Genomic DNA, 116,708 nt, shown 5'->3' with positions numbered 1-116,708 from the left:
CTCTAATCGTTAATGGCTCATACCCCGTAAGCATTCATGCTCCCGTAAGCAAGCAAAAAATGCAATAGCTCATAGCCCCGTAAGGCAGAGGCTACAAGCACTCAACAAAGTGAAGCGAACAGTGCTTAAACTCTTTCTAATCACGCATAAAACATATAAAACAGCATGTTGAAAACTGTCATCATGAATGGCTCACACCCCTATGAGCAAGGGCTCATATCCCCTTGAGCAATCGCTCATATCCCCTTAAGCCACCAAAAATTGCAATGACCCATAATCCCATAAGGTTCATGGCTACCCACTTTGCGCGAATTAGCTGCGATGACACTACCCCTGTTGTCATTCTCGGTGATTTCAGTGTGGATGTGTCGGTATCGAAAAGTGAGCGGTTTACGCGTTCCGTGTTGCAATCCCTTGAGATGCCACATGGATTCGGCTCAACCGACCACACAGCGACGTACTTGCATCGGTTAGACATAACCAAAGAATGTCGTTGAAGATGCGAGTGAAATAATGACCACCGATCAAGACAATAAAGGAGTTGGTACCTTTCTTCAAAATTATGTGTCACCTCCGTGTCGTGCGCTAAACAGCTTTGCTTATCAACCACTTTCACAGGGTGGAATGGCTCATAATTTTTTTCTTTTTCTTTTTCGTCCGTTTTTAGCAAGCTTATTGCATTAAAATGCGTAGGTACGTAGCCGGTACGTAGGTACATAGTAAATGCGTAGCCAAATTATGGCTGTATATGCGAAGTTTACATATCCATTTTCAGTGCTGCACCCTTCTTGGACCGGCCCGGCCTTATTTGCCGATAGCTCCACGGCATGGCGCTGCTGTAAGTTGTTGAAGATGGCGTTTGCGCTTCACACGTCCACGGCGTACGAGCAACGAAGTGTGGCCATCAGAATCGCCGACAAGCTCCGGTCATTTCACTGCGAGAATCTGGACCACCCACCGTGCAATTCGGACCTCGCCCCTAGAGATTTCCGCGTTTTCTATCTGCTGAACTAAAAAAAATAAGGGTAGATACTTTCTCATTCGCCCTCGTATTTACTGCTCGTTGGCATTTTCCTGCACATGTATTTATCCAATATAAGCGTTATGAGCAAAAAAAAAAAACCCAATTAGCGGCCAATCCCACACAGTGTGTGTGTGCCATTTCTGAAAAAAAAATCGTCATCGCCATCAAGGAAAGCGTGCCTCCACGTGGAGGATTGCTGGTTCCCTCGAAGAAGCAGAAGAATGCCGGGGTGGTCGTATGCCTTCCAGTCTCCGTGTGGCAGCACCGCGTCGTAGCACCGCTTCCGAAACGACGGCGACTTCCCTGCGACCTGGCCGGAGTGAGTGCTGTCCCCCGAATCTTGGACGCCAGCATCGCACACGTTGCTACCACGTATTCAAGAACCGAGCGCGCACAGAACAAACGACATGGTCGTTGCTGCTGCTTCGCCTACCGACAAGCCCGGTACGTTCAGTGACTTGAGGGACACTGGCCACAGGTATACAGCGGTACTGAGTCCATGCCTGATGGTAAACGTTAGTTCTTGCCTAAAGCACTATAATTTCTTAGCCGAGGAAATTAATGCGGAACTGAAGAACGCCGTGTACTCTAAAGTTCCCCTCACCGTATATGGGCATTCCAAACAGGCAAATGCGACGCGCATAGGTCACCTTGTGCCAATTGTGTCTACAAAGTATCAAGCGGCTGCATGGCGCGAACTGCTGAAATTTCTTAAAGGAGTCCACGTGCCCTTCCTTTGGAATGAACCCCGTTTCCAGCCAGAGAGTTAAGGTTGCAGTATTGCAGTAGGTTTATAAACCACCCCGAATTTTGTGGGAAAGTCCCGGCTTTTGAGGAAATGTCCCTACTTGACCCAGTCGGGATGGCCAAATGTCCTGACTTTTGTCTCTTTTGCACTGGACGACAATGAATAGACCAGATTTACTTTCTATAGCGTTTGAGAGCTTGTTTGATCATTCTTATCATTTGTCTTCTGTTGTATTGTCATAAACACATAAAGGCATATTCGTTTTGCAGTGGTTCTAGTTCTGTTGCGGACCCCTAGCCGTTCACAATACCGCAATCGGTATTGGTAGTCGTGTTTGCCAGGCACGTTTCTTGTTGTAAATTGTTACATTTTTTCACACATGCGGAATGGCGAATCCTGACACTGACAGGCTCGGTCGTCGCCAGCCGCACCCGCTTCCGCTCCGTCCACTCGACTGTTGGCAACGCTAGGTTACGCGCACAAATGCCTCTAGCTACACGAGACGCACTTCCTGCGATGTCACCGGTGATGACACATAAGCTCGGTAAATCGTCGAATGCAGGGCATGTTATCATACTGCCACGTCAAGTATGCCGTGAAAAAAAAAGGGGGGGGATTATGGTTGATCCCTCTTTCACGAAAAACGGTAGAATATGAAAGTGAAACGTGTCTTCACAGAAGCATTGCGCAAGTCCCCCATAAACCACAGGCGTTCGCAAACCATACAAGCGAAACCGAACGGGTTGTTAGTAAGTCGTTTCGTGAACTCAAGGTCTGATGCAGCGAAAGGCGCACGATTTTGTGAGCCGGCGACCGCGTTGCAGATTTGCTTGGCGCTCGGCGTCTTGTTCGCGAGCGGCGTCATGCTGCCGAGCCGCCTCGGCGAAGGTACGAACATTTTGGCCTGGCTCCGCAGTGTCTTGGGCCAGTTGAGTTGCGACGCACTCAGCTTCAGGAATGCGAGTGGCAGAGTCCTCATCGCGCGCCGCGAAGGCGCGAAGGCGCTCTACGCGAAGGCCCGGCGTGTCTCTCGCCAGGCCAAATCGAGATTCGCTTGTCGAGGCCGTTGAGTTTCTGCGCTGCTTAGTGCAGCAGTTTTCTTAATTGGTGTCATCGCAAGCGAAGCAGTAGGCGACGTTTAGGCACTGCTGGTGGATGTTGGAGCTGCGCTCGGTAGACGACGAGGCGTCACAGGCCAAACCGACGCCGAACGCAAACCATGTGCGGAAACTGCGTCCTCGCTTCACCAGAAGGCTTACTCCGCCTACGCCGGGCTACACACAGTTGGAACCTTCGCTGCGCTGAGACTACCGAAGCGCTCACTGCCGGCACTCGTTCGTGTCATGGTGCAGTACTTCGCTTCAACTCTCCTAGATGGTGGCGCCATCCCTGTCAAGAGAGAGGGTATATTAAGCGTTCGTGCCGACGTCATATCCGTTACAGGAAGTCAATGGTGTACGCCGCATAAAACACTTGCGTATTAAAAAAAAGGCGGGCCTTCTGACCTAATAGTCGATTGTCGGTCCTGGTACTTTCGGCCCTGTCATGGGAGAAGGCAGGGAAGAAATATCCCTTGCGGGCGCTAGTCTAGGTAGAGAGAGAGAGAGAGAGAGTTGGAAGCGAAGTTTGCTTCTTGGAAGCGGTGGCAATGCGACATTTCTGTTTTGTCCTATATTCTATAATAATCTAGCAATTAAAAAGAAAAAGTTGAAGTATACTTTGGTGACTTCCTACAACTTCCAATCTATAAACAAAATTTGAAGTGCGTGGTGAGGGGAACGTGGCGCAGTGAAGTGTTTCCATCTTCATTGCAAAGCTGCACAGAAGTCATTGCTCATTATTTTTTTTTGTAGGACGGTTTGTACTGCAACACATCTTCCGCCTGGTAATATTAGCAGCGGAGCTGTTCTAAGTCGAGCCATCACCGTCCGTTGTCCGGTGTCACGCAGGGGCCCACAGTGCGCGCCGGGGGAGGGGGATGAGAGGGTTATAAGAGCAGGTGTTTCGTCGGCGCGCGCCTTTTCGCCCCATGGATTCCGTTCAGCACGAGCGGCAGTGCCATCGTCGCGCTAATTCCGAGCTGCCAGTGCGAGAAGCTCAAGCTCAAGCAAAGCGCCAGTGGAGGGAAGCCACTGCCGCCAAGGATACCGCCGAGGCAAGCCAAGGCAACCCAAGCCAAATGCCAGCAGAGGCAAGCTAACTCCCAACTTCGAGTTAGCTTGCCTCTGCTTAACAACATACCGAGAATTTCTAGAACACTATAGAATGGGCAGGAGAACCCTCCCTCCCCCCCATAGATCTTTCACAAGGAAGGAAGAAGTAATCTGGCGAAAAGTGCAGACGGGTACCTTCCCAAACCCTTATATCCTACACAAATTGCATCCTGAGGTGCAGTCTTCAAATGCAAAAACTGTGAAGGCATAGCGACCCTAAATCACATGCTCTGGGCTTGCCCAGCACTAAACGGCCTACGTGGGAACAAAGAGTGATGGGAATCCTCCCTCCGTAGCTAGGAAGAACAAGCCCAAAAACAAGTAATCGGTCACGCCCTAGCCGCCGTAGGAAGCCAATTGATTCCGGCCGACGTTTAGGGAGGTAGACGGTGAAAGGGCGAGCTGCGTCTCACCCCGATCACCCATACTCTATGGCGGGTGTAAATAAAGTGCTTTCTCTCTCTCTCTCTCCCAACTTTGAGAGTAAGAGGCCGAGCACAGACGTCGACGCAGAGATACCTCTCACGGAGGGTGCCGATGGGCGGTTCAAGAGCGAATTCCTCGACCATGAGTGCGGCCACAGCTGCATAGTCTGTGATAGGCTGCAGTTTGGTCACAACCTCACGCAACTGAAGAGTGTGCGCAATCCGAAACCGAAGCTCGAATCTAGCAAAACGACGACAATGAGACAAAAGACTCATGAAAATCGCGCTGAACACGAGTTCAAACGTGAGAAAACGACCGCCAGCTTCGCTGCTTTCACAGCTATCACTGAGTAAACTCGCTTCAGTTCTTTTTAGATCAACTTAACATGAAGTACTCGAATTGCACATAAAAAGGCATACTAGTTTGTTTTTATACTGAGATAATTTGTGAAGTAATATAAGCCACCCGTACTCATTTCCTTCTATATTGCAGGCTTCGACCAGCGGAAGGTGTCGGCGAAGATGCTCGTGTCGCTTAACCCCAGGGTGAGGAGCTTGGATTTTCAGCACTACTTCAACCTTTCTCACACTTCACTTGTGCACATCATGTCTTTATACAACAATGACAGGTTGAGTCCAAGTAGAATATCTTACTGCATGTTTTATTTATTTATTTTTAAGTCCAGTTATGCAGTGTGTTTAAGTCGTTCTGAAGAGAGGAACTATTAGCATCGTAAAAATTTTTGCAATATATTATGCAATCATCTGCAAAAATATAAATTTCAGACGAAATGTTATCGGGTAGATCGTTAAGGTAGATCAAAAATAACAGCGACCCAAGCACAGACCCTTGTGGAACGCCAGATTCGATGGGTATTAGAGTTGAATTAACTTCTTTAGCGTTTAGAAATTGCATGCGGCGTGTTAGAAATGCTTTTATCCAATTAAGTACATTAGTATCAATGTTTAGTGCGCCGAGTTTAGATAGCAGTATGTGTGGTGTACTTTGTCAAATGCTTTAGCGAAATCAAGAAAAATATAGTCCGTATGAAATCCTCCGTCCAAGTTGGAATGCAAGTCCTTAGTTAATCAAAGAAGCTGGGTATCACATGAGAATGAGTGAGTGAGTGAAGAAACCTTATTGCAGGTCCGGTCGCATGAGAATGCTACACGAAAACCGTGTTGGCTAGATGTAAAGAAGTTGTTAGATTCAAGGTGACTGATGATTTTTAGGTGACTACCTAAAAATAAATTACGTGCTCCATTATCTTACAGGGCACTGAAGTCAAACTAATGGGCCTATAATTGGAAGTGTTATGCTTATCACCAGGTTTATGAATTGTTATGATCTTAGCCGTTTTCCAATCTAGAGGCAATGTGTGGTTGTGAAGCGACTGAGAAAAAATTAATTCTAAAGTTATAGAGCAATATTCACTAGCTATTACTGTGTAAAAATGTAATGTTAATTCAATCAACACCACATGATGATTTTAATTCTAATTTAGTTATGATTATATTAATACCGTTACTATTAAATGCTGCGGACTGCATCTGGGGATATCTTTTAGGTCGTATTTCGGGAGGAGGAGCAACATACGAAGACGGCGAAAAAGCCTGTACGAATGTGTCATTTGGCACATCAGCGCATGCGTGGTCGGTGATTGCGTTCCCAGTTGGAGATATGAGAGTGATCTTTGTAGTGCTATCTCGTTTAATAGAGCTCCAGAATGCTTTACTGTTAGTGTTCGGTAGCTTGGGAAGGGTAACGTTGTAGCAGGAAAACTTCGCAGACCTTACGTTAGAAAAGTACGTAGCGGCAGCGCATTTGTATGAGAACCAGTGTTCACGATTTAGGGACCGTTTAGCAATACGAAATGGGCGTTTCTTTTTGTTGCTTAGTTTGTTAAGCTGTCTGCTATCCCATGGTGCGTTACTATTTGAATAGGTACGTCGGTCTGGCATACAACGTTTTATCAGATCACAAACTTTTTCTTTAAAGAGGCACCAATTTTTCTCGACAGAACGATGGAGATGGCCGAGTAGAAACGTGTAAAGAAAGAAAGCAAGTTCGATGTTTATTGCGGAGAACTTAGCCTTCTTATAATATTTTATTTGTTTAAATCGTTTACGCTTCAGCGGTAGGGATATCGTGATTGTAAAATGTAATGTATCATGGTCGCTAAGGCCAGGTAAGTGCGTTATCGCAGATATAATATCAGCTGATGATGTCAGCACAAGATCAAGTATTGCTGACGTAGTGCCTGCTACACGTGTCGGAAGAACCACCGTTTATACAAGGCTAAAGCCAGAGCAAATAGCGACAAACTGATTAGCCTCAGTAGATGATGGGGAAGGGACATGTGCTCGAGCAGTTTATTTTACGAAAGCCAAAGTCACCCATAAGAATTATCTTTGCTCCGGGGAATTTTCCCATTAATTGATTTAGACAGTCATGTATGTGATCACAAAATGAGCTATTCGAGGGTGGCCAGTAGCATACGCTTAAGATAATTTTTTTTTTCAATCTAATGGTTAAACAACACCACATAGATTCAATTTCAGTGATTATCGCTACATAAAAGTACTCAACATTTTTAGTAACAGCAAGCAATACTCCGCCCCCTATTCTATCAGTACAGTCATTCCTATACACTACGTATTTTTTATGGCAATGAAATATTTCCTCGTTTGTTATTCTGTTAGTCAATCACGATTCAGTTATCGCTATTATGTCCGCATCAGTGTCATCAATCAACGTAGACAATTCGTCCGTTTTATTAAATATACTGCGAGTATTAATGAATACAACGGATATAACATGTTTCGAGGAAGTGGAAGCATCTCCCCACGCGTTTCGCTGTTGCGAGTTGTGTAAGACACGACCGGAGCGAAGAATTCGAGAGTATACTCTAGAATTCTGTAATATACCCTAGAATGCCACAGCCCTGGAAGCGGCACTGTATGAGGATGCATCCTGTGGACGGGCGGTCTCAGCTAAAGAATAAAAATAGATGAAATCAGCAATATATAGCAAAGTGCTATGTGCACCTGCTCGTTTTCAGATTCCAAACACTGCCTCCGTGCTGCTGGACTTGTTCATCAAGCGCGAGAGCAAGGTGTCCCTGATGCGTGAGCCGCTGTCGCACTTCTGCCAGGAGGAGGTGGTTCTCCACGCGCAAGAGTGCCTCCTCAAGCTCAACAAGCAGGTCATCACGTACCAGGACATCCGCGATATGGTCGAGAATTTGGTCGGCCTCCACGACATGGTAACGACGCGTACCGCATCTCTGCCGATGTGCCGCGTCTAAAACTGTTTTACGTATAGCGATGAACGACATCCATAACTTAATGATTTTATTTCATTTGTGAAGTGCGTTGAAAGTTACCTCCAAAGCTTTTCCAAGGAAACCTGCAGCTGATGCACATATGATTACACAGGCTGTCTTGTTCGCCAAGGTGTGAGCAGTTTACGTATATATTTCATGAAGTTGCTATTTGTGCAAATTTCATGCAATTCAATAACGTCAAATGAATCTGTTAATTGACGCTTTCTTTAAGTAATTTTTATTCGTATAACGAAGAACTGAACGAGATTGTGGGTCGTCGCAAATAAAGAGATATTTTAGTCAACTACGCAGCTGCCTTCAATATGCAATGCGGGGCGCCATACTTTCTCAGGTGTTCTTTATCATCACGTGAATAAACAGGGTACATTTTCGGTACGAATGCTATCTACTGTCTTCGGAATCGTTCGTCACGCAGTGTATAAAGAAAAACACGGAAGTCGCGAAAGAACTCGGTGCCACCGTACGCAAGCTGACTATCATCGTGGGCGAGGTTGCGACATCCTTGGAGAAGATCGCCGAAGTGCCCGTCACGGACTGGTTGGCCGTAGGTGACGCTATTGTCAGCAAGCTTGAACGGGTGGGCATTGTAGACAAGTTTTACTCGGAACGATGACCGCATTGCTTTACGCGTGGTTCGAAAAAGGTTTTGCTTAGAAGCATGTTCAAGTGTTGCTTAGAAGAATCCGCTGAGAAGCGTATAAGGAATTCCGGTTAGACCTCGCGCAAATTCCAAATCAAGCAATTGATCGTTTAAGGCTGAGTTCGCCGGTTTTAGTCAGATTAGCGACATTAATTGTGCTTGGCCAGTACGTGGAAGAAGGAAGGCTTCATGGTACTTCGAACAATGATGGCTGTACAGTTGCCGTGGGATGGTTCAGGTGTTTGCCTTGACACCTTACGCGAAAGAGCTTCGGCGTCGGCGGCAGTGTAGGAGCACCCCTCTCTTAACGAAAACTAATTTTTATTATCGAGTGAACCGTGTAAAGGATGATGACAAATATTCCGTCACTTTTTACGGGAGCCTTGCTGATATCGGGAGCGAAGAAACATGGGTGAGGAAAGTAAGCATTCACTCATAACTAAGGCATCGCACACAAACAGGAAGAAAGATCTGTCGCGTTGCTGTGCAACGTGGGAGCAGTTGTCTGTGTTAACTAGTAAACATTCGAGATTAAGACGTGACGTTGGGATTTACATTTTGTTCATTGTTTATACCACGGGCGCGCAGCCACAGTCGATATCGTGAGAATGAGAGTGAGAATGAGAATGTTCGGCTATAACGCTAGCAGAACACTGCTATGTTGAAGGAAAAAAGAAATGAAACACGGCCTTCTAGCAGTGAGACCGACCCGCCGTGGTTGCTCAGTGGCTATGGTGTTAGGCTGTTGAGCACGAGGTCGCGGGATGGAATCCCGCCCACGGAGGCCGCGTTTCGATGGGGGCGAAATGCGAACACACCGGTGTACTTAGATTTAGGTGCACGTTAAAGAACCTCAGGTGGTCGAAATTTCCAGAGTCCTCCACTACGGCGTGCCTCATAATCAGAAAGTGGTTGTGGCACGTAAAACCCCATAATCTAGCAGTGAGACCAGACATCCTACAACGTATTCTTCTCCTTTGATTATATGCATTTCTCGTCACCCGTCCCAGCGGCGTGCTGATACCGGTGATAATGAAGGCGTTCAGTTATGCTACTCAATGTTGAAAGGCAATATAATGAAAACTAATACGAATTTTTTGCTCTACATGACCTGTGAGTCCGTTTATTGCGTCGATACCCTAAATCTTATATAGATTATGGCCAGGCTTTTACTATATTTGGTCCCTTCTGAAATTAAAAATAAATAAATTGTGGTGTTTTACGTGCAAAGATCACGATCTGATTATGAGGCTCGCCATAGTGGGGGACCCCGGAAATTTGGACCACCTGGGGTTCTTTAACGTGCATCTAAAACTAAGTATAAGGGTGTTTTCGCATTTCGCCCCCATCGAAATGCGGCCGCCGTGGCCGGGTTTCAATCCCGTGATGTCGTGCTTAGCACTCCAACACTATAGAAATAGATGAAAGGAGAATTACTGCATTACTTCAACGACTAGATGTGTCCAAAGCTGGAAGCCCTGATGATTTGTCCAATGGCCTTTTGAAGTTGTGTGCCAAATCTGTATCTCCTTTTAACCTCTCCTATTCAAGAAATCTTTGCTCACTAGTTCTCGTCCTAGAGATTGGAAGGTTGCCGGCTTGGTCCCTATTCATAACACCGGGCCTCGGGAATTGGTCTGTAATTACCGTCCTATATCCTTAATAAGTAATGTCTGTAAAACTCTAGAGCACATCCTATATACGAACATAATGATTCGTCTCAATCCCTTATTAAATCGAAATCAGCACGGCTTCCGTCAAGGGACATCCTGTGTTACACAACTAACCGAGTTTGTTCATGAGGTATGCGAAGCTTTTGGATCGTTGTAGCATCATTGACTGCATATTCATTGATTTTAAAAAGGCTTTTGATGTAGTAGATCATGGTCTCTTAGTCCACAAGTTGCGCTGTTTAAATGTGAATGATAAGGTTGTTGAATGGATTAGGGAATATTTAAGTTTCAGGTGTCAGTATGTCACAATAAACGGAGCCAAATCAAATGTAACTTCCGTCACGTCAGGCGTCCCACAGGGGTCAGTTTTGGGACTGTTGCTTTTTCTTGTGTACATTAATGACATATCGGAGAATATTACTTCCCACATGCGACTCTTCGCTGATGACTGTGTAGTCTACAGAGAAGTGAAAAATTCCCACGATTCACTTGCTTTGCAGGAAGACCTAAATACATTGTACCGGTGGTGCGAACAGTGGTACATGAATATAAACTTGCAAAAAAACAGTGTACATGTGTTTCACGAGGAAAAAGGATGTACCTAATTACGTCTATAACATAACCGGCCACTTATTGGAAACTGTCATCGAATATAAGTATTTAGGTGTGTACATCACCTCAAAACTATGTTGGCATCGACATGTTGATTATGTTGCTGGGAAAGCTTGCAAAATGTTGGGTTTTTGGCGCCGTAACACGAGAATGTTTCCGCAAGACTCTAGGGATTTACTATTTAAAACGTATATTAGGTCCGCGTTGGAATATGCTTGTACTGCATGAGACCCGCCGACAAAGACCGACAGACAAAAATGAGAAAGAATCCAGAACTTAGCGGCCCGCTATGTTTCTGGGAATTATAGTAGATACATTAGTGTGTCTGGCATAAAACAGGAATTAGAATGGGAACCCCTTGAAGTAAGGAGAAGAAAGCTAAGGCTTAAATTTTTTCATAACATATATTACGATAAGATTGCTATTCCTAGGGAGAAGTACATTTTTCATCCACACTACAGATCCGAGCGGGTTGATCATAACCATAAAGTGCGTGAATTCAGGTCAAGAACCGATATGTTCAATATGTCGTTTTTGCCTCACACTGTTCGAGAATGGAATGTTTTATCTTCATTTCTTGTTAATATTACTGACAATGAAGTGTTTGCATTGTCATTGTGACTGCCCTTGTAATATTTTTTTTTGTACAACCCCCCACTGTAATGCCACTGTGGCACTTCGGGTAAATAAATAAATAAATAAATAAATAGACAGTAGGTAACCACGACGGACCCCTTCTTACATAGAAGAGTAATGTTGTTTATGAACGTAATTCAATTATTCCTAATAACTTCTTAGCCGGATTCTGCTGGCTTTTCCGAATGTTAAACTGTACACGGACCCCATCAAAGATCTGCGGGTTCCCACAACACGGGCTGGTGAAATTGAGAGCAAACAGATTAAGTGGTGCCTTTAGACTTCAGAATATTGAATATGCTAAACACCGCCGACTTGTTTTGATAATGATTATACTTTGTCCGGCATGAGATGTTAAATTTGAATTGAAAAGAAAGGCATAGACATGAACAAGAAAGCCATATACGACTGGGCAGCAGTTACGATGCCGTCGTTATCTTTTAACGCGAGGCTTATTTTCATTGCAATTCTCAAGAAGCACGTGTACAAACGTCACAGAGCCTCGTAGCAGATGATGTCTATCGCTCTGTCCATCTTGGCCTTTCTGTCATAACCTTGCGCCTGTTGTTTGCTTCGCAGATGAATCCACCTAAACCACCTCCATTCGCTATGTTTATTCCACGGATGCGTGACTTCAAGAACATGAAGATGCTCGGGGCCGGCGGCTTTGGGTAGGTTTGCATACAACGCTGTCGCGTTTTTGTCCATGGCTTAATTCCCGTGAACACTGTGGGTGCATGTCCGAGATGCGATTTTGTCAGCGAGAGGGGACATGCAAAAGTGCTCGTTTGCTAACTCATGCGCCAGCACGCGCGCACGGGTGCACGTGCGTAATAGTAATAGTCTGCGAAATGCAAAAGCGCTGGAGCTCGGATACGTCTATAATAAGATGTGTTTTGTGAGAGCATATATTGTTGTTATAAGCGAGAAGAATCACCGGGGCAGGCGAGAGGCTTAATGTTTTGTTACAAAATTAACAGACAATGAAGCCTAGCAAATGTAGGGGTAAGTTAACTCTCCCTTGTCCGCGAATTATCTATATTTTAGTGATTCTGTTTAGGATATAGGTTCTATTTGTAGATGTTGCGAGGCGTTCTTAGAAATTCCAGGTAAGGCTGTTTCCGTGAAATTCTCTTTGCATGGTTCTTTTTGAAATCATCATCATCATCATCAGCAGCAGCAGCAGCAGCAGCAGCAGCAGCAGCAGCAGCAGCAGCAGCAGCAGCAGCAGCAGCAGCAGCAGCAGCAGCAGCAGCAGTCTAGTTACGCCCACTGCAGGGCAAAGGCCTCTCCCATACTTCTCCAACTACCCCGGTCATGTACTAATTGTGGCCATGTTGTCCCTGCAAACGTCTTAATGTCATCCGCCCACCTAACTTTCTGCCGCCCCCTGCTACGCTTCCCTTCCCTTGGAATCCAGTCCGTAACCCTTAGTGACCATCGGTTATCTTCCCTCCTCATTACATGTCCTGCCCTTGCCCATTTCTTTTTCTTGATTTCAACTAAGATGTCATTTACTAGCGTTTGTTGCTTCACCCAACCTGCTATTTTCTTATCCCTTAACGTTACACCCATCATTCTTCTTTCCATAGCTCGTTGCGTCGTCCTCAATTTCAGCAGAACCCTTTTCGTAAGCCTCCAGGTTTCTGCCCCATATGTGAGTACTGGTAACACACAGCTGTTATACACTTTCCTTTTGAGGGATAGTGGCAACCTGCTCTTCATGATTTGAGAATGCCTGCCAAACGCCCCCCAACCCACTCTTATTCTTCTGGTTATTTCAGTCTCATGATCCGGATCCGTGGTCACTACCTGCCCTAAGTAGATGTATTCCCTTACCACTTCCAGTGCCTCGCTACCTATCGCAAACTGCTGTTCTCTTCCGAGACTGTTAAACATTACTTTAGTTTTCTGCAGATTAATTTTCAGACCCACCCTTCTGCTTTGCCTCTCCAGGTCAGTGAGCATGCATTGCAATTGGTCTCCTGAGTTACTAAGCAAGGCAATATCATCAGCGAATCGCAAGTTGCTAAGGTATTCTCCATCAACTTTTATCCCCACTTCTTCCCACTCCAGGTCTCTGAATACCTCCTGTAAACATGCTGTGAATAGCATTGGAGAGATCGTATGTCCCTTTCTCACGCCTTTCTTTATTGGGATTTTGTTGCTTTCTTTGTGGAGGACTACGGTGGCTGTCGAGCCGCTATAGATATTGACACGTGTACTTATCTTTATCGGTCGACCACGTTTCGCTGCTTAACAACTGTAATCGCACAGCGAGGGATGCGCCTGAATGTATCCGATGTTTCTGGAAAGTTATCGATGCTTCTACCCGGCTGTCTGTTGTCGCCGACCCTTGTGTTATCTGATTTCATCGCGTAACGCGAATGGTGTAGAACTTTGTGGAAGGCACGCGGGACCGAACGATTAGTCTGGAACATTCGACGAGTGCTCTATAAAAGCCGACGCGCTTGACCCGCTGATCAGATTTTCGACGATCGCCGACTGTGTTCGCCGCTATCGTTGTGCTTTAAGTGTAGCCTGTTTTGTGGGCACAGGTTCGCCCAATAAAAGCTAGCTTTGTCTTTCACAGTACTGCTACTGTGTTCTCTCTTTACCGTCACTACCACGTGACATCTGGTGGAGGTGCTTGTGCGTTCATGTACCGAACGCCCCCGCAAAGCCGCGATCCAAGTCCGAAGCCCGAGGACAAAACCAACGTTGACCAAGATCAGCCACCAGCCAACCAAGACCAGCGAGCTAGCCGCCGGCTGCAAGGACTGCCCCCAGAGCACGGACTCCTACCTGGGACGAGCAGGAAGATTGCCACCAAGTCCTCCCCAATGGCAGCCCCAGCATCCCCCGTCGTGCTGCAGCAGCCCAGGGAGCCCCCCACGTTCCGCGGTTCAACATTCGAGGACCCGGAAACCTGGCTCGAGACGTACGAGAGGGTCGCTGCATTTAACAGCTGGAACAGCGACGACAAACTGCGACATGTCTTCTTCGCATTGGAAGACGCTGCCAGGACGTGGTTCGAGAACAGAGAAGCCACGTTAACGACCTGGGACCTTTTCCGAAGCGCCTTCCTGAAGACATTCACAAGCGTCGTTCGCCGAGAACGAGCCCAAGCACTACTGGAAACCCGAGTGCAGCTGCCCAACGAGACCACGGCGATTTTTACAGAAGAAATGAGCCGCCTATTCCGCCACGCCGACCCGGAAATGTCCGAGGAAAAGAAAGTCCGGCTACTAATGCGTGGTGTTAAGGAGGAACTTTTCGCCGGTATGGTACGAAACCCGCCGAAGACTGTCGACGAGTTTCTTCGCGAGGCCACTAGCATCGAGAAGACACTCGAGATGCGAAACCGGCAATTCGACCGCCGCACCAACGCTACAAACTATGCCGGAGTTCAATCACTGGCCTCCGAAGACCTGCGCGAGGCTATCAGGGCAGTCGTACGAGAGGAGCTTCAGAAGATCTTCCCGTCGTCGCAGCCTCAAGTGGCCTCGATCGCTGACATCGTCAAAGATGAGGTTCAGAGGTCGCTTGCAGTTCCGGAGGTGCAACCTCAATTACCGCAACCCCAACCCGAAGCGATGACCTACGCCGCCGTCGTACGCCGTCAAGGCCCACCTCAGCGACCGCGCCAGGGCCCTGTAACGCCGCAATTCCGTCGACCATGCACCGCCGCCGCCGCCGACAGCGCGCCCACCCGTCGCCCAGCGGAGCTACCCGAGGAAGACCGACGTTTGGCGCGCTCCTGACCACCGCCCACTCTGCTACCACTGCGGGGAAGCGGGTCACGTCTACCGCCGATGCCCATACCGCGACATGGGACTGAGAGGGTTCGCCGTCAACGCGCCGCGTCCAAAGCTTGGAGAGCGCCCACGTGACATCGCCGACTACCTCGCCGCTACTCAATGGAGCCCTCGACGACCGTCCCGTTCGCCGTCACCAGGCCGCTACCTGTCGCCGCAGCGCCGACCATACACCGGCCCAGCGCGGGGCCGCTCTGCGAGCCCATATCCGGAAAACTAAAAGCAGCAACTGATGGAGGTGCGGTTGCTGTTCGTCGAACTGACGAAGATCCTCCGCCGTCGACGAACATGACGAAGAAATCATCTCGACGACCTAATGACGACACGCCGCCGTCCCGAAGAAGTCGCGAAGCCAACACTACACCGACGAAAGACGACTTGACGACGCAACGTTCCAGCTTCAGTTCAACACGACGCAGCCGTGATCCGACGCCAAGACCCAACTGCAACGCCAGACAAAGAACCACCGACCTCGACGTACTTCTAGACGGCCACGCAGTCACTGCCTTTGTCGACACAGGGGCCGATTACTCTGTAATGAGTGGACACATCGCCGCCCAGTTAAAGAAGGTTAAGACTGCATGGGAGGGTCCCCAAATTCGGACCGCTGGAGGACACCTCATTACGCCGACTGGAATCTGCACGGCAAGAATTACCGTTCATGACCGTACTTACCCTGCCACCTTCGTTATCCTGCAACAGTGTTCGCGAGACGTCATTCTCGGCATGGACTTCCTGAACCAACACGGCGCAATCATTGACCTGAAGTCGAAGTCCATAACGCTGTCGGAAGATCGAGCGATACCACCGGAGAGCTCTAGTAGTCACCGTGCCTTAAGTGTGCTCGAAAGTCAAGTCAGCATCCCGCCTCGCTCCAGCATTGTCATTTCCGTAGGCACCAAAACGCCTGGCGACGCAGAAGGCGTCATCGAGGGTGACCAACGTCTACTGCTAGACCGTGAAATTTGCGTCGCAAGAGGGATCGCTCGACTGCATGGAGGGAAAACTGAAGTGTTGCTGACAAACTTCAGCCAGGAGTTCAAGCACATCAACAAGGGCACGACGATCGCGTACATCGAAGAAATTGTGGAAACCAGTAATGCGTTTGTCCTCTCGGATTCCGCCGCATGTAGCCCGACGACCATGGTTCCCGAACCAGACTACGACATTAATCCAAGTCTCCCAGTGATTAAGCAACAGCAGCTCAGAAGTCTGCTCCGACGATACGAAGGCTGCTTTTCGACGACATCGAGGATTCGACAAACACCAGTCGCCAAGCATCGCATAATCACCGAGGAGTACGCTCGACCACTCCGCCAGAGCCCTTACCGAGTTTCGCCGCGAGAACGCGAAGCTATAACAGAACAAGTCGACGAAATGCTGCGCGACGACATCATCCAGCCGTCGAAAAGCCCGTGGGCATCCCCTGTTGTGCTGGTGAAGAAAAAGGACGGAACCCTACGTTTCTGCGTCGATTATCGTCGTCTGAACAAGATCACGAAGAAGGACGTATACCCCCTTCCACGGATAGACGACGCATTGGATCGGCTCTGCAACGCTAAGTACTTCTCCTCGATGGACCTCAAGTCTGGCTATTGGCAAATAGAAGTCGACGAAAGAGATCGCGAAAAGACCGCCTTCATCACCCCAGACGGCCTCTACGAGTTCAAGGTTATGCCATTTGGACTGTGCTCGGCGCCTGCAACGTTCCAGCGCGTGATGGACACGGTTTTAGCGGGATTGAAATGGCAGACCTGTCTCGTTTACTTGGATGACGTCGTTGTATTCGCCGGAAATTTCGACGACCACCTTAGGCGGCTTGCCACAGTACTAGAGGCCATCAAGTCGTCAGGGCTCACTCTGAAGCCAGAAAAATGCCGCTTCGCTTACGACGAGCTTTTGTTCCTAGGCCACGTCATCAGTAAATCCGGAGTACGCCCCGACCCCTAGAAAACAGCTGCCATCGCAAAGTTCCCGCAGCCCACCGACAAGAAGGCAGTGCGTAGATTCCTTCGCATGTGTGCCTACTACAGGCGCTTTGTCAAGGACTTCTCACGCATCGCCGAGCCGTTGACACGTCTAACTAAATGTGATGCTGAGTTCAAGTGGGAAACGCCGCAGGCCGACGCATTTGAAGAACTCAAACGACGCATGCAGTCGCCGCCGGTACTTGCGCACTTCGACGAGTACGCCGATACAGAAATCCATACTGACGCCAGTAGCTAGGCCTCGGTGCCATTCTAGTCCAAAGGAAAAACGGAGTCGAAGAGGTGATCTCTTACGCTAGCCCGTCGCTGTCAAAAGCGGAAAGCAACTATTCTACGACCGAAAAGGAATGCCTCGCCATCGTTTGGGCTACAGCTAAATTTCGCCCTTATCTTTATGGCAGGCCATTCAAAGTCGTCAGTGACCATCACGCGTTGTGTTGGCTAGCGAGTATAAAGGATCCTTCAGGACGACTGGCGCGGTGGAGCCTCAGACTACAAGAATACGACATCACTGTAACCTACAAGTCCGGACGAAAACACTCCGATGCCGATTGTCTATCACGCGCCCCCATTGACCCGCCGCCGCAAGATGACGAAGATGACGACGCCTTCCTTGGCATGATAAGCGCGGAAGACTTCGCTGAACAGCAACGGGCAGACCCGGAGCTAAAAGGCCTGGTGGAATATTTGGAAGGGCACACCGACGTTGTCCCCAAGGCATTTAGGCGCGGATTATCTTCCTTCACGCTTCGAAACAATCTACTCGTGAAGAAGAACTTTTCACCAGTCCGCGCAAACTACCTTCTTGTTGTCCCGTCAGGACTTCGTCCAGAAGTATTGCACGCCCTACATGACGATCCGACCGCTGGACACCTCGGTTTTTCCCGGACACTATCGAGGATAAAAGAAAAGTATTATTGGCCGCGCCTGACCGCCGACGTCGCCCGTTATGTCAGAACATGCCGAGACTGTCAGCGACGCAAGACACCGCCGACAAGGCCAGCCGGATTACTACAGCCAATCGAGCCTCCTTGCCGACCATTCCAGCAGATCGGGATGGACTTGCTGGGACCCTTTCCGACGTCAACAACCGGAAATAAGTGGATCGTCGTGGCGACAGACTACCTTACCCGCTTCGCTGAAACTAAAGCACTGCCGAAAGGTAGCGCAGCCGAAGTGGCGAAATTCTTTGTCGAAAACATCCTGCTTCGACATGGCGCCCCAGAAGTCCTCATCACCGACAGAGGAACGGCCTTTACAGCGGAGCTCACCCAAGCCATTCTGAAATACAGTCAGACAAGGCACAGGAGGACCACGGCCTACCACCCGCAGACGAATGGTCTTACGGAGCGGCTGAATAAGACCCTCGCCGACATGCTAGCGATGTACGTCGACGTCGAACACAAGACGTGGGATGCCGTCCTGCCGTACGTAACATTCGCTTACAACACGGCGGTGCAAGAAACAACACAGATCACGCCGTTTAAGCTGGTTTACGGCAGGAACCCGACGACGACGCTCGACGCCATGCTGCCCCACGTCACTGACGAAGAGAATGTTGACGTCGCTAGCTATCTCCAGCGCGCCGAAGAAGCCCGACAGCTCGCCCGCCTAGGGATCAAGAACCAACAGAGGACCGACAGCCGACACTACAACCTCCGACGACGCTTTGTTGAGTACCAGCCCGGCGACCGTGTTTGGGTTTGGACACCGATACGCCGACGAGGACTCAGTGAGAAACTACTCCGACGCTATTTCGGACCCTACAAGGTCATCCGACGTATTGGCGCTCTGGACTATGAGGTCGTGCCAGACGGCATTTCGCATTCACAGCGGCGCCGCGCACGATCTGAAGTGGTCCGCGTGGTGCGCCTTAAACCCTTTTACGGACGCTGACGAAATTCCTTATTTTTTGTTGTTGTTATTTTCTTTGCTACGGGTGTTTTTATTTCGCTTGTATGTAGCATCGGGTCGATGCTTTTTAAGAGGGGGGTATTGACACGTGTACTTATCTTTATCGGGCGACCACGTTTCGCTGCTTAACAACTGTAATCGCACAGCGAGGGATGCGCCTGAATGTATCCGATGTTTCTGGAAAGTTATCGATGCTTCTACCCGGCTGTCTGTTGTCGCCGACCCTTGTGTTATCTGATTTCATCGCGTAACGCGAATGGTGTAGAACTTTGTGGAAGGCACGCGGGACCGAACGATTAGTCTGGAACATTCGACGAGTGCTCTATAAAAGCCGACGCGCTTGACCCGCTGATCAGATTTTCGACGATCGCCGACTGTGTTCGCCGCTATCGTTGTGCTTTAAGTGTAGCCTGTTTTGTGGGCACAGGTTCGCCCAATAAAAGCTAGCTTTGTCTTTCACAGTACTGCTACTGTGTTCTCTCTTTACCGTCACTACCACGTGACAATATCTTCCAGTATTTTTACATATGGCTCATCTACACGCTGATTCCGTAGTGCCTCCATGACTGCTGAGGTGTCGACTGAATCAAACGTTTTCTCGTAGTCAATGAGAGCTATATATAAGGGTTGGTTGTATTCTGCACATTTCTCTATCACTTGATTGATAGTGTGAATATGGTCTATTGTTGAGTAGCCTTTACGGAATCCTGCCTGGTCCTTTGGTTGACAGAAGTCTAAGGTGTTCCTGATTCTATTTGCGATTACCTTAGTAAATACTTTGTAGGCAACTTCTTCTGGCGTTACCTGTGGGATTTCGAATTCCTCCAGGATATTCTCTCTTCTACTATCGTCGTGGGTGCCACTGGTACTGTATAAATCTCTATAGAACTCCTCAGCCACTTTAACTATCTCATCCATATTGGTAACGATATTGCCGGCTTTGTCTCTTAACGCACACATCTGATTCTTGCCTATTAAATAGGGGTGCGCCAATATTCGAAACATTCTAATTACGAATCAAATAGTCACTATTCATAGACGCGAAAATTTTTTGAATTTCTTTAGAATATTTTTCGAATATTTCAAAACGTCAGCTGCGTCCAAGGAAACAGAACACTGGAGCAGATGCACGGTAAATTATCACCACCGCGCGCATAGCATGACATAATACATGAGAACTTTCGCCGTGGAGCAGGCTGTACGTCACTTAGATAGCGACACATTAAAGGCTGTACAGCGATCATTCGCGCTATCTGAAGAGTCCCTAATGCGATGAAACTATACTTCATTGCTTCGAATGCTCCGTCTGTGCTTTTTATAAACAACTCTTCATACGATACTATGCAATGACAGAATCTTGCCAACTTCAAGCATACTGGGATGTCAACATTGTTTTGTGTTGTCATAACGGTGGTTCTTTATTCAAAACTTTTCGAAAAGTATACGATATTCTATTCGATTTGATTCGCTTGTGATACCATTCAATTCCTATTCGATTCGGTCTCAAAAGTTAACAATCGCAGGCCCTTTAATTTAAAATAATAAAATTTATAAATGTTTGGAGTTTAGCATCTCAAAGCAACACTGCAGGTATGCGTTAACACCTTAGTGGAGCGCTCTGGGATAACTTTCACAACCAGAGATCGTGGAACATGCATATCAATTTAAATACAGGAGCGCTTTCGTTTCGGCCACGTGAAGATGTAGCATTGATGACAGCATCCTTTTCCGCTAAAGTAACGTAGTTTTGTATATGGCAAACTTAGCAAGCAGCTTGCAGAATGTGGAGGCAGCAATGTCTCCAAGCGGGACTCTCACTCCGCAGGTCCGTGTACCTGGTCACCTACCGTCCTGCCAACTTCGTGGTGACGGTGAAGCTTGTGAACATGGACCGCTTCAGCCGACACAAGCAGGCCGCCATGGACAAAGTTGTCGCGTCTGTCATCAGGAACCCCTTCCTTGTCAAGTACTACTGCTGTTTCTGCGTCAAGGTGAATCCAGACGGCCGCATCACTCGTCGGTAGATCACTGGGAATGAAAATAGAAGAAATAATAAAAACTCTGCCTCCTGAAGTTGCTTTTCAAACGATCAATGATGGCATTTCTACCCACAAGTGCCACATGCTTCACTGGTAACAGTATTCTCGGGGTATCGCTGCATGGTCAAGTACAAGCTCTTTCACTAGCACATGTACGTGACTGATGCACGTTTCCAGTAAATCAACATTGTGGCGCTCTCAGATATACCTGCATGAGAACTAATCCTCAACAGTTTTGCTCGCCGAACTGGCTTTGCGCCGTATCGCCTGCATATACAGGTCTGTAGTCGACCACAAACGCACCTCCCATCGCCTAGATTTTTCCAATGCGCCTCTTCGGCTCACCGGCCATCCTTACTCCCCACTCTTTCCACTCGTCCTGTGTGATCCGCTTGTTCACGTGCTGCTCCACGTTGTGTGGCTGACGCACTAGCTGAGTAGCTGGCAGCTTTTGTCTTGTACACTTCTCACGCGGACGTAGCTCTACCAATGTCAGCGTACTACGTTTTACCAGTTGCTTCTCGTTGGGCACATAGCCTAGGGTTCGGCATCTTCCGTATAACAAGGACAGCTTTAGCAGAACAAGACCCTTCACCGAAGATATGTCAACTAAGCTGTGAAGCGATCGCTAGTTTCGTCGTCATCATCCTGATCATCTTCGTAAGCGTGCGTGCGCACTCAACATAATTAGTACACTTTCCTATAGCTTATGCTGCTATGATAGCGCCCATTCTCGCTTTCCTTGAGATTTTCGGTGCGTTCCCGTGGCATCATTCACAGCCACGGTGAGTTGTGTAACTAGCCATCAACAAACATGACCTGAAAAAAAATTATACGGATTTGGAAAGCCAAAATTCCTTGTAGCGATCGCTTGCGATGTCAAGCCGATGTCGGAACCGTTTAGTATATTGCCGATTCCCGGAGAACTCGTATATTCCCCCAAGTTCAGTGACGGTGCATTGCAACTCAGGCGTCTCATATTAAAGCTATAAGAAAACTTTATTAAGTAAGAATTATTCATTTACCAGTTTATTTGTACATAACACGGTACTGCAATACATATTCCACGAAGTTCTTTCACAGTCGAACACAAGAATGGCATGTCACATTCGCACGCTGTTAACGTTGCATGAAATGCAGTGGCTTACATTTACAAGGCAAGATACAGGGTGTTCAAAATTAAGCTTTATGGTTTTCTTAGTTAAGCACTTGGAGGCACGCGAAGACAATCTGTGGAAATATGTGGCCATGGGGACACAAACTGAGATGATAATTAGAGCTGTCAGCAACCCAGTTATCTAAAATTTGATAACTAACTTTTTGTTGACTGCAGTAGGTGGGTATGTTTGTAATCAAAAGTTAGAGGCCATCGTGCTTCTGGACAGTATCAGTTGGAAGAACTCTTCTATCGTGTCTGTGCTCCCGACGTATTCAACTCCAAAATTTAATTCTCGTTCGCATGATTACGCATGCAAGAGAGTTAGCATCTGCGCGAAGCTCCTCCATGATGAGACGCGGCTGTTGCGTGTGGCGTTTAGTCTAACCTAACCTAACCTAATGACAACGGGCCGGAGACATTGGCAAAGATAACTGCCCTCCTTCTCCTCTAAACAATTGGAGCACACGGCCCCGCTGTCGTACTACGCGACCGCGCATCCTGTAACGATGGCGGCAACTGCCATGCCGAGACAATGGCGCGAGCGGAGAAGCCGGAGGGCAGTGCGCGTGCGTAATGGTGACTAGACGAGCGGGCATGGTGCTTACCTGGGCTCTGCATATAATGTGACTGCTGATTTCTAAGTCTTCTAAGTTTTATTGAAATCAACAGCAACAACTGCACGGTACACCTCGCTGTCATGTCTTGATTTCGCCAGCCGAGATGATGATTGCAATCATCATCTTTGCCTATGCCTCCGCCCTGTTGTCAGACTAAAGCCCGCACGCAGCAGCTGCGTCACATCAGGGAGGAGCTTTGCACCGATCCTGACTCTCTTGCATGCGTAATCATGCGAACGAGAATTAAAATTTGGAGTCGGAGATGTCGGAGCAGAGACACGGTAGAAGAATTCTTCCGACTGATAGTGTGTAGGAACACGACTGACTCCAACTTTTTATTACTGAGATACCCACTTGCTGCAGTCAGCAAAAAGTTAGTTATTCAGTTTTATTTGATTGGGCTGCTGACAGCGATGGTTGTCATGTCAATTTGGGCCCTCCTGGCCACAACACTTATTTGCGCAGGTGGTCTTCGCGTGCCTTTCAGTGCCTACTTTTAAGAAACCCATAATGCTTAATTTTGAACACCAGGTACAGCAATCAACGTTTGAGGTAGGTTACACTTTTAAAAGACACAATCTTCTGTAGATTCTGTTCTACAAGCTTGTTTTTTCTACAGCTGGCGATAAATATCAATGTTTTCTTTTTCCCAGAGCACGTTTATTTTGTTTTCTATTTTCTTTGAAAAGGAAATGTTGCTGGCGAGCAAATTGTACAATAATTAGAAGGCAGCCATCAAAAAAAGGAGCAGCGACTCACGCGACTGTGACGCACTGCTGCCATGCTAACGCTCGAGCGTGCATCGTGGCAGGAAGCGTACGTGACCGTCATGGAGTACATCGCCGGCCTGGACCTGATGCGCGTTGTGACCAAGGAGGTGTACTTGGAGATCGAGGCCGTGCGCATCATCATGGCGCAACTGATCCTCGCGCTTGAGCACATGCACTTGCGCGGATTTCTCCACCGGGATATCAAGGTGTCCAAGTGAGTGGCTGCTCGTTATTGCAGGCCAGTGTGTCGTACTGCCAACGGCAAATCGTAGGCGGACCTACGATTTCGCGAGCACAGTATAAAATTGTCTCTACCTGGCCGTATATAAATTTCGGGTGCTTAATATATATCCGCACGGATGTGCTGTGCTTTCAACGTGGCGCTTGCGTGTGATACATCCCAAAAGTAGCTGTCTCGCCCGAAAGGCGAAGCATCGATTGCGACAACAAATTATTAGACACGAGATAAAGATAGTTTTAGGGGCCGTGTAAACTAGCACAGTGTCACGCATGCACAGGCAAACATGTACACACCTCACTCGATCTTAAAACGCTGGCGTGAGGACCCGCGGCAGCAGCACCGAGCGAAGTGACCTTCGTGCTTCCTATAGCTTCTATGCAAATTGAGCGGCGAGAACACACCTCCCACGAAGCCATAAGACGTCGGCGCAGCTAATCTCTGTCCCACATAACAGATCGCTTTCGAGATAGGGCCTGCGCGACCGCGCCATACGCAGTTTCCGCTAGGGTAGGCGATCCCCCCCCCCTCCCCCTCTCTCCCACATCCGCCCGTTGCCTTGCGGCCGACGGAAGAAGCCGCGCTTCCTACCTGCTTTCCTCTCTTGCGAGAGTGATATTGAGCCATCATCGCTGGCTCACCCTCGTACGCTTTCACTCGCACATACAGCATGCGGCGCGCGGCGACGATGTTATCGCCCTTGGACTTTTATACGAAACATAACGGCTAGGCCGTTAACGACGCCGTCGGCAGAAATGCGCCCGGAGTGTCGATATAATTGATATCGCATTAACAAACGGATATGGAGGTCGTGAACCCACGTTGCAGTGCCAATTCGCGGCGATTGCTTGGGAACATTGCTATTGCTGTCATGGTGTAGCACTTTAGGCCGCTTCGTTGGCAGTATTTCAGGCTGTGAGTGACAGCGCTTCTTTAAAGCGAGGCATGCTGAAAACACTATCATGGCGTTATTGTTGTAATGTTCTCTTGGCCGTATTGCTTTTCGCAAAAACCTTATTCCTTACGACTGCATACAGACTTGGTGAACGTATACATTACACGGCCTTTTCCAGCATGCTCATTTTGCCGGGCGGGAGAGTGAAAGTCATCGACTTCGACACAACTAAAGTGTGCAGCGGTCACTGTGAGTGCAGCCTGTTTTCTTTTGATTCAGGCAAACGTTTTAAGCAAACGTTGGTGTGCTCGCATTTGCTGGCTTTTTTTACTATCAGAAGAAAACACTACCAAAGTGCGCTTTCAGCGGGCTATATGATTGCGTCGAGCTCTTTGAAGGCCATGTAAACAAGCCATATACCCAGTACCCCCAACCAATATTACTCGTTAAATTTAGTAGGGAATTATTATATAATTTACCAACTGTAATACTGTCAGGTACCTATAAGGATCTTTTGGAAAATCTTATCGTTCGATGATTATTCCACATGAATGTTGTCCCTCTCGAGAACCTGTACTAATAGGATATTGTTATCCGGTACTGCTATCAAGCCCTTATGACATTTAACTGCTGACGCCGACTTCTTGTTTTTGTTTAACGAAGAACGGATTACACTAGTGACAGACGCCGCGAAAGTTGTCAATTCTTTCTGTTATCTATTCGTAGCTGTCCCTCTTAAACACAGAATAATATTCCAGTATATTTACATGTCCTAACATAACGTAGCCATAACGTAGCCAGTGGAACGGTTTGTAAGTTTCATCGTTGATAAAGTTTCTGCACCCAAGCAGCAGTCACATGACCGGTGCTGCGGATATACGGTTCTGCCGATTTAGGTCTGCGGTGTCAGATTTTGTGAATTCTGGTATACACTTCTGACGCGCGATCACGAGATGTGCATGACTGATTCCCCTACAATGATGAATGCACGCGCAATCACGCAGTCACCAAGCGTTTCCTGAGGGGCTACTTTCGGAGAACTCCTTTCGAATTCCACGACGGCGAGTCGGCCGGCACCATACCGTACATGGCTCCGGAAATTCTCAAAAGGAGACCGTATGGTACGTCCAACGCTCTGCAGCGAAAGGCGAATTGGATTACTTTGAAGTTAATAGTTATAGTGCTCACTGCTTGTCTACAGCGAAGCACGTTTCCCTGCGTTGTTCTCCTTTCTTTCGCGTGGTTAGCGATGCGTGGTTTCGGGTCTTCGCCCACCGACTGCATAAGAGCCAGTCACAGGCAAGACTTGCGCGTTCGGCGGAAAGTGTTCTTGTGGAGGTTATTCGCGCAACGTGCGCAATCCGTGGTCCTTTCATTTTCGCGCAGGTCGCGCTGCCGACTGGTGGTCGATGGGCGTCGTCATGTACAAGCTGATGACCGGCCGGGTGCCGTTCCGAGGAAAGTCCAAGCAGCTGCTTCGCGAGCGCATCATCACGTCGCCGCTGAAGTGGCCGCGTGCCGATGAGCATCCACACTCGGCCACGACGCCGGCCAAGGACATGACGTACCGTCTGCTCAAGAAGAGCGCCGCGGAACGGCTCGGCTCGCGCGACTACAGCGACTTGAAGACGCACCCGTTCTTCGACAAGTTCAACTGGCAGGTGCTTTACAGCAAGACGAACTTGTGCGACATAGCGAGCATCGCCGAAATCATGAACAACGACGCCGAAAAAGACCGCACGAGTGGGGACCCCGAGGACAAGCGCAAGCACCAGCAGGTAGAGGAGATGACCGACGTCAGCGCCGAAAGCCAGAAACCGTTGCTGTGCTACGCTTCGCCTAGCTTCAAGAAACTCATGATCAAGGTACGCATACATATAAATTGTCAATCGAAAGTAAGCCATGTTCAATATAATTTCCTCTTGAGCATAATGTAATTGTCTTATACAGGCTCAACTGTAAAGTTCGGAAAGTTGCCTTAGTGTATGCGCAAACACTTACGTAAGCTTGGCTTTTGTGAAGTTGGCTCGTCTCAGTTTGAAAGGTATAGCGCTTTGGGATTGGGCACAACTCGTAAAGTAGCTTTTAATTAGAAGTCTTCTATTTTGCAGGAGGTTGTAGAAGGAAGCTGTGGTCGTTATCAGTGGGCGTTTCACCACTTATAATATCGGCAACGATGATCAGAGTGGGAAAGCACTAACAAAATAAACATTGTCCTGTGAACCCAGGTGTGACAGGGAATTCTTGTTTCCGCCCAGGTAAAGTCAAGCAAAAGCCCTGTCGACGTGTCTGATTCCTTCATGGAGACCAGCGATCAGAGCTCCGAAGCCATCGACTATCAGGCGAACTCTCCCGCGTCCACGAGCAGAACCACACCTATGAGCAGTAAGTAGGCTCACGAAACATCCTGTTCTGTATAGACGCTCTAGCAGAGTAATTCTTCTTGCATGCAGGAGCACACTTCTCTATCGTCAATTTCGCAATCAATAACTTCAAATGTTATTACAGAGGAACCAAGAGTGGCGCGAAAAACTGGAGTTTATCCTCAACAAGAGAAGACGATTTGCTGGGTCGAGCTGGGGATATGTTTCGGTAGTCATCCTTCTTTATATATAGTTGCGTGGCTTGCGAATAATAATGCTTTTGTTACGTGACAACCTGCTACGGGGTTTCCTCAGGGCCATTGATGAAAAGCTGTAACTCCAGGCACCAACGGATAAACAGCACCACCTGCATGTCGGTGACGCGGACCATATACTATGGAGCTGGGCATGACGACCTCGCCGCTCCGTTTCTGCGGTACTGATGTCGACACTAAACATGACGACGAGATTGAACGGGCACTGCTTTGTTGCAGGCCCGGAAGGCAAAGACGGCGCACGCACCGAGAAGGTGGATCTCATGCTTTACCGGAAGAAGAAGTACACGAAGTTCTGGGGCTTCGGCTTCTCGTTGCGTCGGGTCCAGGGAGAGGAAGAGAGCTTCACTTACGTGGACGTGAGTTTTGATGTGGGTAATTGACGAATGGCAAAATTGTACTCGCCCGCTTTGGTGCTGCGGCTGCACGACAAGATCTGGTTGCAAAACAAGGCATATAGCCGCCCTTTCTACAGGGGATACTTATCTGCCTCTCGGCCAGCTGAGTTGAAGTCCTGGCATGGATTGGGTGCTTTTGCAGTGTCTGTGTAAGTTGTAGGCTAATTACGAAATAAACGGTGGTTCTTCCTGACGGAAGTGTTACGTTTGGCTTAATGTGTGATCTGAAAGAAAAGTTGCCAAAACGTTCAGGTTTCATCATAAAACTAGTAACAGAGACACACATCGACCATGCATCTGTACTGCGAACTTTGCCATCTTAAACACCTTTGTTTGGAAAATACCTTTCTTGCGCACGTCCAGAATATTTTTGCAAAGCGTCAATTACCGGCGTTTCAATCTGGCGTGGCGGCTCGTATAGACGGCTACGAACAGACGCGCTAACATTTTTCGCATCTGAACGCGTGTGCGTTCCTCGACAACGACAGGTGTCGCCTACCAAAGAAAAAAAAATACCCAGGTCCCACGTACACTGGGCATCTGTGTATGCCAAGCTTTTGTAAGCCAGCAAGGCAAAATGGCGCTATACGATAAAAGACGCGCTGAAGATATCGCTGTCGGTCGCGTCCCTTGGCCATCATGGTGGACCTTGTAGAGAAGACAGAAGTAATTTTTCGAGCGAAGCTTGTATTGGCTTATAAGTTTCGGTGGCGTTGTCGTGGTCACGCAAAAAAAACTCAGTTTCTCCCAGAGCAGAGCAGCTGCGGGAAGGCGCCGTTTGATGAGGGTACAGCTGAGCCGGCGCCGAAGCGTGAGTCATTAGCAATCATTCCAGCTGCATAGGCGCGCGCTCACGCCACGCGCCCAACCAATCGGAACCGTTTCGCTTCAGCCGGGTAGGGAAATTGCAGCAAAGGCTCTCGCGCGCGCTGCGCAGGCTTGGTATCCGTTCAGTTCATTCTCGGTAGACGGATGGGACGGCCACGTGTTGTGCTTTCCCCCGAAGAACGGGCAGCGTTTGACGAGCGGCAACGAAAACTCCCCCGTGAAAGGGCTCGCCGTCGGCGCGCCGAACCAGCCGTTAGAACAGCCCGAGCCCAGGAAGTCCGACAGAAACGAGAAGATGCCGAGCTGAGGGAGCGGGAGGCCGAATCAATCCGGCACCGTTCCGTTACCTGTGGGTTACTTAACCGTGACGAAAGTCAGTTGCACGCTGGACAAGCTTCCCTTACCCCCATTTTCCGGTTGGTTCAAGACTAAAAATGTTGAATCGCAAAACCCGATGTGCTTGACCTTACAGCACACACCCTATGGGGCCGCCCCCTCAGCTCAACAGTCCCGTACCAGTACACCTAACACAATTATCCTTGCCCTGCATCTAACATATCTGAATTACTGGCTCGCTCCCCGAACCCACACCTCTTTTCTCCCCCGGGCCCTTGTTCTGCGCGCCCGTAACATGCTGAATGAGGCCCAGCGAGTATACAGTTACAATCTCATAGCAAAAAGCTTCAAACTACAGGCTTTATAATGATAAAGTGTATTCTCTCTCAGTTGAACTTGTAGAAACTCGCTACAGTGACACAGTCCAGTGAGAAATGCGTAGCGAATTCTGCTGACGATGAGTCTTCATCATCAGATTAAAGATGCGTGCGCTCATTCTTTATCAGTAAATTCTTGCCATGTGAGGCTCCTAATGTAACGCGCCAAGCGTCTCAAGGCGCTGGGATTCCTCCAGAGAAATTGGTACATTTTCAGGCGTGCCTCCGTGGCTTGATGGTTAGAGCGTCGGACTCCCGTGCTTGGGTATTCGGGTTCGAAGCCAACCATCGGAAAAGAGTGTGCGCGTGAAGGTCTCCCCCAAGGTGACATTACGGACATACAGGTACAAAGCCGTGGGAAAGACAGCCTAAATTTTTATGTCTCTGTTCTCGGTCATGTTGATCGGTCAGAATAAATTCTCTGCCCCCGCGCACTAAAGCATTAAACTTCGCTTTAACTTTATTATGCCCGGTCGTCACAATACCACAGCAATTTGCACATGCCTCGAGCCACCAGTCGCGCGGCGATTTCGCGTGTATTATGGGGCTTCTTTCACGCTCGAAAAAACACTTTTATGTAGCACGTATTAAGCAACAGAAAGCTGTATCGGCAGTTTTTCATGTCGCTCTACGATTTCCTCATTGACACGTTTCATCTACTTATAATGTTTGAGAAGTTCACTAATTAATTAGGATTAATTATCTTATTCGGCGGAAGGAAAAAAATGAGCATCTCCAAGCGAAGGCAAGCAACATTACCTTGGTTATGTCCAGCTACGTGGCTTTGGCATATCTGTAAACTCTGCCTAAAATTTGCTGGGACACCCTGTATACTAAAAGAAACACTCAGCACACATCGCAGGCCTGTGCAATATTTGTCTTCCACACTGTTCTATTTTTGCGCCATGTAGGTTTCTATTTAGAAAAGAGTACTTACGCTGGAACCGTTCTTAAGAGCACATGCCAGCGACTTCCTGATCATGGACATGCTATGCAGCGAAGGCGGCCGTTCAATGCGAAACAACATTTACGAAGGAAAAGCTTTTTTAATGCGCCCATAATTCTTGATTCCGCGCTATGATCATGCTTTGTCTTCTGTGCAGTTTTTTGAAGAAAAAGAGCTCGCTTTGGTGCAATAGTCAGAGGCAAAATATTGCATTTGACAGCGTTTTGTCATTTGTTAATTACGAAAGGCGTGGAACATTTGCCAATCCTTTATGCATGCCCCGCAGGTTAACCACATGCATGCTGTAACGGCATAAAAGAACAAAAACAAAAGAAGCAAGAAAAGGCGCATTGAATGGCTGGCTGACCTGTCTGTATTAAGCGCCATGCAATAGAGTTGGAAGAGAGAATAGTCTAGAGGAATTCGAAATCCCACAGGTAACGCCGGAAGAAGTAAAGAAAGCCTTGGGGGCTATGCAAAAGGGGAAGGCTGCTTGGGAGGATAAGGTAACAGCAGATTTGTTGAAGGATGGCCGGCAGATTGTTCTAGAGAAACTGGCCACCCTGTATACGCAATGCCTCATGACCTCGAGCGTACCGGAATCTTGGAAGAATGCTAACATAATCCTAATCCATCAGAAAGGGGACGCCAAAGACTTGAAAAATTATAGACCGATCAGCTTACTCTCAGCTGCCTACAAAGTATTTACTAAGGTAATCGCAAATAGAATCAGGGACACCTTAGACTTCTGTCAACCAAAGGACCAAGCAGGATTCCGTAAAGGCTACTCAACAGTAGACCATATTCACACTATCAATCAGGTAATAGAGAAATGTGCGAAATATAACCAACCATTATATATAGCTTTCATTGATTACGAGAAAGCGTTTGATTCAGTCGAAACCTCAGCAGTCATGGAGGCATTACGGAATCAGGGTGTAGATGAGCCGTATGTAAAAATACTGAAAGATATCTATAGCGGCTCCACAGCCACCGTAGTCCTCCATAAAGAAAACAACAAAGTCCCAATAAATAAAGGCGCCATGCAGGGAGATACGATCTCTCCAATGCTATTCACAGCGTATTTACAGGAGGTATTCAGAGACCTGGATTGGGAAGAATTGGGGATAAGAGCTAATGGAGAATACCTTAGTAACTTGCGATTCGCTGATGATATTACCTTGCTTACTAACTCAGGGGACCAATTGCAATGCATGCTCACTGACCTGGAGAGGCAAAGCAGAAGGATGGGTCTAAAAATTAATCTGCAGAAGCCTAAAGTAATGTTTAACAGTCTCGGAAGAGAATAGCAGTTTACGATAGGTAGCGAGGCACTGGAAGAGGTAAGGGAATACATCTACTTAGGACAGGTAGTGACCGCGGATCCGGATCATGAGACAGAAATAATCAAAAGGATAAGAATGGGCTGGGGTGCGTTTGGCAGGCATTCTCAGATCATGAACAGCAGGTTGACATTATCCCTCAAGAGAACAGTGTATAACAGATGTGTCTTACCAGCACTCACCTACGGAGCAGAAACCTGGAGGCTTACGAAAAGGGTTCTACTTAAATTGAGGACGACGCAATGAGCTATGGAAAGAATGATGGGTGTAACGTTAAGGGATAAGAAAAGAGCAGGTTGGGTAAGGGAACAAACGCGAGTTAATGATATCTTAGTTGAAACCTAGAAAAAGAAATGGGCATGGGCAGGACATGTAATGAGGAGGGTGGATAACCGATGGTCATTAAGTGTTACGGACTGGATTCTAAGGGAAGGGAAGCGTAGCAGGGGGCGGCAGAAAGTTAGGTGGGCGGATGAGATTAAGAAGTTTGCAGGGACGACATGGCCACAATTAGTACATGACCGGGGTTGTTGGAGAAGTATGGGAGAGGCATTTGCCCTGCAGTGGGCGTAACCAGGCTGATGGTGATGATGAATAGAGTTGGCCGATTTTCATTGGTGGTGCGTTCGCTCGTGTGACGCTTGTGATGTAAGCGAGAGCAAATTTAAAATATGTACAACGACAACGGGCTAAATATTTTAATATTGATGCAGCTCTTTGTTCCTATAAAACTGAGTACAAAGTGGCATTCGGACTAAATTAGTGATGTAAGTCACTGTAGAGGTGTAAAACACTGCAAATCTGCTCCAAGGTGCTTTATACACTTTACTTACGTACGAACGCGCGCACGAGCGTTCACACGGAAAGCTTGTGCTTTCGATATCCGTGGCTGTGATGGAATGCCTTTCGTGAGCCGACTCAAATACTAGAAAACCGAGGAAAGTACTCGATACGATATTGGATTGCCTAACGATATTGCTCCGTCTATACTTAGCCGTAGCTCTTTTATCTTCGGAATGTGGGCACCGTTTTGACCATACTAGCAGCTTTCTGTGCTCGTGTCCCATATGAACTGCCGATGCGTAAATGGACTCTGTAGAAACGGCCGTCTGGCTGTCACGTCGCTGCTCCACGCTTGGGGCCGCGCGAAGGCTGACGTGTGCCGCTGTCTCTATCTGTATACCGGCGGCTAGACGGTGACCAAGGGCTCGCCTGCCGACATGTCCAAGGTGCTGCCGCTGGACTTCATTCTTCACGTGAATGGTATCACGGTGACGCATGCGCCGCTGGCCCGGATCAAGAAGATCATCAGCGATTCCCGCGACCAGATGGTCCTGTCGGTGATGTCTTCGAGTCCCTACCGGCTGCTCACGAGCCGTCGAGACATGCTGGGCATCATGCGCAGCATACCCCGGGAAGCCGCCGTCATTAAGGCCGCGACGCCCGGCTGCTTCGGTGGGAGGCCATACGGCATCGACATCCTCGACGTCGACGTCGCAGACGACAAGCTGAAGCAGTCAGCCAAGTGCTTCGTGCTACTGGTGAGGCTGGAAGGGTGCGTCCGGCATCGAATAGCTGTGGAGCATTGCAAGGCGCGCTTAGTGGGTAGGCGCTGAAGCGACGTTGAGTTGAAGTACATGTTGCTTCATGTTGCGCATGCCTGTAACTCTTGAGGTATGACAGCGTTGACAAGCATCGATGACACAGTGCGGCGTAAATGGTCAGCAGAACTAACTCTGCGTGATTGACGAAGTTCCTTATTAAGAGCTCTTACGAAAGCACAAATCGCTCGTTCCTGTAAGTTAGCTGCTCAATTCTTCGTACTCACCCATATGACGGTATGAATATAACCGCGCAGTCTCGTGCGCTTTTTTTTTAAGTTTTCTTCTTTCAATGCGTGACCTACAAACTGAATCGTGCGTGTATTTTAGCACGTCGTTCCTTACGCTGCCTTTTTGATTTCGGAATAAACGTCTGGCTATAAAACGGATGCTTATATTATGGCTTGCAAAGCCGTGCCGGCCCTGCTTTTCAATTAGGCATTTTCCTTTTGCCATCGGACTAAGATGTAGTCTACATAAAAACACTTCCATATAAAAGAAAGGTATCCCCACCACAAGGCTTAAATACTGAGGTCAGATACCACGTACGTTTCCACCACCCGCTAAGTATGGACATCTGGGCTAGTTGGTTGTGATTGGCATTATGAAACTTCGTGTTGCGTTCGTGTTGTCCTTCTCTTCTCGTCCGTGTTCAATTGTGTGCTGGAACGATGTTTCATAATTGCACCACCCGCGCGTGTCTTCATCGTCGATACACAGGATGCACCGTGGGGAGCGTTACGCGATTAAGCGCGTAATCGCAAGACTACGCAGGGAGTCAGCGCGGGGAGTTATTAAATAACTTTTTTTTTAACTTCCGAAACCGCAGCATACGCGGTTTTCGCGGAAGCGTGAGTCGAAACGTTTTGTTGCCGCGACTCGTTCCTGCTTGAATCCACGTGCCTTCATGCGAATGCAGCTTTACTTCATCGGCGTGTTCGGCATGGTTTAGGTCAGCACACTTAACGCATTCTGAGCCTGGATAAGCGAAAACCCGAAGAAGAAACGATTTACCGATCTATTTGTTATACGACCCGCCAAACTCGCCAAGGGGGTTTCACCGCGTGGCTCTGACGTCCTGCTGTCGAGCACGAGTTTGCGGGTTCAACAACCGGCCCCATATTTTCATGGTCGCGGAATGCAAAAAGGCCCGTGCGCCAAGCAATAACTGCAGGTTAAAAAAAAGAAACCCGGTAGTCAGCAATTGTATGGAACATTCTATTACGGTGCCACTTACGCTCCTTGAATTTGGTTTAAGATTTTAATTAAACCTCACTATTCAATCCACACTTCGCCCACGGCCTAAACGAGCCTACGAAGCACCGCATTTCAGTGACGCTTTGCAGGTATGTTAGAAGCGCTTCTACTTTTTAAACTGAAATTATATGCCCGTTATTCGCCTCCCAGTACGCAGACGTGGTCAGTTCCAACAACAAGGCGGTCTTCCCGGGTGATGTGCTGTTCGAAATCGACGGCGCACCGGTGGACGGCATGTCGAGGCCGCAGGTTGATCACCTGCTGAGAGCCGGCAAACCCGAAGTCACGCTGTCGGTGGTTCCTCTGTCACCAATGCGCGAGCAGCGGGGCCTGATCTCGAAGATGAACGAGACAGGCATGTCCGACATGAACGTCGCGTCCAGGTCTACGGCTGCCGATGTAAACTGATGTCTCCACTATTGCCCCTGGGATCCGGCAACATCGTTCCCGTATCGCTATGACGCTTACAATATTGTGCTTGACTGAAAGGGCATACATGTAGGTTTTTAAAACTTTTTTTACGCCATCGAAAGAGATAGGACATAACGCTCTTGTTATTTTGGCAACATCTAGCCATCGTAAGTTTGTGTTATGTTAGGGTACGTTTAGAATACCTTCCGTAATTACGTTGCATTTGAGCGGAACGTCACTTCAATGGACTTTACCAGGATGGTTGTGGACATCGCGAAGTTAACCTGTATTTCTATATGGTGCTGCGATCTTTCAGGCCGCAGCCTCGTTGTTTGTGTTTAAACTTATTGAAAAAAACTAAGTATGTGTGCCAACTCCGAACTGGCGGTGATCAGATCCTTCACGGAGATTACTTTGGTAACGACGCTCTTCAATGATCATTGCGAGGGTGCGTCATCGGCAGAATTTCATGGCCTGGCAACACCAGTTGGAATCCTGCAGTGCGGTTACTCATTTCCAATGTCTGTAATTTCGGGCGATTTCTTCGGACTAGTGAAATTGATGCGAATGCTTCCATTAGCATGCACCTCTATGACGTTGTCATCAAGTTTAGGGGTGAGTATACCTTTCCGCTTTAATTAGTCGGTTTTCGAACCGATAAAGGTGTTCTTATTTAAGGGCTGAATGGATCTACGTGCTGTATACACATCTTCCGATTATGTACGATGCTGTGACGGCCTGACGCTTCTTATTGCTTTTGGTAATTGCCGAGCTAACGGCAGCGTAGTCAGTTTTACAATGAACAGGCATGTGGAGCGAATTTATCAGGTTTAAGAGATGCAATATCAACTGGCGCATCTTCGCTTTTATTTGAACGATGTCTGGTGCCGCTATTAGGCATGAATTTGTACAGGGCAGAGAAGTGAACTTGCAGCAGAGTATGCATACCATTGATTTTCCAATAAATCTGGAAACCTTATACCTCTAACTTGTCGTTATGTGTTAGCACGAGGTACAAACATAGGTTTAGGCTGGTCTGTGATACTCGAATTGGTGGAAGAAAAATAAAAGCAACGCTGTGTAATTTGTTCACATTGGTACGAGTGTCGCAGTTTCATCCTTCTATGTGAAAACTTTGGCCGCACTGTTACAAGTACGCCCACCCCGGGAATAGCCATCGGCACAGTGGCAGTACTTGAAGAACTAAAGCATTCAGGAAGGTCAATTTTCTGCACTGCATGTTGCAGATCCCGCAATATTTGGCCCCACCTGTACGCTCAGACAAGGAACTCAAAGGAATAAGTGGGCCAACATCGAATTTAATACGTGGCAGAAAATAGCACAAATAAGCACTGGAAGTAATTGCAAGTGTTCTGTTGTCTGAGTAGGTGTGTGCTATCTATTAATACATTAACGCCATCGAAAAAAGAAGCAACGTTCATATCGGCTGACGTTATCCCTAAAATGAAGTTTCTCTGGGCATAGGGTACTAAAGATGTAGCAGCTCGTATTTTCATCTCCGAAAAGCATTTTCTCTCGTATTTTGCGTAAAGGGTCCATGAAACGATTTGAACCACTGATCTGTACTTTAGGGGGCTGGATAGTGCATTAAGCGCCCACAATTGAAGCCATGAGAAAACATAGTAAAGATCAGTGGTTTGGACACATTTTGTAGACGCATAGGGTACAGCTCCAGTAAAACCTTCGCGCCACATTTTAAGTGAAGGCTCTCATATTAAGAGAGCTACGGATAGTTACACGTTACCCTCCTTTCTAGCCATACTCTTCCTCCTCAACTCGTTCGCCGAGCGATTGGAGGCTTAAGTCCACCTTCACTGGCTCTGCGTAATGATGTGACGTCGTGTCGTCTACTTCCGGTGTCTTGGAGCAAGCGCGTGAAGCCTCTCTTAACCTCTCCGCCAGCCACCTGGCCGTCCATTCACGGCGAGAGCGATTTAAAAAGAGTCAGTGCCTCCCCTATACTTATATAGAGGAGGCACTGACAGAGTACGCTGGGAGTTTTCTGTCGCAGCGCCGAGTGCGTCCGGTATTTGGGGAAACGCAGTCCATCAGAGCGTTTTGATGGATCGGCGGAGGCGTAAACGAGAGCGGCCTGCACGGTGTAGCCACCTGGTGGCACACAGCTTAGCCAGCTAAGCGCAGAGCTTTGTAGGGAGAAACGGGAGAGGAGGAGATCGAGTTACCCTACTCACGTTTATGCCTCCGCCCATCCGGCAAAACGCCCGCTCCGCCTGCATTTACCGTAATACTGGACGCGCTCCCTGCTGTGGTAGTAATCCTCCGGCGTGAAGTGACAGCCGGAAACGCGTAGATCCTGGTGCCCATCGGATACCGACAGGCCCATGCGCTGCAACCACTCCGCTCGCTTGTTGCCTTACGGATGGACACGATGTCGTAGCTTGACATGCCGTCAATCGCTAGATTCGCTGCCTACAGCGCAAAAAGGGCGATCCATGGCTTTCGCGAAAAGAAACCTCGAGGCCAACACTGACCGCGTAGCTGGCGTTAATATGGAGCACGTTGTAAAACAAGCAGACAACACTTGATGTGTTAAAAAACCAAAGTACGGGGTTTTATGTGCCAAAACCGCGATCTGATTATGAGCCACGCTGTTGTGGGGGACTCCGGATTAATTTTGACCACCTGCAGTTGTTTAACGTGCATTTAAATCTAAGTACATGGGTGTGTTTGCATTTCGCCCCAATCGAAATGCGACCGCCGTGGCCGGGATTTGGCACCGCGACCTCGTGCTTAGCAGCGCAAAACCAAAGCCATTAACGCTCGAACACGGTTCACGTGCTGTGTGCCGGAAGTGCTTGAGTATAGTGAGAAATTGTCGTTCTGCATTCTATTTTTCTTACTTTATTTTATAGAAGGAAATTAATAATATTTTAACTATTTCGAACAACATTTGTTCACCATGAATTTGGAAAACTCATCGATGACGCAACGAGGGCAGCCAATCGGATAGCTCGCCCGACTGACGTCACGCACGCTCGCTACGAAGATGGTGACCGGGCGGCTGGAAACTCAGGGGAGCGGCGCCGCCGCGATTGGTAGCGATGCGCATTTTTAAAACCTTATTATAAAGTAAGATGCGCATTTTTAAAGCCTTATAATAAATTAAACGCTTACGCGGAGTGCCTAAATGGGTCACTTAATGATCAGAAAGACCTGCCCTAACGACTCAGTACGTTTGTACAAAATCGGAAAAATTGTTTTAGGGTTCCTTTAAAAATTTCAGCAGATCGAACGAGCTGGAATCCATGTAACACGAGGCTTTGTGTGAGTACATATAGAGTCGATACACAAGTGCACGCGCTCACGCACGCACACACAAGTGCGGGCGCCCACAAATTATGCCGAGCCTTTTATTAAGCGTAGTTGCTGAGTGCTATAGCGTAGTTTTTGACTACTAGCGAGTACGGCGGACGGCCTGAACGCATCATGATTTTAGAGGTAACATGCGCATGCGTACGCATATGACGCGCACGTACGCATATAATACAGCCGCAACTAGAGTGAGTGCCGGTGTGGCACGTACCTCTGCCCAGGTGAAGAAGCCTGGCATTGCTATTACAAAGGTATTTAAAAAGGTTCGCAGATTTTTGAATTAAGAACAAAATTGTGGGGCCTATATCTTCTCGAAACTGCAAAGTGGTCCACGAGGGGTGGCGTAATGGAGGGCTTCGGGTCGACTTTGACCACCTGGGGTTCTTTAAGGTGCAATGAAAGCGCGGTACGCGAGCACGCTTGCATTACAACGTCACTGGAACGCGGCTGCTGGGGCCAGGGACTGAACCCACGCAAACTCGTATATTCATTCCGTATATTCACTGAGACACCGACGCTGGTGTCCATGTAAAAGCTTCTCAGGTAGATAAATACTTTATTGTTTTCCCTCTCTTGTATCTATAGAGTGTACATGGGCAGAGTGCTGTTTTTTCCTGGTCTATTAGTTCTCCACAAGGCGATCTTCAGTGATATCTAGTTGCCCTGCTAGCAGGACACCTTCCATTAGGTGCCAGTCTGAAATGGATCGCCCAACTGGTAGTCAAGCAACAACTACTGAAATGTGATCTTTAAACCTTACTTACTAGGATAGGATAGGAATAAACTTTATTTGTCCAACGGTTGTTGATGTTGGTGCCCGGGGCTAGGCTGCCAGGGGTCCATCGCCCGAGGAAAATCTTTCGAGATCCTCGGCAATGGCCCTGGCCCGCTGGACGGCCCACTCCTGGTCTTCGGGTGCCTCGCTGAGGAGGGCGGCTTGCCATCTCTCAGCGAGGCGCCCCGCTTCAGAGGGTTCTGCTGTTGTATTCCTCCTTCCTCTTTGTCCTTGTTCCACGTGGCGCTGGCATTCCCAAAGCACATGGGCCATATCGGCCCGTTCGTGCTCGCACCACGGGCAGCCGGGCGACGGGTGCAGCGCCGGCCACAGGCGGTGCAGGTGGTAGGGGATGGTGAATGTGCCCGTCTGCAACCGTCTCAGGTCGACCGCCTGGGACCTGTCTAGGCGCCCGTGGGGTTGTGGATATTTTCTTCGTTCTTTCCTATAGTGACCAAGCACCTCCCGGTACGTTGCCGGAAACTCCTTGACATCGCAGTCGGCGTCCTCGTGATCCCCAGCTCCGTCCGCCGCGATTTGTGTTGTATTGGTAACAACAGCGGCCGCGCCAGACGGGGTGGCAGCCGCCGTCGCCGTCACTCCTCCGCTGGGGTCCCGCACAACAACGGCAGCGGCTGCCCTCTGGGTGACCGATGCATGCTAAATATATCTTTTCTTTTTTTTTAGTGGCACGAGCACCGAGTGACACTCTTGTTTCTTGCGCAGCACTTCCAGTTCACCTACCGAGACGACCGGGGACGAAATTCGAACTAAATCAGAAAATAAAAAAGAAAAAAAATTGTACAGTACAATATTCATGGGTTTAATTATATATATGATATCAGAGCTTAAGTTCAGTTACAAGTCGAGTTACTGAAGTGTCTGGAATAATTAGAATTCATTAGAAATCACTGATTAACGCACACAAAAGTACACAATCGTAGACTTTAGGGATAAGAAAAGCGCAGGGTGGGTGAGGGAACAAACGCGAGTTAATGACATCTTAGTTGAAATCAAGAAAAAGAAATGAACATGGGCAGGACATGTAATGAGGAGGGAGGATAACCGATGGTCATTAAGGGTTACGGACTGGATCCCAAGGGAAGGGAAGCGTACCAGGGGGCGGCAGAAAGTTAGGTGGGCGGATGAGATTAAGAAGTTTGCAGGGACAGCATGGCCACAATTAGTACATGACCGGGGTTGTTGGAGAAGTATGGGAGAGGCCTTTGCCCTGCAGTGGGCGTAACCAGGCCGATGATGATGATGATGATGTAGACTTTAGAGACCCGCCGTGTGAGCAAGAATTTAGCGAAATTCCTGAAAACGCGGAAGTATAAAGCGGAAGTAATGACGTCACTAGTGACGTCACACGCAAGAAGGTGGATTATATTTAACGAGCTAATTAATGGAAAACAGTTGCCTCCGAGTTCGCTTCGTGCATTGCGTTCGCCTAATGTTAGCGGAAAGAACACCAGCGCCGAGGCGCGAGTGCCACTAAGAGGCACCTAAGTGAAACATATGGGTCGCCTACCATTTTTTATATATTATTTTCGTTCGAAAGATTGCCCTGCGGCTAAGTAAATCTCTTGATAAGGAAATCGCTCTACTTCTTTTTTTTAATTTCGTGCTCAAGAAACAGACACTTGACGGTCCCGAGGGCTTATAGGGTATTGCCCTCCATTGCGATGCGCTTTGCACAGGCTGTCGCAGACGTGTAAAGACCCCGAGTTGATAGGCTTGTTGGTTCGACTTGCTAAGCGCAGCTGCGCGAGGAAGACGAGAACACAGGAAACGTAAAACCGACCCCACGAGCGCTCGTGGTGTCCGTCTTTACGGACGCTGGAAACTACAATGAAAAGTTCGCAACGCCAAAGTTTGGACAGCAGTTCTCAATTTCAAGTTACATTCATAGGCACACGAAAAAAAAAAATCGGTTTTGTCGAGCAATCCCTTGTCTGTATACGCTTGCTCGTAAGTCTACGTATGCGATACCGACGCTTTTTACCAAGCGACGCGCTTGATGCCGAACATTTGATGTAGTGGAGCGAAATTTTATTTCACAGTTCATTTCTTCTTGTAAACAAGTTGCTCCGTTCAAAGAAAGATGTGACTGCCTTAGTACCCGGGATCATTTCATGTTTTGCGTTGTGTAGAAAACGGCACGTGCCTCAGCTTGGGAAGCTACAGTGCAAAATTCATTGCCGTATACCCCCTCCCCTCTCTTAAAAAAAATAAACAAGAAATGCAGCCAGACGTATGCAGTATCAAATCTGTCTGTCAGTCTGTGTATCTCTCTCTCTCTCTCTTTCTTTATTGACTCACTGCAATAAATAGCAACGGCCCTCACCCGGACCTTCAATCCAGCTGCTATTACTTGCTGCGGCTTCATATTTGAACGTTATCTGCCCCTTTACGTTGCGTTGGAGCGGATTCTTAAGCAATACTGTGTGTTCACAATGAGGAGGCTAATTATTTGTGGGTCCTGGAAGGCAGAGCTAATGGTCTATTAAGCCATTGCTAATATCTTTTCTCTATAATCTTTGTTGAAGAAAGGCCTGGAGTGGCTCTTTTTGCTGCAACGCAATTGGTTTCATAAACACTCAGCTCGTTACTGGCTAGCTTAGCACTATGAAGCTTAACAAAGCAGGCCATAATCTTGGGCTGTGCGGAGTTTGGTCGTTTATACTGATTTGACTTCCTCAGCGAGTTAAGACCCCAGGAAGCAGACCTGGTTACCGACTCGCGCCGTTCGTCTCATACGGGTGAGCTTGAAGTTTGGTTTTGCTTTTGCTCACCTTACTCGTGAAAAAAAAGTAAGAAAAGCAAGAAACGGAGGTAGCTAAGCTTTAAGCTAGTCACTGTGAGTATCCCTACCAGTTGTGCATGTATAATCTTCAGTACCATCCAAGGTGGTGTCACAACTAGAATAGCGCTGTCATAGCGCACTAGTTCGCTTTGCAGTGAAAGGCGAGTGTTGGAGAGAATGATTGGGATCCCGCCCCCCAGTCCTTCCGGTATTGTGTACTTCTTTGTATACGTTATAGGACGCAGATATTGCTGAAATTTTCTTCCTGGTGTTTTAAGCACTGTCAGCCTTCATATGCAAGGGACAATTCTGAATGTTTAATAAAGTTTATCCAATCCGGGAATTCCGCACCTTACTTGCTGGTGTGCGTCTTTTATTTACATTGCTATTTTTTTTCCCGCAGGTTCTTTCAGGATACTTCTAGGAAGGAACGACTGTGGCATCGACGCAAGCATTGTCGCCGGAATTCCTAAGTTGTAGGCACTGACATTGTATCACAAGATTAAAATAAAAAAAACGAAAGTTGGGGGCAAATGATGCGCTTTCTTGCCGCATATAATTATCTTGGCACATTATAAGATGCACTCTGAAGGCGGAAAGTCACTGAGTGCTGTAACGTTGCGGATCAAAAAAAAAAAAACACGTACAGCGCGAAGGACAAGGACTGCGAAGACGACATACCGACATACACAGCGCTGTATGATCATGAATCACCAACTAGCTCAAGCAACCCCCCTAGTTGCAGATCGCTTCCTGTTTGTAGTTGTGCAGCCGCATGTCGCGTTATTGCCAGTGTGCTGCTGTCTAACGATGATAACATTTCGCAATACAATATAGCGGCCGTATTTTGCTGCTCACCTATGGTTTGGCGGTATAGCTATGCTTCACTTTAAAGCACAAGAGCTTCTCTCAATATATTTTTAACTGAATTTATTGGGTGTTTTAGAGTTGTTATTATTTTGGTTGATGCCCAATTCTTTTTTTTCACAGATAGCATTCGATATACACTGTCGTGATCAACTAGTAAAAGTAAGCTCGAATGAAAATGTCAAATTATCAAATGATACAAAATTTAGACGTTCATTATAATTTAGATAACACACAGATGCTCAGAGAGTAAAGCCACCTCTTATAGGATACACCTGATTATTGTAGGAGAAAAAATTGTAGGTTTAGGTTGTCATGAAGGCGTGCGCATCAAGCTTTAACTGTTTGGTTGGTCAACCGGTCATATCGTCCAATCTCTTTTCGAGAAAGTAGAAGAAACGTTTCATGTACATCAGGTAACAAAAAAACTAAAATAAAGAATAGTAGTTATTCGAAAATGTGTTTGGCATCTGGGGACAGAACTTTAGTTACATACGACATGTTCAGCTAAGTATACATAGCCAAGAGGCACAATGCACAATCTCACAATACTGCAAGAACACACGCACGTATTGCTAATAGCGGGAGTCTTGAGTCTTCTACAAAAGGCAACAAAGGAGTATGAAAAGGCTTCAGCGCTTTTAAGCGCTACCTGTACTTAATCTTTCTTTTTTTGTTTTTTAATAATAGCCTCGAGGTACTTTTCTATATACAGTATACAGTGGATTCTCCTCTATGGCGAGTGATTTGTAATTCAGATTATTTTCATTTTAACGTAAGGAATGAAGCTGGTCCGTCCTCACGACGTTTGCGGAATGCGGTTAAGAGGCGCAAAATGCGAGGTCAACTCTTTGCTTTGAAGACTCTGTCTGACTACAAGACACGGGTCTGTGATGTGCGTAGGCTGGCCAGAAGTGAGCACACTTGCTTTACTAGCTCGCGGCCTTTACAGGGTTATTATTTTTTTTTTTGCAATCCATAAAAAGTGCAGAAAGGATCTAGAAAGTCGTACGGCTCATGAACGATCACCCCAGAAACAGTCCTAGAGCGCATACATGTAAAAATTGTTAAGGTTTTTCTATTTCGATCAGCTGTTCTTTACACGTCAGGTGCTTACCCGCAAACAAAGGAGGGACATGGTATATATAATGTTCATACAAAGCCTGAAAACTGTCTATATTCCTCCATATAAGGGCAGTCTAGATTTCTGTTTGCATTCTTATCATATAGTATGCGCAAAATTGCACCCGCTTTTATAGATGAAGAGAAACTTTGCAAACTTTGGCATCGACCATCCTATAAAACTAGGCCATTGTTTTCCAGAGAAAACACATCCAACGATATCAAAAGCTGTGACTTCCCTTCATCGACGCGGAATCTTACCAACGCAGTTGTTCTTTTTATGGCCTTCTGAATTTTCGTCAGAACTTACTGTTTGGACAAATAGTAGCGGATGGAGCAATTTCAGTGAACAAGGTTGAAGGTCACTCCATCATACGTTTGTCTTCTGTTTAATCCAGGCTATATTGGAAGCATGTCCGAACGGTAAGCAATATAGTCTCCGCGGAAGTGGCGATATTGAAAAAAGTTAGTGTCTCAACCTGCAACGCACATTTTTTGCTCGTTGACTCCTACTCTCACCTACTTCATGTGAAACCAATATACACAGAAGTAGCATTGCTGCCAGAAGTTTGTGCCCTTCACTGCGTTAGAAAAGCGTCAAATTTGTTCTTCGTAAAAATAAAGTCGGCAGGATATCGCAAGCCTCGCGGACAAGGAGAATTCGGCTGATTGAGATTGATAACCGGCTGTATAACGGCGTGTTCGCTGGGTGAAAACTGGAATAATTTGCAAATTTGAGAAGACAGGTAAAGGGGAGGTAAGCGATGGTTCTTACAACCATGCCACACTTACAGCTATCAGAGCTTGGTCAAATAAATTACCCGAACGATAGAAGGGTTACAAAAGGTAACGTGACTAAATAATAGCAGTCGAAGGCTTCTATCTTCTGTAACTCTTCAAGCCAGCCTTCTATTGCCCAGAAACATATTGATTTACTTAGCATTCGTTTTGCATTCGCTCTGCCTTCATTACATGAATATAATTCCCCGTTTGTCAATCTCGCGTCTCTACTGCTTAACTCATTACTTGCAATAGTGACTTGGCGATTATATCTGGCAATCTTACTGGCCCATCGATTACAATTGTTTGTGTAAGACAGGTGGAGTCATTGCAGCAAAGACAGTTACAACAAAATATTCAGTCTTATTAAGCATTGATTCTACTTTCCGCATCAAAGCCATACCTTGAGTGTGAATGCATGAGTTCGTTGGAGGCACGCCGGTTTGATGACGAGCCAGATGTGTTGAAGTGCCAGGCCTAGCATTCTCGCAATCCTCACCCCATCCGATCCGCTGAATACAGATGGCAGTTCAAGATGCCAGCAGAGGACCAATAAGTTGCCGGACTGAAAGCTGCAAGTACCATGAAAAGATTCCCGCGCTGATGCAATATTGCTGTGCCGCCTCTGTCTCACCGGTGGTATTCGCAAAGGCTTGCTCGTTCCTGATTGAAATGAGCGACGCACCTATGTGTGACTGATGCGGAAGCGAAGAAACTGCTGAACATCTTTTTGTGGCTTCGTTTCCGGTTAAATTAAATTATGGGGTTTAACGTGCCAAAGCCACTTTCTGATTATCAAGCACGCCGTAGTGGAGGACTCCGGAAATTTCGACCCCCTGGAGTTCTTTAGCGTGCACCTAAGTCTAAGTACACGGTATTTTTCGCATTTCGCCCCCATCGAAATGCGGCCGCCGCGCCGGGATTCGATCCCGCGATCTCGTGCGCAGCAGCTTAACACCACTGAGCCACTGAGCAACCACGGAGGGGTTTTGTTCCCGGTGTGGCGTCGAGCGTGAACCTCTTCGGGCAGAATTAACGCCGTTGGTCTCAAAACGGTATTCAGCAACAAAGATCCTTGCATATGGCCGTGTGCATTGCTGGCGCATAAAGCAACGAGACTTTTGCTGCAGTGCCTCAAGTCGACAGGTCTCTGCAACCGTTGCAGAGTTGCTGCGCATCTAGACGAGGGCGCGCAAATAGTTTTTTCTGTTTCCTTCTTTCTTTCTTTTCATCCATTTATCCCCTTCCCCTGGCGCAGACTATAGCATCCCGTACGTGCATCTGGTTAACTTTCTTTCCTGTTTTTTTTTCTTCGCTATCTGTCGCACGAATTGGAATGCGTAAACAACGGTTAAGAATCGAACCCGTGACATACAGCGCTGCGGAAGGATGCTAGCGAGGCCGCTCAAGCATAGGGGCTGAATAATAAGCCAGCGAAGATAAACACATACATTATTTGTCATTTTTCGCAACCGGCCACAATCGAGAGACTCGCAAAATAAAGTACTCACCGCAGTAGTTTCTAGGTGAGGTAGGGGTTCTTTCCAGTGCTTGTTGGGGAGACGCCAGCAGAGTCTGCGCGTATTGTTGCGATAATGGCTGAAGGAAGGTGCTTGCGAGTCACGAAATGGCGCACCTCGGTGCTATCTGCACCCAGTTTTATCTTCCTTCTTCGGAAGAAACACAAAACAATGCGAGTGGAAGGAATTGGGGAACGAGAAAGTAACACATCTTCAAAAGAAGTCTCTAAAGAACCTCACGTGTTTAGTGAAGGGTTGCTGCAAGGTACGTTGTTATTAACAACGGGGAGCGTCCTAATGTAGCACCGATTCGTTATCCCATCTTGTATGGGGTCTCCTACTATCGTCAGAAGAGAGGAAAACACACACACGTTGGTATTGGTGACACAAACATGCTTCGGTGGAGCGAAGTTGAGAATACGTCGTAGGAACGTGTGACCTCGCATACCGCCAGTATCTTTGAGTAAAAGAAGGCACAGCTTATCGTAAGCACGTGGTATGCCTACATGTGCATGTGCTAGCGGGCACTCGAGACGTTTTGTTGCAACAACAAAGCACATCGCATATATCAGCCGTCATAGACTGAGTCGCCGGCCTGCTGAAGTCGACAAGATGGTCGCCTTGTTTTCTTACGGTGCCACCCAAGATTTGACGAAAGATACGAGTGGAATGAGAGCCCTGCTCGTCTTGTATGAGCGGTTTGACAACTCTCACTGCCTGTTTCCGTGGCTCTCTCTTCGCGCGAGGCCAGTAGTCGTGGTAGTAATGCAGGCGTGCAGACATTGTGTATAATTACTGTTTTTCGCAGTTTCACTATTTGACAAAGTCTCTGCGTTGATATGCTTCACTAGCAAGTCACGTTGTCCAGAGCGCTGGTTGATGAGAAAGTCGGTATTTCATGCCACTAATTATACAGGCGTAGGCAGCATCTCTGAAGCTCACTGGATTTTGCTCGTCACCCGTCCAACTTCCTTTCCTTGAACGCGTCCGTTGGTGCAGCAGCTGCCTAAACGGTCGCCGAAGCATTTAGCGCAATGTGTCGTTTACGGCTACATGCACCTTGATACAGCCGCCTTTTCCATATAGTGGCAACGACAGAATACTGATGCGCGCATACCTCCCTGTTCAAGCGATCTGGATGACGCCCATTGTTTGAAGTACAGAGTACAATGCCAAGAACAAAAATGCACCACATCTACAGTGTCGCAAAGCTGGCAGAGTGACGAAGAGGGGAAAACAGACATGCAATCATTCTGTTTCGGGAACGGACCCAGTGCGCGAATTTCCCTAAAGAGCAAACACGGCAGAGGAGATTTTTCCTTCGAGGCGAGCCACGTTCGTTAGTGCCTAGAGTGAAATGTGCTTGGTTTGCTGCGTGCATCCGATGCCGCAAAACATGAGAACGTGCAGAACACAAGAGGGAACTCCTGGATTCCAAATTTACCTGATGAGCGTATAAACCTGACTGCACCTGTCCTGATAACAATTGTTTTTTTTATTATTTTTTGTGGCATTGGAAGGGACCACTGCTACGTACATGGGGCACCAGTACGGTGGAAATACGCGGCTGCGTACTTGAATAGGATCGCATATGACGTTTTGTTGTCTGGCTTGGTGCAGGGTCAAAGAAATATAAATCTGTGCGCACTATATTCCATAGCAGAAACGATGAATCAGTGGGGTCATTGCTGCATTTCTGGCATTTTTTTCCCCACTGCACTGACTATGCACGCTGCTTCCATCTGCACTTACAGTAGGCCAGTCACTTAGAGCAGAATTCTGCGTCAGTATTTCCTGCTACAGAGCACATTCTGCAGATAAAATCGTAAAACTGAAAACTGAATACAGACATGTTTTACCGCTTGGAAACAGGTTCTAGAGGTACGTGACAACGATCGCCAGGTCATTTCCCTTTCGTAAATTAAAATTATATTGATCTGTTTAGTCTCTAATATATTTATAAGTTAAATTTTGCAAATGGGAACAGCGACGGTAGGCTTGAACAACAACGTGTCTACCATACTTTGTTCATGCCATGTAGGCAAGTGCCCTACTCTTCACGAGGAAACGGCTGAAGCTCTCTGCAATCGCAGTCTTTATTTCGTCCTTCATTGCCTCTCGCCTGTTTTTTTTTTCTCCATAAGCATTAAGAAGTCGTTCGGAGAACGAGATTGTCACTTTAACAGGCCATTAACGACACGAAGCTCACGTGCCAGAGCTGTGTAGCTACAGATAAGTACATCGAGGTTGCGTTGTGCGCTATGAGCACAAGGAGACTCGGAACGTAAATGATAACGGCGATAACTGCTCTCTTCATCCTCGCGTATAAGAAGTCGGATGCGAGGCACAGCATCTTCAACCGGTTGCCGCCGACAGAATCTCAGGTAAGCAAGCTAACACGCTGCTTGCCTCGTTGACACTTCGAAAAGTAAAGCTTGGTTTGCTGTAATAAATCTCTGACGGAAAATCATTTTAAACGCCAGAGTTGAAGGTTCAAGGTTTGCAGATCTCCAGAACCCGGATAATGTTAACATATCCCTTTCAGCGGCCGTGTGCACTATGGTTAATGCTAAGTTGATATCTGAAGATAACAATAAGCATTAGGAAACTACAAATCAAAACGTACATATACAAAAAAGAAACTACAATTCACAGTAAGATGTGGTCTGCAAGCGATGAACAGCGCTTGAATAATGAATGTCGCTGGATCCAACGTTTCCACAAAAGGCTTTCCTTCGACAGAGCAGCATTCATGCTGAACTAACGAAAAGAAGCCCTCTCGTCGAAACGCTGGCTCCAGCAACGTTTCTTTGTTAGATCGCGGTTGATGACTGCTTAGGACATGTTACTCGTATGCTAAAAAACTAAATTTTAGATCTTCAAGCAAAACATACGTCTCACAGACCAATGAAGAGCGGAAGTTATCACCTGCGGTCGAACATGAGAAGCCTCATCCTGATGTCAATGTTTAGGCAACGAAAACTTGTGTTCGCCGAGGCACCGACGAAGGCAAGCGCGTAGTCGAAAAGTTGGCGCCAGGCTAAGACTTCGCACGTTCGTCCACTGGTGATCACTCGACTATTACGTTTGTATGGCAAAAGCGCTTCGTCAGCGCGAAAAAGTAGCCTTAGCAGGAAATCGCCAACGAAAGTATGAACAGCTTCGGATGCTTCGGCGCCGATCGCGCGTTAATTGTCCTGCCGATGGCCCCTCCGGCTCGCTCGAAATAACGTTTTCTGGTAACAAGTTTTCAATACCAATCATTGCTGTAACAAGAGGCACATAAAAATGCATCTCTCTGGTTGCAGAACATGTGGAAGCGTGTGCTCGCGTGCGCACTGCTTGGGGCGGTCGTTCAGGGCCACCGTTTCTACCCAGCCCACCTGAGGCCTGTGTCCGACGGCATGGTGTCCTTCATCAACAAGCTCAATACCACGTGGAAGGTGAGCACTCCTATTGATTCTTTTTGCACTGTCTGGCACAAGAACAGAACAACAGGGAAAAATAGAAAAGAGATGGCATAAACCATTGGAGAATGATTCTCAAAATCAAGCGAGAGCTTCCTGCCAGACCTGCTGAGATATGTTACTGGGAAGGCTTACTTGTTATCCCTGTTGGTTAATGTTTGGAGGCGTGTGGCTTCTGTGACGTTTCACACTCCCCAGGATAAGCCCGCATCAGAAACTACGTTAGAACTCGTGCGAGGACACTTGTCCTGTACTGGTGTCAGAGTCAGCTCAGGTTTGATAACACTGAAACCGTAGTCGGCCAAGTTTACCTGATAAAACATCTGTCCGCGCCTATTGGGGGGAACAGCCAAGGAAAGCTTCGCTTTATTTCATTAAAGGCGAGCAGCTCGGTCTTGTATTCAAAGGGTTGTACCCCGTTGTAAAGCATATTGCACACTAACAAACTGTTATATAAAGCGCGCATACGTGTTGTTACTCCTCGGAGCATTTTGTGATTTCTTTAGAACTGTTATTTTCAACATAACATTAAATTTTACTGACGCCATTCCCGCACAACCTCGATCTACATCCCTGATTCCCAAGCTAGAATATCCGTCTATCCTCAGTGACCATTTTCCTCGTGCAGTGAGCAGCGCTTTGCCAAATAATACAATACTTGTTCCTTGTAACAAACAAGTCACAAGAGATTGTGATAAGGAAATCTACAGAAGAATAAAAATGGACTGGAGTGCATGCGGCATGCGTCACCGAACCATGACTGGCAGCTTGCCGTAGTCTTGAAAAGGGAAGTATAGTATCACTGCATTGTACCGGTACTATCATATGGGGCAGAAACTTGGAAGTAAACAAACAAGCTTGCGAGTATGCTAAGGACTGCGCAACGAGGGTAGAACGAAGTATTATGATCTGATCGTTAAATGACAGCAAGACAGCGGAGTGCAATAGAGAAAAAGAGGGGAATAGCCTATATTCTAGTTAGGATTAGAAAGGATAGACGGAGTTGAACGGGCCATATAACAAGTACAATAGATAATGGCTGTCACACTAGAGTTACAGAATTGGTACCAGTGGAAGAGAAACGCCGCAAAGGACGGCAACGAATTGTAGATGGTGCAATAAAAATTGGCAGTTTGATCGTATGTGATGGAATCAGCTGACGCATTTCGTCCTACATGGACATAAAATGGAATGATCATGAAATACTCGTTTGAAACTTCAGTACATGAGAATATGATTTAACTGAGCTAGTTTGTTCACAGCTAAGACGAGTTTTTAACAGTTGGACAAATAATAGTTATTATTATTATTATTATTATTATTATTATTATTATTATTATTATTATTATTGTTGTTGTTGTTGTTGTTGTTGTTGTTGTTGTTGTTGTTGTTGTTGTTGTTGTTGTTGTTGTTGTTGTTGTTGTTGTTTGTTTGTTTTGTTTTAATTTGAAAACATATATACATTTGACAGGAAAAGGAAAACGAGGAGCAGGCTGGCAACTGCCTCCAGAAGGGGCACAATCCCTGCCTAGTCTTCAGAAAGGAGGCGACAGAAACATAGAAATGGGAGATAGGAAAGAAGGAAAGAGGAAAGAAAGAGCAACAGGACAAATCGAAAAGAACAGAGCAGGATACACAATGCAGGTCATACATATTAGGACCGATCACTGAAGGTCACGCTACTACAGAATTTCAAATAGATCAACTAATGTCTGAACTACAAACGTGAGCCAAAGTTACTCTCGTTACTTTAACAAAAGTAACGAGATCGCGATGAGCCCGATCACGTCGAGACGCACAGCTACTGGGGTACAAACGTTCTTCGAATATCGTACACCGCAGGCCAAGGAGATGATAGTCCCTCACTAACGACATGCGCTGCGCACTGAAAGCGCGACACTCCGACATCAGGTGCTGAAGTGTCTCGCAGCAACCGCAAGACATACACGACGAACTGGCCACACGACCTTGTCTGTATAGATGTTCGCACACGTTCAAACAGCCAACCCTCTGCTTGAGTAGTTGTGCTTCAGCGCAACGAGGCAAGCCTGGACCGCGAACACATGCGGGAACATTCTATTTGCGACGCGCTGGTCTGGATGCTACTTCAGAAGGTGAAGACGAATCAGCAGACGAGCGTCATAAAGCTTGCAAAAAATTTTAGGGCAGACAGGGTTGTTACGAGGGCAAGTTGAAGCCAGTCGATCAGCCTCTTCATTTTCGATGATTCCTACGTGTGAAGGTATCCACTGAGCAACGAGAGATACCCCACGTGATGAAATTTTGTTTGCGGAGTCAGTAACGCTGCGCACAACTGGACAATCAATCTGACTGTGTTGTAACCTGCTAAGGGCAGCGCGGGAGTCCATAAATATGGCAATCTTCGATGCGGTTAGCTCCTCTTGCACGTATTTTAGTGCAACATTAATCGCTGCTAACTGCTAGTTGTCGAGGAAGCTGGATGGGGTACTTGAAAGATATGTCGTTCTTTAGTCGAAGGGCAGAAAAAGGCTGCAAAGGCACCTTGACCTTTGCTGTGTACGGATTCATCTGTGAAAACTTGAAGATAATGTAGAAATCTTTCGAACATGCGAGATTGAGCCAATTGGAACATTGCCGAATCCAACATATTAGAGTTGTTGTGTATGTCAGGGATTGCGAGGTAAATGGGGAATGCGTGTTTTGCAGTGGCGTAGCCAGAAATTTCATTCGGGGGGTGGGTGGGGGGGGGGGGGGGGAGGCTCGCGTTACAACTCGGCCTCCTACTTATAGAATTTGTCGAGGGATCAAATAGATGAATAATAACCGCATTGCAATTGCCAGATATTTTTTGAACGCTACGTAGTGTCAAGAGGAGTAAAATATTTATTTCTTTTCATGAAAAACTATACTCGTATGCCCCAAAAATTGCGCCCGAAATAACTGATATCAATGCTTCCATGTATTTTGTTTGTTTAATAAGTAAAGAAAATATCATACAAACTTTAGAACTATATCAGTTCGAAACCAGCAAAGCAGTGCATGCCACTGATATGAAAAATGTAAAGGCCGTAAAATGAAGACGTTAAGGACAAATATTTTAATGAAGCTTTGTCATGTAAGAAACTTGTTTCATATTTGTACATATGCAACAGCCAGGGAAGAATCGCAATGACGCTGTCCTTTGTTTCAATGTATTGCGCAGGAGGAGCGGTCAGCAGTCGTGTATTGTGAGTAATTGCACCGAAATTATAGTCGCAAAAGAGAGCACATATAAAAAGCAGGAGTTCTGCAAAATATACGAGGGCGAGCCAAATGAAAGTGAGCCAATGCGAATATATGACGAATGCGGCACTTTATTTAAAAGTGGTCTCCATGACCATTGAGACATTTGTTCCATTGACTAACGAGTCGCGAGATTCCCATCTCATAAATCTCTTTGGGTTGCTGCTTCAAAAAGTCTGTAACTGACTCCTTCACGTCATTGTCCGACATAAATCTGGTTTCTTTGAGCTGTTTTTTTCAATTGCCCCAAATTGTGGAAGTCGCAAGGCGAAAGGTCTGGGCTGCATGGCGGATGTTGAAGCATTTCCCACTTGAACTTTGCCAGTTTTGTGTTAACCACATCAGCGACGTGAGGACGGGTATTGTCGTGGAGCAAGATGACCCCATTCGTCAATTTTTCACGTCATTTGTTCTTGATTGCGACACGCAGCCGATCCGGCGTTTCACAGTATCGGAAACGATTGATAGTCTCTCCAAGTTTAGCAAAGTTGATCAGTAATGGCCCCCTGGCGACCGAAAAAAAAAGTCAACAACACTTTTCCCGTGGAAATGACGGAATTTGCTTTATTTGGGGATGGTGAATTCGAATTATTCCACTATAAGCATTCCCGTCGTGTTTCAGGCTCGTAATAGTGGCACCAGCATTCGTCCCCGGTTGCAATTGCAGACGAGAAGTCGCCACCCTCGTTGTGATACCGGATCCCATGACTCAAGGCAGAGTCGAACCTCTTAGTCTCCGGACGGTGGTTAAAAATCTTGGGCATCCATTGCGCACACAACAGCCGATAACCGAGATGTTCATGAATTATAGTATGAACCGAACCGTGAGTGATGTTCACACGTTATGCCAGTTCATCGATGATTATCTTCCGTTGTTGTCTAATCAGCTCATCAACTTTTGCAATAGCGTTCGGGGTGATTGCACGGCGGCTTTGGCCCGGTCTTGGATTGTCATTGCAACTTTCACGCCCTTCTTTGAACCGTTTGCTCTAACGCTTCACAGTGACCGATGAAATGAAATGTTCAACAAATACGGCAGCCATACGGCGACTAATTTCTTTTTGGGAAACACCTTCAGCTGTCAAAAACCTCACGACATCACGCTGTTCAGCTTTTGGAGCGTCCATTATGTCACGCAACCATGTTCAACCCAGTGCATGAGAGCAATAAAGAAAATTTATCCTCGCACCTTCGTGTCACTTTTGTAAATGAGAGATATCTCTGTGTTACGCGCATTCCTCGCAGATAATGAACCGAACCGTTATTGCGCGGAGTGGGTTGGCTGACTGCCATTTGACTCGCCCTCGTGCATTAGAAATGCGGAGATACAATGAAATATACAAATACAAAGATATAGCTTGATAAAGGTCAAAAAACTGTCACCGGAAACAAAGTTGTACCTTCTCATCTGATATCACGCGTGCCCACATATTATGCATAATTAGGCCGAACAACAGAAACAATTTTTTTTTATCACTGTAGGAATTTTTTTCCCATGAACCCTACGCTATTGGTCAAAAATTTTCGGGCTGCTCCCACTTCGCCTGCTTCTCACGCGACGTCAAAAAACCGTGAAAACTCACACCTGAAAGTGACGTGCACGCACTCATGCATAATTATAGCAAGCTGACTTTTTTTTTTCTCGGAAGAACCGGAGAATGCCGTTCCTAAAGGAATAAAGCAGTCAATGGTCGTCCTGTGTTCCTCCCTTGTCCGTGTTTATTTTGCGCTGTTTTTCACCCAAGAATAAAGCACGGCTGCCCACTAATCACTCTGGCACTGGCTACTCAGAGCCGTGGGAGAGAATAGATTTCTCAACGTATAAGAAACATTTTTGGGTGGCACTATAACTGTATCAAGCCATTTCTGCACATATACAACATTGCGGCGCGAACTGTTATTTGCTGAGGATCAGTTTTAGCGGTATTCTTATTATTCACTTGCACGCCACCGCGATTTGCGCCTAGCCACAGAAAACTAAGCAAGGGAACCGGACCAATCGCAGACGCCGGCACCACCCTCTGCATCCGGTTATCTACTTCCGCTGCACTTCTCGCCTCTTGTCAGTCAATTAGATAAGAAAAACTGCTCAATGTAGGTAATTCTATTCGCTTCCAAAGCAAAGAGAAGTGACCTCCTATAAACAAGGGGAGCGTTTGATTGGGCTTTTCAAACAACGCTGTAAGTCACCTCCCGATGCTTCCGTCGGCGGTTACGTAAATTTGACCTCAGTGTAGATTGGAATAAAGCCATAAATGAATAGTTTTAGGTTATACGGCCCCAACTGTTCAGAAGTCGTAATTTCAATATGGCACTTGTAACCTTCATCTTCTGCGCTCAACAGGCCGGACGAAACTTCAATAGGAACGTGTCACCCATGTTCTTGCGAGGCCTGCTGGGTGTCCACCCGGACAACCGGCTTCACAAGCTACCTGCTTTTCGCCACACTGAGATTCCCGAAGATCTGCCAGAATCCTTCGACGCTCGCGAGAAGTGGCCGGAGTGCAAAAGCATCGGGCTTATCCGTGACCAGTCGAGTTGTGGGTCTTGCTGGGTAAGTTTGGTTTCATTTTTTTATCGCCAATAGTTGTTGAAGGGACTGACAACTAATTGTCATGTTACCAACTTTTTTAGTGCAATGGAAAGCTTAACGGCCAGAGCGTCTAATCTTGAAGTAGTAATGCGAAAAACGCCGCGCAACATTTTTTATCAGAATTTTTCGATCTGCAGTGAGGATGAATCCGTTCACTGGAACCATGCTGAAAGCTGTGATAGGTGAGCGCGATAGCGATTATAGGCCGGCACTAGTGGGAGGCAGACGACGAGTGCGGCCGTAGGTGGGAGAAAGCATTATTTTGTTTATCGAGTCGATGTTTCTGCGGTTCATGTTTTCCAGAGTGTTAAAATATTTCTGCGATAATGGATACGTGTTTTTGCGGTGTCCCGTCCAACTGCTTGGGTATTTGACTAGTCGAAACGAAACCAAGCGCATCGAAAACGAAACGACGCTTTTACACGTTGTATACGTGGTTCGCGTTGCTGTAGCCAAGCGTGTGCTTCTGAATTCCGATGTCGTCTCTCGAGCACCTGAGTGAGCTGGAACAAAAGATTTAAGGTCGCGTCCGCGCACAGAATTTAGATCCTTACGAAGTAGCACCCGAACGTCATGCTTCGATGTGCGTAAGCGGCAGCGGAAGCGACGAATCCGACTTACTCGATGAACCATCGTCCCCTCCACAAGCAGCGTGCCTGGTGAATGCCGATTGGTAAATGCTTACTCGCACTAGTCCGACCCGACACCGATTTCAGTCGGCCGACTGTCGGCGACAGCGTTTCTTCCTCCGTGTCGGCGCCCCTGTCACACTACGCTGACAATCTGCCGACGGTTGGGGGAGAGCTCGGCGTCGGTACAGTGTGACAGAGGCGCCGACACGAAGGTAAGAAACTCATCCATTTACGGCACAACTCGTCGATGGCATATTGTATCAAAGGGAGATCATAAAACTGTGGGTACTCGCAAGCTAACGCTATATACTCGCGCGCGTACGACAGCATGAGCACTGCCACGCATGTGGGAAGACGCGAGCCCCGCTTGTTAGCGTGCACTTTCTTTACCTCGTAATACGCATAGCATAAAGCGCAAGTGTCTAATAATATACTAACTGCAATTTTAAGCAATAATTATACTGTACTTAATGACAGTCGACTTACGTACAGTAATATCTTGACTTCATATCGAAGTATCAAGATTTCACCGCCAGGCCTCGCCACTTATTGGGTTTTCTGACTTTCCTTGCCAATTTAAAATTACATTTCCTGCCTAAATACCGAACAAGCGTGCTGGATTCTATCACCATAAATCATGGTCATTTCGTTTCTATCAACGCCTCACAACACATTCTGTCCAGTCATCAGTCCATTTAAGAATTATTTAACAGCTTTCTAGTGCCCCGTGCGCGATTGACAAATAGCGCCGTAGTCGGGAGCGGACTGGCACGCTGCCTGGGAGAGTCAGCCGGCTGGAAAGGCGTTCGATTACAGGCACGTGCTACGCAGCGAAGCTTACATTTGTCATTTTTAACGCTTTAAGCAGCTTATGTAAGTGCTGAAAAAAATAGTTTCACAGTGACACGCACGAATCCATAGTGGCGGTGGAGGCTTTACGAAACCTGAGCGATGTAGTCCAGGTTTCGTAGAAAGGGTATTGGGGGTAAAACGTCTATTTATTATGTATACTTCTCTGTAAGGATGGGCACGTGGGCAGATATGCGCGTTTTGTTTTATATCACTGTTGTAAAACATTGTTATTAGGCAGCGACAAGTTGCGGCAAATCGTCATTGCACAGCATTTAGTCAGAAATGCCGCCGCATAATCTCTGTGTCGAAAAGCTTTTCGATGGCTGCTTTCAACCGAGTCATTACCTCCAATAATATCTTAGTTGCCTGCAAGCCAAGTGATTTTGTCGGTAATTTTTTTCTGAAAATTTGTTGCAACAGACAGCACGCGTGCGAATATGTCGACCTTGTCATGCCGCGCAATTTTAATACTTAGACAGCTCTTCGGATTAGTGAAGCGGACCAAGATTCCATTATCTTCTGTTATGCAAGTGGGGTTTCTGCACCTACTGCAGCCATGTTTTTATAAAACGATACATTCAGTAATTTCGATCAAGTTGTAAAAATATGCAAATAAAGTGCTCACGCCCCGTCGACTGCAATGAATATTTGAATCGCTAAATCCAAATGGAGAAGCGCGACGAGCGTTCTACAGAAATAAATCAATACTTTCAGCTTAAGCAATGCAGTCATTTGCATAAAAAATAAATTAAACATGACGACAGACTGCGTTTTGCATTTTTTATATAACAAGGAGAAAAGAAACAACAATCCAAGAACTTCACCATCACTCAGGGTAGGCAAGCCGAAAACGGCGGCTTGCGCCAGATGTAAGCCAAAAATAAAGGATATATACAAACTTGCAGACAGACTAAAACAAACAAGGTACGGACGTGCTTCTTGCCCTGTGTGTCTTCATGCTGATTTCTTTTTTTTTTAGACTAAGAATATGAAATCGCAACAAAATATCACACAGTGGCAATACTTTGGTAGAATGTCGTCATTATTTAAGAACACTGTTAAGAATTTGCCATAACCATGTCACTATAAAGCTAACACAAATGTTCGGCAAAAAGCCAATGGCCGATCACAAAGCGCTCCTGCATGCGAGAAGCATTGTGAATCTCGGCTGTAGCTTTTCGGACGGGGTAGCGAGAGCACGCTTGTTTGAGCAGAAACTTGCCTCACACAGGCCTTTGGAGCGGTCGAAGCCATATCTGACCGCATCTGTATCCACAGCCAGGGCAAGGTGCAAGTGAACATCTCTGCCCAAGACATCCTGACGTGTTGCGGCAGCTGCGGTCGTGGGTAAGTTGAGTCAGGCGACCGAAAATTAACTCGGTGACCCGTTTGTGCAATTCCTCTCAGCCGCGCATTGTAGTTGCGCGAAGAACTTTGAGTTGAACTGCGTGTTGAACTAAAATTAATACATAAATTACCACAGTGGAGCTTCTTCAAGGGGGAAAACTACGCAGAAGATACGAGATAATGCAGTTTAATATAACTCAGAGTTGTGCAGTAAATGTCACTCGAATATTGGTGAGGTATTCTCTTTCATATCGAAGCACTGTTTTTACAAAGCAACGGTGCCTCTCCCTAGAAGGGTGCAATGTGCACCTTTAGTTTTAGTGCAGAAAAAAGACACTCGCAGTTTCGCCTGAAAAGCGAAACTGCGATTGGGATGGTAAATTAGTAGGCAGCTATACAAAGTAAGCATACTAGTTTTATTGGCCATATAAGCTTGTAAACATTCGCTTACTAACTACATTGACAAGCATGGTGCCAAGCACACAGGTAGACATGGACACATGCCGCTTTGCTGTCAAAACGCTGGAGTGAGTAAATGCGGCAGCAGCAGTGAGCGAATTGACCTTCGTGCTGTCTCTTTCTGCAACGCCAACTAACCGTCGAAAGCGCTGCAGCGCATACGAAGCTACCGGCGCTGCGCGTACTTTGTCCACGTCGAAGATCGCTTGCCATGATAGGGCGGCCGCGCGGCCGTGCCGTAAGCAGCAGCCGCCGGAGCTGAGCGCCCCTCCCCCCCCCCCCCCCCCAACTCCCTCGCTCGCCTCGCGTGCGACAGAAGACGGCGCGCTTCCTCCCCGCTTTCTTCCCTCGTGCGCGCGAGATTCAGCCGCGATCGTCGGTATAGTAGTAAAAAAGCGTTTATTCACAAAAGAGGGCGAAAGAAGATACAGAGAAAAGATAGAGAGACAGAGGAAAGGGGAAAGGCAGGGAGGTTAATCAGAGGGGAATGTCCGGTTTGCTACCCTACGCTGAGGAGAGAGGGGAGGGGGAGGTAAAGTGATAACAAAGTAGGCGACAGTGACCGACTGTGATTGTATGTCTACGCTCCTTCCTTTCTTTAGCTATACGAAGAAAAAAATGTACGGTGAGTGGAGGCTGACCCTCGCAAGCTTTCCCTGGCACATAGAGTATACGGCGCGTGGCGATGATATTATCGTGCTTAGGCTTTATACGCAACATCACGGCGATGGTAGAAATGCACTTGGAGTGTCCATACAATTGCTATCGCAATAGAATTAAATTCCTTTGGCGCGCTAGTTATGCACTCCACGTATCGTAAGTGCAGAAATTTGTAACGCTTAGGACACACAAGATAGATGCACTTAATCAAATCACCTTTATTTGTACGTTTTAACTTTATAGAAAAGGAAAAGCAGTAGAGAAGTCTTAGAACTAGGGGTCACGAGTTCACAAGACAATTAAGTATACTGGTGCTTCATTACAACTGATGACTTGATGAACTTGAGGCTCATTTGAGCCCGATATATGGTCGGTCGATTTGTTGCGATTCCTTGGATTGCTGAAATGCGTGCCTACTATAACTACTAGACATTTAACCCGTTCTTTCAGCTGCGTTTGAAATCTGACAATTGCTGCAAGTCTTGTTCTTTCGTTATTGCGATAGCAGTTATATGCACACACCGGGTAAATTTTCGCCGCTGTCGTAGTCGGCGTCGCCCGTGAGGTTTCGTATAAAGCGCAAGTGCAATAAGGTCGCGGCCGCACGCCATATGGTGTAGGTGCGAGGGAACATGTGGCTTGATCCCGTGCGCCCCAGGTAGGAGAGCTGGGAGAAAGCACGCCTTCTTCTTGCACGCGTAAGAAGGGGAGGGGGAAAGTGGGCTTTGGTAGTGCGCTAGAAGGGGCTGGCGGGAGGTAAGCAGGTCAGGGCGCTTCTCTTCTACTCTGGCTACGGCTACACATGGTGCGGCTGAGCGTGGCCGCGGGAGGAGGAGGAGGATGGAGCTTTATTATTGCAGAAATCATCGCGCGATTTATTCCTGGATGGTTCCTCTGAAAGGGCTCCACTGGCGATCGCGGCTCGCCGGGCCTGGTCGAGGGTTGCCAGTTGGCTTCCCAGGTCCAGTTCGACTCCTATCTTAGAGGTAATCTGCGATGGATACAAAGGGAGGCAGGCAATTCGAGATAGCAGAGTGCTTCATGCGCGCGGTGCTCTTGCGCGTCTAGTTCGCGCTGAAGCGAGAGGCAGCAGGATGAAAAGTGCGCTCGCCGTTGAAGCCGCTGTTCATCACGCCAAAGTGGGCAAAACCAATGTACTTTACACTGCTTTCAAATATATGCCACCTAATTTGTAAGTAAGACTTGAAAATACTTCTAAAATATTGTAAAAATATTACAAAAGATAGAAACTTAGTGTCAAATATGTCTGCTTCAGATGCCCTAACAGATGCTGGTTACCTAACTGCGATATTTGTTTTTAGTGCAAGTTCGCAAGGTTCCGTGCCTCATATAGAATGCTCTTTTTTTTTTAGGCTTGCCAATTTTATGCATAGTTTACAGAATCTATAAAGTCCTAAATCAAAATTCTGCTCACTACACTTGATGCACATAACGGTTTCTTTCTTCTATTCAACAAATGTAATTCAAATTTGTGCAGCGGTCGTATAACCAGATGATTTTCCCCGTTTCACGCGCATTCCAATAGTAAAATCGGAGTTGGCCCCGAGCTGGCTTTCTCTTACAACGTAGAGGCGTTGTAGCGTTTTGCTGGCGTTGCCACGTCGACCGGCCACAATGTTCCCGCGCTGTTTTCGCAGCTGCCTCGGCGGTTTCCCGTCAGCCGCGTGGCAGTTCTACAGGGACCGGGGCATCGTATCAGGAGGCCTGCACGACACCGACGACGGCTGCCAGCCGTACGACTTCCCGCCCTGCGAGCACCACACCGTGGGGCCGCTGCCAAACTGCAGCGAACAGATCTCACCGACGCCCCGCTGTACGCACACCTGCCGCAAGGGCTACGAGACGGACTACAGCGAGGACAAGTACAAGGGTAAAATCCACGACGCAGCTGACAGCGTCTGCGTTTAAAAGCAGCTCAAAGGCATAATGGCTCACCAAGAATGTCTTACTTGGCAAGCCGTAATGCTTCTGAACTGCTGGCTAAACGAGCACTGAAGGACAAAGAGGTAATGAGAAAATGACACAAATCGGACAAGTTTGACCAATTCCTGGTTTGTGTTCATTCTTCCTTTCTTTGTTATTTGTGTTTTTGAAGAGTTTCACGGCGGAAGCTCTAAAGGTTTGTCGCTCAGCGGTTTCGTAGTACTGGGAGGCCTGCCGTGAGATGTGGCAGACTCCCATTGCAATCAAAAAACAACGCTCGGTACTGTTGATCGCGCCGTTTAATGTCAAACGTGGCGCCAATGCAATATGCGAAGAAGAGGGAGATGACGAGAGAGATCGATCTCGAAATCGAAAAGCACGTAATTTTGGCGCGTCATCGCCTACGAACCCATCGATTCCTGCTTGATACTGAACACGAGCCGTAAGTGAATCGCGCTAATAAAGTGCTAAGAAAACGAAGGAGAGCAAAAATGACAAAAAAAAGAAAGACAAGAAATTATTTGCGATTGCTTTGTGCCACCGCCCGACAGAATTGACTGGAATGACAACATGACCTTCGGAATTTTACAAGCCGCCCCCGCCCAGTATTATTCCGAAGAAACGCCCTAGCGACAATGATAATGTTCTTCTTGCATCAGACTGCCATTGACGGCGCATTGATATTCTTTCTGATAATTTTAATCATCTAAAGATTCTATTATTTACTCTGCCGACGTTCTTCAGGCTTTAATTTGTGTTTCCTACATTCCTACATTTTGTTCGGCTTTCCATCTGTTCCATACGTTCAATTTTTCTCATCACTAATCTGCTATTGACCTCATCTACTGCAGCTTGGCTATGTAATAAAAAAAGAAGAGCATATACAGTTTCAGTGGCTGTGTGACGACGTGTTCAGAAATATTTGAATGAAGTCAGGGCCGCGAAGAAATTGTAACAATGATGAAAATGCTACGACACGACTATCGTCACAACCGCTTGGCGCACCGCGCATGAAACGCCTTCGGCATCCGACGTGCGCCACTACATACCGAATGTCTTGATGGTACAACGGAGGTACCCTTATCGCGCAATTTGTTCAGCGTCAGTTTCAGAATAGGGATGGCTTGTGTGCGACGCCGCCCAATGCGCATTTATTTTCCACACTGTTATTCTAGCATAGCGCAAACTCTTTACAGTTAGCACACCGGCCACGTGCCAGCTGCATTCGTTGGCTATACATCATAGCACATCCGCGCATCGCATATAGCGGTGGCGACAACGGCAGCGATATAATGGTAGTGTTATGCTAATACGCTCTGCTGTTTCGTTTCACGACGACAATCGTTGTTCCCATGGTGACGAGTACTCCTCTACGGTCACATACGAGGCCACACAGTAATATTGCTTTCATCGATAAAACGACGGTAATTAAAGACGTCGGCTTCTCCGCGTAGTGTTTGCTATTGTGGAAAAGCCGACTCTGAAATTTGTTTTATTGGAAAATCTTGAGGCTCGTATGTATCATGCTATGCTCGCGTGCGAAAGAGTGATGGTGGTATAACAACAACAACAGCAGCAGCAACAACAACAACAACAACAACAACAACAACAACAACGATGATGACGACGACAACAACAAATGTTTATACCTTTTTAATGGCCAAAAAACGTATTGACATTTTAAGAATGCCTGTTTTGCCGAAGAAAAGATAACAAAGAATAAAAATTTTGCGATACACAACCTGTGCCATTTAATACGTTTTCCAAGTTCACTGCCGTGACATTGACGCATGTCCTAAATATGCATCACGCATTTATGCATCGCGTTCCGGATTATACATGGAAGCGTCCGAGACCAGAAGGAACTCGGCGCACGCTGGTGCGAAACAGCTTCCATTAACGTGTTTAGCATCGCCGAGTACTCAAACTTCACAGTGAAGCTATTCGGACGTTGCTACAACGGTAGCTAGTGCTTCTTGCCTGCCATAGGCAAGTGACGTGCATGAAAAGAAGTGAAGTCTGTCACACTCCCTAGACAATAGCTCATGTACTTTGTGTCTGCCCTCAATGCGCGGCCGAATGAAGAACACTAAAGTCTACTGTTGACTGCTTGGACTCCCGCCCCTTTATGGAAGAAAAGCTTTTGGGCGCGTGGACTGTTGACTGCGCCCAACGTGCCATAAAGTAACTTTTGAACTTTCTACGCGAGACTGATTTAGACGATCGCCTCTAGGACCTGTGAGATGTTCAGTCAGTGCTAAATGTGTTTGCGCGATAACTTCTTGTGTGGGCAAGATTACTCTTGCGTGTATTGCGTCTACAGTGCGCATCCGCATATTGGACAACGTGTATATAGTAGCTCATTGTACCATAACATAATCACCCGCCACCTACCTTTCCCCGTATTTCGCACTTCCCCTTTCTCCAGTGAAAATAGCAGGCTAGCCGACCTCTCCTCCTTTCTCTTCATTAAGATCTGCTCCTCCTCCTCCTGAAAATAAATGAAAGGGAAATTTTATTCGCCGGTTTGGCAGCAAAGTCGAGGATAAGAGAACCTCTCGCACTGCCGCTTTTGAAAGCAACTTGTTGCGACGCGCTGTAACGCACGCGAAAGACCTCGGTTGCGTTGACAATTATTAACTCCATCCATTGGTGCGTTTGTGGCGTAACGAGAACTTGCGCGCGCGCACGTGCATTCGCTTTTCTAAGCAGGTTATTGGCACGTGACGTGACGCACATCGTTTCAAAGCACTAGTTGACACGAGAGAAGTGTGCATGCATTTGTGATCTAATGAGTAGAGTAGGGAGTCATATGCTCTGGGGGACCTTGGTGCATACGTCGCTGTACTTTATTAGAGAGGCCTGAAACGAGGTGACACAGGCACCCACCTACCACAATGCAGCTGATAAGAGGCCAAACATTACTTGCATTTAAAGAAAAGATTATATTCCTACCTGTATAGGTATGAAAGCGAAACTTTGAGGCTAACAAATATAGTCGAAATGAAGCTAACGGGCGTGCAATTAGCAAAAGACAGCAAAATGGTCGAGGCAAGATTAACACGAGGAGAACACGGGGGAAATGGTTTAGAGATCAAAGATCAAAAAGTAGTTGGCTGATTGATTCGTTGATAATGAGTCTGGGGCAAACACCGTAGCCGAGAGCTATGAAGTGGAGCTCAGAGTGAAACGCTTACCATACGCATCTGTGGCAGAAGTTCGTCAACAGCCACGTTAGAGGGCACTGCAGAAGTTCTACAACGCTTGTGTTAGAGTGCACAGCAGAAAGGTATTAGCGCATGCGTCGATGTTCACATTACTTTCTCCTTGAGAGTGAAAACAAAAATGTGTCACCACTATAGATACACTGAGCCCTTTAACAGACTAGCACCATTTTCTTTTTCCCAACTGGGTCATCATAGCATGGTACAACACATGTGACTGATTTTTGCAGAAGCTGTTGATTGCGCTTTCTCAGCGTCCGCACTCTTCGCAGGGGAGAAAGTTTACTCCATTGAGGCTGACGAGACGCAAATAAAGACCGAGATATTCAAGAATGGCCCTGTCGAAGCGGACTTCGACGTCTACGCTGACTTCTTCTCGTACAAAAGCGGTAAGGACCATTTCGAGGGTGTCAGAAAGAGACTCAGAAGGTTAAAGTATGCGCACTGAAAAGACGTTCGTATGCGCTTGTTTTGTAGCGCTAAAGGCTCTAGCCATAACTCAAATGGTCGTGCATATTATATTGGTGCCTTTTCTTTTTTGGTGCAGTTGTATACCCAATCATACATTCAGCTTTTCTCATTATTTCTATTGTACGGTAAGTAGGATCTCTGTTATATGCAAATATTTTTTTCAATTTTGATGACGGTGTTCTTCTTGACTCCATGTGATATGAATACGAGCTCAGTGGATAGAAGTACAGTACGCCTAGTGGATATGAATACTCATATCCACTATGTCTATTGGACATGAATTCGGATGTGCAATCTAAAAACAAAAGAATGAGATAGGGTAGAGCGATAAAAAAGAACTGTGTACACCCAAATGCAAGTAAGAAGCCTAGTATGAACTTTCATGTTTTTAGAGAGAAATCGATTATAATAAAATAAAAAAAGGAATTTGTAAACATGACTGGAACTCAGAAGGTTGTAGCGACTTCTCCGGTCTTGAGCATACTTGCTGCAACAGCACCAGGCCCTCACGGCGGAGACCGCCACATTTCCAGAAAGAACATCTTTGTGCTGCGCACAACGTCGTCCTCGTCTGTTGTGTGACTGTTATGGCATCTGAAATACAAGAACAAACACCATCACTCTCAGAGCCTGTCGGGGGCGGAAAGCCCCGAATGAATTGACATGCCGCAACGCTGCGGGATAACACAGTGGTAGTGCGTCCGGTTTCCAGCTGACACATTATCGCAGAAGCATGAGTTCTCTTCCAGTGGCGGTGCAGGGTAGAGTTTAGTTTTTCGTCGCATTGTGGCGACGGTGTTGTTGATGAAGTGGTAACTTGAGGACGATTCGATGACAACGATGGCTGCCGTCGTCAGCATAATGGGAAGTGCGGATGGACGCAGCAAATTCCTGCTTCGAGCATCTAACTGCTATCGCAGGGACGGTTTGTTAATGATGACGACACTAAGGGACGACTTTGTATCTAAAGGCTCTCTCATGGTGTTCAACAAGTAATTCAACCACGTGCACTCGGAGCACGTGGTTATTGTTAATTACGCGGTGCGTAGTTAACAGTAGTGGTTAGTATTCGCGTCTGCTTCATCCATCACGAGATTCCGAGGACGTCTAAGTACTTCTTATCAGTTGCGAATGTGAAAGCATTAATGTCCAATTGAACGGCGCTGAGCGGCCCTTTGAGTTTTGCGCTGCGAGTAATGCACCGTAGCGGAACGCGCCAGCAAGCAGCAGCAGCCTGCATCCCAACGCCGCTTCCCACCGACGTCCTGCGTGACGAGAGACCGAGGAAGCAGCAGCGGCGACCAACCCCGGCAGGTGATAGGGGTACGTGCAAAAGCGGTACAGCGGCAGCCTGCGGTGCTGGCTCGGGTACGGGGAACCACCGCTGGATAGGCGGCGCGTCGAAAAGAGTGCGTTTCACGCCGCTCTGGCGACGAGATGCGGCATATTCCAGCCTCCCGACCAGACGAGACACACGTGCGCGGCCGTATTATAGTTCGTATGTTTCCGTTTTCGCGCCGCTTCAAGTGGACAGTTCTCGCAAAGAAGCTAGCGCCATCAAGTGAAGAAATGACGAAAGAAGCTTTTTAAGCTTTATATATTTTTAATAGTGTGTCGCGGCGAGCACGCGTGTTTCTTTAACGGTTGCGCCTAGCTGCCTCGCAAATCTAGCAACTACTGCTCCGGTCGTGCTGTGCTATGGTTTCGGAAGTATTAGTTGGCCTGAAGACATTCCATATTTCTCTGGCTAGACAAAAAAAATTCTAATGTTACTTCACCACAGTAGTCAATGGAGAAGAAAGCTTTATCGCATCAGCTGACTCGCGCAAGCAAAGGTTTAGACATCCTACACTAGGTTCTCTCTCTTCCTCTTTCACTCCCCCATTCCCCTCCCCACGTGTAGGGTAGCAAACTGGACTCAGTCTGGTTAACCTCCCTGCCTTTCCGTCTTCCCTTCTCTCTCTCTCTTGAGTGCTCCGGTGCTGGATCCGTAACAACGCTGGCTACATTTAGCATTAATTACATAAATTTAGCGGATACATCTCAGCGCTGAGTCCTCCTCCGCATGCGCATTTTTAAAAACACATAGGCACCTTAGTCGCGCGTGCGCCGGCATTAGGCGCACACAACTCGTATTACAAGGCAGCTTCCCTCCCACATAATTCTTGGCAATGAATAGATAATATTTACCTTTTGTATCTTTCGCTTGGTGCGGTGTCGTAGGAAGGGGCTTGGCGGTGGTATTACGAAGGAAAAATGGTTGGTACATATGCCGGATGGTGCATGCTATTGCTCATCTTGTTTCCGACGAAATTCCGACTGCAGATTCTGCTGTTTGGTACTGTCTGCCACGGCTTACCGTCTTAGCTATCGAATAAACCAAATACACATGCGAAATTCGATTTAGAAAGCAGCCCGACACCGCTTGACCGGGCGACAAGACGGGTACTCCGCTCGCCTGACTGCTTGGATCCAACGCCGCCTCTATTCTTGTTCGTAGGGTTTAGATGGAAAGACGCAGAAGGGTACAACCTCCCTCATCCCGACGTAGTTGCGGCACTTGTATATGCAACAGTGTCGTCAGCGTCCTTTTGTTTTCCTTCGACTTTCAGGGCACGCAACGCCACTACCAGGAGCAATTTTCGTCCGCGGGACAGGCTGCATTGTGCACGTTCTGACCGCCAGGGCGGCGCTGCAGGCGTCGTGAAAATTCCAGCGCTGGTTCCCCACTGCGCGCCGGCTTCCGAGAGCGAGAGCGAGAGTGACGAGGTGTTGCGGCGAGGACCTCTCCCCTCACATAACAGCTGGCACGCTACCGCGGCAGGAGGTGTTCCCTCTCGCCCGCTCTGCTCCGTCGAGGCGCGCTCGTGACGTGGCGTCGCAGCCAGTGTCATGCGAATTTAGGTGCCGTTCCGCTGCTACAGACGACAGACGCCGGCTTTTTCGCTCCATGGGCCACTTGATGGTTTCGATTCAACATTGCTCATTCAGTGTGATGTGGCCGACGACACCGTGTTGCTTGCGGAGCGCGAAAGGCAACATACTCTCGAGTGATAAGGCACGTTATTGAAATCCGGAATAATGAAAGTCACGTTCCCGCGGTTCAGATAAAGGTTTTAAATAAACAGAGAGCCATAATTGTGACTTTAATAGCAAATCTACAAAAACCAGTCTCGGAAATTTGTTTTTTTTCTTTTCTTTTATAGCAGTGGTGCAGCCACAAGAGAGCGCTAGCCTGTGGTGGTCCTAAATTCTAAAATTTTGGTGATTGATTGAATGAAAACTTTATTATTCCACCGAGCTGGGGTGCCCGCCTCTTAACCTACACGCAGGTAGGGGGGGACGACGAAGCAGTCCTCGCGCGTTTAAGACGGTGAGTTTTCACGGCCTCAACGGCCAGGCGGATTGCTCGACGCTGGTCGTCTTCAGCTTCGCTCAGGAGCAAGGCCTCCCAGGCTTCTCTACTTTCAGTGTTTTCCTTGGCCCCTGAGGAGCCAGCACTCTCCCATATTACATGGTCTAGTATACCTTCCTCCTCACAGATATTGCAGAGGGCGTCGTTATAGTCCCTCGTCTGAGTAAAGTGATCCAATATGGTGATTTATAATTGTTTCCCTGGAGGCGCCGCCAAATGCGAGCGTCCTCCAGAGAAAAAGACTGATGCGTAGGCAAAAAGATTCTTCTTTCGGCTTTGCAAAGATCTACGATTTCCCTGTACGGGATGATATTATCTTTGATTCCTGGAACTGGCTGCTCTAGAGTTGCCCGGTGGTAGAGTGCTCGGGCGAGCTCATGAGCGGCTTCCTTACCTGAGACTTTTTCATGGGCCGGAACCCAATTAAATAATGGTTATGTCCCTACTAGGAGGGTTTTTAGTAGAATTTGGAGGGCCTCTTCCGAGATTCTCCCTTTGCTAAAATTTCGGATAGCTAATTTGCTATTGCATAATATGACTCCCGCTTTTGTACCCACGCAAACTAGCGCTACTGCAACCTCCTCCGCTGTACAGGCGTCCCTCGTGCACGTGGAGCACGCTATCTTAACGCACCCGTCGCCATCAACCACCGTCGATACCACAGCCCCGTCTCTGCCGCAAGTGGCGTCCACGTACGCTACTTTATGCTCCGGTGTGTTCTTAAGTTTATTTACTAAAGCCTTAGCCCTGTGAGCTCCCCTCTCTTTGTTGTAGACAGGATGCATATTTTCAGGTAGGGGGGCAATTTGGAAGCGTTTACGCACGTCGAACGGAATGTCCTCCTTGCCACTCGGGGCACCCCTGTCGCATTGGATTCCTACCCATTCCATGATTTTTCTCCCTGTTTTGGATTGGCCTAATCTTTCCAACTGAGACACTCTTACTGCCTCAGTGAGCTCAACTAGCGTGTTGTGAACTTCCATTTCGAGAAGGAGGTCTGCCGAGGTCGAGTCTGGGAGACCTAGGGCTCCCTTAACGCTCCTCCTAATGATTGCATCTATTTTTTCTTTTTCTTCTTGTTCAAACACAAGATAAGGTGTGGCATACGCTATTCGGCTGGCAATAAAGGCTTGCATGAGTCTGAGGCGAATGATTCTAGCAAGTGTAGTGGTGTTGATAGGGATAGGAGCAAGAATGGCAATAGGAGGTGGGAGGGCACGCAACCCACAAAGATGCCAGAACAAATATAACGACAAATTAGAAAGGTCACTCTGCTGCTAAAGGTATCCAACCAAAGGTAGTTTGTAACTGGAGAGGAGTAGGATCTCTTTTAAACGGGAGAGCTGGAAGCACTACGTGTCCTACGCAAAATAGTAAATGCAGCCAAAGCCCACTGCCACATAATAGATAGACCGCAAGAAATTGTGTCCATACGATGGGGTCATACGATGTGCATACGATACGAGCTAGAGCATATGATACGAGTATATGAACTGGAGCAAGACAGGGGTGCAGATAGATCACTAGGAGAGGCCTTCGTCCTGCAGTGGACATGATGATGATTATGATAATAAGGATCATGAATTGTGTGTTCTAACTGTTCTTAATCCTTCTAGTGGTTCTAACTCGCCCTAGTCCACGACACTGAAGCCAGCGTCGACAACAGCGCATAGGTTAGCGAAATTCAAAGGAGGAATTGACGAATGAATAAACACGCGAAACCTGTGTATGCGATGGGGTGTGAAAATAAATTTAACGATCCTTACTAATCTAACATGCAGGCGTCTACCAGAGGCTTAGCAGTGACTATCAGAGTGGGCACGCTGTCAAAATCCTGGGATGGGGCACGGAAAATGGCGTGCCCTACTGGCTTGTAGCCAACTCATGGAATCCAAACTGGGGCGACAAAGGTAAACATGAAATAAACTAGTTCGTTGAATAATTTATGGATGGGTCCATCGATCCATGAGTGAGTGAGTGAGTGAGTGAGTGAGTGAGTGAGTGAGTGAGTGAGTGAGTGAGTGAGTGAGTGAGTGAGTGAGTGAGTGAGTGAGTGAGTGAGTGAGTGAGTGAGTGAGTGAGTGAGTGAGTGAGTGAGTGAGTGAGTGAGTGAGTGAGTGAGTGAGTGAGTGAGTGAGTGAGTGAGTGAGTCGATGAGTGATTCTGTTAGTCAGTCACAATGTTTTGACATTCCTTCAGTCGTTCCTTCGTTAAGCCTTTTTTTAGAAGCAACGAGTGCTGAAAATGTTCTATAAAAAATTTTCTGGATGATATTTCCTTGGCTTTCATTCGATCTTACAGCACGCTTTCTTCCCTCGAGCTGAGCGAGTGGAATTTTTTTCCCATTGCTGTGTTTGAGTCAAATGATTTTGTCGCTGCATTGGGAAAGCATTTTCGTGAATTTTCGCGATGTCGAAGTATGATCCCCGCTTTTGTTTGTGTATTATGTTCATTTTATGCAACATTATTTACGTTTGTCTGTACTTTCTTTTTGCTTGCTGAAAAGCCCCTGCTGCTTCGGCCAAAGTAGTGGCCTCCTGTATCACTAAATAAATAAGTAAATAAATAAATAAATAAATAAATAAATAAATAAATAAATAAATAAATAAATAAATAAATATACGTTACTTACACATGCTATCTGCTTTAATGGCGCGGTTTCAAAGCGATAGAGATTTATTTTCAAAACAGTTCGCCAATTTTATATCATGGCTCTTTCACTGTCTATATATAGACGTAGAAGGTAACAAGATTTATGGAGAAGAAGAGCGGGAGGCTAGAGGAATACGCACATGTGCGCAGGCGAAAACAGTGGAGCACGTGATTGGAGAGCAGCGCCAGCGATAATGCCACCTAGACAAAGCGCTAGCGATGAAAGGAAAGCGCGCGCCCAATACAGATGCGTGCGGTGATGTCATCTCCAACACGTTACCAGGGGCGAGCACATGGCGCGCACCGGACCACGTTTCAATTATGTGACCGCTCCCGCGTCTAGTAGTGCGCAGATATCGCGTTGCAGTAAGTGTGTTGGCGCATGTGCCCATAAGGCTTGCCGCGGATCACGGAATGACACGGTCATCGGCAGCATCATTATCGTAGGAAACTCTACGGGAAACAGGGTCACGCAACAAACCTATTGCTGACTTTGACGGTCATCTACGATGGTTTACGCCAGAATTTCTTTTCCTTTTTGCAGGGTACTTCAAAATTCTTCGTGGAACGAACGAATGTGGTATAGAAAACGACATCAACGCTGGAATCCCCAGGCAAGGCACTTCGGTCGACTAATAAAGATAAAAGAGAAACTCAAAGCTACCGTGTCGTTCTTCGCGTTATCGCCAAGCGTAAAATGAACCACATTAGCTCTAAAAAACGATGAGCTCGTTTGTTTGTCTACAAAATAAGAGACAGACGAACGGAGTGCCTACACAGAAGGAAGGCACCACTGCACCAGAAATGAAGTCTAGCAGAACTTGGTGCGCTAGTTGGTACATCTTAATTAATCTGAAAGTTGCAAATACATGCGCATGAAATTTTTGGTACAGCTTAACGACTGCCTGAAAGACGCAAACATGCGCTGGTGCTCCGTTTGTCTGTCTCCTATTTTTATTCGCTATACTCTATATGCGCGTGTGTCTGTGCTCTTCAGGTTGTCATTCAGATGTACCATGTCGCCTAGGGGCAAGTAACATTGCGGCGAATATCCCTCGTGTGCGGTATGAGTCATGTTTTGAAGTAACAACACAACCACCACCACGAGCAACAACAGCAACAACAACAAATGTGCGATTGTGACCCAATAATTGGAGCAGAAGACTGCTATACTGCGGGGTAGGGGGGGGGGGGGGGGGGAGGGTCCAACCGGACTAGCGACCGAGCGACCGACCAGGTGAAAGCATGGAATGGTAGGCAAAGAAAGCTTCGCTTGAAAATTGGAATGAACTATCAAATTAAGAAAGAGAAAAAAGGAAAACGCTGCCATGTATTGAAGCAAAGGAGACAACGTAAAGCGGACGACGACAGAGATGTCCGCCGGTGTGTCTTAGCGGCTACGGTGTTCGTGTTAAGCACGAGGTCGCGGCGGCCATATTTCAATGGGGACGAAATGCAAAAAAAAAAAACGTCCGCTTACCGTGCATTGCGCATACGTGAAAAAAAAAAATAATGCGGTCAAAATTAATCCAGGGTCTCCCACTACGACGTGCATCGTAAAAAGCCAGATTTTTAGACAGTGGTATTGACATATGCTTTTCTGTGCTTTCTAATGTGTACAACTTCAGTCCAGTTTATGCTGTTTAAGAGAGCAAATGAGGCTGGATGTTTCAAGCTGTTTTATAGGCTATAGGCAGAGGCAATTATTCGAGTACCATGACTCAGCAACCATCAAGAGATACTCGGTCTAGCCAAAACGTGGAATCTCCTCCGATACCTTATGGACCCGGATAAGAGTAAATCCGAGCAGAGGAAATGCCTCAACAAGATCACCCACCAATACCAGGGTACGAACGACGAGCTCCTCACAGAGCTCAAAACCCGGTACATAGGCACAAATGCACAAATCCCCCAGAAGCCATACACTGGTCCGGAGAATCTTAACCTAGACGCACCCATCCTAGAGGCTGAAGTACGAGCCGTCTTGCTGAAACTCCGAACTAAATCTGCACCAGGCCCCGATGGAATAACAAATAAGACCCTCCGAAATCTAGACGACGTATCTATCACTGCCCTAACAGAGTACTTCAACCGCTGTTGGGAAACAGGTTCTATCCCCTCGCAGTGGAAGCATGCACAAATAATATTCATACCTAAACATGGTAAGCGACTACAGCTCGAGAACTTGCGCCCGATCTCTCTGACCTCATGCGTAGGAAAACTCATGGAGCACGTTATACTTAACCGCCTCCACAATTTTGCGGAGGACAACAACTTATTCCCGAACTCCATAATTGGCTTTCGTCCAAAACTTTCCACGCAAGACATCATGCTTCAGCTTAAACATCAAGTTCTGGACCACATACCCAAGAATGGTACCCGGGCTGTCCTGGGCCTTGATCTTATAAAGGCCTTGGACAACGTAGCGCATCAGGCTATACTAGAGAATCTGCAGCACCTAGGTGTGGGCCAGAAGACCTACAACTAGATCAAAGACTTCCTGAACCACCGCACAGCGGAACTAAGAATAGGGGAACTACAATCGGACAAGATCCCTCTTGGAAGTCGTGGCACCCCGCAGGGATCAGTTTTATCCCCGTTCCTCTTTAATTTAGCGATGATCAGATTACCGGAACAACTAAATCAGATTCCAGGTCTACACCACAGTCTGTATGCAGACGACATTACCCTGTGGGTGGTTAAAGGTAGCGATGGAGATGTAGAAACCACGCTGCAACAAGCTGTAGACACGGTTGAAAAGTACGTTACCGACAAAGGCCTCGCCTGCTCCCCGCAAAAATCAGAACTCTTCCTACTCAGAGCCCCTACAAACCGCAATTAAATCCGACACTGCGCCATCCCCAGAAATCACTGTGCGAGCCGGAGGAGGCGCGATCCCGGTGGTGACCACCATCCGTGTACTAGGCCTCTTCAAGCAAGCTCACGGGCGCAACGGCAACACAATTCACAAACTGGAAGCATGCGTTCAGCAGACGATGCGACTCATTTCAAGAATTGCCAACCGACACTCTGGCATGAAAGAAGCCAACCTCATAAGGTTGGTACAAGCCTTTGTTCTCAGCCGCATCACCTACATCACCCCGTACCTCTGCCTCAAAGCGGCTGAGAGAGAGAAAATAGAGGGGATTATCCGGAGGGCCTATAAACAGGCTCTTGGGCTACCTATAAGAACGGCAAACGCTAAATTGCTAGCCCTAGGTGTGCACAACACCCTCGATGAACTAGTAGAAGCGCACCTTATATCTCAATACGAAAGGCTAGCTCAGAGTGCCGCCGGGCGAAACATCCTCCAGAATCTCGGCATCAACTACGAGTCGATGCAAAGCGTTAAAGTAGACATTTCTCACGATCAGAGGCGCCACCTCAAAATTATTCCACTCCCTAAAAACATGCACCCCGAATTCCACAAGGAAAGGAGGGCCGAGCGGTCCAAAGCCCTACATCAGAAATTCCACGCCTTCAAAGACGTAGTCTATGTCGACGCAGCAGAATACATAGAACGCAACTGTATGTCCCTTGCAGTGGTGGACTCCTCAGGTCAAATACGCGCTGGTGGTTCAATTCGCACCAGAAGCTCCGAAACAGCGGAAGAGGCGGCTATCGCTCTGGCAATAGCCTCCACACATTGTCATTACATTATCAGCGATTCCAAAGCAGCAGTACGCAATTTTGCCAAAGGTCGGGTCTCGGCTCCCGTAAAACACATAATAGACACAAACCAACACCCACGACCAATCCACATCATTTGGGCACCAGCACACTCCTCCCTACCCGGCAACGATGCCGCCCACACCACCGCTCGAGGACTCGCCAACCGAGCACCCGGACGGCTCACGCTAGGATCAGGGAGGGATCGCATGGTCAGTTACCAGGAAATAACTCAGCACTACAGGTTAGCCAGGGCAGTGTACCCGCCAGCACACAAATCACTTAACAAGCGACAAGAAGTAGCTTGGAGACGACTTCAGACGAACACCTACCCCAACCCCGTAGCCTATCACTGCTACTACCCGGACCAATACCCTAATACATGTAAGCATTGTCAGCAAAAAGCGGATCTATTCCATATTATGTGGTCGTGCCCAGCCGAAAATCATACAAATCACGAAATAAGTAATACTGAGCAGTGGGAGGCCGTTTTGCTCAGCTCCGACCCTGACCTGCAGGCCAAGGTCATCGAGAGAGCTGAAGAAGCCGCCCGGGCTCAGGGGCTCGTGGCTGCCTAACAACAAGGTCATCCGTCAATACCTTGTTTTCAAATAAAGTCTTTACTCACTCTGCAAAGCAAATCGCAGAGTTGGCTTCTTAGTATGCTTACCGATCGCCACATGCAGCGGCAATCAGCAGGGTATCTTCGCTGCTATCGAGCCAACATCACGAGGAAGCATTCAGCTAATGACATGGCATAACTACAACAAGTGTGAAAAAGTTTCTAAACATAATAGAAAGAGTTACCTCTTTCGTGACTAGAAAATTAAGTTCTTAACAGGAACACTACAGTCTCTGGTATTAGTGTGATGACGCACTCACATCCAACTGCTCGGGCATCACCATCAGTTAATAGGGGTTTCCAGGCTACAGTTGAACGTTTCGGCAAATTCCTTGGTGCTTCGGAGGGCAACGCTCCACCTCTCACCGTCAGCTGAGGGCTTCATTTTACGAGATGTTCCGTTAACTTCGCAGTTTTGCAGCATCAGGCTTGCAAAGAACATCTGCGCGGAGGTGAACATGCCACCTCCCTTGCGCATAACGGTAAAGTCTACAACGTCGCTGCTGGCGACGACCTTCTTGAAGACCCTGAAGGCGGTGCGCGATGCCAATACGTCGCGCAGGTGACCAAACCGCAGGTCAACCAGCTGCTGCTTGAAAATCGATTCGGCATCGATGAGGTTCCGCCAGGTGCCGTCCGTCAACCAGCGCTCGTCGTCCTGGTTCGAGTCGGCTGCCTCCAGGAGCATGTCGAAGAGGCATCGTCCGAGTCTCGGTGCAAGTCGCGCAATCTGCATGGCGTCCAGGAGGCCCTTGTCCAAGACCTGCGTCCCATTGAAGGCGAGAAGCGGTACGTACACTGTCCAAGGGTTCGACTCGTGCCAACAGTCGTCGCTGAACGCCGAACCACTCCAGCGCGTTCTCGCACCGCGTTCCAAGGCGTACGCGAAAGTGCGCTGGTGGTAATCGACGTAGGTGCTGAGGGCCGACCTGTTCGCTTCGACAGCAGGTAAGCTGTCGAGGTACGTTAGTACTAACGCCGCGTTCTTCGTCCAGTCCGGCGCAAGCACTTGGAAATCGGTCTTCGCCAGTATGTCCTTGAGGGCCTTCTTGGAGCGGTTGTCAAAGAGCAGAGACTCATCGACCACTGCGTTGAACACGTCGACGACGAGGTCGACAAAATTTACCAACACGGACGCTAACTTCTTTAGTTTAGTCTCGCCAAATAAGTGAATATGTACGGCTGGAAACAACGCTCTCTCGACGGCCCGCACACAAAGTCGCGAACGGGGAGCTTTGGTGGTGCGCTTACCGTAAATGAAAGCACCGTGGATGTCGTTCAGCCCTGAATAGGGTAGGAACGGTGCCACCTGGATCATAAGTCGTAGGCCGAGGTAATTCACGACGGTGTGCGTTTCTGTGCGTTCAACCATGTTCACGACGAGGCCGACGAGGTCGGGTGAGTGGATAAGAGCTGCTGGTGTCCCGGCAGGGAAGAAGCTCACCTGGAATCCGCCGAAAGCTTCACTCAAGAATTTCAGCAAAGGCGATCGAGTGGAGAGGGTTTGGAGTTGTGCCCTACTGCCTTTTGTCCTGAGCTGAGTAAGCCTCTCGATGTCCCCCGCAAATTTTTCTGTGGCGACGGCGACTGACGGCCACGAAGATCTGCCCTGCGATAAGCGCGTCGCCCAGAAAATGGCCGTGGCATACAGGTTGACTGCATCTCCGATTCCGACGTTTTCTCTGGTCATTAGCTCGGGTGGTCCAACCGAGGCTATGTCTATGGCCGTAAACACAGGATGGAAGGCGACGCCGACGCTAAGCAGTGCAGCGGTGCCGGTTTTCCGGAGTAACTCAGCAGCTATTTTCCAGACCGAGAGGTTAGTCGATGTCAGGGGCGTCAGCGGAAAGTCAATTAAATATAATTCGGCGAAAAGATTCCAGAGTGCGTCCCAGCCGGATTCTTCAATGACTTCGTAATTGCCGCATTTTTTGTACAGGTCCTTGAGCGGCCGGAGCGCCTTAGAATTCCTAGAGTTGTCTTGAAGCATCGCGTGGACTCTCTGCTCCAGAAATGCTACGTAGTCGTCATTGGCTGAGACTGAACTCTCGAAAGGTGAGGAAAACGCATTCGTCCATCGAAAACAGACGAAGGCGTAAAAATCGTTGCAAGGCTTTTTCCTATCCCATGAGAGAAGGGTCGTCAGATACAAGGCGTTCTGCAGACAGCCGACGGAGCTGCATCTTACACTGGATCGCCCCTTCAGAGTTCTTGCTCTACTTGCGTTCCGAAAAGACGGCCAATTAGCAGGCAAGAATAGGAGGCCGAGCACCGTAATAAGAACAAACGCGAGGCACACTGCAACTGGGTAAAGGAGGTATTCCTTGGCTGAGACCAGCTCTGCTTCGCCATCATCAAGCACATCAGCAGTAGTACTTGCGGGTCCTTCCACTTGGCCGGGTGTTCGAGCAGTCGTATTACTTCTTTGTCTACTGGGACTGTCCTTGGTCGAGCGCTGCGAGCTCTTTCGTTTCGCCGAGACATCACTGTCCGACGAAGCCTCCCCACCTCCTGCGAGACTCAGTTTTGATCGTTTCTTCTCTGGAGGAACGAGCAGCGGAGCGTCAGGAGCACGCGATCTGGACAATCGGTATGTCATGGGATTTAACGGTGCCGTGACGAGTGTTGACAATGCTGTGCTTTCCGATGCGTCGCTCGGCAGTGAAAGTTCCTCTGACACAAGTACTGCTTTCTTACTGCTTGGAGAATTATCGCGTGGCGGTAGAGACGGCGCGACATATTTCGGATGGTAACCTGCCGCAACAGTTTTCTGACGCGGCTCGCTTCTACTTGCGTACGGTCTCTTCACTGTTTCACCTTTGCTTGTAAGCGTGAAAGGGCCCGCTCTGATGCGCGCTGTTGCTGCTGGAATCTCCTTCCTGAGCATTATGGTTGTTGAAGATGCTTCTTGAGCAGGCGGCGATATTAGGCGTCGCGAAGTTGGCGTTTCTCTGCTGCACCCAAGGGCCGTCCCGATGACTCCTGCGGTCACGTCAGGATCCTCCAACAGAATATCGTTGTTGGAGTGTTTCGGTCCACGTACTTGGTCGCTGACCACTCGAGGATGGGCCACTGCCCTTTCCGGTCTCGCAGTCGCAGGAACCAACTTTTTCAGCGAGACGTCGTGCCCAGTAGCTGGATCCGAATAGGTTCTGCTAGCTGACTCGCGATGGCCCTGAATTACGCAGATTTCCCTCGAACGAGGCTGCGGGAAAATTAGAGGTTTCTCTCTTGCCACTTCCTGCCGCTGTCGGCCGCCGTTCGGGAGATTAGCCGACGCTTGCAGGCTTGACGCTGCTGTCGTACCGCTGTACTCTTGATGCACGACTACTCCTGGACTTGACGCAGCGACGCCAGTGCTGGAAGGAGATCCATCGAAGTCAGAACGCGCATAGTTCGGCACTAGTGCGTACTCAGTGGCAGCCTTTCTACCATGCTCTTCGTCTGGAACCTCTACCATGCTTTTGTTGCTGTTTTCTACAGGAACGCATTCCATAGAACGACCTTCCGCAATGCAGCTTACAATTTTTGGCGCATCCACGTTCACTTCCGGCAATGATTTCGACGATAACTTCTGGCTTCTTAGTGAATAAATTACCGGTCTTGGTGCCGCCGTTTTGAATTGCTCTTGGCTGGCGTGTCGCGATGCTGGGCTTCTTTCATGAGCCGAGGTCGACACATGAGCGACCGACGTCAAGGCGTAAGGCGCATGGCTGGGAGCCAAAGATGGGGTGGCCATGGTCGCATCAACGGAACCCGAAGGAATTAGACTACCTGGAGATGCGCCCTGTTGAGAAAGCGCGCTAGGAGAAGTGCTGAGTATCTTGCTCAACGGCGGCCCCCTTGAAGCTGGAACAACAAGGCCCTGCGGAGTGTCCGTCAATGTGCACAACCATCTGGTGGTGGGAACGTCAAGCTTGGGTCCCCGATTCTCGAGCATTTCTTCAGACGTTGACGAAGCATGGCTGGCGGTGTGTCTCATGGTGGCCGACGGTTTCGTTTGCAAGCTTGCTTGCTGTTTCATCTGGATCTAGTAGTTATTCGTCTTCTTTCTTGTCCGCGCGGGTTGCACTACGACTGATGTCATGCGCAATGGGAATGCCAGTAGCTGGTCACTGATGATGTTTGATTACCGCTGGGGCGTTCGAAGAAGAAAACATAGGAGCGCGAATATACTTATTTAGATTTCAGTATGTCGGTTCGGGTCCCTGGGATTAATGGTGTGTTGGTGAATAAACTGTCAGATTCATCGGTGAACGTGTACCGAATGGACCGGTTATTCAAATCCGGCAGTCATTAGCTATTAGCATAGGGACACTATTTCGGAGGCAACCAATGCTGCGTGAATATTGCGCCCCGTCTCCAACAAAATTCCCATATTTCAAACACTTGTCATGTCCTCGGAACACTACACTCTGTCAAACGCGAACACTTGAAGTCGCAATTACCAGGTTATACCCTCCTGAATATCATTTGAATTTTTTTTACTCGCACAAAACTGGTCTGGCATTTTCACCGACATGTTCGTTTTCTGGGCAAGCTGAGGCAACAAATAGCTTTCGAAATGCTTGACAAACATTTTCGCATTTAAAAATTAAGAACCCGAGAAACGCCGTTCCGCCTTCTTAGACTCTTGAGCACAGCGAAGGGAAGGTTTGCGCAGCCATTCAGAATTTTCTTGTAGGGCCAATGAAATTCAAAGTAAACATTTAGACCTCAATGTTTCATTTTCTTTTCACCAATTTGAGTTCCATTACTTGTATTTTTGCTTTCATTGTGCCCTTAATTTTTTTATAAAATCATTCTCTACAACCCATCTCTTTATTCTAATCTACCTATTCTCGAATTTTGTTTGAATTCTTTTACGTGTCTTCTTCCTTTTATTTTGAACTGTCCAGCTTTTGGCCAATTACGCCAGAGTGGGTATGTGCCACTAAATCCTACCCGCTACATCTGCATAAGTGCATGGCCATCAACATTAAGTGTGTGTAAAAGGAGAGTTTTTGATGACGTTGATAATCATACGAAAACATGACCAAGCATCGCATGCTATTACCTTAAACTTAATACCATTTACGTCAGGGTAAAAGGGCTGCGACAGTGGCTGAAGGAAGTATCAGCCATCGTAGGGTGAACATTGCGCTGCGCGTGAAGTGCAGGTCTCTAGATGTAAAGCCTTAAGCGTCAGTGGCATATGACCACTCTCGGGGATCAGCCGAGAGTCTCAGCCCAACACAGCAAAAATGAATAAGAAAAAACAAATTCAACACTAGTCGAAAATGACTAGGTTAGAATCAAAACAATCAGAGATTGGCGCGTATATAAGCGCATGAGTAAGGCTCCCACTAGCGCGCGTTATTTTTTCCAGCGAAGCAGTCACCCTCTAATTGGTTGGAATTTTTCGGGGGCTCGTGCTGGATGGATGGATGGCTGGATGGATGGATGCTATGAACATCCCCTTTGGCACTGGGTGGTGGGCTGCGCCACCAAGTTCTTATTTTATTGCCTAATGTCCTACCTATGTTGAAAAAGAAAAAAAAGAAAGAAGAAAGAAACACGATGAATTCCCATAACCAAAGTTTCGGAACCTCTATGGCGAACTTTGTTTTAGTACGCCTCCATTGTTTGTCGTTTCCATACTTCCGCCAATCTTCCAACCGCATCTTACTAATCTCTATTGTGGACATGTTTACTTTCCTCCTGCTCTCGCTGAAAGCAAGGGCATGTTCACATTTATACAAGACATGTTCACATTTTAATAAAACACGCTCCATTGTTTCATTATAGCTTTAGCACAGCAAGCACATGTTTCTTCTTCCTTCTTATATCTCGCTTTATAAGTGCGCGTTCTAAGGCATCCTGATCTCGCTTCGAAAAGTAGTGAGCTTCCCTTTGAGTTATCATAAATTGCTTCTTTCCTGATTTCATTTTTTCCTCTTAAGTAGTTACTCATGGCAGGTTTCTTTTCCATTGCCGCCACCCATGAGATTATCCTAGCCTCTCTGACTTTCTGCTTGACGTTCTTTGTTGCTGTGTTGCTCACCATACAGCCGCATACTTGCTGGTACGCTTCCTAGTTCTTTTACTCCGCTGTGAATCAATGTTATTCCTGTACAAATGCATGGAACGCTCTCCCAGCCGATTTACTTTCTTCCGTATTTCTCGGACGTTCTTCCTAATTAATTTTACTGTGAGCTTGCCTCACTTCAAAGCTTGTCCAGCCCATATCACCCTGCACAGCTTCACTTGTAGTCTTCCCGTGAGCGCCCAATGCGAGGCGTCCCACTGACCTCGTACCTATTGTATCCCCATAGCCATCTGTGTTTCATTATGGCCGCACTTCTCTTTCCCTTTACTGATATTGTTTTTTCCTGTGTTTCCATATATCTGTTGCCTCCGTTTATACATATACCAAGGTATTTATATTCTTTTGCGGGAGGTACTTCCTGGCCCTGTATTGTCACTGTCTGTTGGCTTTTTTCAGTGATTACCATAACACCTGATTTATAATGCTGAATCTCAGGCGTAACTTATCGCCTTCCTGTCCACAGATATTAGCCAGACGTTGCATATCACTTTCCTTGTTAGCTAGCAACACAATGCCGTCTGCATAAAACAAACCTGGTAGCCTTTACTACGGTACCCGTCTGTTTGTATGAGAAATTAAACCCGATATTACTTCCTTCTAGCACCCTTTCTATCCTCACCATGTACATCATAAACAGCAGTGGGGATAAACGGCACCCCTGCCTCACTGCCTTGTTGATATCAACTTTGTCCTCACTCCTCGTCCCTTCCCATTCAACGCAAACGGTATTTTCTAGGTCAATCTTTCTCAAAAGCTGCAGACAATTGTCGCCTAAGCCTTCTCTTTCCAGAATATCCCACAAGATGTTGCGGTCTACGTTGTCATACGCTGCTGTAATGTCTAAAAAGGCCACATATAACGGTCTCCTTTCTACTCTTGATATTTCAATACACTGAGTAAGGACAAATAAGTTATCATCCAGACACCTACCTATTCTGAAGCGATCTTGAAGTTCTCCTCAAAGGCCAGTATTCTCTGCCAGAGCTTGCAGCTTTAACTTAACTGCCTGCACTGCTAACCTGTATATTACCGATGTAATGGTCAGCGGTCTATGCGAGTGAGTTCTATGTTTCTCCCCCTCACCTTTATAAATTAAATTCATTCTACTTTATCGCCAACTGTCTCGTATTGGCCCATATTTTATATTTTTTTCTACTACTTTAAACAGAGCTTCCTTACTTTTTGGACCTAGTTCATTAATGAGCCTAACGGGAACCACGTCTAGTCCTGTAGCTGTGCGCTTCATAATTTTTTTAGGCTTTCTTCCAGTTGAAATATGTCAGCACCAGCTCCTCTTCCATCTGGTTCTCTTTCATGCTCTTTTTTTCCTCAACTAAAACCTCGCCATTGCCGTGGAAAGATTCGGTTGTTATTTTTCGGATGTAATTTAATGTCTTGTCCTCTTCCAGTTCGTTTCCATCTTCGTCTAGGATATGTTGTGTTGTGCCAGACTTCCTGCCTAATAACTTTATGTGGTTCCAAAATATTCTAGGTGCGTCCTCCTTTTTCTCGCGTGTTTTCTGTCAACCAACATTCGCTTTCACTTTTTATCTTTGCTTGCACCAGTTTTTGAACGACACATTTTTTCTCCCGGTATATATGCCATTTATACTTCATCCTGCGTCAACTGCGCATTCTTTGCCTGCCTGTGCTCTCGGGATGCTTTCTGTCGCTTACCCAAAAGCAGTACCGCCACCTAACATCAGCGGCCACTCAGACAGAACTCAAACGCCAGCTGGAGAAGGGTTTCGTCTTTGCGTTTCCACGTAACAGAATTGCGTTTTCTCATATATTCGAATTACACTGTAAACAGAAAAACACACAGATGGGCATTTTTGGCTTGTCCTCTAGCGCATTCCCTTTTGTATATGTTTCTACTCTCATTGAAGTGAGTGCAATAATACTCCCATTTAGATGAGAGTGTTTGCAGGGTACATCAGGAGCAATCAGCAGTACCATTTTACTCCCGCTTGCAGAAATTCGAAGAGGTACAATGGGAGTTTTATTATTTCCATTTGGGAGCATTTGCGGTGGAATAAAGGTGTTTTTTTGTGTTAATTTAAGAGTAAATAGGTGGAAATAAAGGCATTGTAGTTTACTCCCCCCTACCCCCCCCCCCCCCGTTTCTGGGGCAGTAAATGGGAGTAATTTTTACATCCGAAATAAACCCCTCCAAAGCTTTTACTCACTGCTGGAAGCTCAAAATGCAGTCCCGAAAATGCAAGCCATTGGCTTGCATTCCCACGAGACCGCTTTTTGAGCACTTAAAAGTGGTTAAAAGCTTTGGAGGGCTTTGTTTCGGGCTGTTCAGACGCCAAGGTAGAAACCTCTTGGAGTTCCTCTTGTGCACTATGAAAGATTACATGCAAAGCAAGCACTTACAAAATATTTTATTAGAAATATCACATTTTATATATTGCAGTCCTGCAGTTCCTTCCAACAATGAGTACAAATGGTGACTAGACAGTTTGCACATGTTTAGAACAGTATTTTTAAAGATACAGGTAATGTAAAAAAAGTTCAGTGGCCAGGAGACGGTCTTGCACAATAAAATAATAATGACAAACCTATGGCACAAACATAAGAAACCTGAACTTATCACATATTCAGCATTTACCACAAATATATACTTCGATCTAGTGACTAGAAAGCTTGCACAACAGCTAAAACAAAGAAATCCAGGCACTGTACAATGGTGCCAGTGGCCAGCAAAGAATGAAAAGGCACAAATTTAAGGAACTTATCACACACTTAAAATATATCAACATACGAAGCTTCAACCAGCTTATTAAACAATCCCTTTTCACCAGACCATGCCCAGCACTTTAGCATATGACTAGATTTGTGAAGCTGCCAAATTTAAGCCTTGTCAAATTGAAAGTATTGACAATTTTTGTCCCATTTATTACTTCACTTGATAGACCTCAACCGAATAAATAAATTATGGCATCTCAATTCCCCAAGTATGCAATAATTAATTAAATTACTTTTTATTAAGACTCAAAATGCATGCCAAGAGCAGTGCTGCTTCAGAGGTGTAAAAGGTTACGCATGTAGCGATGAAACCAATTGCAATTTCATGGCACCGGATACTGCCAACGTGTATGCACACCACGGTCGTGGTGATTAAAGCCCAGTCCATTTAACACTCCACGGGACAAGAGGGAAGGGAGTGTCTCCCTGTATTTCCAAGAGAAGTGAACAATCAGAGGGGACAGTTTGGCAGCTTTCGGCGACACAATCAGTTCATGCCCTTAACTTCAATTCAATTCAACTACTACACACTGCGAACTTCACTTTCGGTGAAGCGACAAATAACCTTTTTCATGTCTGAGGCCTCTCTGCCAGAAGAGTGTTTTGGACGAGCCGTACAAAGGTGTTGTAATTATTAATTTGTAGCACTCTCATGGAACTGAGGCTTCGCACCATAAATATGGAGTCAGCATCTACTTAAGAAGCCGGGACACCAAATTTTCGTGTCAGTACTCCTTTAACAATCTTGCATTGATGCCAGTCAGTGGTAGTCTGTGCGACTTAGTACAACAGAAATAGAAGTGAAAAACCTCAGCACTATATTGAGAGGTCAACTCATCGCACTTATTGAGCTGAAAGCTGAAACACAGCACAGGTGACCAACATTCCTGAGGGCTTTCTTGCACACCTGTGCTCATTACAAACATTTTGGTGTGCAAAAATAAATTGCCTATAATGTGAATGAATATAACATTTATCTACCGAAATAAATAATAAAAATTAAAGGCACTTTTTAATACTCCTAAAGTCATATATAAAAAAAGGTTTCACTAGGCCATTTGACCAAACATTCTTGAAGCCTGTTCATACTGAATCAAATTCGAATGGTGCATAACATAGGAGCCAGTACGTTAAAATTCGCTCACAGTATATCTGCTACTGTTGCTTTTGTGTATCAAGCTCAGCACCTTTACAACATAAAACACATGAGCTGTGCACTACTAGTCACTTTGATGCGCTGGCCACTGTATCTTAAACAAATGCACATTGCAGAAAAAAGCCGGCACATATTTTTAAAATAAACTGTGGCAAACAGCACAAAAAGAACTAGGAAAACAATTGTGTGCAAGGCAACAATATTACAAAACACAAGCAATAACTTAAGCTTGACGACCACATTATGATTGAAGTATTACAGTATTGAGGCAGTTTAACGTCCACTGTCTTTTTGCAACCCCTACTTGCCGAGAAGGCCCCAGTTTTCACTTCGCAGCTGAACCACTTCATATGCAGCAACAGCTGGCTGGTGAATTTAAAGTGAGGCACGGCATAAACATGACCACTTCAAGAGAAGATGCCATTGGCAACACAGAGGATGCAGAAACATGGCGAAATGGTCAGCTGAGGCACATCTTGATGGACTGCGCACCCAACAATATCTTTAACACGAATGAGTCTGCGCTCTTCAAGCTGCTACTAGACAGAATGCCTGCATTCAATGACGAGACATGCACTGGCGGTAAGCATGCCAATGACAGGATTTCAGTTGCATTCGAAGTGAATCATTTCTTGTGATTGGGAAGTCAGCCATGCCAAGATGTTTCAAAAGCACCCAACTGCCGTCTAGACTTGTCTACTGCAGCAATACAAAAGCATGGACTGCAAAGCTTTTTGAGGCGTACATGCGCCTCACTGACCACTATGTTGCAGCGAAGAACAGAATTGCAGTTATCCTAAATGCATCGGCGCACACCACACTAGATAACTTTGCAGCTGCGAAGTTAGCATTTCTGCTTCCTAACACATCAGATTGCCCAGCCCTTGGACCAAAGCATCATTTGGGCTGTGAAACTACACAAGAATCGGCTGCAAAGAAGTTTATTAGGCCATGAGTGTGGCCACTGGTTAGTAGCCTATGGCTCTTCCAGGGAGTCTGCATGGCCTCTGAAAAAATTGATTAGTTGAAGAGCTTTGACGCGCGGCTTTGTATGCGTTAAGTTCAGAAATGCATGTTCTATGAATGTTAACATTTTGTGCGCCTTTCGTGGGTATTCTACATGAAACACCCAAAAGGATGCAAAGAGGCAGGCTACTCCCGAAAGCAGCGAGGAGACTTGAAACACTAGTTGCTTGTCGATGTGCAGTGCAAATCCTTCATCCTGCACCAGACACGGAGTCAGCGGGGCTTCTTCCTAAGGTTAAAAAAAGGAATGCTATTGTGTAATGTCTTTTAGAGTCAATAACACTGAACCAACTACAAAAAAAAAACATTTTCGCTTTAGACCCACACGTGAGTAGTGGGTGTTTAAGAGAAAGCCGGACATGTCCAGTGACTTTTGTTATCCTGATAAAAAAGACTTTCTTTCGTTTGTTTTTGCTGCCCAAGTGCTGAGGACAAAATTAGTTTTCAAGAAACATTTGGCTTCACAAAGAAAATATAAGCACCTAATGAGTTAAAGTACTTGTTGCAGATCTTTCCGAATTCACATTTTGGTTGGCTCCCAAAGCAAAGGATGGTGGGTACTGCTCTAAGAATACTTAGCAATAGACTACAGGTCAAAAGCCTCGATTCCGTTTTGTGCCGTAAAGGAACCTGCTACAAGCACATACAGACCGCATGTGTCGCAATGGTGGAACCATTTATCCAGCCACGTTTCTCATTTTCCAATTCCAAAACTAAAATAATGCAACTTGTTTTTTAAGGTTGCTTTAGTAAAGCCAATAAACTTATTTTAGGAAAGTCAGACTGCTTTTTTGAAGAGTATTTTATCATAAAGGTCATTTACTGATCTGGCCAAACTTGAGCACCTCTCGTGGGACATTTAGTGCTGTTGAGGGAAGAGATACTTGCTCGAAATTCAAACTTTCATGGCAACAGGTTGGCAAAATTTTGAAACCGCGCACTACATAAATTCAAATAAAAATAAAGAAAAATCTCTAATATGCAACACTTCGTTCTTGCTTTTGATATTGTAGCAGTGATACTCTGCGGTAATCAGTTGCAATTGAGGCAACTGACATGTAGTCTGTCGCTAAATATTCTTAGAGCTATAGCTACAATACTTTTCTATTAGTACTTAACCAAATGTGGATTCGTAAAAATTTGCACAAGGCAGTTCTGGCTCACCAGGCAGTTCTATACTTTTGCATAGAAAACAATGGTCTCATTGTACATGACACTCAGACAACTGATTACAACTTTTTCATTAAGATTAAGATAGCCACCTCCATGCCCCCGACAAACATGCGGTACTTGAAGGGACACTAGAGGCAAATACTAAGTCAATGTAGATTGTCAAAATATAATTCCAGAAACCTCACTGCACTTGTTTCGTGCCAAGAAAAGATAAAATCATGTTTGAAGGGTTCGGATGCCTTTGGCGCAATTCATATAAGCAGCCCGCAAGTGGCGACTTTGCATACGCAGTCACCGCCCTTTACTGCCATCGGTGAGTAAAACTGTGCCCAACAGACATCACAGTTTTCTGCAGAAAGCGCAAGCACGCAGCCAAGAAGCAACAGAGCAAAGGGAGAGTGTTGGATTCGCTGCTGCAGCTGCTCTTGGTCAAGTGGTGTGGATGTGGCATTTTCTGCTACTCGCAGTACGCCAGTTTCTTGAGCCAGCAAAACCAGCTCAGCACTACACGATAACTACTGGAATGTGAAAATACAGGCGATAGAGTGGAGAAAATGAAACCCTTCAACCACCCGCGTGGTTGTCAGGGCTTCCTTTTTCTAAATATGAAATAGAACTGGACATCTTTTTCATCTTACATTGCAATAGAATTATCTATTACAAGTGGTTGATAACTAGTGACAGTTATAATGAGTGCCGTTGTCATCAGGCTAGTACTTGAATGTCCTGGGGGAGTCTGATCGTCTCTTGCCCTTACGTAAATTTCTCGATTACTAAAGCTTGGTTCAAGATAATAGTGAGGCCTTAAATGTTCTTGAGCTCTAATTGATCATTTCAGCTTGACTTAATATTTGCCTTTAGTGTCCTTTAAAAGCATGATGCCTATTGGCAAAAGTATCCTGTGGCAGTTAGAGGAAATAAACAAAAGCATTAGGTTTTGGGCGAGTTGGTTGTACATGGTTCTTATTAGCGTTTTGCACGCACAAAGACGGGACGTCAAACAAAAAAGGGACACACAATATGCGCAAACTCAACTGGCTTTTATTGTGACAGCAACATATATAAACGCTTCCACAATCAGAAAAAAAAATGAGATGGCAAGAAAACAAACAAAACCAGGTTTGCTGCAAAACTGCATAGCCACATGTGCCGGCGAAACCAAATGTTGTCACTGTCATACATTTTCACCGCCCAGAAACCTCACTTCCTTATCCCTTAATGCTACAGATGGGGCACTAACACAACTCTGATCATGCCAAAGGATTTCTCTGGCTTCAACTATCTCCCTGGTTAAGCAATTTATGTGAGAAAATAATATAGTGCATCTGTTAAAGATAGGATAACACCCATTGCATAACTTGCAGTGTTCTGCCATGTGGCCTTCAATGCCTTCCTTTACCTTGCGGTGATGTTCTGTTAGCCTCTCGTTTATGCATCGGCTGGTTTGACCGATATAACGCCCGATATAACACCGCACGAGTTCGTTGCATGCAAAGAAAGTGTAGTATATTGGGTTCCCTTGACGTGCGGCAAGTGTTATATCGGTCAAACCAGCCGATACGTAAACGAGGCTAGCAGAACATCACCGCAAGGTAAAGCAAGGCATCGAAGGCCACATGGCAGAACACTGCAAGTCATGCAATGGGTGTTATCCTATCTTTAAGAGATGCACGATATTATTTTCTCACATATATCGCTTATATCATATATATCACATATATTGCTTCTGGGCGGTGAAAAGGTATGACAGTGATGTTTGGTTTCACTAGTGGCTATGCAGTTTTGCACATGGTTTTGCTTGTTTTCTTGCCATCCCGTTTTTTTCTTTCCGATTGTGGAAGCGTATATATATGTCGCTGTCACAATAAAAACCAGCTGAAGTTTGCGCATATTGTCCCTTCTTTGTTCGACGTCCCGTCCTTGCGTGCAAGTCTAATAAGAATTAAACAATCTGGTTTTAATTCCTGTGTAATCATTTTAATAGCCAAATGTAGCACACTGAAACACAAAGTGAACAGAAAGCCAATCAGAATGATAAATGCAACAGAAGCATCTTGATAGTCAGAATCCTACAGGCACTCACCTGCGTAATGATGCTATCTATGGGCTCCTTGCAGCGCTTTGCTACAAACTGCAGAACTGCCAGAACAGCATCCTCTGTTAAAAAAGAAATCAGATATTGTAGAATGCTTAGGAAACCTTTCACACCAAACAGCTTACAGCTTTTATATAGTGCCTCAGATCCCTGCATGGGTAATTCATCTACTGTGATAAACACTTGAGGTACACATAACTAGTGAAATAACTTGTGCTTTAATCTTCCAATGGATGATTACCACCAGTAGCAATGACTGTGGGTCTAGTTTCGTCTGCTTGCTGCTCAATGAAACGGGAAGAAATGGTATGTGCTGAAAACTCGCGCGCTTGCTCCACCCTTAGAATTATGGCATATTTTAACATTTCTTTTAGATGCTTTCCCTCATGTTTCATGGTTTCGTAACATACTGCCAAATATTCCACATATCGAAACATACATACATCCTATTTTTTAACTGTAGAGAAAACTATGGTTACAACACTTCAGAATAAGATCACAAAGAATTCAGAACATCACATTAGACAACCACTAAACCACTCATCTCAAAAATGTTGAAGTGGCAGCAGTGTTCACAATGAACATACAACCAGAATTTTTTCAAAGGTTCCGTATTAGCAAAGTTACAGGCCTTTGCTACCCTCCTCACTGCACTCTGTTCTCTCTGCATATTCCCACCAACTCCATGCAGGGCAGCGAAAAGTAAGGGTTGTGACAACACCCTGCGTGCATTACAGCATGCAAAGGAGGGAGCAGAAAAGCCGGGAGAAGAGCACAATATTCTTTTAAAAATTTTTGGGTTCTTCGCAGAGCATAGCATTGCTACATTCACAAAGATGGTCATTACAGAATGACTTATACGATGTGCATGTTTATACAATGTGCAAAAAAAGCCAGAGGTGACTTAAGAGCCCTTTAACTAGCTCATTTAGGTTAACTCAGCTCTACGTTGGAGAACTGAGAAAGCACATAATAATTGCCCATTACTGGCTTAGGTAAGCAGCACAAATATAGTTGAGTAAGGTATACAAAAAACAACTTGCTTTATAACTCTTGACAAGTACAAGTAAAAAGATATTCAAGGTTTCAATTCAACCAGCATTGCCGACTTTCTGATACCCGATACCAACCCCACCACCACCGCAGTTGCCATCACCCCACAAAAAACAATTCCTGAACTCCCTTTAAGGGCAACACCGGCGATTTTTCTATGTCCACTGATTTTAATAAAATTTGGAATATGTGTTCTCTTTTGCCCTCTGAGTATCTGTACCAAACTATACGGCTGAAGATGAATTTTAAAGATTGGTTGCATTCTTGACTCGCGACTTTCTACTGGCCACTGTGTTTGTGACATCAGAGACAATACCGTTACTGTGGCTGGAATCCTCACTTAAATTGCCACTGCCTAGTTTGGAAAGTCTGTAAGAGCTCCCTGTGTCAGGAGAAATGATCCGCTTGGCTTCTTTGGCGTTAGCACCACATGTACTGCATGTTTACATTATGGTGGTGTAGGATCTATTGTCACACGAAGCAGCTACCTATTTCGGTATCTCATTTATTGGTTATTAAAAATTAATGGTGAACTTCTAAGCAAACTAAATCACCCTACGGGTGACAGAACTGCCAATGCCATTTGAATATGACAATGTTACAATATGGTTGAATAAATGCGAGTTGCCCTTTAAGAGCGTCATCATAGAAACATATTTACCGGATCCCACTTCGGAAAATGCCACAATCTCTTCTGGCTCTCCAAAGCTCAGAATAGTGTAACCAAGCTGCTTGCAGCCATTCTCCATTGCCTCCATCACGTTTCTTTGGAAAAGTAGGTCAAACTCCACGAGAAGCTGGAAAGAAAAGAAAGAATGTTCAAGAATTCTTTGATCTACTAGCAAACTAATGCAATAGCGAGAACCAATTGTGCAAGGACAGCCAAGGCAGCAGATGTCAAACACCTCTTAGAGCAGGCATCACATAGTAGTACATAAGCTTAGGAGCAAGCAACCAGCCAATAAACCTTCGTACGGCATCAGCATACTGTCGAATTTAAAATTGCTTGTTAGTTACTACATAAGAAAACAGTCAACAAACCAAGAAAGCCAGGTAAATTATGGTTGATTCAAACGTAGAAGCGATAAGAAAAAGGGAAATGAAAGTGGACAAATAAACAAGTAGCAAATCGTCTTTTAGTCCACTTTTTTTGTAACTGCCTTATGAGTGGCATGTTTAAATAAGAAATAATTATTCACACATAGTTCATCTATATTCATTGAGTGTTTTCTTTTATAGCAGTAACTCACAATCAAGCACCTTTGGTCACTTCATTCTTCTCACTCATTGGGTAGAAGAGTTCTCGACAGGAAGAATTAATGCCAAAGAAGGGCTTATCACCACATTATGTGCGCGGTGAACCAAAAAAAGTGAATGGTATAATAGTCACTATTGTAGTCTTGAAGAAACGCACACATAACTTGGCTCCCTACTGTACCTGTTGTCCTTCGCTCCTTTCATTTGCCTTTTTGTTATACTTCCACATTTCAATCAAGCAATTAGTTTCCACTATGCTTTCTCTGCCTTCCCTGTTTTCTTCTTACACAACCAACAGCAATAAAGGCACCTTTCAATTAAGTCAACCGGTGAGTTGTAAGACATCTAAAACATTGCCTCTCCATATAAATTATGCCCATTGGGCGAATGGCAGTACCTTGAAGCTGTATGAACATGTATAAATCATTGGTATGTGACTGTACCACATCTTTGAAGACAAATGTGACTGGTGGAACACTGTATTAAAATTTTTTTAACCTTGTTTATAGCACTATGCTGATGCATATATTCTACACACTTCATATGCTGAGCATCTTATGGTTGTGCTCTTGTGATTACTTTATCATTACAAAAGAGTTTGCTAAGCTTACTCATCCCAAAATACAACTCAGTTTTGTTATCCTATGTTATTTTGTCACTGCAATACACACACTTGTTTGCTTTGTCCTGAAAGAAAAATGCCAGAATTACTGACTGAAACACTTAAGCCGCTGCCTTAACCTAAAGCTAAGAACCCAGTAAAACAAAAACAAAAAAGATTACAAAAGCTCTTGCTAAAGCATACCGATGCCTCAGTTGCCAGAAAGGGGAACAGCAACAAAGCATCTGACAGCGTAAGGCTGCGAAGTTGATCATGCCTCTCTCTTGCTGTTGCAAGCAGCCTCGGCCTTACTGCCTCTTCATCTTGGCAGCCAGCATTGTCTTGTAGCCATTCATTGTGCAGCCTCAATGACTCGGCAGTTTCCCCATATGCTACAAGATGACTGCAATGCTGAAACACAAAGAAAATCAAGCCCTTTTTACAAGTTTTGAATGCGAAAGCACTAATGTCCAACTGAACGCCACTTAGTAGTCCTTCGAATTTCAACTATTGATGGGCAAGCGAGCGTGCTTATACGGTGTTTTCATTTGGCTTTACCGAGATGCAGTAACTGAAATGATGCAGCGAAACCACAAGAATGCAGAGGTAAATATTTCTGAAGAGCAAGCCTGCAGCATTAACGAGAGGGTGGCAGGTCTTCTTGTGAAACTAAATAAGAGGTACAAAATGAAGATTGTACAGGTCTACGCCCCTACATCCAGTCATGATGACTAGGAAGTCGAAAGCTTCTATGAAGACGTGGAATCGGCGATGGGTAGAGTGAAGACTAAATACACTATACTAATGGGCAACTTTAATGCTAAGGTAGGCAAGAAGCAGGCTGGTGACAAGGCAGTGGGGGAATATGGCATAGGCACTAGGAATAGCAGGGGAGAGTTATTAGTAGAGTTTGCGAAACAGAATAATATGAGGATAATGAACACCTTCTTCCGCAAGCGGGATAGCCGACAGTGGACGTGGAGGAGCCCAAACGGCGAGACTAGAAATGAAATAGACTTCATACTCTGCGCTAACCCTGGCATCATACAAGATGTGGACGTGCTCGGCAAGGTGCGCTGCAGTGACCACAGGATGGTAAGAACTCGAATTAGCCTAGACCTGAGGAGGGAACGAAAGAAACTGGTACATAACAAGCCGATTAATGAGTTAGCAGTAAAGAAACTGGTACATAACAAGCCGATTAATGAGTTAGCGGTAAGAGGGAAAATAGAGGAATTCCAGATCAAGCTACAGAACAGGTATTCGGCTTTAACTCGGGAAGAGGACCTTAGTGTTGAAGCAATGAACGACAATCTTGTGGGCATCGTTAAAGAGTGTGCAATGGAAGTCGGTGGTAACTCCGTTAGGCAGGATACCAGCAAACTATCGCAGGAGACGAAAGATCTGATCAAGAAACGCCAATGTATGAAAGCATCTAACCCTACAGCTAGAATAGAACTGGCAGAACTTTCGAAGTTAATCAACAAGCGTAAGACAGCTGACATAAGGAAGTATAATATAGATAGAATTGAACATGCTCTCAGGAATGGAGGAAGCCTAAAAACAGTGAAGAAACTAGGAATTGGCAAGAATCAGATGTATGCGTTAAGAGACAAAGCCGGCAATATCATCACTAATATGGATGAAATAGTTCAAGTGGCTGAGGAGTTCTGTAGAGATTTATACAGTACCAGTGGCACACACGACGATAATGGAAGAGACAATAGTCTAGACGAATTCGAAATCCCAAAGGTAACGCCGGAAGAAGTAAAGAAAGCCTTGGGAGATATGCAAAGGGGGAAGGCAGCTGGGGAGGATCAGGTAACAGCATATTTGTTGAAGGATGGTGGACATATTGTTCTAGAGAAACTGGCCACCCTGTATACGCAATGCCTCATGAACTCGAGCGTAGCAGAATCTTGGAAGAATGGTAACATAATCCTAATCCATAAGAAAGGGGACACCAAAGACTTGAAAAATTATAGACCGATCAGCTTACTGTCCGTTGCGTACAAACTATTTACTAAAGTAATCGCAAATAGAATCAGGAGTACCTTAGACTTCTGTCAAGCAAAGGACCAGGCAGGATTCTGTAAAGGTTACTCAACAATAGATCATATTCACACTATCAATCAGGTGATAGAGAAATGTGCGGAATATAACCAACCCTTATATATAGCTTTCATTGATTACGAGAAAGCGTTTGATTCTGTTGAAACCTCAGCAGTCGTGGAGGCATTACGGAATCAAGGTGTAGACGAGCCGTATGTAAAAATACTGAAAGATATCTATAGCGGCTCCACAGCCACCGTAGTCCTCCATAAAGCAAGCAACAAAATCCCAATAAAGAAAGGCGTCAGGCAGGGAGATACGATATCTCCAATGCTATTCACAGCGTGTTTACAGGAGGTATTCAGAGACCTAGATTGGGAAGAATTGGGGATAAAAGTTAATGGAGAATACCTTAGTAACTTGCGATTCGCTGATGATATCGCCTTCCTTAGTAACTCAGGGGACCAATTGCAATGCATGCTCACTGACCTGGAGAGGCAAAGCAGAAGTGTGGGTCTAAAAATTAATCTGCAGAAAACTAAAGTAATGCTTAACAGTCTCGGAAGAGAACAGCAATTTACAATAGGCAGCGAGGCACTGGAAGTCGTAAGGGAATACATCTGCTTAGGGCAGGTAGTGACGGCGGATCCGGATCATGAGACAGAAATAATCAGAAGAATAAGAATGGGCTGGGGTGCATTTGGCAGGCATTCTCAGATCATGAACAGCAGGTTGCCATTATCCCTCAAGAGAAAAGTATATAATAGCTGTGTCTTACCAGTACTCACCTACGGGGCAGAAACCTGGAGGCTTACGAAAAGGGTTCTACTCAAATTGAGGACGACGCAACGAGCTATGGAAAGAAGAATGATAGGTGTAACGTTAAGGGATAAGAAAAGAGCAGATTGGGTGAGGGAACAAACGCGAGTTAATGACATCTTAGTTGAAATCAAGAAAAAGAAATGGGCATGGGCAGGACATGTAATGAGGAGGGAAGATAACCGATGGTCATTAAGGGTTACGGACTGGATCCCAAGGGACGGGAAGCGTAGCAGGGGGCGGCAGAAGGTTAGGTGGGCGGATGAGATTAAGAAGTTTGCAGGCACAGCATGGCCACAATTAGTACATGACCGGGGTTGTTGGAGAAGTATGGGAGAGGCCTTTGCCCTGCAGTGGGCGTAACCAGGCTGATGATGATATACGTGTAATCTTGCCTTGCTTAACCCTTTTAATGGCCCCTTCCCCTTTCTTTCTCACTGCGCCTCCATCCCTTTGGGTCTTTTTCATGTATGTTACAGCAGACATTGCATGCTACAGCTTACTTTGTCGTCACTTTCTCCCAATTCAGAACTTTGAAAAGTTCCCTAATTCCAATACCTGTCAAAGTGCAGATTCCACACTGGCTTGGCATGGCTTCCCTGTCAATCCTCAGCTCATGTCAATTTTTTTTCTTTGCATATAGGTTCAGCAAACAATTCATGCCACATAGCTGGTTCTTCGTTGTCGCTTTATCTGATTATTCAACAGTTTATATGTTGATTCTTTAGCCTGTCAATGTGCAAATGGACCTGCTATATTCACTCACCCTGGCTTCCCTGCCGAGACACAGCACCAGAACACAGGCCACAGGCACGTGCCCCACCTACTGTCAGAAGTTTAGCTTACAAATTTTGTGTGTTTAAATTAACTCTCTACAGATGGAACAGTGGGTATGCTGTTTTGAATACAAGCTAAGCAATCAATAATGGTGCATATGCTGCATTTATCAGTGCCCCGCAGCCTCTGCTTTAGTGTCGTACTGCGATATGGCATAAGTGTTTTAAACCCAAGCCCGAGTGATGTGTATGCCAATGGTAAATCTGATGAAAATTCTATTTAGGTTTAATTATTGCTTCCATATGTTACATGGACTAAGAAGCAACGTGCAGCAATACAGAAGGAACCCGAATGCTTTTCAATAGATGCAGCTAATAGTTGCTAATCTTTCACTCAAAAGTCAAAGAACAGCAGCTGACTAGAGATGCATGAAATCTGTTTTGGTCATCATGTGAACCAAACTTACACTAAAACAAATGGCTCCAACTCAAACTTAATTTTTATTTCTGTGGTGTGTATGTATAAGAAAACACCTGCAGTCCTTCAGCATCACTGTAGACTGCTTTTTAGTTCATGGAACAAATGGAAGCCATCATAAGACCTGACATGCAACTTTTTAAGAGATGCCAATGGTCACCATAGCCTATACATTATTCATGGCTTTCTTTTGCACTCAGAACAAGATAACGCACTATGCTTTTGCATATAACATAACTGATCGCAGTAGATAACCTTGGGGAAATGTGAATGACAATGAACATGATTGATTTTTTTTAATTTGCATGCACAAACTCACTTTCGAAGTTTCCGTTTTTTCAAATTTTGCCACTAACATAGCGAATAACTGCATGTAAGACAAAATACACTTGGCTGCCTCTTTAGCATGTAGCAAAGTATGCACAGGCTGAATTCGTAAAGAAGCTTACTGTTATGAGACATACTGAAGGATAACCAAAAATGTCCTTTCTTGCCCCTCTCGTTGAAAAGCTAGGTTCACCCTTTCTTGTTCATGCTATAGGCTTGTGCAAACAACTAAATTTATTTTATTTCATTGAACAACGTTCTGCAAATAAAGTATAAATTATGAAATCATAAATATATTTTTTCCCTCTCTAAGTTGGAACATTACGCGATTTGTAAGCTGCGTTTTCTTTGTGTCAGTTACAATTTTCAGGATTCCCGTGTGAAAGGTCTTTCAGTTCGGTCAGCAAAAGGGGTCACTTGCTAAACCACCTGCAACATAAAGATGTTGCACTATTACTGCTTAGATCTTTGCAATTGCACTTCCTTTACTTTGGTATCATTGTGTAGAGGAGAGAAGTCATTACTCTCATGCATGTGTTCCGTGCAAGCCCCCTCCCTCATTTCCCTGTGACCTCCGGTTTTATACACTGCCTGGAAATACTGGCTGCATGATACTACAGTCACCGACTGATTTCTCGGACTTGCAGTCCAAAAATTCGGACACGCTCGATTATTCGGTCTGCTTCGCGGCACGACCATTCTCCCCATAGACCATAATGTATAATTAGTATACAACTGCCGAAAGTTCGAACACCTTGCAACCTCTCGTCTGATTTTTCGGACACTCCTTGAGCCAAGTCGATTGAGAGCACCATGCACAGACTCTGACCAGTGCATGGTTCGACTTGCTGAATGCCATATTTGTTTTGAACGGAGCTTCCTTGCTGCCCCATGAAGTGGCTACTGCAAATCCCCGCTCATCATCATCGTTTCTGCCTGCTTCTATAGAGTGGCTACAGCAGTTCCGGTCTCAGCTTAGTAAGCCATGTCAAGATAATTTAGCAGCTGATTTGTTTCTTCTTTGTGCACGACGGTGAGAATAGGTTACGTTTTCCTTTGTCCAACTGGTGTCAGCATGGTGGTGTTTGCTTTGTATGCTGTGTAGAAGTGATGATCCAACGCGGCATAGGGAAACATCACATTAAGTGTCTAATGGCGCCGACAGTGCCCGCGCAGACTGCGCTGGGGAATGCCGGCAAGCGGGTGCCGGGAGGCCTAGGACTTGTCGCCTTCAGATGTGCTCCCTACTGACACCGAAAATCTCCTGCCCAGACCTGCGCAATAGTTGCATTGCGATTCTGGACACCATCTCATTTGGCAGTTTCACAGGTGCTAACACTGCTGTACTGACGTGTGCAGAGCTCGACGACGGCAATATCATTCGTCAGGTTTCTGCTACACCACCGGACGACTCCGAGTACAAGCAGTGACTGTGCTTTCAGCTGCCTATAGTGACCGTACGACCCTCTCAGAGATTTAAGCATATCTGATTGCGTGTACATGGAACAGCGTGCAATGGCACATTCACAATTTCTTCAAGCCTACTGCCAAGCCTGAATAAGTGCGTGGAAATGAAACTTCTTTTTTCCTTAATGTGCTTTTTCGGACATTTCCGCAGTCCCCGTGAGGTCCGAATAAACGGTCGGCGACTGTATACTGTCCTAGGTCTGTCACTTTCAGTTTTTCAAGCAATTTACAGCTCCACAAAATGGCAGTGCACTTGCTCGACCATAGTACTGTTGGAAAATGTCGGAAAGCTTTTCAGCTGCAACTCACAAAAAGGCGGCATAACTTCTTGTTTGTAGCTTCACCAGAAGCCACCTGCTGTTTCCGCTTGACCAGGAAGTGCCTTTTTTTTTGCCAACATTTCTTCGGAGCAATTCTCTGCCTTCTTACGCATGTTCTTGAATTTGTTTCTTAATGCCATGACCCACGAGTCCTGTGAAGAATTGGAAACATATCACTACTGTTAAAAGTACTTAGAAGTTTATTGGTATTGCCTGTATACACATAGAAGTATGACCATAATTGCAGTTTGTTTTATGCATCGAACATAATTGCTTATTAACAGAAGGTCCGGCCATAAAGTTTGCAACATCCACGCCATAAACTTGGAATAGGCATAACAACATAAAAGTTAGCGTACGTCTAGTTCCGGCGGAATATATGTATATATATATATAATGCTGCAGAACACCCCTAGGGCATCAAAACAATGATCGCAGCATGCATCATAAAGCTGGTAGAAGCCCCAACAGTGATTCACTTTTTGCATTTAAACGGACCTAATGCCATGAAAACATGCCAACCTGGCTGCAGTGCACAATAACAATGCTGCAGCCTATGACGTGAAATGGTGCAAGCAATTTCAATGCAGTCAAACAGGCCACAACGGCAAAAAATGAAGTGGCCAACTGTTGCTACTTGATGAATCATAAGTTGATGCCGTATCGCTTGCTGATAGGCAGATAGCTGCTGAACAAGTGGTGCAACAGTTTAATTTGATGCTGGGCTCAGATTAAACTCCCAGATGAGTCCCGTCACTTATTTCTTTTCCTTCATGACCATACTCCATGACAAACTATGAACACTGTTTGTAAAAGCTTATCTGTAGCAAAGGAGAAGTTTTGGATGAACTGAAACATACACGTCATTATTAGCACAAAGTAAAACACCAGACAACATAAAGTTTATCCCTTTGATCATCTCTACATGACCACGAGAATCAACAGCCATAATATAACATGGCAGCTCAGAAGTGCAGATACATGGTGCAGTCGAATTGTCCATATGAGGTAGAAATGATATTTCTTTCTTAGAAATGTAAATATGGCGACAGTATGGGATGTATGAAACTTACCAGGCCATTTCCGCTGCCAACTCTGTCAGCAAGGTGTGGGTATGCACTGACAAGCCTCTCAGCAGCTACGCGGTACAACTGTCTAGAAGGGTACCTGTACATCAGGTGAAATAATCATACAATTAATAAATGGGCAATTTTGTATTCTTTTTCCCAAGAAAAACCAGTGCAAAATATTTGCCAGTTTTAATTAAATGCTAATCTTAAGTATAATAAATGCAAAATACACATGGAAGTGATCTCAAAGACTAAAAACATTTTTCGTCTTTGTACTTCTGTCTACACACGAGTTTTGTGGAGCTGCGTCTGCTGCGCACTGTGGGAGATCACACCAGAGCTATGTAGCAGCATGGCATAGATACTACAGCCACCACAGGGTGCTGCAATGTGTCCTCTCACCAGTGCAATGCTCTGACAACTGTGTTCTGATTAGCCTCTGTGAATGACATAGCTTAAGCACAAGTGCCCATCTCGCATTGAGAGTGCGTCATGCACGGCTGAACCAAAAGTAGCATCACAAAAAATATTTTTAAATTCCCAAATTTTGCGCGAGGCCTTGTTAGCCCCCTGTGTAGCTTCTGGCATGCTAGTGGACATGAAAGGAGAGAGAAAACTGCATCAGTGCAATAATACCTCTAACTCTACTTATGCTTGAAGTACACAACAAATTTTGAGGCACAAGATTTGCTAGGCAACATACTTTACAGCAGTGGGCAGGACATGTAATGAGGGAAGATAACCGATGGTCATTAAGGGTTACGGACTGGATTCCAAGGGAAGGGAGCCGTAGCAGGGGGCAGCAGAAAATTAGGTGGGCGGATGAGATTAAGAAGTTTGCAGGCACAACATGGCCACAATTAGTACATGACCGGGGTAGTTGGAGAAGTATGGGTGAGGCCTTTGCCCTGCAGTGGGCGTAACCAGGCTGATGATACTTTACAGTGACATCATTCTACAATTAGTTAGAAAAGTGTTTTAGGGCCCCTTGAGCACCAATTCGGAATTTTTTCCACTCTGAAATCTGCACTTGATGCTGCAATTAGTAGTTACAAGCACTTTAAAAAACTGAGTGCCAATTGGTGTTGACACATTCTGGACCAGGTGAAGTGGGTGCCATCGCAGCATTGTCATGTTGCTACATCAGTGCCCCCCTCCTCTTTGTGGCCTGCTGGTTGCCAGTGTCCACTCAGGATGTAGCAGGGGTCATAGGGTGATGTTATCTCGTAAAGGAGGGCAGTTACCTCAAGGAGGGCAAGCAAGCTAGAACATTTCCCAGACTTAAGACCGAATTCTGGGCTCATCATAACAGATGCAAGGTTTGGGTACGGGCTAGCTGGTATTCCATGGTATCAATCGTCACTTACAGCGCATACATAGACGAGGGACAAAAACGAGGGACAGGGCTTGTCTACGTCATCCTTTTGTCCCTCGTCTATGTATGCGCTGTACGTGACAATTGATATCATCATAACAGTGTTAAATGGTGCACTAATACATTTAGATAGATTCTGCTTGCTTTGGAAGCATTTCTGTGTCCTGGCACTACAGCAAGCAGAAAAAGTTATCACACAGGTAGTGTATTCTGTGCAACTATATCACGACCAACATCTTATGGCAACGCTGAACACTTATGATGAAAGGTTGAGTCATTGAGTAGTCAAAATACCGAATTAAAGCTGAAAGCAATAGAAGCATAATGGAGCGCTCACCAAGCTATCTTGAAGCAAGCTGCAAACAGTTTGTTGATAATGGCACGTCGCACTGCACAATTAATTGGGACGAGGGTATTAATTAATTGGAAAGAGGGTAGTACAAAATCTAAGTAGTCCTTCTCCTTCTCCAACGGCACAGACTGTACATGCTGCACCTGCTCTGCACATTCTGTAACAGCACTGCAAGGCAATATACAGATTGCTTTATATAGCTAAGTAACCAAAAAAAAATAGTAATAAGAAACACTAACATCCCAAAATGTGTGGTTTTTCCCTTTCGGTACTAATAATTTACCTAGACTGAGTCATTTCCGTGTTGCTTCCACCTCGAACAGCAAACGCAGGGCCTGCACGCTGCGAGATGCACATATATTTAACTTTTCAAACGGAAAACATGAGGCAGTGCAATGTAGCTTAATGAATGAATTGTCAAGACAGTAAAGTAACTGTTTTAACTGTGCACACCCCCACCACTTCCAAGTCAAGGTCTTCATAGTGGGTGTTCATTACGCATATACCCATTAAACATACTTCCACTTCGAACCTATATTTACAGCTCAAGTGAGCTATTTATAGAACAAGGCTGAGCTTATATAGCAAGGACATGTAGAATATTGCGAGCTACGCACATAGTCAATATATGGAAACGCATTAGGCAAGTCTGGAGGCACTGTGACTGCTCTTGTTTGTTCACGCTACATGTAAGTATTCATAAGGTGAATGCTCTGTTAATACAGCAGTTAAAACAGAATACTACAATTTTCTGATAACCTATTATTTCTCATTACTATATTATACTATATTATTTCAATTAACATGCCTTAATTGCAAACCATTGAAACTGCTATGATGTATAATTTCCTTTCCATTCTTGGACTTTTCATGCGGTTTGCTAACACTATTTATTTTTATTTTAACAATCTTTTTCACTGGACGCCTGCACATCGGTGTAACAGCCAGATAACAGTCCTGAAATTTCTGTAATTTTTTTCAATATCCTTATACTGTAATCATGCTATGAAGCCTGGATTACTTCAGTAAAAGTAAATTCATGTTACACATTCATGCAACCAGTTGAAAGTATGCATGGCTTCAGACACGAAACTGTCTGCAAGTGAAAGGATCGTAAGCAGATATGCTGGTTCCATTTAAAAGAAACTATGCAGATCCCACGTACAGTGGGAATCGAAGTCATGCGATGCATTTTGTAGGTAGCTGGCTATAGCGTCGACCCTGCGGTGGTGTGCCTCCACCAGCTCCTTGACTCTCTCAATTACTTGACGCTCATTGTGGAGTTCAGACAAGCTGGGGGTCAGAAAGAACGTGGGCTTGCCTCGTTGCTCAATCATGGCAAACACATCCCCTTTTCTCTGCACCAAGTAGTACCTCTGTGGTACACGATCCTAGAGCTGCTCAAGTAAACTTCTAAAGAGCGCAATGTACAAGTTCATGCATTTCCTGACGAAGCTTCAGTTTTTCAAGAGCTTCTTTGTGTGCAGGGGCTGATAGCGTGCATGAGGGGGAAAACTTGCTATCAATTTGCTGTTCGTGCAAAGGCAGCCACCATCCGCTGTTCTGCAGTCGACATACCAGTATCTTGCGCAGGTCGTCTGGTTCAGCACAGGTAGTAAATGAGAATCAGATGCGAGAGTCGGATAATGCAGCTCGACTGACAGTAATGTTGTGACCACACGGCAGCGAGACCGTGAGCACATACCCAGCAGCTCAAGTTGGTTGACACCACCAGCCCCACCGAAATAGAAGCAAGATAGGTAGATAGACACACTCAATGCGGCCAAAGTTCGCAAAGAATGCTTCACATTGAAAAAAAAAGAACGACGTACGACAGAAACCCTATGTAGTGAAACCCACTCATCATTCTGCATTCCCAATTTACGAGGCAGGTTAACGGCATCGCTCTTACTCTTCAGTGTTGCTAGCATGGGGGCAATGTGTTTTAGGGTTGCTCCGATTAGGGTTGCTCCGAAAAATTGCTTATTAAATTTTTCTGCACCTTCGGAAGCAACTGCTGGAGGTATAAACACTTCTGAGGACGAGTTTATTGTTGCATCATAAAAATCTCTGTCCTTAAAAATCACCTGTCAGTCCTTTGAAAAATTAATTGTGCCTAAACAGCTTTCTGTTTTGTAAAACTGCAATGTAGAAAGCCTGGCATTTTCCAATGCCTGATACAGCTTTAAGGTGTCCAGGCAGCAAGCGAGGCAGAAAGCTGAGTGAAGAGGGCACAGGATTCTTTGAAGTATTTCTTTGGCTATTTGCGAAACATAGCTATTAGAAGAGAACTGCAAATTGAGACAAATACACAGAGAAAGGCAAGACAAGTGCCATGTTTTGCATGTCCTCTGTGTATGCGCACCATTTTGCACCCTTCATCTAATGGATACAAAATGCTGGCAAACAAGACATTGTCATCTACTAAAAAATGTGATTTTCTATACAACCTCAACATGTTTATTTTTTAACATTCTTACATGTACCTTACAAACAACTGCTGATATGTGTGCAAGCTTTATCAGTTTTAGTGTGCTGCAATCCCTGCTGCCTCTTACTAGTGCACTCTAGCCTTCTTTAATGGTTCTCCATCCTAGGTTGCTGGCTGCTCTCCTGAAAGTTATGTACCAACTATCAAACCATTAAACAATTATGACCCTTTTCACTTGATGCCAACTACGTCAACCTGTAACCGTACTCACATTCATTTCAGGGGCTATCCTCCACGCCAATCTTATTTTGGCCTTGTTTTGGATGTTGCTGTGCATATCCAAGTCAACGTAATCTTCAAGCTCCTCGTCGTACATCTGGACCTGGCAGATAAATTTAACATTATGATGAAGAAACGAGCCTTCCGAGGTGAATGGTCCATGTTCACAAACAGTCTAATATGATCAAGGGGGAATGTATACAATGCCGCAGCGAAAATTCAAGAGCTCCAAAATTAGACACATGTGCAAGATCAAATGTGGGACAAAGTTATCTGTATAAAGTTTGTGCTGTTAACATGTGCTAGAAATCATGCAACCAAAGCCCACCCAACAGCACAATAATTTGGATAATGCTGGAGTTGAAATTCAAGTAAAGAATGCTCTGTTTACACACTCCTAAACACATTCCTATATTGCTGCAAGCTTATGAAAGAGCAAAATGAAAATACGTAATGCGAAAGTATGCTAGTGTAAAAACTATCCTAAGCCGCAACAAGACTTCGCGCGCCTGAGTAATAAGTTACTAAGCGTAATTACGCATATAACTGCGCAGGTTACTCCTTATAGTTGTCATTCAAAATAAGAGGAATATTGTAAGAAACGCCACAAGTTAGAAAAGCTCAAGGAATGAAGGAGAATAAAATGAAGTCCGCATAAATCAGGTGTTCCGCTTTACACTACAAAAAGCTTAACTTTGAAAGATAATTTTGCTTTGGCAGCACATACTGTCTTCCATTGAGTATATCAGATATACCGTGGTGCTTTGAAATAGTCAGCCCTAGAAATAATTCAACTGGGACACAACGACCCGCAAAGCGCGCCAACAGTTTGCCAGTAAGCGCGAACCGCGCTTGTGAGTAGCGCGCCTTCACGACGAACTTCTCCGTCAGTTTGGAGCCGCAAGTAATTCAACAAGAAGCCTCTTAAAGCTACAATTTCGAGTTGGATTATATAGCAAACGGGTCAGGAATTAACGTTTCGCGGGCCACACTGGAAAAGCGCGCCAACACAGTTATGCCAACATTGCAGCAATTTTAACAGAACCGGCGTCTAGCAATACACAAAAGTTAAATTAAGATTACTTCCATGATCTGTCAGCGCAACGAACTATACAGGCAAAGTTCTTGCGGTTATAGATCAGGAACATATTCCAACTCGCCCAGTTCCCGCTACTTGTATAGTACATTAAAATTACTTACCAGAGTGGTATCATTGATGTCGGTCAGAGAGCGTAAAGCAAACAGCAATTCGGCGTAGGCGCCGTTTGGCAGCGAAATCTTCTTTCTTTGGCCATCCTCCAGGATAACGAGCAAACTGTGCCTGCCATAACTGTACGACCGCACTGAAAAGTGCGCGAGGAAGTGGCGGGCACCAGCGCGAACCGAAAGAGGCGCCTAAAGTTCCTATATCTAACGCAAAAAATATCAAGGGACTTGGCATATAGGCGCCAAACCGCGAAATGACGCTACCACAGCGCCGCCTGCGAGAAGTATCGCAATCCGAAACTGGTGTTTTGGTTTCGATTGTCGTTTTTATAATTTCGAGTGTCGTCTGCCTTTGAACTTATGGGTCAAGTTATTTGTTGAAATTGTCGATGATGGCCTCTTTCCGTAATTCTTCCCTTTGTTAGTTTGGGCCAAACTCTGATTCCGCATGTTTAAATGCATGTAAAACGCAGAAATGCTTTTCTGCGATAACCACCGGGTCGATCTTAATGAAATTTGTTAAATTTGAGAGAAAAAAGTTAGAAAATAGTGACTATTGGAAGCAAAATTGTAATGTAGGGCCTGATATTTATTTGTTTTTATTTTCAAAAAATTGGTCAACTTGAAAATTTTACAAATGTAATTAATCACTTAAGCAATTAATGATCCCGTCAAGTAATCAACGAACCGGTCATTTGATTCGTTAATTATGATTTAATTCGTTGATTAGTGTCAATGATTCGTTAATTAAGTAATTAATTAAACTTAACTTTGTTAACCGGGCGGCCAGTTGAGCTGACGTTAATTCTTGCTGCGTTCAGTTCAGACAAAAAAGCACGACGTACATGATGTAGAATCTATTGGTACAGCAGCGTATCGAAATTTCCGTTGTTACAGCACGCAGTAACGATCGACGGCATCGTATATCGATGTGATTCTGTGCTGCGTGATTGCCGAGTTCTCGCACGTAAATGTGAGGGATGGAGGGTAAGTTAGATGCAGTGGTTCATAAACATTTCATTGGTTTCTTGTGGGGCTCTCTGCACGTGCAGTGCAGCACCTGTCGGTCGGCATATGAGAAAGAGGGGGGGGGGGGGGTCGTCTTGATCTTTTTTTTTTATATATACTACAAATAACATTCTTGTTTGTCATTCTCTTTATCCGACTCTTGGCGTTGAAATGACTCCAAGATAGTGAGTTTTTTTTATATGTATATCAACTTCCACATCTGCAAATGGCATCCCAGTATTAAAAAGCAAGAATTGCTCGAACGAATTGGAAATTTCCATTCGGAACTAATTAGATATTTGCAATTCTGCTTTAGGAAGCCCATTGGAAAAATCCAACAAGAACAATTGGACCAATTTTTTTTTTAACACAGTCGAACCCAATTGGCCTCTGAATCGGACTCTTTGGGACCATCATGGAAAAAAAGTTGGAAAAGAAATGAAACCCAGATTGGCCCTCACATCAACATAATACCGATATACTCGAAACTCATTTCGAGAAGCATGCTCATGCATGAACACACACTGTGACAATTCTCTTCGCTGACAACCAATATTCACCATTTCACTATATGAGAGAGATGTCAGGTGCTATATATGTAAGCAATAATTAATTGACAAAGTGATGCCAGTGGTTCATGAGAAATAGGTAAAATTTCAAGAGAGATATTTATCTTGATAGAAAGCTGAATTGTTCTATCCAATGATCACACCAAAATACAAAGATCTTCTACTTGAAAACTAACATTATAATTCTGCTAATATTAGTATAAACTACTTTGCTGTTTCACAATATTACACATCAATTGTGTCCACTTGGGACCAATTGTCATACCATGCAACCTCCAGTGATGTCTAACTGGAACCAACTGAACTTTTCATGGTGCTCAATTTGAACTAATTGGACTTTGCATGAAGCCAAATTGGAGCTTGGCCCTCCTATGATGTCTAATTGGAACCAGTTGGATCCCATTAAAAAATCCAACAGGCCTCAACAACAGGCCTTCTTTATTGGGATTGCTGCAGCTGCTGCCTGATCATTTTATGGCTTTTGTAGTTACGTAAGAGGGGAAGTTACGCTTATTCAGTAATCTTGTGTTGCAGCCAGTACATCACGCATGGACACATATGCTTGCAACCGGTGCCACCAGAGGACCCACTCCTTGTCATCTCTTTTTCGTCATTTCTGCACCTGGCATGGCACGGAGGACAACTGGAAGTGTGACTTGGAAGGCTGTGAAAAAACTTATAGGCTTTATAGCTCCTTCCGTAAACATGTCAGCCGTCACCACAATCATCTGTTCCTCCAGACAACCACAGCTGATGCATCCTTGGCACCCCGTGCTGACAACCTCGAAGAAACACTACAAACTTATCCCACCCAGCCTGTTGGGCAAGCAGCTGAACAGGCGTGCTTGGATGTTGATATTTTTAACACCAGTGGTCAGCGTGTTGATGTTGGCACTCCTGACAGCAGTGTTCAGTGTCCTATGGTTCTGTCTTCGTTGTTACTAAAGTGGCAAGAAGGCAGGCAGTTACCCGAGAGCACCTTGAATGAAGTTACGAATGATATGATAAACTTCATTTCAGAATTTAGAGCAGACTTCAATGCAACCACTATTAAAAAACTTGAGCAGCTCAGAACAAAAACAGGCCGAGAAAACTGGTGGAAAACTTCACATACGTTTGTTCCTCCACAAACAGTATACCTTGAAGATCAAGGTACTTCTGACAGCTATGAATACATTCCAATTTTAGAAACATTAAAGGCTGTCTCAAGTGCCCATGACATTTTCCAAACAAATCGCAAACCTTCTTCAACTCTTCTACAGGATGTGTCTGATGGCATGTACTTCAAGGAGCACTGCTTGTTCAAGAATGCCAGCAATCAGAAACTTTTTGCTCTACAGCTGTACTTTGATGAATTTGAAGTCTGCAATCCCATTGGAAGCAAGCGTGGAAAACACAAAGTCTTGGCTGGATATCTAACAATTCTAAACTTGCCACCCCGATTTCGCTCGAAAGTTGACAGCAAGCACCTTGTTCTTCTTGTGAAAAATTCCACTGTAGCCAGATTCACATTGCACAGAATTGTCCAACCATTACTTGAGGACATACAGCAGCTAGAATCCCAAGGAGTTGCGATTGATGGAGAACTCGTTAAAGGCTCTCTTCTTTATGTCTGTGGAGATAACTTGTCTAGCCATCAAATTGGCGGTTTCCGAGAATGCTTTTCATCGGGGCCAATCTGCCGTTTCTGCTTGGCAAAGAAAGAGGACATCAGTGAGAAGTGGAATGAAGAAGAGTTTATCATTCGAACACAGAAAATGCATACTCAACATATTAATCTGTTGAAGACTGATTCAAGCCTCAGCAATGTTTATGGCATCAGTGGTGAAAGCTGTCTAAGTTCACTTCAGTCATTTGATGTGACGAAAGGCCTTCCGCCTGATGTTATGCATGACCTGTTCGAAGGAGTCATTCCGTTTGCCATGAAACACATCTTGCGCCACATTATGTCATGCCGTGTGTTCACTCTTGATCAGCTAAATGAGAGGCTTAGCTCATTTCCCTTGCAAGGAGGGGAGAAAAAATCACGACTACCTCCTCTGTCCTATCACTCAGTGTTTGGCACATCAGCCATAAAAGGTTCTGCTGCTGAAAAGCTTTGTTTCTTTCGGTTCTTTTCACTGCTTGTGGGCGATGTAGTTGCAAAGGGAAATGCTGCATATGATGTGTACCTTGCATTGCGTGCAATTGTTGACATTGTACTTGCACCACAACTGTGCTGTGGTGCAGCTGCGCAATTGCAAGTCCTCATTGATGATTTTTACATTGCATTTAGAGAAACCTTTCCAAATGTAAAAATCATTCCGAAAATGCACTATATGATCCATTACCCCAGGCTTATTCTTTTGTATGGTCCTCTGTGCAAGTTGTCCTGTATGCGTTTTGAGGCAAAACATCAATTTTTCAAAACATTTGCAAGGAAAACTCGTAACTTTAAGAACATTTGTGGAACCCTGAGCCGCCGACATCAGATGCAGTTCATGTACTCATTAACCCAACCACTAGAATCTGTGGCTACTACAGGTAGTGCAAGAATGGACATAAACTCACTACCAGACCTTTTGAAGGACAGACTGCATGAGCTTGACATGCATATGGCAGATGTGAACAGTTTGACTTCTGTCAAAGTGTGTGAAAGAAAAATCAATGTGGGTTGTATACTGCCACTCTTTGTACCAGATGATGACCTTCCACACTTTGCCCAGGTTGTGTTGATTGTGTCCTGTGACCAGAAATATTTTCTTTTCAGTTCAATTTTTGAAACAAAGTATTTTGACGACCACATGCATGCTTTTGTCGTGGAAAACACGGCTCACAATGTCATAGTTGAAGACACTGCACATGTGTTTTTTGACCCACTGTACCTTTACAAGGTGAGGAACACAAACTATGCCAACCCTCGCTATGCTTTCTTCACTAGTGCAGACTGACGACTTCTAACAAGAGAATAAAATAGGCAGCTCAGGTCTTGTAACCAAGTACCAGTGACAAACGAACATGCAGAGCGGTGTTGCAAGTGGCTTGAACTAGCGAAGAACACTCCTCTTTGCCACATGTTCTTTTAATTCCAAATATTTTGTTGGGCCAACCAGCTTGGATTCAGATGTCACCTAATTTGGTTTGTAGTAAATCACACAACGCATAAACAAATGCAATTAGTTTAATTCAAGCAGAATGACGAAGTATACTTATTACAAAGATGACTACGCATTTTGGACAACCTTAAATCAGTTTAGTTATGCTATATTTTTCAAGCGGACAAAATGAAAACAACAAAGTTAGTGTCAACTGTACCCAGCCAGACTTCAAAGAGATGTGATAGGGGTAAGTGCCCTGAAAGTGCGCATTACAGATGAAGTTCACATTGAGAATATACATATAAGCATTACACAGCTGTGAGCAACTGTGCATGTTTTAAAGTATTTTCTTATGTTAGACTTTTGTGGTGACTTGTGCAGTTGATGAAATGGTGCTTCTACTCATTAATCTCATTAATGCGTTGAAATGGATGTACAATGCATTGTATTGCATTTTACAGCAAAAAAGGTGCCAAATAAAAGGCATTACTGAAGTGCAACATGAGCATATTTGGTTGCTTTCATTTGTCAACTATGTTCTGTAATTGCAGTGCTTTTACTCAGCAGGATGCATTGAAGAACTAATTCATGCGTATTCATAACAATGCTTAGTGCAAACAGGAAGACACAAAGAGAAAGGACAATTGGCAATACTATCAACCAACATCTTCAGTACATCACACTTCTATACTTACTTCTAAAAGTTTTTATAGGCTTCCTTAATCTTTGTAAGTAGGTATAGAAGTGTGCTAGACATAAAAATACATTCCAGACATAAAAAGCATGAGTGGAGAAACTGCCATTACATCGCAAAGATCAAGGGAGTGATATCAAACAGAAGTTTCTAGTAAACAAAATGCAATGTTGTGCAGAACAACAGCAGCAATAAATCATAGTTTTAACTGGCACCTTTATTATGTCACGGTTCTAGTTACAGGAACCCAGACATAAGAAGCGCAAGCATATTCTGATCAAAGTAATCTACAAAAAACGCTACAGGCAATTATTGGGCAGGAGTACCCTGGGTCCATATCGATGTACCTTTGAGTCGAGCTTGCCAGGTGCACATCTTGCAATGCCCTGTTAGGTGCCAGGTCGTTTGTGTCAGTAAAGACTGCTCAGATGCTCCTCCAGGTGCTCATTAATGCAGCGGCCAGTCTGGCCAAAGTATATGTTGCGACATGATGACGGAATTTTATAGGCTACTCCAACAGCACAGTCTACAAACTCGGCATGTTACTTTTTGCAATGCAGTTTCTTAATCCTTCGTGACACACTGCTACAGAACCTCGACAGCTTGAGAGGTGAAGAGAAATTAGGTGCTACATGGTGCCTGATTGCCAGTTCTTCCACTTATAAACTATCCAATAATGGTGCTGTTTCTCAGCACATTTATGTCCTATTCTTTGTGTTTATTAGAATATACCATATAGGGTTTTCAAGGGGTGGTTTGTTACCATGGGCATATACCAGCTGTAAAACCAAATTTCACAGTGGAGCTGTTTACTAAGAGTTCCCCAAAGGTTTTCCTATGGTGGCATGCAGTCACATTGCCAATATCAACTTGTAAGTGCAACACAACATGGTGTGGAACTCTCAATTTGCTTTGGAATGGAATGATCAATTGCTATGAAGAAAAAAAAATTAAAGTTACCATGCGTATAGCTCATTCAAAAAGAAAACAAATTATTCGCTCATATATTTGACTAGTATTTCATAATTTTTGTTCTTTGCATTGTGTAATTTTGGCTTTGTGGTGGATGACACCAAGAAGTTTGTAATAAGAAAGCAAGAAGCTGTTAATGCAATGCAGGCTGCATGACTAACAACAACTAGGCACAGCCTCTTTCTATTGAAACCTAAATTGAGACTGTCATTAACAAAAGCCAGCCAAGACTCCACTTATAGGCGGCAGCAACTGCTCTTGCATTCAAGCATAGTTGTGGCTTGCTGTACTTAATGATGGCTTTCACGCAAGCTGTGTGTGAGTGAGCCCATGGCTGACCGTTCCTAATGATGGCTCCCATGCAAGAACTGCTGTGTTGCTGTAATGCAGGCTGCATGGAAGCCATCACTAACAACAACAAGCCACAGCCTCTCTCTATCACAACCTGAATTGAGACTGTCATCAACAAAAGCCAGCCAAGACTGCACTTACAGGTGGAAGCAACTGCTCTTGCATTCGAGCATAGTTGTGGCTGGCTTTTCTTAATGATGGCTTTTACGCAGGCTGTGTTTGAGTGAGCCCGTGGCTGACCATTGTTAGTGGCTGCTCCCATTCAAGAAGTGCTGTGTTGCTGTAACGCAGGCTGCATGGAAGCCATCACTAACAACAACGAGCCACAGCCTCTCTCTATCGCAACCTGAATTGAGACTATCATTAACAAAAGCCAGCCAAGACTGCACTTACAGGTGGAAGCAACTGCTCTTGCATTCGAGCATAGTTGTGGCTGGCTTTTCTTAATGATGGCTTTTACGCAGGCTGTGTTTGAGTGAGCCCGTGGCTGACCATTGTTAGTGGCTGCTCCCATTCAAGAAGTGCTGTGTTGCTGTAACGCAGGCTGCATGGAAGCCATCACTAACAACAACGAGCCACAGCCTCTCTCTATCGCAACCTTAATTGAGACTGTCATTAACAAAAGCCAGCCAAGACTGCACTTATAGGCAGATGCAACTGCTCTTGCATTTGAGCATAGTTGTGGCTGGCTTTTCTTAATGATGGCTTTTACGCAGGCTGTGTTTGAGTGAGCCCGTGGCTGACCATTGTTAGTGGCTGCTCCCATTCAAGAAGTGCTGTGTTGCTGTAATGCAGGCTGCATGGAAGCCATCACTAACAACAACAAGCCACAGCCTCTCTCTATCACAGCCTGAATTGAGACTGTCATTAACAAAAGCCAGCCAAGACTGCACTTATAGGTGGAAGCAACTGCCCTTGCATTCGAGCATAGTTGTGGCTGGCTTTTCTTAATGATGGCTTTCACGCAAGCTGTGTGTGAGTGAGCCCATGGCTGACCGTTGTTAGTGACAGCTGCTACATTCTGAAAGTAGTAGGACTCAGTTTTTTTTTTATTCATGAGAATAGTACAAACGGTTAGAATTTTTAAAAGTAGCACGCTTCCGCGTCTACACACTGCTGCCAACGAGTTTTCCTGTTTTCGTACGCCTTGAGGTACGCCTGGACCGGAATGCTGTTTAGCTTCATCGCGACAGCCTGTTGAACCGCCTCTATCGATTCGTGATGCTTCACTTTGAGCGTCGATATTATTCTCGGGAATAGAAGAAAAGACTGGCGGGGCCAAGTAGAGGCTGTAGGGCCGCTGAGGCAGCGTTGCCACCTTGTGCTGGGCAAGATACTCCACTACGTGGAAAGCTGTGTGTGTCTTGGCGCGTTGTCTTGGTGCAGCCGCCAATTGCTGGCGATGGCTGGGCGGGCACGAACAATGCTTTTTCGCAGTCTTTTGAGGACTTCCACGCAAAAAAAACTGCATTAACTGTTGGTCCGGGGTGGTACTAACTCTTTGTGGATGACTGCATGCATGTCGATCAAAAAGGCAAATGAGCATGGACTTTTGCTTGGATTTGCTCATGCATGCTTTCTTGGGGCGTGGGGAAGAAGGGGTGTGCCATTCTGAGCTCTGCCGCTTGCTCTCCGGGGCGTAATCAAACACCGAGGTCACATCACCAGTCACTACATTGTCCAAAAAGTCGGGGTCCTTATTCACATGGTGAAAAAGATCCTGGCAGATCGCTCTCCAGTTGCCTTTTGCGCCTCTGACAACACGATCGCGGCATGAAATTCGTGTACACTTTCCTCACTGTCTCGATCTCATAATCTTGGGTTTGAGGAACACTCAAGTCATCAGCAATCATTGTGATACTCATCCTACGATCACTGTTCAGTAAATTTTGCACTCGCGACACATTTTCGTTGGTCTTGCTGGTCGAAGTGCGTCCGGAGCGGTCGTCGTCTTCCATTCTTTCCCTACCTTCTCAGAACAGCTTGTGCCACTGAAAAACGCCTGATCTAGCCATGACAGCATCACCACAGGCCTCCCTAATCATGTTGTGAGACCCTTCGACCATTTTACCAAGCTTTACACAAAACTTCATCGCGTATCGCTGCTCCAGTAAAGGCTCCATGATTCTCGATCCGTAACGAGGCGTTTCGACAGGGTTTCACAGTACAAGCGACCTGCAACGGCCGAGAGCCGACTGCCGATTTTTCCCGGCGTTCCCAATATCCCCCTTCACCGATCCTGCGCGCACAGACCACCTCTCGTCCGCCCGTTCGCGAAGGAAAAAGCCGGTCCTACTACATTCAGAACAGATTCTGTATGCAAAATGTGCTGTGTTGCTGTAATGCAAGCTGCATGGAAGCCATCACTAGCAACAACAAGCCACAGGCTCTCTCTATCACAACCTGAATTGAGACTGTCATTAACAAAAGCCAGCCAAGACTGCACTTATAGGTGGAAGCAACTGCTCTTGCATTCGAGAATAGTTGTGGCTGGCTTTTCTTAATGATGGCTTTTATGCAGGCTGTGTTTGAGTGAGCCCGTGGCTGACCGTTGTTAGTGGCTGCTCCCATTCAAGAAGTGCTGTGTTGCTGTAACGCAGGCTGCATGGAAGCCATCACTAACAACAACGAGCCACAGCCTCTCTCTATCGCAACCTTAATTGAGACTGTCATTAACAAAAGCCAGTCAAGACTGCACTTATAGGCGGAAGCAACTGCTCTTGCATTCGAGCATAGTTGTGGCTGGCTGTACTTAATGATGGCTTTCACACAAGCTGTGTGTGAGTGAGCCCATGGCTGAACCTTCCTAATGACGGCTCCCATGCAAGAAGTGCTGTGTTGCTGTAATGCAGGCTGCATGGAAGCCATCACTAACAAGCCACAGCCTCTCTCTATCACAACCTGAAATGAGACTGTCATTAACAAAAGCCAGCCAAGACTGCACTTATAGGTGGAAGCAACTGCTCTTGCATTCGAGCATAGTTGTGGCTGGCTTTTCTTAATGATGGCTTTTACGCAGGCTGTGTTTGAGTGAGCCCGTGGCTGACCGTTGTTAGTGGCTGCTCCCATTCAAGAAGTGCTGTTTTGCTGTAATGCAGGCTGCGTGGAAGCCACCATTCAAGAAGTGCTGTTTTGCTGTAATGCAGGCTGCGTGGAAGCCATCACTAACAACAACGAGCCACAGCCTCTCTCTATCACAACCTGAATTGAGACTGTCATTAACAAAAGCCAGCCAAGACTGCACTTATAGGCAGATGAAACTGCTCTTGCATTTGAACATTGTTGTGGCTGGCTTTTCTTAATGATGTGTTTTACGCAGGCTGTGTTTGAGTGAGCCCGTGGCTGACCAATGTTAGTGGCTGCTCCCATTCAAGAAGTGCTGTGTTGCTGTAACGCAGGCTGCGTGGGAGCTATCAGTAACAACAACGAGCCAAAGCCTCTTTCTATCACAGCCTGAATTGAGAGTGTCATTAACAAAAGCCAGCCAAGACTGCACTCATAGGCGGAAGGAAGGAACTGCTATTGCATTTGAGGATAGTTGTGGCTGGCTATTCTTAATAATGGCTTTCACGCAGGCTGTGTTCGAGTGAGCCCATGGCTGACCGTTGTTAGTGACAGCTCCTACATTCTGAAAGTAGTAGGACTCAGTTTTTTTTTATTCATGAGAATAGTACAAACGATTAGAATTTTTAAATGTAGCACGCTTCCGCGTCTACACACTGCTGCCAACGAGTTTTCCTGTTTTCATACGCCTTGAGGTACGCCTGGACCGGAATGCTGTTTAGCTTCATCGCGACAGCCTGTTGAACCGCCTCTATCGATTCGTGATGCTTCACTTTGAGCGTCGATATTATTCTCTGGAATAGAAGAAAAGACTGGCGGGGCCAAGTAGAGGCTGTAGGGCCGCTGAGGCAGCGTTGCCACCTTGTGCTGGGCAAGATACTCCACTACGTGGAAATCTGTGTGTCTCTTGGCGCGTTGTCTTGGTGCAGCCGCCAATTGTTGGCGATGGCTGGGCGGGCACGTACAATGCTTTTTCGCAGTCTTTTGAGGACTTCCAAACAAAAAAAAACTGCATTAACTGTTGGTTCGGGGTGGTACTAACTCTTTGTGGATGACTGCATGCATGTCGATCAAAAAGGCAAATGAGCATGGACTTTTGCTTGGATTTGCTCATGCATGCTTTCTTGGGGCGTGGGGAAGAAGGGGTGTGCCATTCTGAGCTCTGCCGCTTGCTCTCCGGGGCGTAATCAAACACCGAGGTCACATCACCAGTCACTACATTGTCCAAAAAGTCGGGGTCCTTATTCACATGGTGAAAAAGATCCTGGCAGATCGCTCTCCAGTTGCCTTTTGCTCCTCTGACAACACGATCGCGGCATGAAATTCGTGTACACTTTCCTCACTGTCTCGATCTCATAATCTTGGGTTTGAGGAACGCTCAAGTCATCAGCAATCATTGTGATACTCATCCTACGATCACTGTTCAGTAAATT

The 116,708-nt window shown here is 46.0% G+C and overlaps 2 protein-coding genes and 3 long non-coding RNA genes across 11 annotated transcripts; 2 read left to right on the top strand and 3 right to left on the bottom strand.

The window, feature by feature from the left end:
* The first annotated feature begins 915 nt into the window (after window positions 1-915).
* On the top strand, window positions 916-42,352 carry LOC135903565 (microtubule-associated serine/threonine-protein kinase 3-like). Of its 7 annotated transcripts, XR_010564847.2 has the most exons (16): window positions 920-1,343; window positions 4,904-4,956; window positions 7,473-7,676; window positions 8,173-8,334; window positions 11,898-11,989; window positions 20,864-21,029; window positions 23,665-23,837; window positions 24,935-25,005; window positions 25,761-25,877; window positions 26,143-26,621; window positions 27,015-27,141; window positions 27,265-27,348; window positions 27,435-27,555; window positions 27,614-27,753; window positions 32,816-33,163; window positions 34,631-34,769. XR_010564847.2 is itself a non-coding variant. In XM_065433885.2 (15 exons), the coding sequence occupies exons 1-15, from the start codon at window positions 1,262-1,264 to the stop codon at window positions 42,304-42,306; spliced, it is 2,148 nt and encodes a 715-aa protein (XP_065289957.1). In that variant the 5' UTR covers window positions 919-1,261; the 3' UTR covers window positions 42,307-42,352. The 7 variants fall into 7 exon arrangements, 6 of the variants coding, with proteins under 6 accessions (XP_065289956.1, XP_065289957.1, XP_065289954.1 ...); XM_065433885.2 differs by lacking the exons at window positions 32,816-33,163; window positions 34,631-34,769 and adding an exon at window positions 42,230-42,352 and having other exon boundaries at window positions 919-1,343; XM_065433882.2 differs by lacking the exons at window positions 27,265-27,348; window positions 27,435-27,555 and having other exon boundaries at window positions 919-1,343; window positions 8,173-8,301; window positions 34,631-35,252.
* Window positions 39,006-46,437, bottom strand: LOC135903568 (uncharacterized). Its single transcript, XR_010564848.2, has 3 exons — window positions 46,107-46,437; window positions 44,999-45,167; window positions 39,006-39,790 (listed from the first exon to the last, which is right to left on the bottom strand). It is a non-coding gene; the product is annotated as an uncharacterized lncRNA (long non-coding RNA).
* Window positions 46,438-55,194: 8,757 nt separating this feature from the next.
* On the top strand, window positions 55,195-71,754 carry LOC135903569 (cathepsin B-like). Its single transcript, XM_065433892.2, has 6 exons — window positions 55,195-55,400; window positions 58,155-58,270; window positions 61,048-61,280; window positions 64,830-64,946; window positions 70,225-70,353; window positions 71,640-71,754. The coding sequence occupies exons 1-6, from the start codon at window positions 55,224-55,226 to the stop codon at window positions 71,729-71,731; spliced, it is 864 nt and encodes a 287-aa protein (XP_065289964.2). The 5' UTR covers window positions 55,195-55,223; the 3' UTR covers window positions 71,732-71,754.
* A 14,776-nt stretch (window positions 71,755-86,530) lies between these two features.
* Window positions 86,531-91,529, bottom strand: LOC139057891 (uncharacterized). The gene is made up of 3 exons (XR_011513074.1): window positions 91,393-91,529; window positions 89,667-89,740; window positions 86,531-86,639 (listed from the first exon to the last, which is right to left on the bottom strand). It is a non-coding gene; the product is annotated as an uncharacterized lncRNA (long non-coding RNA).
* Window positions 91,530-97,402: 5,873 nt separating this feature from the next.
* On the bottom strand, window positions 97,403-101,671 carry LOC139057888 (uncharacterized). The gene is made up of 4 exons (XR_011513070.1): window positions 101,611-101,671; window positions 99,902-99,995; window positions 98,818-98,980; window positions 97,403-97,470 (listed from the first exon to the last, which is right to left on the bottom strand). It is a non-coding gene; the product is annotated as an uncharacterized lncRNA (long non-coding RNA).
* Between the last annotated feature and the right edge of the window lie 15,037 nt (window positions 101,672-116,708).

Source organism: Dermacentor albipictus, chromosome 1, assembly GCF_038994185.2.
Source record: "Dermacentor albipictus isolate Rhodes 1998 colony chromosome 1, USDA_Dalb.pri_finalv2, whole genome shotgun sequence".
NCBI lineage: Eukaryota > Metazoa > Arthropoda > Arachnida > Ixodida > Ixodidae > Dermacentor > Dermacentor albipictus.
The sequence above is the reverse complement of the archived record's forward strand: the minus strand, read 5'-3'. Positions and strand labels throughout refer to the sequence as shown.

Bases quoted from the DNA above. Each gene is read 5' to 3' on its own strand.
- LOC135903565 (XM_065433881.2), top strand. From the start codon at position 1,262: ATGCCTTCCAGTCTCCGTGTGGCAGCACCGCGTCGTAGCACCGCTTCC. The intron at 21,030-23,664 runs GTGAATCCAGAC...GCATCGTGGCAG, and splicing joins ACTGCTGTTTCTGCGTCAAG to GAAGCGTACGTGACCGTCAT. The intron at 26,622-27,014 runs GTACGCATACAT...GTTTCCGCCCAG, and splicing joins TCAAGAAACTCATGATCAAG to GTAAAGTCAAGCAAAAGCCC.
- LOC135903569 (XM_065433892.2), top strand. From the start codon at position 55,224: ATGTTCTTGCGAGGCCTGCTGGGTGTCCACCCGGACAACCGGCTTCAC. The intron at 58,271-61,047 runs GTAAGTTGAGTC...CTGTTTTCGCAG, and splicing joins TGCGGCAGCTGCGGTCGTGG to CTGCCTCGGCGGTTTCCCGT. The intron at 70,354-71,639 runs GTAAACATGAAA...TCCTTTTTGCAG, and splicing joins TCCAAACTGGGGCGACAAAG to GGTACTTCAAAATTCTTCGT.